Source organism: Crocodylus siamensis, chromosome 2 (assembly GCF_052110815.1).
Source record: "Crocodylus siamensis isolate JL-2025a chromosome 2, ASM5211081v1, whole genome shotgun sequence".
In the NCBI taxonomy this organism is placed as follows: Eukaryota; Metazoa; Chordata; order Crocodylia; family Crocodylidae; genus Crocodylus; species Crocodylus siamensis.
In genome coordinates this window covers 168,840,144-168,981,829 of record NC_143396.1, presented here as the reverse complement: position 1 = coordinate 168,981,829, position 141,686 = coordinate 168,840,144, and the positions used below count along the sequence as shown (strand labels likewise).

General features: G+C 48.5%; 4 protein-coding genes, 1 long non-coding RNA gene and 1 other non-coding gene across 8 annotated transcripts in view; 1 reads left to right on the top strand and 5 right to left on the bottom strand.

The window, feature by feature from the left end:
• The window catches only part of GRK2 (G protein-coupled receptor kinase 2), a 20,745-nt gene extending 4,758 nt beyond the window's left edge, over positions 1-15,987 (bottom strand). The window contains exons 1-16 of one of the 2 annotated variants that reach the window (XM_090032169.1): positions 15,886-15,977; positions 15,114-15,757; positions 8,735-8,811; positions 7,176-7,249; positions 6,572-6,673; positions 5,993-6,067; positions 5,471-5,532; positions 4,873-4,924; positions 3,775-3,866; positions 3,044-3,143; positions 2,744-2,822; positions 2,288-2,418; positions 1,623-1,717; positions 1,334-1,441; positions 1,152-1,218; positions 191-291 (exon numbers count right to left, since the gene is read on the bottom strand). In XM_090032169.1, the coding sequence (XP_089888295.1) occupies positions 191-291; positions 1,152-1,218; positions 1,334-1,441; positions 1,623-1,717; positions 2,288-2,418; positions 2,744-2,822; positions 3,044-3,143; positions 3,775-3,866; positions 4,873-4,924; positions 5,471-5,532; positions 5,993-6,067; positions 6,572-6,673; positions 7,176-7,249; positions 8,735-8,811; positions 15,114-15,226 (1,328 nt within the window). In that variant the 5' untranslated portion in view covers positions 15,227-15,757; positions 15,886-15,977. Of the gene's footprint in view, positions 1-190; positions 292-1,151; positions 1,219-1,333; positions 1,442-1,622; positions 1,718-2,287; positions 2,419-2,743; positions 2,823-3,043; positions 3,144-3,774; positions 3,867-4,872; positions 4,925-5,470; positions 5,533-5,992; positions 6,068-6,571; positions 6,674-7,175; positions 7,250-8,734; positions 8,812-15,113 lie in introns of both variants that reach the window. The other variant, XM_090032168.1, reaches the window with a different exon arrangement.
• Positions 15,988-33,435: 17,448 nt separating this feature from the next.
• KDM2A (lysine demethylase 2A) lies at positions 33,436-103,751 on the bottom strand. 2 transcript variants are annotated; one of them, XM_090032165.1, is made up of 22 exons: positions 103,656-103,751; positions 103,186-103,213; positions 101,190-101,294; positions 72,305-72,443; positions 71,355-71,433; positions 69,348-69,394; positions 68,347-68,525; positions 66,689-66,795; positions 65,905-65,998; positions 61,941-62,094; positions 59,828-59,943; positions 58,704-58,830; positions 56,803-57,204; positions 42,952-43,035; positions 41,609-41,875; positions 41,174-41,305; positions 40,956-41,045; positions 38,639-39,339; positions 36,928-37,091; positions 36,210-36,368; positions 35,439-35,654; positions 33,436-34,850 (listed from the first exon to the last, which is right to left on the bottom strand). In XM_090032165.1, exons 13-22 carry the CDS (start codon positions 56,887-56,889, stop codon positions 34,669-34,671), a joined length of 2,082 nt encoding a protein of 693 aa, XP_089888291.1. In that variant the 5' UTR covers positions 56,890-57,204; positions 58,704-58,830; positions 59,828-59,943; positions 61,941-62,094; positions 65,905-65,998; positions 66,689-66,795; positions 68,347-68,525; positions 69,348-69,394; positions 71,355-71,433; positions 72,305-72,443; positions 101,190-101,294; positions 103,186-103,213; positions 103,656-103,751; the 3' UTR covers positions 33,436-34,668. The 2 variants fall into 2 exon arrangements, with proteins under 2 accessions (XP_089888291.1, XP_089888293.1); XM_090032167.1 differs by lacking the exons at positions 56,803-57,204; positions 58,704-58,830; positions 59,828-59,943; ... (8 more) ...; positions 103,186-103,213; positions 103,656-103,751 and adding an exon at positions 44,605-44,950.
• LOC149871218 (lysine-specific demethylase 2A-like) lies at positions 56,912-72,434 on the bottom strand. The gene is made up of 10 exons (XM_090034600.1): positions 72,305-72,434; positions 71,355-71,433; positions 69,348-69,394; positions 68,347-68,525; positions 66,689-66,795; positions 65,905-65,998; positions 61,941-62,094; positions 59,828-59,943; positions 58,704-58,830; positions 56,912-57,204 (listed from the first exon to the last, which is right to left on the bottom strand). Exons 1-10 carry the CDS (start codon positions 72,432-72,434, stop codon positions 56,912-56,914), a joined length of 1,326 nt encoding a protein of 441 aa, XP_089890726.1.
• LOC149871215 (uncharacterized) lies at positions 103,196-116,478 on the top strand. Its single transcript, XR_016440185.1, has 3 exons — positions 103,196-103,330; positions 113,505-113,661; positions 116,256-116,478. It is a non-coding gene; the product is annotated as an uncharacterized LOC149871215 (long non-coding RNA).
• LOC149871216 (U1 spliceosomal RNA) lies at positions 113,506-113,669 on the bottom strand. Its single transcript, XR_016440878.1, has one exon. It is a non-coding gene; the product is annotated as a U1 spliceosomal RNA (small nuclear RNA).
• Positions 116,479-124,660: 8,182 nt separating the features above from the next.
• Positions 124,661-138,038, bottom strand: RHOD (ras homolog family member D). Its single transcript, XM_090032164.1, has 5 exons — positions 137,821-138,038; positions 130,304-130,391; positions 128,943-129,052; positions 128,500-128,634; positions 124,661-128,080 (listed from the first exon to the last, which is right to left on the bottom strand). The coding sequence occupies exons 1-5, from the start codon at positions 137,962-137,964 to the stop codon at positions 127,913-127,915; spliced, it is 645 nt and encodes a 214-aa protein (XP_089888290.1). The 5' UTR covers positions 137,965-138,038; the 3' UTR covers positions 124,661-127,912.
• Between the last annotated feature and the right edge of the window lie 3,648 nt (positions 138,039-141,686).

Below are 141,686 nucleotides of genomic sequence, written 5' to 3'. Positions count from 1 at the left end.
AGCCCAGGCTGGATTCACTGTACCAATCCTCTTGGTGTGCTCTCTGTTGGAGGATCCAATGCCACAGCCCAGCTGGGGACATGGATCTACACTTTTCTTGGCTGGGCCTGCTATATGACTTCTACCTCGTAGTATCACCTCAGGCCATGGCATATACCCTATACTACTCCTGTGCAGGTAAGGGACTCACCCATGGCCCATGCAGCCCAGCCTCCGGTTGACATCTCTCTGCAGCAGCCCCTCCAGCAAGGAGCGCAGCTCAGGCGAGAAGGAGTCGGGCAGCTCCACAGCCTGCAGGGCAAGGAATAGGGTAATTGTTAAGTGGGGGGGACAGCCAGCACAAGGCAGATCCATGGGGTATTTATGGGGTGCCACATCTAGGCCCAGGAGCTTAGGGGACACCAGGCTGGGGCAGTGGTGCACCCATACCCCTCCCAATACACACACACGCGCGCGCACGCAATCCCATGCGGTGTAAACAGTGGTACAAATACACAGAATCCCACCCAATAGGAAAGGGTGGGATACACACATACATATACACAATCCCAGGCAGTATGAAGAGTAGTACACACACACAGGCACTTCGTGCTGTGTAGCAGGAGATGATGGTACATACACACACACACTCAATCAGTGGAAGATGGTGGTAGACACACATGTATTCACACACAAACCCAACCAGGAGATGATGGTATACACACGCATACAATCCCAGCCAACAGGGAATGGTGGTACACACACACACACACACACACACACACACACACACACACACACACACACACACCCCCCCCCCCCCCCCCCCCCCCAGGAGATGGTAACATGAACATGCACACAGAACAGCTCTTTTTTGGCTAAACCTTGTGGCCCCAGAGCTGGGACCACCACAAGGGGCCAATAGTCCAAGCTCAGGAGAGGGGTTGTGGATGCATCTGGCCTTGATGCAGCTGGGTGTTGGGTGAGGGCACCAACCCTCAGCTGTTCAGGGTCCCTGGCCTGCCTGCAGGAACGGTCAATTCCTGGCCTACAGAAAAGGGATCAATTCCTGGCCTACAGGAAAGGAGAGGCAGTGGGGGGAACAGGACCAGTGAAACCCCTTTTTGCTGAATGATGCCCTTGTGGCTACCCTACCACAAACCCCCACTCACCATAGTCAATGTCATTCGGTCGATCTCATGCTTGTCCTTAGTCTTGTGCTGCCGGAAGGGGCTGTGCCTGTGACAGGAGGGGAGAGCATGGTCAGAGGCTGCTCCCTGGCTCCTCCACCCCACCCTGCCCTGCCCTGCCCCACTCCAGCCTAAGACCAGCCCTGTGCTGGCTGCTCACTCACCCTCTCAGCAGCTTGAACAGCATGCAGCCCAAGGAGAACCAGTCGGCGCTGCTGTCATAGGCCACACCCTTCTGCAGCACCTCTGGCGCCATGTACCCGTGTGTGCCACTGCAGGGCCAGAGGTGGATGGGCAGAAAGACGCACAAAGAAAAGGATCAAAGTACAGCAAAGGCAGCATGAAGACTGCAGCACCCACTGCTCTCAGCAGAGGGTGTCTAATGCCATCATGGTGCAAAGGCAGCCCCAGCCTCTCCCAGCTGTGGGGTGGAGGGGTCTTTAGGACACTCACACACTGGCATGAGGCTTCTTCTTAGAGAAATCACAGGCAAGCCCTAGGTCTGAGATCCTGACGTGGCCATACTCATCCAGCAGGATGTTTGCTGGCTGCAAAGAGAGAAGTGCCCTGTGAGCCTGAGCAATGGCCTGGGAGGACTGGGGAAGGCTGGGAGAGAGCTGAAAGGGAAAGGCAGTGCCTGCAATTCCCTCAGTACAAGCTCAGCCCCGCAAGCAGGGGTCACTGTGGGGAGCATGGCAGGAGCACTGGCTTGTGATTGTGATCCAAGTTGAAGGGAAATGGCAAGAGGAGCTGGGAAGGGCCCTTTTTCCCCTGCCACCTTCCTTCCTACCCTAGGCACAGCAGCATGGTGGTACTGGGAGGAGCATCCCATATTAGCAGGAGTGGGGAAGGGCAGAAGGGGGGGTCCTTGAAGTGGATGCTTTGCTTTTACCCCAACATCTCAGCACACTGTGCATGGGAAAGGGAAAGCCCAAGGCAGGGCTCCTGGTGGGAGAGAACACCCGCCCTTCCCCCACCCTGCCCCCACACCTTCAGCAGCTGGCTTTCCACAAGGTGGGGTGGGACTCCTGGGTGAGGGAGGGGATACCTTGTGCTTCTGGTAGCCCATGAAGCAGCAGGGTGTCTGTCGGGGTATGTGTGTGGGGGTGTGTGGTTACCTTGAGGTCCCGGTATACTACAAAGCGGTTGTGCATGTGTTCAAGTCCCAGGATGATCTCAGCAGCATAGAACCGCATCTCAGACTCAGAGAAGACCCCATGCTGTGACAGGTGGTAATGCAGGTCGCCCCCTGCAAGTGAGAACAGAGCCGTGAGCTCAGAAGGCACAAGGCCCCAAATCCAGGGAGAGGAAAGATGAATGGACAGTGCTGGGGAGAGGCAGCATGGCCAAGCGGCTGGAGTGCCAGGCTGAGCCTCAGGACTCCAAGGGTTTCTTCCCAGCTCTGCCAGAGGCTCCCTCCCAGTGCCTCAGTCTCCCTCCTCCATCCTGTCTGTCTCCAGGGCTGGGGCTGCCTCCCATGGCGTATGTACAGTACCAGGCACTGGTGTCTGAAGGATTGAGACCAAGACCTAGGAGTGCAATGGGGGAAGGCTGGTGGAACAGGGTTCTCTCACCATTCATGAGGTCCAGGATGAAGCTGAGCTTGTCGGGTGTGTGGAAGGCATATGACATGCACACGATGAAAGGGCAGTCCTGGCACAAGGTGGGGGAGAAAAAGGTCACCTACTGAACCATAGGAACCCCACAAGCCCCCCTTGTCCCCACATGCTGCCGTGCACTTCATCTGAATGGACCCAACACATGCTGCAGGCTCTTTCCCTCACCATCCACCCTCATCACATCCTCTCCTGACCCCATCTTTTATACCCTGATCCCTGTCACAGAGGTGGTGGGAGTAAAGGACCCCTTCTCACCCCAGTGCTGACAAGGGACAGCATGATGCGCTCGTTCAGGGCCAGCGTCTCCCCCTGCTTCATTTTAATGCGCTTCTTATCCAAACACTTCATGGCGTACCTGCCACAGAAAGAAAAAGTAGCCCCAGCTGGTATCCCTCTGCCTCCCATGGCCACAGCACCTCATACCACCACTGCCATTCCTTCAGTACCTTTCTTCTTCACCTCATTGCTAATACCCATCTACCTCCCTTCCCCAATGCAGGCATCCCTGTGCCCCACGCAGCCAGTATAGCCTCCATGCTGCCACTGCCACTGGGGTCTCTTTGCTATCCATGGTTTCCTCATTGCCTCCTCACTGCAAGTATCTTTCTGCCTCCCACAGCCATGGCAGTTTCTACCCCTGTCCCGACAGATATCTGTCCATCTCCTGTGGGTATAACTCCCTTCTTCACCATAGGTGGTGCCTATCTCCTTTATCCACAGCACTCCCCTCCTTTGTGTGGGTGTCCCTCCACCTCCTGCAGTTGGGACACTCACCCTAGGGGAATCCTTGTAGATATCCCTCTGCCCGGGGTGTCAATCCCTCTGAAACTTCCACCTTCCTTCCCCATATGCTGGAGACCTACCCCATTTCCCCACTGATGAAATCTCCCACCAGGCACAGAGGCAATGTGTGAGAGTGAGCACCCACCCCCTCAACCCCAGAGCCCACCCATCCCACACAGGCTGGGGGAGGGGTTCTGGATTACATTTTGCCTGTGTCGGCTTTCCGGCAGCCATACACCTCTCCAAAGCCACCACGGCCGATAATGCGGTGCACACTGAAGTCATTCATGGTCAGCTGGAGGGTGGGTGCAGCAGGGAGGGGGAAGAAGAGAGATTGCAGGCTATAACTCGACTACACCAGAGCAAATTTGTAACATGTTATATGAGATAGGGCCAGTGTCCAGGACTTTGCAGCGACTTGGGGCAAAGGCACTGAGTCCAGAATTCTGGGGTTCAATCCACAGCTCTGCTACTGAATCCCTTTGTGACCCAGGGCAAGCTACTACTCCCCATTTGTGCCTTAGATTCCCTAGTAGCAAAGTGGACGGACCAAACTGTTTTTGATCCCTGGTTTTCTATGCATGTGACCATGTGCAGCACCCAGGAACTATCATTCATGGAGACAGTAGCTCTAGCTCCTCTCCCCTCTATCTCATGTAAGCTGCTGCACTAAAACTGCTTCTATTCAAGAATGAGGAGGACAGACCATGCCCAGCCCGTCCTCCATTCCCAAGCCCTGGCTACATTGCTGGGTGTGAAGGGGAGGCAACAGCATGTCTGAAGCAATAGCGTGATATTATCATCCATCTGGGAACGGCCCCATGCTTCTGTGGCACAATGGCATTGGTGGGAGTTGGAAGCTAAAAAGGGGAGAGAGACCAGAGGGAAGGGATGGGGCTCCCATACAGGTACCCTAAAAGTATTGTCCTCCCCATCCCAGTGCCTGCCTCTTCAACCTGAGCCCCATCTTGGCCCTTGTCACCCCTTCACCTTGTGAAAACCTTTGGTTCTTAACTATGGCCCCCAACAGACACCCTTGTCCCACCACCAAAGGATGAAGTCCCCAAGCTCGAGGAGGGTCTGGGATCAGTTCTTAATATTGGGGCTGGGTTAGGACATGCATGGACTCCATGGGGTATTGGGCTCCCTAGTGAAACAGATAGGCAGATACATATAGATAGGCAGGCCCCCTCTGTACTCCCACTCCAGGCCCATCTCAGGTAAAACCCAACACCTCTCCTCCCATGGCAAGGTCCCTCTCAGGTAACACCTGTTGCCCATTGTCCCCCAGTGACACTCACATGGATGTTCAGCTCCACATTCTTCCACTGGCAGAAGCGGGTGAATTTGTCACTAGAATTAAACAGAAAAGAGGTGGAAAAGATACAGAAGCTCTAGTGGAAAGAACCACCCCCCACCAATCCCTGCCCAGTGAGAGACTCCTCACCCCTCTACCTAGGGGGTCCCCCTGCCGCTTCCCACAGGAAGACCTCAATCTCCCTGCTAAGCGAAAGCACCCATCTCCTCATAGGCAGACTCCTCTGGCCAGAGACATTTCATCCCCCTGGTTTCTGAGAAAACCCCTGTGTTGACTCCTAGAGGCTTTTAAAGCTGTCTCTATGCCTGTGCCCCACTCAAAAAGTGCCCTGTTCATAGAAGCTCACCACTACACTGAGAGACCTCATCAGATAATGCCATCCCCCTGCAAAGAGAACCCCCACCATGGCACTCCTGGAGAGGTACCCCCACAGCTTGATAGTGACAACCCCAGAGCTCCCCAGAGGACTAGATGACCCTCTTCAAGACCCCTGAAGAAAGAGTGGCTCCCCCTCAACAGGACCTTGCAGAGAGCTTCCAGGCCCTTGCTGACAGCCCCCAGCCCACAATGGGAGTTCTCACCTCTCGATGAATTTCTGGAAGATGGCACCGCACAGGTTCTGGCAGATCTCCTCAATGTAGGGCTGGGGGTGACATAGGCTTAATGCTGTGGGGCCCAGCAGGGACTCCCACCTCCTACCAGGACACATTCCCACCCATACCAGGGCCCCAGGTAGGGGACCCTCTTCCTTTGGGGACATGCCAACCCTTTCCTCCATCCCCTCTGAAGTACAAAATGCCCTCCTCAAACACTAGCGACGAGAATGGACTTCAGTGCTCTGGCCTGGGGGCACGGGTACTGTAGATAAGTCTTTAGACCTGCCCTTCCTCCCCCACCAGGGGATCCCAGTCCCAATCCTTCTCGCTTGGCAATGGGGAGGAGGAAGAGACCAAGTTAGATCTGATGTAGCTGGTGGAAGGAGAGGCTGGATGGGAAGAGTAGAGTGACTCCTGGGCTGGGTTTTGGCAGGGCGGGGGGGGGCACAGGGATGCCAAACTGGAGAATGGTCCAGTTGGTGTTGGGGATGTCTGTAAGATAATTACCTGGAAAAGGTCGGGTGGCATTTGCTTCTTGCTGAGCCGGCTCTGTACATGCTCTGTGGCACTCTTGGAGAATGGCTACAGGGCAGAGACACAGATCATTTATCCCCACGTGACCAATGCGCTCGTTCCCCGTGAGACTCAGAGCACTGGCTGCTCAAGAGCAGGCACTCCTCCTCACTGGATGGTTCCCAAAAGAGCAGGGCAGGGGGAGCACTAGGAGGGTGGAACAGTGTGGCTTTGGCCCCACAGTAGGAGTATCACCCTTTAGAAGGAAAGGGGAATGTGTCAGGGGGGTAGGGACACCTCAGACTGCCTGAACAAGGAGAATGGCGCCAACCTTCAAACCAGGACTAGGACATCTGGGAAGCAGGGTGAGATGCAGTAGGAGGCTCTCCAAGGAGCCCAGGGTACAGGGGATGCAGTGTGGGTGGTTCTGTGGGCTCTCAGAGAGCAGGCACAGAGACAGACATGGACCAGTATTTGTGGGGTGGCCACCTTGTCCCTCCCAAGTGGTTTCAGGGGTCCTCCTCTGAGGCAAAGCCTGTGGGGATTTGCGGCATCCCTTCAGGCAGCACTCACATGGGAGCAGGCCAACAGCTCCTTCATGATATACTGGTCAAAGATATGGCGGCTTTTGATGGCACGTTCCTCCTCGGAGTCCAACTTCTCATATTTCTTAATCTGCGGGGTGCGGGGAGAGGAGCAGGCAATGTCATTATGGGGCAGCAGGGAGGGATGCAGAGGCCATAGCTGGGAACATCCCTTCCCAGGGCAGCCCACGCAGCTATGCCTAAGCCCCCCACACCCCGGCCAGGGCAGGTGACACTCTACCAGCCCTCTCACATCAAACAGAGCAATACGCAGCTCCTGGAGACCCCCAGGGCAAGCGAGTATTTGTCCCTTATCAACGAGGTTTAGGCAGGGCTGTGGGGAAACAGCCCCCTTGCCCAAGACCATAGGGACAGGGCCCCCACAACGCATGCTGGGTTCTCTCCTCTCTAGAGCAGCCCCCTCTCCCAGCTTTGTGCCTGGGGTCATTAAAGAGATACTGACATATGTTCCCCCAAGCATGGAGGGTATTGTACCATCCTTACTGCCCCCTGCACCATGCTGGATGTGGAGGGGGCAAGTTGAGGTAGGGCTGGGGTTCAGACACCCCGTGATCCCTTCCCTCCAGCCTCACCTCCTCGTAGAACTCCATCAGTGGCTTCGCTTCCTCTGCCTGGTTCATACTGAAATCCCGGAATAGCAGGTAACCTAGGAAAGCCAGTGGGAGGCAGAGCGCCAGCTTTAGGGTCCCAGAGCCCCAGACTCCAGCCCACTCCAACCAGGCCTGCCCCTGCCCTTGAGCTGGCACACCCTAAGGGGGAGAGGTGTTGCATGCCATTCCCCACTTTCTGAAGCCAGCACGTGCCCCCTCCCCACAGGACCAGAACCAGGGCCCCCTAGAGGGGACAGGCCCTTGCCCCATTCCCCACCCCTCTGCCATCTGTCCCCTAGGCAGGCAAATTCAGGGCCAGCTATGAATTAAGCCTCCTCTGACCCAGCTCCCATCTATACCAGGGGTAGAAATGGTGGGGGACTTCAGCTGAGGACCTCAGTGCAGACAGGGCGCAAAGAAGGCTCACTCAAGGGCTATGTGGACTCAGGGGAGTCTGAGGAAGGCTGCTCCCACCCATGTTGGCCCTGCGGTTAAACGGCTCCAGGTGTTTCTCATGGTGCAGCCTGGGGCGGCCACAGATCACAGGAGTGCGTAGGCAAGAAACCAGGGGATGAGCAGGGGGCAGCACAGCGCCTGGCGGTGGGGCGGGGAGGAGTGTGGGGTGTATCTGCGCGGAAACCACGAGCATCAGCATGAGAAGTGGAGGAAGTGATAGGGACTTCCTGTTGTGGGGACCGTTAGCTACCAACGGCAGAAAGAGGAAGTGTCCCCACGCCACCGGGACACCAGGCCTGAAATCACACGGCCCCCAAAACCCCAATTCAACTGGGGTGCCCCAGCCCAGCAGCAGCCTCTGCCTGACTGGGAGACCCTGCCTGCCCCCCACAAAGAGAAACTGGCAGGTCCCTGCCCATGATGGATTGTGGGACCCCTGACCACAGCCTCTGGTAGATGGGAGAAACCTCCAACCCCAAGCCCCAACCCGTTGTGAGCCTCCAAGTAATTGAGGAACCTGTGAACGCCCCACACCCAACCCCTGGCCTCAGTCAGGGCCCCTGCTCCCTGCCTCCGGCCCAACAACCTGGACCCCAACCTTCTCAACCCCACCCCACCAAGAACCCTCCTCTGTTACCCCTTTCCAGTCCTTCCCTGCAGCCAGGGGGCTCAGTGTTGGGTCCTGATCCCCCAAGCAGAGCCCAAGGCATTGGGATTGGGAGGTGGGGGTGGGAAAGAGACGGCTGTCCAGGCCACACAAAGAGGAAGGAGAATTTTTTTATACTCCTCAGTTGCTCCCCCACCTTCCTGGCAGCTGAGGCCAGTCTCACCCACCTCCTCCTGGGCAGATGCAGACAGCTATTGCCTTGGGATGCCTATTTAGCACCAAGCCCTGTCAGCCCACTTCTACCCACAGCCCCCTGCCGACCCAGATGTGGGTTTCCCCAGAGCTCTGCCAATGCCTCTCATTCCTGATCCCTCAGCTTTCCTGGATGAACAGAGTGGGGCCAATGCCAGGTGAACCTTGGGCGGGGGGGGGTGTTGGCACACAGCGCTACTCCATACCCAGCCCCTCCTCCACTCACCAATCTTCTGAGAAAAGATCTTGTCAAAGGTCACTTCGTTCCGGTCATCCAGGTATTTCTGCATGACACTCCGAATACTGCCAAGAAAGAAGATCCAGGGTGGTGAACTAGGATACCTGCACCTCATGCTGCTTCCCACCCTGCAGGGAAACCATCTGGGACCCCCCGGACCTCACATCCATTGGAGTCATTCAGAATGGGCCCCCCCTCACCAGTCCCTGAGCTGTTTCCTCCTCCTGGTTTCCAGTACACATTTTTCCCCTGAACAAGCCTCTTTTTGACTTCCCATAAAAGTATTTTTTTTAATTAAATTGCTGCTTTCTTTAAGACCTTTCCTCTTTCTCCTATGCAGCAGCTGCCTCTGTAGAACCATAAACTGCAGCTTAACAAAGATTTTTGGCTAGAATTTTTTTAGTTTTTATTTTGAATAACAGCCATGTGCAAACCATCCGTATCCACTAGCTTATTCACAAAGCAGCTTTACATTACGGTAATGGCCAATGACAGAAGTCTAGACCCAGGGCTGTGCCCCATAGCACTGTTCACTGCACCACACAAGAGACCAGCTAGATTAAGCCAATGAACAGAAGGGGAAACTGAGGCACAAAGAGTGGGAAGGGACTGGCGGGAAATAGCTCAGCAGACCAGTGGCAGGAATAGAAATAGAACCTAGGTGTCCTGGAGCTGGCCAGGGAATTGGCTGTGAATCATGGGCGTTTTGGAGCTGACCAGACACGGGCCCATTGTGATGCCAGTTTTCTTTTGAAGGGTTTATTCAGCCCCACTGCTGCAGTAGCTGTGCAGCTCTCAATCTGTAGTGTATCCCTCTGGGAGGCAGGGCTGTGTTACCAGCCCTGTTGTACAGAGGTTAAGTGACTTGCCAAGGGTTGTTCAGGGAGTCTGTGGGAGAGGAAGGAGCCAATCACACCTTTCTGGAGTCCCACCTTTAGCAGAGCTTGGTCCTTCCTCTTTTAGGAAAATTACCACAAGTCATGCCACACTGAGACCCCTCCTGCTGATGCAGGTTGCTCTAATGTCCTGTGGCATTGTGGCTCCCTACAGGACTTGGGTCAGAGAGCTCTGGCTTGAACATGGCTTCTGGAGGCCTGCAGGGTTCAGACTCTGCACACCAGAGACTGGACTCCTTCCTTAAGACCTTCAACCCCAATCTATACTGGGCCAACCAGGGAAGACCCACTGGGGCCTGAGCAGGCCGCAAGACCTGACGGTAGGTGCCAGCAGCCTCTCCAGTGTGCCACCAGGGATGCCAGCAATATGAATACCATTGCAAGATGGCAGGGAAGCCCCATATATGCCACCAGGAAGGGACTGGGCCTCAGCATGTGGGAAACCCCTCCGGCCCAGAAGAATGCTCTTTCCTTCCCTTGGCAAGTTGGCCTGCCAGACCCTCTGCAGTGAGCAAAGCTGAGCTACTCAGGACTCCTGAGTTGTATCCCTAGCTCTGGGATAGGCCAGGAATCTAGAGGCTGGAATATGGGAGGCCCTGGGCCCCAGGACACATGGCTTCTGCCCCCAGCTCTGGGCAGGATAAGGAGGTCTGGGAATCTGGGAGCCAGGACTCTGGGGTTCTAACCCTTGATCTGCCCCCAGATACCCTGTGATTTTGGGTGAATCCACCCCGTCTCTGGTTCTCAGCTTGCCTTCTCCATTCACATCATAAATACTCTGGACCAAGGAGTTACTTGCTCAGGGTCCGTGTGAAGCTCTTAGCACAGTAGGGACTCCACTATGGTCACGGTCTCTACGGGCTACTGGAAAGAGCCAGTAGAGGTCCCAAATATCCCAGAAGTTCCCACTAGAGGGCTCCTGGCATCTCCAGCTGGAGCTAGCATAGCCATAGATGGGATACCAGAGGAGATGGGCCCCTGCTCTGGGAGTTCCTGGGTTGCTACACATCCTACCCATGCAGGTGCCATCATCCACTGAGCCTTGAGCACCCCATGCAGCTACTGCCAGAACCTGCTAGGCCTCATGCACCAGGGCCCTGAGGGCTCCTTTGGCCTGATGGGGAGTCTCTGCTGGGCCAGAAACAACAGAGCCAGCTCCGCTGCATCCCCTCAAATGGGAGGTGTCTGGGGCATCCTCAAGGGACAGGAGGAGGTGTGGCCATCTCTGCAGCCGTCATGATTATGGCGACTGGTAGAGCAGCCCAGAGGCCGCTCTCAAGGACATGAGGACTGGTGGGGCCCAAACAGCTACACTTGTGTCACCCTCACTTCAGCTCCATACTAGGCACAACCCCTCATTTTTCTGGCCTCCTCAAACTCAGGCTCTTAGGGTTACTCGCTTCACACCGAGAAAGAAAACTCCCCTCTGCCTACCCCCTACTCCAACCCCGGGTAAACTAGAAATGGGTAAGGACCTTCTCCAAGGATAAAGGAGGGAATGAAAGTTCTGCTGGACCCGAGGAAGGCTCTCAACCATGGCATGAAGGGGTTGAGGGTTTCTGTGAGTCGCATCCCAGGTGTGATCCTCAAGGGGTGGGCCTGTGCAACACCAAAATACTTTGCAGCGGCAAGAGCTGCCTGGCATTCAGGTTCACTCCCCACCTTACCTGTGCATTTCCCTCTCGCTCCTGACCCCCAGCCTCCTGCTAGCCCAGCCCTAGGCACCTGGCAGTCCCCTGCTGCAGCTCAGTGAATAGTGCATGTGATGCAGGGCTAGTGAGTGATAAAGTACCAGCATAGACTCAACCTGTTTTGACAGACTCCAGCTCCATTTGCTGAAGCAACCCTGAGGTGTAGGCAGAAAGCAGGAACCCCCCCTCCCCCCCGGCTGGGCCCCAGGGAGAAGGAAACAAGCAAGGGAAGCGGGGGCTCTGGGTGGCAGCAGGGAGGGATGGGCAGAGTTGAGGGGAGGCCTGGGGGAGGAAGGGATCCCTTTCAGGATAGGACTGGGGTGGTGGAGGTGTGCACATGCACAGCCCATGTGCAAGGTGTGCAGAGGTGGGGTAAGGGTGCGCGAGCATAGGAACAGGTCGTGGGCAGGGTGCATGTGGGCGATGCCTGTGCAGTGTGCGTGTGGAAACGGACATGTGCATAGGGGGAGGCTGCATGTGAGGGGTGCATTTAGGGTGTGCATGCGAGAAGGCTGCATGCAGGCTGTGGGGGAGGGATACTTTCAAGGTGCACGTGTCTGTGTTGGAAGCCGTGTGGGAGAAGCTGTCACTCATGTAGGCTCACCTTCCCCACAAGCACCTTAATGCAAAATGGGGCAGTGAGGTCCTCCCAACTCCACTAGGCTGACTGGTCTGACTAGGCTCCACATTATGGCTCTGAGTGCCAGGGGGATCAGAGGAGATTCCTTTAGGCCCCTGCCTCCTCCCCTAACCCTAACCCTAACCTGGTGTTATACCCCTCCTGCCCTCCCAGGCCTCTGATCTGTTGCTGGCCACGTCCTTCCCTGAGGATGCAGGCTGTGGGCTGCAGCTGGCCACACATTCCCCTCAGGCCTGGTCTGCAATCTGGAGAGGATGGAGGATGCAGAGAGCCAGGACCATGGCTCAGGGACAGGGCTGAAGTGGAGCCAGATACAGGCTAGGAACGTCCTGACAGGGCCTGGGACTGAAGGAATTCCCTTTCCCCCTACCCAGCAATGAGGGCCATGATATGGGGCCCTGTGACACTGGGAACCTCCCGTGCTGGAACAGCTGGGTGCCAGCTTCCTGCAGCGCCAGGGCTCAGAGGTGGTCCTTGCCACGGGGGACATCTGGGTGGGGTCCAGCCAAGACCCACCCCTCTGCCCAGTTGTGGAGGGAGCCCTGTGGTACTGACCTCAACCTCTGGCCATAGCCATAGAGAGCACCTCTGTTCCTCCTGCCTATGTCTCAGGCCTCTCTGTCCCGACTAGCTTCGCTGCACCCTTCCCATCTTAGCCAAATACCCCCCAACACCAGCTACACGCCCACTGATGCCCTCACAAGGACCCAGTCCTCACTGTATCCCTCACATCCCAGCTCAGTGCCCCAGCCACCACTCACTACCTCAGTTTCCACTGCTGCCCTTACACAGCCCTGCCATTCCCAGTGCATCCCACATCCTAACCTACTGCCCCTTGCCTCTGTACATTGACTCAGCCCTCGCTGCACCCCTTGCACAGACAGACCATGCCTTTGCTGTACCCACCTCCAGTTCTCATGGGGAGCCCCACATCTTGGGTTAGGGCCCCCATCCTCACACACCAGCTAAGTCCCACTTCTTCCTTCATGCAGCCCTAACCTTCACTGTGCCTCCAGCCCAGTGCCTACAGCCATGTAAAGGCCAAACCACTTCCCCGCCTGCAAAGGCCTAGCTCCACTGCACCCTGCCCCAGTGCCCTCTGTCCACAATGCAGCCTCCGCTGCACCCCCTATGCCTAGGTGTCCCCTGTGCAATGCCCCCATCAGGGCTGGCAAAGCCGACTCTGATCCCACAATGACGGGGGGAGGGAGCAGTGTGGGAGGATCAGGTGTGTGAATCTACGGGGGGAAGAGACAACCCAGGGCAGGGGTTTGGCAGACCTGGACCCAGGAGACATCCTGTTCTGGGACACGGGGGGGGGCAACACACCCAGCCTGAGTACTGAGACAGTGGGGTTGTGAGTTGGGGGCACTCCAAAAAAGTGCTTACTTCCAGTAGGGAAAGATCTGGGGGAAAACTCCCCAGGCCAGCCTTCCTGCTGTGCTGACCAGGGGGCCGTTGGAGGCAGCAAGGCTGCCATCCTTCCCTGTGGAGCCTGGGGTCTGTCCCTACCGGCAGTGTGGGCAGAGGGTATCGCACACGCATTCAGATGGACTACACTGGTACCAAAATCACCCAAGGCGATGTGATCTCTCAACACCCCCTGCCTGGTGCTGGCTTCCTGCTGTCTCCCACAAGTCATCACTAACCTAGTGGGCCCACGTGGTGGGGCCTGGGCTTCCTTCAACACCATCGCGCTATGGGTCCAGGGGGCACTTGGGGCCTGGGGCCAACAAGGGGCCTGGGCTCTGAGATCCCCTCTCCCAGGGCCTGGCAATGCCTGTGGCTGTCAGGGGCAGCATGGGGCAGAGATGCTCTTTAACAGGGACACTGGGGAAGGGCAGAGACTGGCAGGATCTGAATGTAAACTGTCTTCATAAAGCTGAGGGGTGGGTTTTGCTCGGGGGGTAGGGGGGTCTAGTCTAGCTAAACTCCCTGGAGACAAGAGCACTGAATCTGGCTGACTTGGCCCCCTCCCTCCAAAAATTCTTACTCACCCCCACAACCACCAGTCCAGGCCTCCAGCTCCTTATCCATCCCTTCGTCCCACCCACCTGCACGCACTAGGCATAAGCCCATCTCAGACACACTTTGCACAGCTCCAGCCCCAGTCTGTCCAGCATGGATAGCACAGGAGGTGTGTGTAGGGGAGATAGATTGGGGAGGGGGGAAAGAAGGGGGTGGAGGACAGGCAGCCCTGGGGCCCTTGGTGCAAGGCCTTTTCTCTCCTCCCTGCCAGATCCCTCACACCCCAGAACCAGCTGCATTTTCCTGGCTGGGCCATGACCACAGCAGCCTAGTGGTCCCATTGAAGTCCTCTGGGAGGAAGAAGGTGCCATGGGTGCTACATCTCCTGCCCTGGGCTGCACTACATGGACTCTTGAGCATGTGCTTGATGGCTGCATGGCACAGCAAGGCTGGGCCAGGCAGGGGCTGAGTCCAGACCTTGTAAAGTATAGGGGATCAGGAAGTGTGCGAAGAACATGCCAGGGTCTGTGTACCCCTAGGTCAAGACAGCGTCCCCTGTGCCTGCCCGCAGGTGCATGCTTGACAATCTCTAACAAACATCCCTGACTGTTACGAGGTGCCTGGGTTCACCAGTCCTCGCTGCTGGGGCTGGTTCGGCAAGGAGAGCACAGCCCCGGTTGCTGCACAGACAGACATGAAGGGGAGGGGAACCTAGGTCTGGGGTCTGAGGGGTGGGTTTGAAAGAAGTGTGTGTGGGGGGGTAAAATCACCACCCTGTGTGCCCTCTCTCTGGGGGGGGGATAAAGGAGGCAGGCAGAGAGAGGGACGCAGGAAAACAGAAGGACCTGCGCTTGGCGTGAGGGAGAATCAGGAAGCAACAGCTTCGACATGACAGAAAGCATCAGCTTCCCCCCCCACCCCCACTGCCCCGCCATGCCCAGTCACACACACTGCTCCCCTCTCAAAGCAACGCCACCCAGACCCCTCTGCCCACACTGGGCTGGCAGCTCTGCCTCCAGCGAGGCCCCCAGGGTGGGCATTTTGGAGGGGGAGCTGGAGGGCAAGGTAGTAGGTCCTTTGCAATACCCCACCGAACACTGACCTCCTCCCAGGGGAGGAGGGGACGCGGCTGGGCCTAGGTATCCAGCTGCCCCACACCTGCCTGGGCTCACCTGGGCTCAGGTAGGAGAATCTTCTTGCTGGCTCTGGCTGCCGGAGTGGACTTGCTCTTCTCCATGGCCATCAAGTAGCTCACATCGGCTAAGACAGCTTCCAGGTCGGCCATCTTGCCAGAAAAATTTTTTCCCTTCTCTTTCTTATTTAAAAAAAAAAGCTTATTTACCGTATTTTATTCCCCCAGGCTTCAGCGGCAGAGGCAGCCCCCCGCTGCCCCCTTGGTGCCAGCTGTGAAGGGGGAGGGAGGGCTTGGGGCAGGGGGAGGGAAGAAAAAGGGGGTATGTTCCCCCCAAGCCCTTTCACCAAGAGATCAACATGATGCCTGCGGAGAAAAGCAGCAAGCAAGCTCTTTCCCGTCTTCCTTATTTCTGCTCAGCCCCAGCTCCTCTGCTGTTCACCGCCTCTTCCTCTCTGAGGCTGTGTGTGTGTCTGTGTGTGTGTGTGTGTGTGTGTGTGTGTGCGCACAAGGGAGGCGGATCTCCAGTGCCCTGAGACTGGGGTTTGGCCGGCTGTCTTCCCCTCGCTCTTGCTGACAACTGCTTCTGTTTTTCAGTAGAGTGTGTGTGCGGGTGTGAACTCGGGGGAAGCAGAGTGTGAAGGCTGAGCGTGTCTGGTGGGGAGAGAAGGGGGGGCCCTGGGCCTGGAGATTAAAAGATGTGTCTGAGTCAGTGCAAGCGGGGAGGAAATAAGTTCCAAGGAATCTGTAGGGGCATTAAAAAAAGAAAAGGGGGAGAAAGCAAAGTGCTGAGGATAGGCTCTTGCACTCACACTCTTCCTCCTTGGCTGGCTGCAGGCTTGTGTGTTTCTCATGCAGACTCTTCCAGGCACACACCACAGGCAGGCAAGCACGCACACAGGCAGGCAGACACACACACACAGAGCCCTGCTCCCTGGCGCGCGCGCACACACACACACACACACACACACACACACACCCCTGCTCCCTGGCTGCAGCTTAAAGCCACAGTGCCTTGAAAAACTGGAAGTGAAGCTTCCTCTGGAGGTCTCAGCTGATGTGTTCGCCCTTCTCTCCTGCACACACTAGGCCAGGTTCTCCTGTTCCTCCCCTCCACCTCACACACACACATGCACAATATTGCTTAAAGCCACACACATACAAACACTGTTGCTTAAAGTCTCACACATACACCCCCCCGCCACAGACACACACACACACACACACACACACACACACACACAATGTTGCTTAAAGCCTCTGACGATGGCAGTGCCAGCACAACAGCTGGCTGCATGTGTCATGCGTTGCCTGGTGGGCACCACTTGCCTAGTTGCGTGAACACATCAGGTACACAAGTGCAGCACGTGGAGGGCACAGTAACAACTGCAGGTCCTCCCAGGGGCAATTGCTCTTGAAAGAGGAGGCCCATGAAAACCTACCAAGCTGCAACCTGTGATCCCCTCTCTGCCATGCTGCCAGGCAAGCGGAGGACTGGGCTGGGGGGCAGGTCTACCTCTGAGCAGCGTGAGACCTGGTACACCCTGTGTCCCCCTTTCCTGAATTTAGACTGGGAGCTGAGCCGAGATGCCTGGCTCAAACCATAAGTGTATAGGCCCGACGCAGGAATTCCTGGGCGAGGTTCGCTGGTCTGTGCGATGCAGGAAGTCAGATTAGATTATTGCAGTGATCCTGCCTAACCTTCAAGTCTCTGCATCTCTAGCAAAGTCCTGCGCCCCACCGGAGTGCTCCAGTCCACAGGGACGAAACACATTCCCGGCCTGGTATGCACCTGAAACAAAGAGGCAGAGCCAGCCCCAGAACTATCAGTCTAAGGACGAGGGCCCTGCCAATCAGCTCCCCATGTGAACGAAAAATCAGTACTGGTCTTCCCATTGGCAAAGCATGTCTGAGCGTTGTCTTTAAATGCATAGAGCACAGCTATCAGTTGGACTCTGAGTATTCATACCAGTGTTCAGAGGCAAAAACAAGTAATTTCTGGGGCTACTGCCCTCCTGCCCACCCCTACGTATGCTACTGTTAGTGTTGTCCATTTGGAAAGGAAATCGAGTCAAATTCACTACTGGGATAAAAAGCCCCACTGCCTGCCTTGCAAGAGGTTTACAGATGGGAGTGAAACCAACCAGAAAGATCCTATCATTGCCCAGACAAATTCCGCAGGCCAAGAGGCGAACAGCAAACAAGCCATGAGAAGGATGGAAAATATTGCATTACTTAAGAGCAGTGATTCTCAACTAGGGTGCTGCATGATCCTTTCAAGGGTGCTGGGGGTGCCACATACTGTTAGCGCTAGCAGGTGTGTAAACATGTTTCACAAGAAAAACCCAGAGATTTCAAATAGGTAGTCATAGTGTTAAAAATCTGTCTGCCCTGTTGTGGCCTTTCTGAGTTCTTTGCAACAGAAGAATTGCCCTAATATTTTTCTGTAGTAAAAATGAAGAGGTGGCATTTTCTAAGGGATGCCTTGTGCCTAGTCAGGGCTCTGAGTCTAAAAAGGTTGAGAACCACTGGCTTAGGGACAAGGAATTTTGTGGGTGATATTTTTCACTGGATACCTTGTACAGTTGAGATAGACGTAGACCAGCTTTCATAAGCTTGTCTAAGTCTATCCCAACTATACAGTTGGTCCAATAAAAGATATCGCCTACAAAAATCCTTGCCTTTCGCATATTTCCAGGACCATCATGGCTACTACATCACTCCAGCATTATTAAATGATGGAGGGAAGTGAAAATTGCCATCTTATTGCTTAGTATTTCTCTGCCAAAATGGTGCCGCTTCCATCTTCCAGGACTGTCAGCCACAAGGCTTCAAAATTCACAAGTTGGGCTAATACAAAGTCCTGAGGCCATCTCGAAAATCATGGGTATTTCAAAAACAACTGTTTTATTTGCTTTCTGGTTTCCAAGCCTTTGCAGGCTTTCTTCTAGCCCACAAGGACTAGAAACTTACTTTTTTGTTAAAGTGAAAGCAGGGAGTCTCTTACTGAATCACATGACTGGGAGCAGGGGCTCCCATGTATTGCACCCAACACTGTGAAGCTTGCAGAGTCAGCAACATCGACATGTTTAACTTCACTAGTGCAATGTCCATGGGACTACCTAATCCCTGGAAATTAAGCACGTGCCTAACTGGCTGCAGGAGCTATACCCATTGCAAATGGACTTAGAGAAGCATGACACAGTAAGCTGTGTTTCACCATGGACCTCAGCTGTAAGGCTCTCAATGGTCAGCTCCCTGCAATAAGTCCACCAAGCAACTAGCACTGGTCCGAAGAGTCATTCACTAGCCCCTCCCACTTGCCAGCGCCACATAGCCCCCCGTAACGATATAAATGCCCTAACAACGTGCTGCAAGATGAGAAAATGGGGAGACAAGTGCACCAGCACTGCCTCCGTGACTGCAATAGCTGGGGATGTGCAGGGCCAGATTAACCCTTTAGTGCGTCCTAGGCAAACAAATTCGTGGGCCCCTCCCTACTTAATACTGTATATTTCTATTACTTTTTTCACTCAATAATTATAATATGTAAAATAAGCACAACCAGGCCACTTCTTCACATAGGGCCCTAGGCACGTGCCTAGTTTGCCTATGTGTTAATCTGGCCTTGGGGACACGTTCGCTAAGACACGCTCATGTGGCACATCATCCTTACAAGAATAAGCAGTGTTGTCTCATCCTTGGGTCTGCACCTTGACCATGTCCCGGAGCAAACCTGGGACATGGGTCTACCCAGAGAGACTGGTCTCTTAATAGAAAACTGACTTTTTAACCAAAGGCAATTCTTCAAGGAGAACATCTGCTTCCCTTAGAAGATGGAGATTTTCCTCTTCAGATCCCAAACATCTGAAAACAGACAAAGCAAGGTTTGGGACTGGTACAGCATCCTAGGCAGCTCCTACTTTGGTCTTCTCACGCCTACCTCCCATGATGCACTACAGCCAAAATATCCCGTGATAGTCTGCCACCCCTTTCCAAAAGCAGAGGGGACTGTGGGAGATGTAGTCTGGCTGGGACACCCAGCTCAGAGAAGGGAGTGGGTAAGTGAGACCTCCCTGCTCCAATTCTTGCAGAAGCCAAGGCACCAGTTACAAATGGATGTTTCCTAAGAGTTAAAAAAAACCAAAAAACTTTTTTCCTTTTTCTGACCAGCTCTGGCTGCTTGCCTTATGGGTTTTATTTAGGACTTTAAGAAAATTAACAGTGGCCAAGAGCACAGAGGTGGCTGGCTGAGAGGGCAGAGGTATATTTCCTCCCTCCTTCAGCTGTGAATTTAAACTCAGCTGAGCTTTGCCCAGCCCATTTGGATGTGTTCCCTAAGTCCGGTCACATGGGTGGCAGTGAGGACACAAGGAGGTGTTCAGCCCCACAATGTACTATAGCCTTTCAAGGTAGGGAGTGAACCCAGCTCTCTCAGGACTGCAGCAGTTGCCTTCTGGCCCCTGCTGGGCCATCAGCTCCCATAGCTCTGTGCAAGGACAGGAGATGAGACTTGGGTACATGTTGAGGCTGAAGTTCAAGTCCCTCCTGCTGGCACTGACCGCTGCCAATCAAGAACCTCCAGAAAGGAGAAGAATATTAAAAAGCCTTAAAGGAAAAGCATTGCCAGAAGGGTGGCCTTGTTGGTATGTACTGTTCTGGGACTCAGGAGACCAAAGTTCAATTCTCAGCACTGCCACTGACTCTCTAGGTGACTGTAGGCAAGTCGCTTTGGTTCACTGTGGCCCAAGACTACTCCTCCTTCCTTTCTGTTTAGATTGTGGGCTTCTGGGAGCAGGGCTCACCTTACATGAGGTGGTCTATCCCACACCCAATACAACATGGCCCTGATCTTGAAGTAGGCTAGTAGTGATGGAAGCATTACCGTAATACTGCTCATAAAGCACCACTCCAAAGAGTGCCAGCCAGAGTGTGCAGATAACTTCTGAGTTAACAAGATTTAAGCCTTAGGAAACAATTAAAAAGATAACACCTACAGCTCTCGGAAGTGAAAAAACCAACCCCCCCTCCTTTTCTTTTATCTGTCTGGTGATACTGATGAAGACAAAGAATCAAGGGAGGTGGAATTAGGCAGGCCAGATCCTTTCCAGTGATGCAGTGCAAGTAGCAAGCTACTTCCAGCTGGGCAAACACAAGACCGAGCATGATGTTTCATGAAAAGCACTGTTTTCAGGTTAACTGGTGAAAGCTTCTCCTCCTTTCTGTGCTTATAACCTAGACACTGTGGTTCTGACAACGTGGGGATAATGCATGTGCAGGCCTCTAGCCCCCAGTACAGAGGAATGAAGGGGAAAATCCACCCTCCTAGGAAAAATGATGAAAAGACAACTAGATTCTTTCTGATCACCCAGCATTTCATTCATGGAAGGTGAGACTGGTAAAAGCCTCTCGGGTTTGCTTTTGAAATAGAGCAGTTAGGTCAACAGCGCCTATTTCAGGAGAATCCGGATTCTGACACCCAGAAAGGAAAGGAGGAGGTTTGCTGCTGTTCTTTAAGCTCTCCCCTTGGGTGCTGCCTGCTCAGGAACGTGGGTGATGGGCACATGCTGAGGAGGAAGAAATAAAGGAACCAGGTCACTGGTTTCACTGTAGACAGACAAGATGAGATTAGCTGCATTGGAGGATGTTACCACCAGCAGCCAAGTGACACAGCCCTGGGGTATGGATGAGAAGGGATAGACCTTCATGCAAATGGTTTGTCTCATGTTCCTCTTCCTGCATTTGTGACTTCCTGACAAAATAGCCCATGGGTTTTGCCTTGCTCCCTGATATCCATGGGGGGAATCTCCCTGCAGGGAATGGAGCCCAGCCTGGCAGCAGCCAGCCCTACATGTAGGGTTCGAAAGGGGAGTGGGCAGCTGTTCCTCTTGTTGGGATGCAGGATCCCCCTACCTATCTCTGGGCCTGGCTAGTCTCCCAAGCACCCGCTGCTCAGCTATTCCCCTGACAATGTACAGCTTCATGGAACAGAAGGGCAGGAGCGCCTGCTGGGATCAATTAAGTGACAAATCGAATGACTGATTAATTAAATTAAATGAATGATTAAGAGACCTGAGAGAGCTCCCTGCTGCAGTGATGCTTTGGCAACATGCTGGAACCTCAGGGGTGACATATCTAGATCTAAGGTCATGTTGAAGACAGGTCAAGGGGCCTTCTCTGCTGATTGATTGGGCTCAGCCATTTTCATATTTGATCCTTTCACACCACCTGTTTTCCCCCAAACCCACCCGAGGGTACTGGTGACTTAGGCTCTGGTCCAGGGCAGTTCTCAAGCCAGTGGTTATGGGAGTGTGAGATCTCTCTACAGAACATATAGGGGGCTGTAAGCAATCCCTTAGCCCTCCAGGGGCCTGCAGAAGAACTGGGGTGGCTGTCAGCCTCTAAAGCTCCTAGCTCTGACTGCCCAGTGCCAGGACAAGTGCTCAAGAAGGTTCTACCTTGCTTGAGGGCTAAGATGGACCAGCTGCCTCTTTGGAAGAAGCACAGTTACTAGCAGGGTCTCTATTCTCCAGTAACACATGTGATCTTAGCCTCTACAATGAACCAGTCTCCTCCCTTCCTGCCATCCTACCTTCAACTGGGAGCCTCTATCAAAAGGACTAGCACTGCCAGGTACCTCCCTCTCCCTCACAACTCATATCCCAGCTTTGTCTGTCTTGTTCATCAGACACTCTGGCCTCAAGATGTCTGTGCACTGCAGGGCATTCCCATCAGGGAAGAGGATAGGCTACAATTACCTGGGTTGCACATCATGTATTGCAGCTGCTTGGCTATCCACTCTCCATGCAGATGTAATTCTCATTAAAAATGAATTTAGCAATAGGGATCCACCCCAAACCCCCAAAAGTTGCCAGTTGAGTAAAACTACCGAGCCTTTATTTGAGGGCAGTAGCAGATTCTACCTTCTCATGGGCCCATGACAGCTCTATCATCTTCTAACAGGTGTTATGCATCCATTACCTCCATCAGCACCTGGCTGGGATCCCACTGCAAATCACATTCCCCTGCTGGGAGGCAAGGCACTAGCCAACCCTCAGAGGAGCTGGCAATGGCTGCACAGGCTGTGCTGTCACAAGGAGGACAAATGTATGGACCCTCTTGATCTCACCAGCAGGTAGCTCTACCTCAGGAGGCAGAGGGGTGAGGACAAGGGGAAGGGTAACAAGCAGCCCAGAAGAGCTAGGAAGGGTTGGAGAGTGAAGTGAAATGTATAGCAGAGTAATTTCTGTTTCACATAGCTACATGACTGTGTTCTTGGATCATCCATGCAAGGCAAGGGAGACCTTGAGACCCCATCCATCCAAGGACAAGTTTCACTCATTTCCAGGAACTCTCTCGAAGTGAGAAGAAAATGTCTGGGCAAAAGGCCCCTGAGCTTCCTGAGGGTGGATTGCTCTGGCTTGTTGATTGCTCCTGGGTGAAGTTTCCAAGAGCTGACATCACCTTCCCTCAGCCTCTCTACAGCCCCATGGACAGAGGTGACCTTCCTACCCTCTCCACAGATCACCCTGCAGCTTGGGGGAGCTGAGTCAGCCAGGAGTGAGCACATATATGCCCTACCTCATACCTACATCCAGAGGGTCTCTCATCACTGCCAGGCACCTTTGGGATGCACATAGGACTGCAAAAAAGTCTGTAGGGTTTCAGACCATCTCCTGCTTGGAAACACTTTGGGTGAGGGAGAAAAGAGTCTGCCTTGGTTTGAGACAAGCCCCCCAACTCTGCCTCAGACGGGGAGCACCAAGCAGCATCAGTATACAGCACTTGCACTGAATGAAGTGTTGCCAGGGGCCAAGCCCTGGCCCAACCGGTCATTGCCCTGGAGGGATGAAGCCTTGGGAGAAGATCAGACTAGAAAATAGCAGTGGGCCACCCTCACACAACTAGGAATGGAACTGATCAAGTCCTGGCTGGGCTGAAAGTATCGGCTCACTCCCAAGATGAGGAAATGCTTCCAGCAGAAATTTCCCCCTCAGCAGTTCATGTCACCTCCCCTGTGGCCCTGGCTCTTAAACATGGACCCCAAGGTCAGGATCAAGGCAGTACAGGGATACCTGGGGTGGCATGGAGCAGAACAAGGTCATTGGTCCAAGTGGACAGTCTCCCATCCTTACACTTATCTGTGGAGATGCTGTGCTTCAAAGAAAGCAGCCAGGAAGCCTCCAAACAAGGACTGTCCCAGGAAGGAGAGGCCAGTAGGAGGGGAAGGCAGGCTGAAAGTGGGCCCTGGTGCCAGCCATCTGGTCTGAGGCCAGGTGGGGTTGGATGGAGGGGTGGGAGTGAATGAGTAAGAGATCCCAGTGTCTGTGTCTCTTCTGCTGCTGGTGAGGGAAATGTGTCTGGAGAAGAGGGGGATGAAAAGGAGCTTGGGAGCAAGGCTTTGTCTCTGGCACAGAAGAATGCCCACCTGTGCCGCCTCCTTCACTGCCTGGCAGAGGTGATGGTAGGACTGCAGATCTGATTGAAGTTTCTGGGAGTTTTCCTACTGGCTTTAACAGAGACAAGACCTGGTCTCCAACTCCTGCCTCCATCTTTTCCAAAGCATCAAGCTATGCAGACCTTTGCCAAAGAGGAGATTGATGCTTTACCTTGAATGGTGGTGAAGAACCAGACACTGTGCGAGGCAGGAGGCACAAAAGACAGTGGGTGCGAGGTTCATGAAAGTGTGGTAGCTGGAAGAAGTTTCCTTGGAAAGTCTGCTCTAAAACCAGGCTGTAATCCTTGTTGCCAGGTCACTCCCTAAAAAGTCTCATGAGGGCTGAGGATTTCCAAAGGGCAGTTAAGGGCCAGGAACCTGCCCTGGTGCATCTTCTGTAGAGCCTGGTCCAACATGCCAAGGCAATTCCTGTTTCCTTCCTGCTCTTCTCCCTCATTCAGCTCTGCAGTGACAAAGCTGAATGAAGAATCACCACACACTGTCCAGAGATGACCTTGCCTCAAGCACAGGGTTGGAAAAATTGTATCTGTGCACCTTGGGCTTCCATAGTGGCCTCCCATCCCAGCCCCAGCCAGATCCAGGGCTGCATAGCTTTCCAGGCCAGGCACATTCAGTCCAGCTGAATGGCATCTATATACCAGTAGCACCTTAAAGACCTGGGCATGGACCAGGGCCCTAGGATGCTGGGCACTGCGTTTGCACAATGAAGACTCAAGTGCTTAAGTTTGCAGTTGTACCTAGGAACAGCAGCCATTACCCTGGACTCTTAAATATCCTTTCTGAAGGGAACTATTGGAGACGGTCTGTGCATTTGCCTAGCATGGGATGAGACAATAGCACACCAGTACATTTGAGTTGAGTGTCGCTGAGGGGTAATTTCTACTATTTTTTTTCCCCACTGCCAATATGTCAATGAGTCTGATCCATCACAGAGGAATAAAAGAACCTTCTGCAGTCAGGAGGTTTCCATTGTAAGGGGGAGATGATGCTTCCCCACCAAACACATCACTGGAGAGTTCCACGGGAACAGCTAATGGTTCTGCTTGGAGAGGGGTCTGGCTTCAGACACATCTCACGTTGCAAGGAGCTTTTCAGGGAAAGCTCTTTTTCCTTCTGGCTCACTTGATGTTCTTGCTGTTCAGTCTAACCCAGCCCCCATCTGGTCTCAGCTTGTGGTGGGGAGACTCTGATGGGAGAACATGTCCATGCTGGGATTTGCCCTGGTTTCAATTCACACTTGAAGTTAGACCAATGTAGGTTTCTCACAGAGACAAGATGCAAATCCAAAGAGAAAGGGAGGTGGGGGGATTCCCAAGGTGCTCCGTGTCTGCTCTGCGTTAATGCTGTTATTGTTTCCAGATTAAATCCACTTGGAGGTCTTAAGGCCTGGGGAAGCCTGTTCTCCTTTTAATATTGCCCTTCCTGTGCAGGGATCAGCTAACCAAACAGGTCCCTGAGATCCTCTAGCCTGACATCAGTGTACCATCAGCTGAAGAACTCCACCTAGTGACCTTGTAATGAGCCCAACCACCTGCAGCTGCAACTGAAGTGCAGTTCCCTAGTCCCACCTCCTGCCCCCATCTGTGTCTATAGAAGGCAGGATTTGGCTTGTACCCTGTGAATCAGGGCTGGTTCATTCATCCCCAGATCTCCACCAGCTGCTTTCTTCCTGCCTTCTGGGGGGTGCATAGCCTTGTCTTTCATTCAGGGAATAATGATCTCTCCCCTCATGACCGCTCCTGCTCCTTCCTTCAAACAGGAGACTTCTCAGCAGTAGCAGGTTGGGCATCACATTGAATAGGTGCCTACACCACCAGCCTTCCTTCCTCCTCCTGAGTCCACCGTCTCTCTGCGGGGTCTCTTGCTCTCTGCATGTTTCTACCAAGGGGAGAAGGCTTGCAAGTAAAACACAAGAGGGATGGAAATAACAGTGAGCCAGTAGCAAAGAGGTGCTGTTCTCACCAGTGTTGCCAAGACACCGTTGCTGTGGTTGAGAGGCTGGATTTTTTTCTGATTTTTTTTTTTTTTTTTTTAAGGAAGCCTTGGTGGGCTTTGCTCCATACCTGAAAGGGGCCTGGATTCATTGTGGATGCATTTGCAATTCAGGCCCGTTCCACAGGCTGCTCAAGGTAGGTACCAAGGAAAGGCACTCTGGAAAATCTTTGGGAGAAAGTGGAAAAGCAGGGAGAAGCTTGGAACTAAAGGCAGCAGAAACCCTTGACAGGAGCCCCAGGTGGGGTGGAGGGAGATCTGGAAGGAGGGAAGGGCAATAGTGGAGAAGCAGTAGAGGAGGTAGAGAAGGCGCCAGGGCAGGACACAGACAGGCTGGGCCCAGAGAAAGATGAAAAGGGAAAACCTGGCTTTGAAAAGCCGAGGGGCAGAGCCAGGAACAAGGCAGGGCAGGATACGGAGACAGGACTGCGTGGGTCAAGTTGGACAATGGAGCCAGTCCTCAGGGGCCAGGCCATGGGAAAGGGCGGAGGGCATAGAGCCAACCCATGGCAGGGTGCGGGGAGGAGAAATCCTGGCTGCCACCATTGCAGCAGGGAGGGAAGGGGCTGCAGCAGCATGGCAAGGACACTGGGAACCACCTGTGCTCTGCTCCAGGAAAGCATGGGAGGAGAGGGGGGACTGTGCCCTAGGGGTGTAGGACAACACATCTTGAGGAGCCTCAAGGCTCCTGTGCTGCACTGCAGCATTTGCTATCAGGCCACTGGCAGAAGCCGGAAGCCCTGAAAGGGGTGGCCTCTTCCTGTCTGGCAGCCCTGGCTTTTAACTCTTTCCTGCAGGCTGGTGAGCTGAGCTGCAGCCAGTATCAGAAGCCAGGCCTGCAGCCTGCCCACTGCTCACTCATCACCAGGGTTATGCTGCCATCATGTGGCCACTCTTGGGGAAGGGGAGCTCTAGCCGCAGACCCTGGTCAAGTCCAGGCTTGAGTCGAGTTTCTGCACAGTGGAAGGAGTGCAATAAACCGCTCTCCTTGCAGACGCGGCCAGTCTCTCTGATGGAAAGACGAGTAAAGGCGATTCCAGGCCAGGTGTCAGCTGCTGAATTAGGCAGAGTATTCTCAGTGCCAAGTCCTCTCTTGCTGTCCTCTCTCAACCAAGTGATGCACCCTGCCTCGTTTTGCCCCCTAAGCAGCTGCCTCCCCAGGCTTGACAGCTGGAAACTCCCACTCCCCCCTGGGCTGTACAGTGGAACGAGAGCATCTCCACGGCTGGTCTTGAGACAATGCCTTGGGATGCCCAGGAGATCCCATACCCTCCCCACAGTGTCTGTTCTCAGGGGACAAGCTGCCCACCTTACACTGGCTGAGGGATGCTTGGCATTTACCACATTCAGTGCTTGGGGAAGAGTGGCTTGGCCCCTATGCAGGGAGGCCACCATGTGCAGGTGCCCCCCTTGCACAACAAGCTACCAAGGGAGATGTGCCTGCTTTGACGGTTGATCAAAATACGAGGTGGAAAAGAGGCTGTGAGGAAAGGGAAGTGGCCAGATGCATGGCCCGGCTCAGCTCACATGCGGCATGCACAGGCCCACAGAGGAAATGAAGCGAGTAAGCGGCAGCGAGTCTCATGCGGCAGGGAGCGAGTGTGGGGCAGGAGGGGAATCTGTTACTAGAGACCTGGGGTGCTCTTGGCCATGCTTCTCACGGGAAGGGCCTCTACAAGTAGCTGCTATTTAAAATAACAGAGGACAGAGCTGAACACACATCTTCCTGTGGGCAGGGGAGGGAGGCGGTGGTTAAGCTGACAGGCACTGCAGAGACTTCCCTTTTGCAGCGTCTTTGCCCCAGGCTCATTAAAGCACTTGAGGCAAGGGGAAGTAGAGGCCTCCATTTTTCTATTAGAGGAAGAAACAGCCAGAGGCAGAAAGGACTTGGCTGGGGACTTGAGGGTGGGCGAATAGCAGAGCCAGGGCCAGGACAAAGGTTTCAGGATTCTCAAGCGAGAGCCCAACCTTCCTGACCTCATGCCTCCAAATAGACTGAACTGACGAAGCAACCTCAGTCCAGAAACCAGCTGGAGAAGTGGGAAGGGGCCCAGTGACTCGAAATAGCAAGAGCATGAGTGCACAGAACCGCCGAAAAAGAAATCTACTTCTTGGTACATTTACTTATGCTACTTGGTAAATGGATCCTCAGCCCAGCCTTGATATGCTAATGAAATACCTGGACCCCATAGCACAGCCTGAACAAATGAGCTGGACAGGGATGAGGGAGGGATGATAGCCTTGTGCTTTTTATTACATCAGACAGAGCTGGAAATATTAAGGGAACAGGAAGGGAAATCATGTCTCACCTTTTTACAGGAAGATTTATTAGGTTATTGTGGTATGAAGGAGTTGGTTCTGGGAGCACAGAAGGATTGAAGCAACAGTGGGGAGGAACTGTTCGAGCAAAACAGGAGCACTATAGAGCAGTGGTGCCCAACCTTTTCAGCATGTATGTCAGGTGAGCAGTGCCAAGTCTGTCTGCCAGCTAGATCTAATCAATCATCCCATACGGGACTTAGAAGTTTGTGGGCAGGGGAGTGGTGACCGTGTTAACTGCCCATGTTCCCCACCACCAGATTTCTGGCCCCATGGGGAGACCAGCACTTTGCTTTACAGCAGTGATGCTCAACCCTAAGAGCACCTTGAATCAGAACCAGAGTCCACATTGCACAGCCCTGCAGGGACTGCTTCTGCCCGAGTCAGTCTCTCTGGCCCAGGAAGGACTTTATTTTTGACATTTCTCTTGTATCCCCCCTCCCCCCATCCCTCAAGTCCATGGTTTCCCCCATTTTACATCTGTAGCAGCTGCAGAAACTACTGCACATGCCCCCAAAGCAGGCCAATATAACTATCAAGGCCATCAGAGCTCCATAGGGGAAGTTTTGTTGCCACAGGTTAGACCACATCTAATCCATAGGCTGGATGAGTAAGGACCTGCCCTTTTATTTAAAAAGCTCTCCAGTGACCCTGCTGACTCTCCAGTCCTTTTAGAGACCTCCAAAGAAAGGAGGGATAAAAAAAAAAAAATTGCTGTGCCGACTCAATGTGCATCCATCCCCAATACTTCTAAAAGCTAGGATACAAATAGAAATAACACTTACAGGCACTTTATAGAAGACAATTCCTCTGTCTTAAGGTTAAGGGAAGGAAATATGCAGAGAATTATAGGCACTACCTAAGGGCAAAGGAATAAGTTCACAGCCTATCTAGGAATCAGAGATGCAATGAAGTCACGTTAGTATGACTGGGGGATTGACAGCATTTATAGTCCAGCAAATAGGGCTCAGGAGACCTGGGAATGACTTGACTCCATAGTCTGGACCAAGAGTGGCCAACCAGGAACCTGCGCACCACAAGCGGAAGGGCAGCCTATGAGGCACATGGCAGATGAGGGAGGAGACAGGGAACACAGTGGCAAACAGGGCAGGAAGCACAAAGCAAAGCAGCAGATCAAACAGGGAAAGGGGAGCAGAATGGCACTGAGGGAGGGTGTGGAGCTAATTTGTGGTATGGCTGCTGCCAAAAAGGACTGGGTTGTGAGAAGCATTTCCAGAAGTGCTCCAACGACTCTGAATCTCAGTCCCATTTTCAAAGATAAAAAGTTGATGGGATTTACAAAAATGGGACTATCGTTCCCCACTCTTCGCTGGTTGACACCACTGTAATACAAGCAGCCATCATTCACCTTCCTCCAGGGGCGTTCAAGCAATGGAACTAGGTCAGAGGCTACCCCAGTAAGTAGCTACTTGAGCCAGTGGCCACATTTACAACACTGTGGACTACTTACTAGGTACATAGGTTTCCAGAACAGATTTTTTTCTAAAGGCAAAGCCAAGCCAGAAGTGTCCTATGCACATCAGCCTGGGAATGATTGAAATGAGTGGTTCTCAACCTCATTAGACTCAAGGTACCTCTTGGAAGAGGCTCGCTCAGCTTTTGCTTATTCCTTAACTATGGAAAAATACAGCAATTGTGCTGCAAAGAACTCAGCCGACAAAAGGGCAGAATGTTTTTTGGCACTATAGATTTCTGCTTGAAATCTCTGGGTTGATCTGGTAGGGACAGTTGGACTCCTAATAGTACTTATATTGCATATCACCCTTAAAAGGCTCTTACAGCACCCCTGGGTGCCACAGGATCCTGGTTGAGAATCGCTGATTTCGACAGTAAGCATGGAACATCTTTTTGCTTAATGTAATAGGTTCCTGGGCCATGACTAGACTCCAAACTACTGTGGTGAAGTGGGTGGCTCAGCAACTTCAGTTTTCCAGTTCTCTACTAGCCCGCTCCCTAGGCCTGTGGCCAATTTAGACAACGTTGAACAAAACACCCTAGACATTTTAGGTTAAAATTTGATTGCAAATGCCTTCTCTGTTCTAAATCTGGCATAGGCTGGCAGGGGATATCTTCCTCAAGGATTGTTATTCCTTGTTAAGGACAAAGAGAAAAAAAAAAACAACTTTCATACATTACATGTAGGAAAGGCAGCTTATTTTCAGGAAGTTAAGGGTACATTCTGATGACATCTGCCAAACAATGGAAGGAGAAAGCAAAGAAAAAATTCTTAAATGTCTACTGCAGGATGGAGTCAAAAGGTACCATGAGATGGGGTCAAGTCAATCACCTAATTATTTACTGCGTAAGAGGCCAAAGTGATTGCGTGAGGAGCAGATAGGAGGAAACAACAGCATCTCAGACTTGCCTATTTGGGAAAGGAATGGGAAGAAGAGTGTTTTTTTAAACTCTTGGAGCTTAGTGTGATCATGTAGACTTGTGGAGCCTGTTTAGTTTGAAATGGAAGCAGCAAGATAAAAAGGCCTCTCCATTCAATAAAGATGATGCTAGGCTGTTGTAAATACCAGCTTGGAAAGGGAAAAAAAAATGTGACTCAGGATGTCAGCTGATAGCCCTGAGGAAAAGCAAGTGGGTCTGCCTTCCAATGTCAGTTCAGTGAAATGGAGAAACCACAGTACTGCAAAATGCTTAGGGGTGTGAACAGACAGCAAGTGTGATAGTGCTTGCTGTGCAGCTGAGATCAGGGCCATCTGTGTCGAGGAAGCATCACAGAGCTGAAATTTCTGTGCAGCTTGTGTGTTGTTGGGAGTAGAAAAAACTGGGCCTGATTCTTCTCACCTGAAAGGCTGAAGCATTGGAGGGCATCAAGAGAAAAATCAAAATAGGGATGCAGTGTGAGTGGGAGGCTGGGAAGAGACCAGGAGTTGCAATTTCCACTGGCCAGAACAGCAGGTATAAGCAAGGGAATGATGAGAGGCAGAGAAGGATTTTGTTGCAAGGAGCCCACGGAGCTGATTCATGGGGCAGCTTGCACCAGCAGGGCATGTCTACATTGTCTTTCTGAGCATACCAAAGCCCTCTACAAATAAGCAGTTGGAAACTGGGTATAACAACCATAAGCTGATCTGAAAAGCCTTTTCTCCTTTAAGCCTCCTATCCAGCCAGGTCCAAAAGGGATATTTTTCAAGTTAGACCCAAAGTGAGGCAGAGGCAGGGACCAGTGGGGAGGAACAAAACCTTCCCAGCTCTGGACTGAAACACACCTGAGTTGAGGGTGCCCAGAACAGCGGGTGCATGCGGCGCTTGTTGTGTCTTTATAGATGAAGCCTCAGGAGTTGTATGGTTTTGAAACACAATGATTTTCCAGGAGACCAGAAAGACCAAGTGTGACTGAAGAAGTGGCAGGGGTCTGACACCTCTGCAATGACCTCTTTACTTCTCCCCTGCTTGGAACCAGAGACTGGTTAAAGCTCAGATAGTTTATGTGGAGGGAAAAGTCATAGTGAATGCAGAAAGCTCTCTGGTTTTGACCTTCCACCACTACAGGAATTTATAGTTCCAAGGGAGGAGGCAGATGGCAAAACGGAAGGCCTCTTTTGGAAGCTGCAGCTGCATAAAGCAATGATCATATTATTGAAAACATAAGGCTTCCTCTATGCAACCAATTAGATTTCCTTTTAGGGGAAGCTGCAAGTGTCATAATTTGCCACTAGACAGGTAATCAGAGGCACGCGCACAATAATCACCCTGCAGAACTGCATTACTTGTTGATTTCAGGATGGGAGGATAACAGTAGTAAAATAAGGACCCTGACATACCGTCTAACTAGACATCCAACTTGTATAGAAACAATGGGCAGACCCAAAACATTTTTCTTTAAACTTTTATTCCAAAAATCCACCCCCAAGAAACAAAATATTTCCCTTCAGAGGCTGGTATCTTCCCTCCCCTCCCCCACAAGTGTCTCTCCCATCCATGTGGTAATTTTATGAGCAAAGATTCTCTCTAAAACCAGTATTGGAGAATGCTTAGAAAAAAGAAAAAACAACAAAAAAGAAAAAAGAAAAAAAAAAAGAATTCCAACTAGCTCCCCCTCCCTTTGCCCCAAATAATAAGTCCCCCAACCCAAAACATATCAACTGAGAGAGCGCATAAGACTTGGTTTCTTTTACCCTTAATGCTTACAATTAATTTTAAAGCACAAACATTGGAGATGGACTCTAAATTGCCAACAAAAAATATATATATTTACAATATTTCTGTGTGTGTGTGTGTGGGGGGGGGTGTAAAGAAGAAAAAAAAACAACACAAAAAACACAACCAAACCCTTTAAACAGTAATGACTTTCTTTAGGGAGTTTTATTTAGGGAGCAGTTTTTTAAATCACTAAGTGATTTCATATATATAATTATTTTTTTTCTTCTTTCCTTTGTGGATTTTCACCCCTTGCCCTCCAAGGTGGTGGCCAGTTATGGTAACGAGTTATCGCACCTTCATTTTAAGTTTTTAAGTCTCTGGAGCCACAGACTTGGTGGAGGGCCAATGTCTGAGAAGGCCATGGGGCAACAAACTGAAACACTAGCCGGCCCCTTCACCCATCAGCTTGGTCACCCCCACTGCCTAGCACTGACACCCCCCTGTAGCGACAGTCTGCTGTAGCTCAGTACTGACTGCATATTGTTTAGGTACAGAGATTCTTTTTTCCCCAGTCTGGAAAGCAAAAGTAAAGAAAAGAAAAAAAAGAAAAGAAAAGAAAGCTAGCCCAGCCACACTCAGGGCTGGTGCGTCCCCCAGGTCGGATGTCCTTGATCTCCTGCTTGTGGCTGCCCTGCGTTCCTTTAGAAAGGAAACAAAAAAAACCCAACAAAAATAGTTTGATTCTTCTCAAAAGTTTACCACAGGAGCAACCAAAGAACATAAAAAGGAAGAAAGCTTCCACTCCCAGGTCAGCGACAAGAATAAGTGGGTAATTTTTGCTCAAAACTCTCAGAATTCATTGCAGCAAAACTCCCATGTACCGAGGCACTGCGGAATTCATCACACTTGCATTTTCCCCCCTCTCAGAACAGAAGCTGGCATACAACATGGAGGTCTGGGGGAAGGAAGCGGAGGGCCTGACCCCCTGGGGGTTCAGCAGATCTGAACAAAGGCCTCATCCCGCCCCCAGCCAACACCGCAGCAGAGGTCACTGGTGCCAGAGCAGTTGGAGCCAGCAGGCCGCAAGGAGAGCTGAAGGGGTGACAGCTGCTTCCTCCTCTCCCTTATTGCTTTGGAAGCAGCGAGGGTACATCTGTGCTAGCCTCCTTTCAGGTTCTGCCACTGCCCTTGGCCTGCCTCCTTCTTCCCCTGCTGCTTCGAGTTGCTTTCTCCTGTGCAAGCCTTGTGAGCGGACTGGGGGAGCGCACGGGCAGTCTGGTTTTGTGCTATCAGTATGCTCAGAGATAAGTGGGGTTGGGGTATGGAGGCAGGAGGTGGTGGAGGAAGAGAGCACAGTGCAAAATGTGCATTACATTGACAAGCTCTCAGTTGGGGGGGGGGGCTCCAGTCACTCTGGGGGCTGGGGGGGAGGGGGAGAAGGGGAGGGCAGGGGGGGAAATAAAACAGTGACCCAAAATAAGATTCCAACCTTTTTTTTTTTTTTTAAAGTGCAAAAAGCTCTCTGCTGCCCAAGAGAGAGGTTCTTTGGACCGACCATTCATTGCAAAGGAAAAAGTGGCAGCTAAAGGGTGTGGGGGTGGGGTGGGGGCATTGACACCCCCATCCTCATCTCCCCATTCAAGAGCCAATAGCTACGCCCTGGGTGGCAAGACAGAGAAGGGTTTTCTCCTCTGGCTGCAGTGTCCCAAGAGTGCTTAAATGATACTAGGCTGCATACAGGAGGCTGGGGAGAAGGTGCAACCCACCCCATGCAGGATCTGGAAACCCTGTCTGATGCCTTCTGAGTCCTCCCTGAGCTCTGATGTACCTGTGCCCCCTGAAGACATCCTTCCCTGTTCCCTTCTAAGAAGGGAGAGGAGAACCTGGACTCTCCATCCCCTGGCCGGTGTGTGGGTACACACTGCTCTGAGCAAGCCATTGCCACCCAAGAACGGAAGCTCAACATGTCCAACCTTGCCTCCTCAAGTGGGTCAGGGGTTGTAACCCACCCTTCCCCAGCTAGCCATGAAAGAGGCATCCACCTGCAAGAACCCACTGTCCAACCTCCTCCAGCCACTCCAGGGCTCATCCTCTCTGCAAGAAGAACCACCAAACACAGCAGTGGGGGAACCTCAGCCACTTTTGCTAGTCAAGGCCAAGAAGAAGGAAAGCTTAAAAGGGAGGGTGCAGACATGGCAGGACAAACTAGGTTACCAAAAAACCATTGGATCCCAAGAGATGCACATGATGGGGGTGGCACTGGGGAGATGGGGCGCAAGCTTGTTCCAGACTGTCCAGCTGCAATCCCTCTTCCATGGGGAGGGTATTGCTCCCCTCACCCATGCTAACTAGGAAGCAAAAATCTGTTCCGGGGTGCTGAGGTGAGGAGAAAAGGGGGCATGTTCCTCCATGCAGAGACCTTGACACAACTTCAGACTAAGAGCGGGCAGCCTCTGAGTGAGCTCCCCCTGCGTTTGCCCATTCCTCCTCAGCTACTGGCCAGCCTGACAGGACATCTTCATCAGCAAAGTCCCAGGAGGAGGACGACTGTGGAGTCAGGTTGGCCTCTGACCTGCCTGTGGATTTGGGCAGGGGAGGTGGGCACAATGCTGGCCTCAAAGCAGGACAGAGCAAGGGGGGAGGAGGAGCGGCTCTCCGAGAGGGGTGGGATGGAATCTTTCCTTCTCCTCAGTCTGCCTGGGCTTGGTCTCTAGCTGATCTTCTGGATCAGCTTCTCATCAGACAGGCAGTAAAGGCTGTTGATGGACAGGTCCGAGATGAAGTGCTCGCAGGCCTTCCGGGTGATCTGCTTGCAGCCTCGCAGGTCAATCAGGGTGACGTTGGAGATGCGCCGCAGGTAGAGCAGGGCCTGGTCTGTCAGCTTATTGCAACCTGAGGAGAGAGCAGAGGTGTTCTTGTACAGCACAGCAACAGGAATTCTAGGACCCAACTTGCCCAATGATTTCCCTAAGTTTTGTGAACTGCAGCCAGTGCTCCACACACCTCACGTGAGCCAATAACCCCCACTTGGCTTTAATAGCAGATTGCTAGCTGTGGGGCGTTTCCCAGCTGTCCCATGCTCCATCCCCAAGAGTCAGAGGTCACTCAGCTTTCTTAGCCAGGACAGAAAGCAGGCCAGGCCTGACCCATAAGCTAGGCCAGTGTACACTGCAGCATGCTACATTTGGGTTACACTCAGGCAAAGAAAGGCTCTTGACCTGGAGATCACCAGAGGATGTGCCCAGTAGGCTGGAGACTATGGTCTTAAAAGCAGCCACAGAGGGCCTCACTGGCATATTTCCAGGTTTGGAGTGTGCCTGCAGGTTGTCAGGATGTGCTCAGGGCAAAACAGCTGCAGCCTGCTGTCATGGTGGTATAGACAAGGACTCAACACTCCTCCAGGTCCCAGCAGTAGGAACCCCTGTTAAGCAAGGATGCACAGAAACTGAACACCAGGCTAGCTGGGTGCTAGACCTGTACCTGCCATGTTGAGCTCTGTGAGCGAGTTCCGTGTGGAAGACCCCACAGCCGTTAAGAGGTTGGCTGACTGGTCCGTGAGGTGGTTGCAGTGACTAAGGTCGAGACGCGAGAGCAGGGGCATGTGGCGGATGATGAGCCGCAGCGTGGCGTCGGTGATGTCCAGGCCAGCTAGCCGGAAGTCTATCATGTTGCGGAGTTTGCTGCGATTGTCCTGACCTTTACAGGCAGGTAAGAAAGTCAAGTCAATTTGTGGTCTCGTGCTGCCTTTGAGTGCTTCTAAGGCTGGGCCCCCTCAGAACCTCTTCTAGAGCAGTGGTTCTCAATCTTTTTTGTAAATGGCCAGGCCCAACACAGTGCCTCTCACTCCCAACCTGATGCCTCCAGGCCCCAGGTGTGGGGTGGGGGCATAGAAGGCATGAGGGGCTTCCCAAGCAGCCCCTTGCAGGCTGTAACTGTCAGCTTGCAAGGGAAAAAGCCAGTTTCCCTCATTTTTTTCTTTTAAAGGAGAATTCATTTTTAAAGTTTGTTCATGACCCTTTCAAATATTCTCATGACCCACTTTTGGGTTGTGACTCGTGAGTTGAGAAATACTGTTCTAGAGGACATAGCTGTCCATCCCTGACCACAAGCCCATGCAGTCCCAGAATATCGGTCCGTGAAGCAGCACAGCAAGCTCACAGCACTGGCAGCTTCCCCACCCTCCTTGGTAACCATGCTGCATGGCCATGGTCCCCACGTCTCAACTGGCATGTGACCTGGGAACCAACATACTCGGTTTGTCTGTCGGAGGCGTAAGCAAGTCCCGGATCTGTGGGTCCTTGATTCCTACTGCCCACCGAAGATCGAGGGTCCTGAGAAGGGGGCAGCTGGAGGTACTGAGAGCACAGACTGCAGACCAGGAGCAGCCTGCAAGGATGAGGTCTTTCAGGCCTGCCGAAGGAAGGAGAGACAGAATGCATCAAGTCAGACTGATCAAGCTGTAGGATCTCTGCTTTGGCTGCTGGCTCCTTCTCTTGCCACCACCTTGTATATTTGGAGAATTTGTCTCCAGCTTCTGCTCTGGGAAAGGCCAAGCCTTGATGAACAGAGACCCTGGATGCTGCCTCCCCTTTGCATGGCTGGAGTGCAGTCATCTCTTCAGCACTGGGGAGGTATTGGGATACTGGATTCATTTTACAGAACAGAGGAGCATCTCATTACTAGGGCCAGCTTCTCAAGCACCCGAACCTTTTGGGAGCTCTTCACGCCATAACTGCCCCAGGGATAGAGTGAAAGCACTAAACTGCATCACAGCTGCAAGGGGTGCTGGGATAAGCTAGTGCCTCAAGATGGTACCTGTAGACTAGCTGACTACTCATGACTACTCAGAATGGTGGCAGTGCACCTGGCCCAAGGGCTGATAGCCCAGGGCAGCTTTACCTCATCCCAGCATGATGCGCTCAGAGACAAAGCACCATCTCCTCCCTGGTCCACCACAGACCCTGCTCACCTGGCAACCTGTTGACAAGCCAGGTGAGCTGTTTTTTGGAGATATTGGTCCAGCTGAGGTCGAGGCTGACTGGTTGCCTTTTGATGATGCCGCTCAGAGCCTGGGGGGTGATGGACTTGCACCTGCTCAAGTCAATCTTTGTCCACAACCTCTTGTCACAGCACCTGAGGCAGAGACGGACAAAAAGACCCAAGTTAGACAGGAGAAGCCTGCCAGATAACAAAGAAGCGGTTCCTGGGTAACATGAACATGTGCATGGTGCCTGGTGTGACAGTCAGGCCCCAGCAGGCTTTCCCAGGAGTTGTTTCCACCTCTACCCCCTCCTGCTGTATACAGGAGGCTTTATTTCTAGAATCTGTCCCCCAGACCACAGGCCATTTTGCTGCCCTGAATCAGCTGTGCTGCAGTTGGGTTTTGCCGTACAACAGGGAAAGCAAAGGCATACCAGGGGCAACAGATAAACAGGGACAGGCCCCTGTCAGCTGTGGGTTGCAGTGCACTTACCAGGCTAATCCCCTCCACAGGGCAGACACTCAGCCTGGAGGGTTTGTTCTCTCAACATTTTCCATTCAGACCAGAGGACTCTCAAAGCTGATGGAGTTATAAGCATGTTGAGTTGGAAAATAATTCCTATGGCTGGAGCAGACAAATCCCACATCCCTCTTGGGATGCTGGCAACCCAGGAGGGTCCAAGGAAGATGCCAGGAGATAACTAGAACTTATGGGATGCATCAGGCCTTCAGCAAAAGGTTCTGCCATCTGTGCTGCCCTTGTTTGCACTGTTGCCCTTTATAGGTAACAGATTTACTATTCTCTCATCAGCTAGTTTGTACAGCCTAAAAACAAGAGACTGGAGGGAACCCGCTGGGCCAAGTCCAGTGCCCCACCACAGCAGGCACTGCCTCGTATAATCCCCCTCATTAGGTGAATAAGCTCCATCTTGAAGCTCAGGCTCTTCACTCCCAGTATTTCTACTGCAGAGCACTTCCAAAGACTCTGCTCTGACAGTTACAAGCCTTCTAATTTCTCTGCCTAAAGCTTTTCATATCCAGCTTATGCCCACATGTCCTTGTACCAATGCTGCCCTGTAGTTTAGATTGTTCTTCTCCATCCCTGATATGTATGGTTTATAGACAGAAATCACACCCCTGCTCAGCCTTAACTTTACTGTGCTAAACAAGCCAAATTGCAAGGCCAAGGGAAGGGGGAAGGACACACAGCAACTGCCACATGAAAGAAGAAGAGAGTTCAGGACTGGGTACAGTGGGCACTTGTAACAGGGAAAGGATGGAACTGATTAGGACTGAAGATGCCCTTAAACTCCAGCCTCGGAAGTGCTTTTCAATGGAGAAGAAAACTGGAAGTTTGAGGCCCAAAGGGTCATTCCAGAAAAGTCAGGGCTTACTCCTTGATGCTGGCAAAGGGGTACAGCATAGATTGCTGACAATCTTCCTGCATCATATATGCTTCTTCCCACAGGGAAAAAAAGAAACACAACCAGAGAGCAAGGGGCCTGATACCTACCAGATCCAAAGGATTTCATCGTAACTGGAGCAAGACACACTGGCCCTTCCCTATTCATCACCCTATTGGTACAGAGGAGGAATTAGATGGCATCGACCACTGCCTTTAATCGGGCAGAGAAGACACTGGACAGCTCCTTAGGAAGCCAGAGAATGGTGGGCAAGGGTGGCAGCTGCCATGCACTTACCATTTGTACCAAGTCTTGCACACCCGCATACATTCACAGAGCTCTCTGCGAGTGAGGTAGCGGAAGACTGACATCCACACCTCACGCTGCATCCAGCTTTCCTCTCCATCCTGCAGCCGACCTTTGCCATTGAGGCGCGCCGCCCCACCCTCCTCTGCACTTTCGTCTTCCTCCTCTTCTTCCTCCTCCTCCTCCTCTGCCTCCTCATCCCCGCCCCGCTGGGGCGTCCTTGCTGGGCTATGGCGCATGACCACGCGGGGAGAGTGCCGTAGGTTGGTGGAGGAGGCGGTGATGGCTTGCAGTTTGGGCACAATGGAGGTGCCATGCATGTCTTTGGTGGGCCTCTGCAGTGTGACCGTGAGATAGGAGCCGTGGAGTTTGGCTTTCTCCACCTCTGACAGCTCCTTCTTGCCACTGGGGTTGTTCTCCTTCTCTCGCACCATAGTGCGCTCTGTGGCCTGGAGTCGCAGCAACTGCCGCCGCTTGAAGCGCTCATCCCGGCTGGCACTGTGATGGTCACTGGGGCCAGCCCCTGGGGATGACCGTGTTACCATGCCCCGCGGTGATGCTGGGTCATGGATCAACTGCAGCATGGGGGTGGGTGAGTTCGGAGGGGGAGTCAGGGGCTCTTCACAGCTCCGCAAGGGCCGCAAGACTTTGGCCTGAACCGTGTCCTCATCACTCTCCTCCATCTTCCGCTTCTGTAAGGTAGGTAGAGACAGACATCAACACCTTAGATCAACAGCATGAGGCCTGGGTAGCCCCCGTGCCCCATACCATCTGGTAGGCAACATGCCAACAGGAGAAACACCAAGAGTGCACTGAGGTAGTGTCACACTTACATGGACAAGAGTGTTTTGCCAAAACATTGTACAAGGGGACCCCACCACTGTTCAGTATGTCAAAGAGGGAAATGGAGAAAACTCACCCCACTCAACCCTTCCCTCTGGGCTCAGCACCATCAGTAAGGGAAAGCCAGCAGGCTATCTGCTCTTCCAACACTGACTGATAAAAGGGGGAGGGTGTGAAGAGCATTACAGCCTCATGAGTCTCAAATGAACTTATCCCAGGGCTGTGGGATTCTTTATGGAAACCTTCCTTCCAATCCACGGCAAGACTATGAGGTCCCCAGATCACCACTGGTTTCCTGTGAGGGGCAAATCTGTCTGCAGTTTCTAGCACATGGTCAGCAACTCTTCCTTTATGTGCAAGCCTAATTACACCAAGAATTGCTAGTGTTACATTGCCCCAAAGGGACTTGGGGGGTCGGGGGGTGAGTGCTGGCTGTAAATGGTGAGATGCCTTGGTATGGATGTAGGAGACATTCCAAGTGGCCTGACTGAACACAGAGCACCCTCCAACTCTCACTGAAATTAGTGGTGGCAGCGGTGGCGTGTGTGGGAGAGGTTTAAGCCATAAGACTGCTATCTCCTGGGACCAATGAGGCACCCACACCCTCCTCCCCAACCCACAGCACCCAGGAGGGAAGCATGCAAAGTTCTCACCAGTAGTGTCAGGATTGACAGGTTTCCCACCCAAAGTCAAGTGTTCAGGCAATTAAAATGAAAGGTGTCAAAAGGGTGCATGTGACCCACAAGGAAGGGACTTGAGCCTCAACTGGAGTGAAGGAAACAGAATGCTCCAGCCTCCTCCCCCCCCACCTTGCTTGCTTTCGCTGGCAGAGTCTTCTCTGGGACTGCAGGGAGCATCCTACGTATGATCTGGTAGCCATGGGTCCGCCGCCTAGGCAGTGCTGCCAGCCTCCACTTGGCCAGCCTGCGGCGCACATAGTTCACTTGCTGCTTAGCAACAGGATCTGGGTGCGACTGCCGTTGGAACAGCCGTTTCTTCTGGGGGGCAGTGGGCTTTGCTTGTAGCTGGGCCTTCTGCAAAGGCCAGGAGGGCAAGGATGGCAGAGCTATGAACCTGCTCCACTGGAAGTTAATAGCACCAAGCTCCAACAGTGCTTGCCAGCCACATGACCCCCACTGTTGTGCTACATCTCCGCCAGTACCTGCCTGCCAACACCTGGCCCCACAGAGATGCCGTTGTGTCTGCTGTCCACATGCAACAACATCCAAATCCACTCTCCATACTGCCACAGACACCATCAATGCACACCTGCTCAGCATTCAGGACTATCATACTACACACAGCTGGGCTTCTTCTCCCTTCATCCCCTGTACAATGGGCCCAAACTCTTTACACCTCCACAGCAGCGAGGGGTGTACATTTGCAAAGCAATGCACACATGCCCATTCTCCTCCTATTCCTGTGGCTTCTCTTGGCACAGCTCATAGGGAAGTTCTCCTCTTACCTGGCCTTTCTCAGAGTCGTCTCCCTGGTAGCACTTTGGACATTCCCAGCAGTTGGGCAATTCATCATTGAGCAGCCCTTCCCCATCCATCTGCAGATGGAAGATACCAAACGGTTAGGCTCTGCCCAATGGCCCTTTGCCTCTCTCTGCCCATAGCAATGGGTATGGATGGCTGTGGGGTGGGGGGCAGACTGGACCCAGCCTGAGCCCTATCCCACCTGCAGGCAGCCAGGATGAACTATCTCATTGCAGATGCAGCACTCCATGAGCTTCTTCTCGAAGTCTTGCGAGTCCTCATTCTGATCCACCTCCCCACAAAGTGCACACGTAACAGAGTGAGGCAGCCTGGGCTACAAAGGAAATGAAGAGTGAAACCCAGGGATCATGCAACCCAGAGGAACTGCTCTTTTGCTTACAGAACTGGTCATGCCAGGGGCTGCCTTTGTATCATGTCCCTTGCACTGAGAGAACCTGCTGGATCCTGTTATTTTGCCATCTTCCCGCCAAACCTGCTTAGATCTTCTATCTGTGAAAGCAACTAACTACCCCTCTATCTTTGTCCTTGGGATGATCCCTGTCCCCTCTACCCCTTGGGGGCTGGTCATTCTTGTTGTTCACCCTCCCTTTAGGGAGTTTCAGGCAGCAGGACTCACCGCTAAGCATTGCCGGAGGACACAGGACTGCTTCATGCGACCAGGCCCACCAAACTTCTTCATATCCCTGCAGTAGTGGCACATGCCACACTCGCCCTGCATGCAGGCCTTGCATTTACGGCACCGCACCCGCCTCCGCCTTGCTCCCGACACAATTGGAGAGACCGTGGGCCTTACAGGTGCTGGGCGTGGGGCTGGCTTCATGGTGTGAGGCTTGGTGATAGGGATGGTGGGCAACCGCACCTTTGGTCGGACCTGGAACTTTAGCTGGCAATAGAAGTACAAGGTAGGTGGTTAAAGATCAAAACCCAACTGAAGATTCTGGTGGGGGATTGCATTATATTTGCTTTCTTCTGAATCATAGAGAATAGGAACTCAGGCTATCCAACCTCCTGCCAATAAAATAAACTCGTTAAAAGCTGCACGTTAGCCGATGTGCTCCGTTCTTTGCTGTGAACAGTTTCTGGTTTATGAACTCCCTGCCTGTTCTCAGGTATTTGCCAAACAATCTATGCAAACACCTTCCAACCTATGGGTACCTGTGTGAGATTTTTGCTGCCACTATTTACTTTTGGTGGCAGGTAACTCAGCAAGTCAGTCATGTGACACTATTCCAGCTCCTCGACTGGTGGTCAGATTTGGGATGAAAATGAGGAATGATGTTGAGTGGCAACTCCCATTTGCCTGTTAATGGCTGGTATTCAGACCAGTGCCAACACTCACATGGAAGAAGGCAGAGCTGGGCAGTTCAGTTCAGAGCCTGACTGGTCAGCTGCTATCTATGGAAAAGATTCTTTGGACAGAGGCAGGAGCTCAATTTCCAGAAATGCAGGCAGAAACACCTGCTCTGATTTTCTAGGGGATTGGTAAAGATAGGGCTAGAGTCAAGGGGGTAGCTTTGGGATGCAGGAGGGCTACAGGTCACATATGGAGCTTGCTCACTCAAAAGCTAGGGGACAGGTGCTTGCCTGTAGTTGTAGATAAGTCTTTTCTTCCTAGCAAATGGGCTTAGATTCACATTGATCATTAACTTGTGAACTTTGCACTTCACCTGCAGGAGGTTGTGACAGCACTACTCTCCCTTTCTCCCACCTCCACTGATTCTCTCAATGCTCTTCATCTTATTTACATTTCTCCCCCTTAAGGACTGTGTGATGAGATGCAGGGAGGTGGTGGAAGACTTTGTTTTATTCAGTGTTGGAGGATCACTGGGAAATGGGATTGCATAGCTACAAGCATCCCAATTCCACCATCAATTTTAGCTTTGTACAGAATGCAGCAGAGGGAAAAAGGGCTACATAAGTCCCCCACCCTCAGCAGTTGGACAACACAAGAGCTCTTACCTTATCTCTCTTGGGCCACTGGACGATCGGGATGCCTGTAAGTGCCAGTTTGGGGTCGCTGTTTGCGTACTCTTCTAGCAGCAGCTAGGGAAGCCAGGAAGACAAGAGGAAGGAATGAGAAGCATGGGTACATGAGAAAAGCCTGATGCTCCTACTTCAGCCACTACTGTGGGGGCTGGGGAAGAGACCTCTTCTACCCCAAGCTCTTGCCCATCAGCTCCTTCCCACATAAAGACATATTTATTGTTAACTGAGGTGCGCTCTATGAGTGCTTGTCAATAACTCCATGTTTGAGCCCCAAGGCTCCCCCGGCAGAGCCTGCAGAGCCATGGTGCTGGGGAAGATGTGCATTTGAGACACCCCCATGGGGCTGGGAGGAGGCAGCTCAGCCAGTCTGACAGTTCTTGGTGCTTGCTACAGTGCAAAGCAGCAGTCAGAGCACAGGGCTGGGCTGGAGTGCAAATCAGAAACCCTGCAGCCATGTGCTGGATGCCAGGTAAGCTAGAAGCTTCTGCCCACTCCGCCTCCCAATTCGGCTGTAAGATCAAATGATTCTGGAGTGTCTGGGCACGTCCCCAGCACTGGCTTCCCCGCCTGCCACTCTGGAACATCAACCTCTTGACCAAGTGTCAGTAACAAGTGCCTCCAGCCCTGGAGGAGCTAGATCCCTGTTGCTATCACAGATGCTCCTGCTCCTTGGCCTACCCACCCAGCCGTTGCAGAGGTGCTTTATTTACTTCGCGTTGCTATGGCCACGTTTTCAGGAATCTCTTGCTGGCATCCCCATGTGCTTGGAGCTGGAGCACAGCACTTCCTGCTGCCAGAAGGGAGCTGGGAGCAGGCATGGGCTGGGATCACTTACCCAAGGGGAGGCATGTGTTCCCAGAGAAAGGCTCTACTGTGAAGGGCTGCTTTCCAGCAGCTCCCCCGCCCTTCTCAGAAGGCTGCGGGTGGCAGGAAGCAGCAGCCTCCGCTCCCCAGCAGCACAGTACAGCACAGCACAGCACGGTACCCAAAGACCTTCCTCCTCTAGCCAGTCAGCCTTCCCATGAGCACATGCTCAAAGGAAAGGTCAGGGTCTCGGGGGCATGCAGACATACATGCCTCAATGCCTGTCTGTTCAAGCTGGGAGGGGGGAATGCACACTCTCCCCTGCCCGGGGCACTTCAGGGGGTAGCTGTTCAGACACGCACAACCGAGTGGGAGGGGGAACAACCATGTCTGCCAGCTAGCCAGGCAGAATGGTTTAGGCTGGAGGACCCCAAATAGGCACATTCTGCTCTTAGCTGGTATCCCACTGCCCCAGATCCCAGCCTTGAAGCCCCCTGCTGCGAGAAGCCAGCATGAGCAGACAATGCCCTGACTTAGAGGGGGAAGGGGATGGCAGGCACCCGTCACGAGTTGTCTTGGCAAGAAGGAGCAGGGGCCCCCACATAAGCAAGCACCCCCCAGCCCTGGTCAGTGCAGCATGGTGAGCTCGAGCCCTGACCACGCGTTACTTCAGTAGGGTTTTGCAGGCGAGCGACAGCCCTGCCCTGTGGAAACAGGGGTGGCAATGGAGTCCCCCATTTCCTTCTAGATGTGGAGTCTCCCACCCCCTTCCCGTCTGTGGCCCCAGACCCACCAAATAAAAAGCTTTGCCAGCTGCCTGACCTTGCGTGCCTTGTCCCTCTGGAGCTGCCGGGGCTCTCAGGTGAAGTTTCTGACGCTCTTTGTTTCGCTGCCTGCACTGCGAGCTGTAGGGTTTTTCCCCTGCCACTTTTTCAGATCTAGTGCACTCCAGCCAGACCCCCAGGTGGCAAGGACATGTTTGGAAAACCTCCCCTTTCCTCCCCAGGCTCGGTAGCTGCACAGGCAACAGCGTGCTCCTTCCAGAACCCTTCAGCAGCAGCAGTGGCTTCCTGTGCCTGCAAACAATGCTGCTGCGTCACCCACATGCGGCTCCCAGAAATGCTTTGCAACGGGAAGATGGCAGAAGAGAAAGAGCGAGCTAGCGAGGCAGTGCACAGAGGGCAGAGCCGTTCTGCTGCAGAGCCGGGAGGGGGCTGGGACAAGCGGCTGGCGGCTTGCGGATTGGCAGAGCTGCCTGCTCGAGAAGTCCACACCTTCTGCCCCTCCCTTCGCCACTGCAATCGGAGAACCCAGGGCCAGCCCCCCTGAGGGCTCCTGTGTGGCAGACTTGAGGGAGCAACAGAAATGCTTTAACCCGTTGCATGCGTCACAGCTGTGCTGCTGGCCTATGTCTGTCCTTGCCTTGTTCACTTTCACTGGCCACCTCTCCTTTGTCTGGACTGGGGTGTGTTGTGGACTCCTAACTGCACATGCCCAAGCCCTACGAGGGAGGCAGACTGGAGACCACTGGGGCCCTACTGAAAGCGTGTGCCATCTGCAGGGATCAGAAATCACCCAGACCATGAGATCTAAAAGCTCGAGCCTCTGCTTCTGTGGCTGAAAGCCTAGGTCCAGTGACTTCTGGAGGCAATTCAGGCTGTTGCTTATTTATGTGCCCTAACCACTGCGGGGGAGGAAAGAGACAGAAACCCACTGCAGACCCTGTGCCTGTTTTGTCAGTCTCCACTGTTTCCATTACTGCTGTGCCCCTAGAGTCAGTGGGGCGCCAGCACAACACATTATGCCACGGTTTTGCTTCAATTAAAAAATGGAGGACTTAAACATGAAATGCACAAAGAACTACTGAATGAGTCATTCAGGGCCGGGTTATACTGCCTCATAGGGTTTGTTTTTTTCCTTCCTGCATCTACAACGTACCAGGGAGCTCCAAGTCTTGCAGGAGTTGGCAGACAAGTACAGTGCAGTTGGGTATTTTGTACCCAAAGGGCACAAGAAGAAGACAGAACGGACACACACACATGCATCAGTTGTGCTGTTTCTGCCAAATTAGTCACCAACCAAGCAGATCCCCATGCTGTCAGTGGAGCTGCCATCACTAGGACAGAGCTGTTCTAACAGGATATATTCAAATCTGTAAGCTATTGTCACAGGCTGTCTGCAGGCTGAGGCAGACATAGGGACTGGAGTATGCTATTCAGAGGGGGTAGGTTCTCTCAGTCAAGATGCTGGAGCACAACTCTAAAGGAAGGGAGGGGGGAATTTCTGCAGCTTCTAGTTGTGACACACAGGATCCTTTCTCTGGAGTCTTTCTGCAGCCTCATGCAATGCATGGTGTTAAAGTCCTTCAAAGGGAAAGGTTTCTTGGTACAGTCTTGCTCAATACACATACCTTCCTCTTAGTTCTTCAGTTTCCCTGGAAGCCTCCTTCATTCACCTCACAGGGTCTCAGCCCACTGCTCTACTTTCCTTTCATATTGAAGGCCTGGGCTGCTGTACATCCCATTTTCCATTGGAATAGGGACTGCTTAGTCTTCTCGCCCTCTGCAGCAACACAGGAGTACTTGCTTTCTCATGCCAACTATCTCTCAATAAGCCACTGCCTTGGCAGATTTCTGTCTCCTTCCTGGGTTGCAAGAAGTGGCCTCCAACCTGATGCAGAGCACTCCTCCGTTTCAGCAGCCTTCAGGGCTGTGCAATGTGCCTGGCTCCCTCCTACCCAACCCTCTGTCTTCAGCAGTGTTGTCTTATGCCGAAACTAGAAGGGGAGGCTGTGGTGGGAAATGAGGTCCCCTTTTGTAAGAAGGAATGTGGGCTTCCAACAACTGACATCCTTATGACCTGCAATGGAGACTGGAGGAGGTACAGAAACTATCCATGGAGAGAGCAGAACACAGACTGTTTTGGGGTGAGTACAAGGAACCCCATTTTGAATTAACAGCGACTTGCACAGCCAGAAGGAGTGGGCTGTTCTAGCTCTGCAGACGAGGAAGACAGCAGCAGCCTACCATGCGATGCAGCAGGATTTAACTAGTGCTGCTGCAGAGGAATACCAAGAGGAATCAGATCACTGAGGAGGCCTGTATAGTGCAATTCTGGGCAGCAGCTAAATCCTGGAATGAATGATTACCTTGAATAAAGACAGGGAACAACCAGGACAGAGGACTAAGGATGAACATACAAGAACTTCAGCTCATAATGCCTTCCAAGAAAGGCATTGTCCTTCATGGTTGTACAGCACACAGCAGAAAGTACTGATCCCATAATGAGACTTCTGCATCTACCATAATACCAATATTGACTATTAAGATTACATAGACATGGTTGCTACTGGTGCTGCAGAGAGATAGGCTCAAAACAGCTTTATTCTTATGAATAGGAGGTCCAAAAGGACCACTGAACAGCCACAAAGAAAAACCCTTAAGACTGCACGCACTGGGTGGTTTATGGAGGAAATGGGTGGGTCTAGGAAGGAGGTAGCTCAAAGTTTTATAAAAACAGGAGGGAAGAAACCTCTTATTTTGCACAAAGCTAAATGATTACATGATTACAACTTCCAGATAATATGTTGCAGCAGGGCCATCCAACTTTGGGCAGCCAGGGGCCACATACGAAAAGGGCTATTGACTGGGGGGCCCACATGCCACAAAAGGAAGCTGGCCCCCACTCCCCCCGCACTGCATGAACAGTGTGGACAGCTTGTAGCACAGCCAGCCCAGCTTTCCGTTCTCCCCTTCCCAGCTGTGCACACAACCCACTTCCAGTGCAGCAGGCCCAATTCCCTTCTTTCCTACATGTGCAGTTTGGGTACTCTAGCCCCCTCCTGCTCACGGTGGGCAGGAAAAATGGGTGGAGAGTGGCTGTATGCTAATTCAAAGGCCACAGGGAGGCCATGGGATGCGAGTTGGATAGCCCAGTAGTGTTATACCATGGGAGTAACCTGGTGCCAGCTATGCTTTAAGACAGTGGTTCTCAACCTTTTTTGTAAACATCAGCAGCCAGTCCCAACCCAGTGCCCCACACTCCTGACCCACTATCCCCTGCCCCCACGTCCTAGCACCACAGTGTGTGGGGCAGGGGGGCCTCACACAGCTCTCTGGAATTTTCCCCAGACTGCAAGGGAAAAGCCCCGTTTCCTATGCGTTTCTCTTTTGAAGGAGAATCCATGTTTAAAGTTTGTTCACAACCCTTTCATATGTTTTTGTGACTCACCTTTGGGTTACGACCCACAGGTTGAGGAACGCTGCTTAAGAAACCAAGAATTTTGCTTAGTGCCCAGAGGCAGAAGCGCCCCCTGCCCCATGATAATGTGGATCGTTGGAAGTTGTGAGAAACAAGGTAGACCTTTGCAAAAGACCCCAGCTGACTTCCTGCCCTTTGGGCAGGGGGCTGGACTCGATGATCTCTCGAGGTCCCTTCCAACCCTGATGTCTATGAAATCTATGAAATAACAGGCTAGGTGCTTGAGGATCAAGGAAGTGTTGATGCAGTGTTGTAAGTCTACAGCACTGATTTGGCCAGTATATTGTGATGCAGCTCATCCTAGGGACATCCTATGCAATGACACAAGGATCAGGTCTTCCAGCTTTCAGGCTTCCTTAATGTCACCATTGTGTAGCAAGTCAAGCTTAGGCCACAAAAAGCATTATGTGGCAGCCCACCAAAAGTTTTGCGGAGCTGGTGAAAGCTAGAGAGGTGTTTACAATAAAATGAAAGATAAAAGTAGGTGAGGAACATTGTTCATAGCGTCAATGCTCTAGGGTCAACAAACCACTTCTCAAGCTCTACAAAGTGGTAGGAATCTATGATAAACCAATGCAGGGTACAAGGTTAGTACAGGAGCCTGCAGGAGTGTGCGTTAGATAAAGACACCCAAAAGGAAAGAGAAAGTAATTTCAAGCCATGTAGAAAATAGCTCCAAAAGTGAAACCTAGACCAAACAAGCACTGAGATTTTCTTGGTCCAGTTTGTATGAACTAATAGCAGAACAGGTTCAAGCCCAGCCAGTCTAGGAAAAAAACCTGTTACATCTCTTGACCACCTCCAGTTTTAGGTAGAGTCATTTTCATCACATAACCATGGCAGCTACAGGACCCCTGGAATACAAACATTTGGGAAACTGACACACAGAGCCTGCTAGAAACTGCATACCCAGAGGTCTTTGTTGAGTGGGATGTTAAAAAGCCAGAAGATGATGGCTGAACACTGTTCAATTGCTCTCCAGGCTGTATGTAGATACCCAAGTAGATTCTCAGACCAGGGCAGAAACTTCATGCCCATTCATCTGCAACCCCTATACAGGGAATTATTAATAAACAAAGATAAGTATTTGCTTGTAAACTGATCGCACTGAATTTAAAAGTTTGAGAGATGCTGGGGAAAGTTACAACTACTACACAGTCTGGAACAGGCACTGCTTATATCCAAGCACCTCAGCCATCTGCAACTTTTAGTTTGCTCTTATGCCTGATAGATGTGAAGAAACCAAGGAATTCTGCCACCTTGGGGAATACATCAAGGGCACCCTTGGGAAAACCCAGGAGCAATGGCCACAAACTACTGGAAAGCTGTTTCAGGCTCAACTCTGAGAAAAACTTCTTCACAGTCAGGGTGTCTAGATAGCTGAATAAACTTCCTCAGGAGGTGGTACAATCACTTACCCTGGAAATCTTCAAGAGAAGACTGGACAGTCACCTTGCTGGGGTCACCTGACCCCAGTTGTCTTTCCTGCCTAGTGCAGGGGGCTGGACCTGATGATCTTGCAAGGTCCCTTTCAGCCCCTTACAATCCCTGAATCCTTAAAGAGTCCTAGGAAACTGAAGCCAACACTGGAAGGTGCAGCTAACTAAGTGTGTTAAATGAGAAGTCTGGCACAAGAATTTGTGGGAAGCACCTTAGCCCAACATAGCTAGAAAATAAAAACATATTTACATCACACAAATAAAAGGTTTTACTTGCTAATGCTGCAGAGTAACTTAGTTGGGACTTGTCTATTAACTTTAAAGTTAATTCAGATTAAGGCAGGGGGTGAATTTAGAGCACAACAGCTCTATGCAGTTGCATGGTGATATATATATTTTTGAGTATGAGTGGCTTGTTTCTACTGAGCCTAATCTTCCAGGAGAATGGATTAAACTCAAATCAGAACAAGAGAGAGTATATATGTTGAGGTGTCCAGAATAGCTACCGTGCTTTAAAATTCACACCCTGCCTTAACTGGAGTCAACTTTCAAGTCCAGAGAAATCTTTACGAAGTGGGATGTTATACTGGTAACATCACAGATTGCCACCCCAAATAAATGGTTGTTGGACTCTTTACAAGCAGCAGGGCAAAGGCTGGACCAGGGGCGGGGAATTATTTTGGAGCGGAGGGCCGCTTACTAAGTTTTGGCCATTGAGGGCCTCATGACAGACAGCCAGGGGCAGATATATATTAATTTTTAAAATTTTTTAGGGGCCCTGCGAGCTGGACAGAATGGCCTGGTGGGCCACATCTGGCCCGCAGGCCGTATTTTGCCCACCCCTGTGCTGGACAATGGTGAGGGACAGCGAAGATGCCACACTGGGGCAAAACAGGAGTATAGAAAAACTGCAGGAGAAGAGTGACTATTACTAAGTAAGACCAGGAAGAACAGACTCTAGTACAAGCACTTCACTGCAAAGAACTCCACTTGGATACAACAATGGTTAAATTTTTCCCAAATTAAAAAACTGTACAATGGTTCTTCAGGGAAGAACTCTACCATGTCAGATACAGAGTTAATAAAATAACCAACAACGATCTGGGAAGTCTCACGATACTTGCACCAACAGAGATGGGAAGGTAAGAGTCGGCAGGGAATTGTGTAAGGTAAGCAGTTTCTAAATTTGATCCTCTATACCATGAATTATGAAGGCAGGAATTGCAACTCCAAGGGTTTGGTTCTAGTTTTCCTACTTAATGCAGGGTTTTAACTCTTAAGCCAGTGGTTCTCAATCTTTTTTGGATTCAAGGGACTCTTCCATATCTTTGTGACTTAAGTGGCACCCAATCCCAAAAATAGTGTACATATTACAACGCTTACCTCCTTGCTGAAGGGCTGGGCAGCAGGGGTAGGGGTGGAGAAAACAGACCAGGCAGGGACAAGCCTGAGCCTGTGTTTATCTGCATAAATCTCTTCACACCCCAAAACACCCTTCAAAGAATCTGGCAGCTTTCTGGTTGAGAATCAGGTCTTGGACATAAAAAGTATCTTGCAGCAAAGATTTAAATTAAAATTGGTTAGAAAGCTGTCCCGTTAAGGTCTCAGTCTCATTTTTGTGGTCTCCTCTAGCAAAATTAAGGAATTGAGATTTAAAAGCCACCTTACTTGCTTGTAAAATTTAGTACCTCCAAGGCCCCATGGACCAGAGGAGAGTCTCTAGGCCAGTTTGGACTGAGGTGAAGCCACCATGCATGGCTGGTCTGGCAGGATGCTGTATGCAGCACACTGCTCTTTTTGGCCCCCTGTGCCAAGGGCAGCCCATGTCAGCCCAGCTCCAGGGTTTGTACTGCCCATGGCACGCAAGCTGGACCTGGCACTATGGGCACTGTCTGCAACCCGGGGGGGGCAGTCAGGAAGGCCAAGGCAGAGATGGAACTGGGACTGGCTTCCCGGATCAAGGACAACAAGAAGGCCTTTTTTAAATACATAGGGGGCAAAAAGAAGGTTCTGGGTAACATGGGGCCCCTGCAGAACACACTAGGGAATTTGGTCATTATACCAGATGACAAAGCCAACATATTTAACGATTTATTTGCCTCCATTTTCCTGAACAGGGACCGGAACAGTCACCCCCCCGCTGGGCCCCCCTTAGACCCGAGGGGAGACATACCTAGGCCAAGGGTTAGTGAGGAACTAGTTAGGGAACTTCTGGAAGGACAGGACATATTCAAATCAGCTGGTCTGGACGATCTCCACCCCAGAGTACTGAGGGAATTGGCCAAGGTCATTGCGCGACCCCTGGCATGGCTTTACGAGAGCTTGTGGTGCCAGAGGACTGGAAGAGGGCCAAACTGGTTCCCATCTTCAAAAAGGGGAGGAAGGAAGACCCAGGAAACTATAGGCCAGTTAGTCTTACCTTGATCCTGGGCAAGGTTTTTGAGAAAATTATTCTGGTGCATGTCCACAAGGGGCCAGCAGGGGAGATTATGCTTTGGTGCAACCAACACGGGTTCATTAGTGGCATGGGTTCATTAGTGGCAGGTCATAGAATCATAGAAGTCGGGTCGGAAGGGACCTTGTAGATCTTCAAGTCCGACCCCCCGCCTGGGCGGAAGAAAAAAAAAAAACTGGACTCAAAAGAGTCCAGCCAGGTAGGTATCAAGCCTCTTAAGAAGAGGCCAACCTGGTGGACTTCTATGACCAGGTCACCAAATCCTTAGATGCAGGGTAACAGTGGACATAGTTTTACTGGACTTTTGGAAGGCCTTTGACACCATCTCTCACCCCATTCTCATTAAGAAACTGGGGGACTGTGGTGTCGACACCCACACAGTCAATTGGGTCACCAACTGGCTGGAGGGCCGCACCCAGAGAGTGGTGGTGGATGGGTCACTTTTGGCCTGGAGGGATGTGGGCAGTGGGGTCCCCCAGGGCTCGGTCCTGGGGCCCGCACTGTTCAACATCTTCATCAGTGACTTGGACTGATGGGGGTAAATAGCACCCTGTTCAAATCTGCTGATGACACTAAGATGTGCAGGGATGTGGGCACGTTAAAAGGGAGGAATAGGCTGCAATCAGACCTAGACAGGTTATAGGGGTAGGCAGATGAGAATAGGATGGGATTCAACACCGACAAGTGCAAGGTCATGCACCTGGGAAGGAACAACCGACACCATACCTACAGGCTGGGGAACTCCCTTCTTGTCAGTACAGAGGCAGAAAAGGATCTTGGAGTCATCATTGATGCCAAGATGAACATGGGCCGGCAGTGTGGGGACGCGGTCAGGAAGGCCAACCACACCTTGGCATGCATCACAGGTCCAAGGAGGTGATCCTCCCCCTCTATGCGGCACTGGTCAGGTCACAGCTGGAGTACTGCGTCCAGTTCTGGGCACTGCACTTCAGGAGGGATGTGGACAGCATGGAGAGGGTCCAGAGGAGAGCCACTCGCATGATCAGGGGGCAGCAGGGCAGACCCTACGAGGAGAGGCTACAGGCCCTGACCTGTTCAGCCTCCACAAGAGAAGGCTGAGGGTGGATTTAGTGGCCTGTTACAAACTAGTCAGAGGGGATCAGCAAGCATTGGGGGAGTCCCTGTTCCCCCGAGCACTACTAGGAGTGACCAGGAATAACGGTCACAAGCTGGCAAAGGGTAGATTTAGGCTAGATATCAGGAGGCGCTACTTCACAGTCAGGGCGGCTAAGATCTGTAACCAACTTCCAAGAGAAGTGGTGCTGGCTCCTACCCTGGGGGTCTTTAAGAGGAGGCTAGATATACACCTTGCTGGGGTCGTTTGACCCCAGTACTCTTTCCTGCCATGGCAGGGGGTTGGACTTGATGATCTGCTCAGGTCCCTTCTGACCCTAGAAACTATGAAACACTGCATGCAGTGTATGGGACCAGTTGAGACCCACAGGCAATGCTATGGGCTGAATGATAGAGCCCCACAGGCCACATCTTTGACACCCCTGAAGTAATTCACAAGACCAGACAACTGTGTATAGCAAGGTTATCCAAATCCGAGCAGCTGGGGGCCACAGACCCCCTGGCCACACACCACATGCCTCCTAGGTCACACAGGCACCCCCCACTGAACTGCATCATGCCATGTGAGACCTCCTCCTGCTGTACTGCATGGGGTCCACCAGGTTCCCTCAGGCCTGTGGGCTTGGCCACACTGCCATGCCCCAACCCTGGGGACAGGAATAAGAAGTAGAAGTTAGAGGATGAAAAGGGAGCTCTGAGACACTGCTGGCAGCAGCAGGAACAACAGGGAGAGTAGCATCCAGAAGGGGAGCCCAGAGGCCACAGATTAACTCGTTGGGAGCCACATGAAGCCTGTGGTCTGCTAACTGGACAGACCTAGTTTATGGTACAATCTGCTAGGCATTTTAAAGACAGTGTATTAGATGTTCAGAGAACAGCAACAGTCTCCTCTAAACTTTTCACAAGTCAAGAACAGAAAATGTGTCTCTCTCAAGTCTTAGATCATACACAAACACCTGATAAGGTATATTATGTCCAGCGGCCATAACTGATATATAAGGCAGAAAAGCAAGGAAATCAGAAGTTAAACCATCCAACAGTACATACACTCTGCTTGTTCATGCAAAAGGCATTTTACCACTAATGTAACTACCAAACACCAGGAACACCAGCCTTCCAGTATCCCTTTCCCAAATTAGGAGGTGGCTGGCCTTTCCAAGCTGTATAGAAGAGTTAGGGATGGGGTGCTAGAAGGGTAGCTGAGTTACTGAGATAGAATTTAACACTGTTTGCTCTTTTGTTTAAGGGACAGAAAACAAGAAAGGGAAATGGCCCAAGAGGAGAAAGAGGCCTCTGGAAAGCAAATTATGGATATGACTAGAGTCCAGCCTGCTCTCCCTAGTTTTAGCACTAGTTAGCATTTTGGAAACAGGTCTACCTGATGTAAAGAATGCTGGAAAACAGGGAGAAGGGGGAAAAATTGCTTAGCTTGTCTAGGAGAACCTGGCAGATCTCAAGTCCTCTGCAAAATAACCAAACAGAAACACAGCCCAGTCAGTCTGTAACAAGGAAAGAATGAGTGCTGATGACCAGTGACCCCTCTCATCTATCATGGTTAAAGCCAGAATGGAGGACACCCTCATATGAACATTCTTGGGGACAAGACAACGCTCAGAAGTCAGAGATGAAGAAACCAGCAAAAAGTGCCTTGTTAGGACATGTTATTCTGCCAGTGACGAGATTACTGCCTTTACAATCCCAAAACTCGGGATCCAAATTTCATTCAACTCTCACTTTGAGTCCAGAGCTCACATATGCATCACTTGTACATCTCTGTACACCAGTGTCCCCAGTGGTAATGGATTACAAGCTATAAAGAACATTATCCCCAAAGATGGCACTGCTTATGTTTCCATCACACGCTTTCCGGCTTTAGCCTTACACAACTATTTCAGATTTGGGATCTCACTATATCTATAAAACAAATGGAAATGCCATAGACACATGCACAGTCCCCCTACTTTGCAAACATATTTATGAGAGATCTCATGGTCCGCTTCCTCTGCAGCTGCCCTCTTTATCTACCCAAGATACATTGATGACATCTTTACCCTGTGGATAAATGGGAAGGAACCTCTACAGAAATTCCACCAGGACTTTAACAATTTCCACCCTCCCAGCCAACTGACTCTCTAATACTTTACCCAAATTAATTTCTTGGACCCCACTGCGAAGCTTTGCAATGGCCACATCGCTACATTTTGCATCGGAAACCAACCATCCATTACAGCTACCTCTATGCCACCATCTTTCAACCTAAGCATATCACTAAATCCATCACCTACAGCCAAGCTCTGTTACAGCTGTATCTGCTCTGTTGCCACTAACCGTGATGTACACCTTAGAAATCTGGAACAAGGCTTTCTACACTTATCAGACAATCCCAGAACTGGAGCCATTCAGAAATCAGAGTCAGACTTGGACCTCACTCCAACCTGCTACAATACCAACTCTGCAATGTGGACAACAGAATCCTTCTGGTCATCAAATACAGCCCAATGCTTGAAAACCTGTAGCTTCTTTTACAATGACAATCATCTTAAGGCAGCCTTGGGGGAAAAGTCTGTCCTGACTTACAGATAGCCCCCACCATCCTCTTCTCCCATCTCAAACAGGGTCTCTTCAACAACTGACTACCTAACTCCAACCCTTACCAAGTCACTAGGTCTTGCTTCAGATCCAGATACCAGATTTGCCCTCTCATCAACACAGACCACATCATCACTGAACCAAACTACATAAAATATAACTTGCAGGGTTCATTCACCTGTTTAGTACCTGTCTGCTGTTTACATTAGCTAGCTGGGGCAATCCCTATGTGAAAGAATGAATGGATATCTATTTGACATCAATTCCAGGGCAGATCTCTTTAACCTCCCTGGACAGTCCATCACTACCCTCAGTGTAGCTGTCCTTATACAATAAAACTTTCAAAGCCACTTTGAACAGGAAACCGGAGAACAACAAATCAACCACAATCATCATTGGATTGTGTTAACCATGGTTTCAACAAGAGACTATGGGTTCTTATCCCATAACCTGGGACAGCTGTTAGCTCTAACAGTTTATTCCTGTATCACTCAATGTATTAACTGCCTTATCCTTACTGACCTTTTAAACTAGCCCTTTGTTTCTCTCAGCAATGCCCCCTCTCTCTGTACTTCTCCACTGTATTTAAATTCCTCTCTTTTACATCCTTTCTTACTCCAAAGCCTACAGCATGATGAAATAGGCTGTCACCTATGAAAGTCCATGCCTCTAAACTAGTGATTCTCTAAGGTATCAGCCTGCACTGCCTTCTGTCTGACTTCAAACTAGCATAGCTAACCACCTTTATACACATCACTTGGTAAGGCGAGTAGTTATGTTTTCCTTTCAAAATGTGAACAAGGACCATATCATTCCCAGGATATAAAAAGGCAGGCAATACCAAGACAGGGGACAGCACATTTAGAAACAAATAATCCCACAGGGTTCATGTCAGATTTCTAGAACACCCCCAAAAGATCAAAATAGAGTACCCTCACATAACACAGCATGGGGCAGTTTAAAAAAAATGTGTAAAAGCGCTGCTTTAGATCAATTAACTGACCTCATGATTTCAGCCATAAGCTGGTAAAGGGAAGCTCTTGCACGACTCTCACTTCCCCATCACCCCGAGCACTGCAGCAAGCCAGGTGCTTCCTGGCATTATTTGCTTTCATACAGTAACAACTACTGGCAACAGAATACAGGACTCTATTGAGCAGAGGTGCCTCAGTTGCTACATACCTTGACATCAGCAATGAGGGCATCCTCATCTTCTATGCCTGTGGGGACACACTTCTTGTGCAGGGGCAGAGACTCCAGCTTATCCATCAGGCAGCGCAGCCCTTCCAGCTCAAACTGAGTCAGGTGCACCTTCTTGCTCTTGTGTGGACTGCTGGCAAGGGGGTCCCAGGCCTGGCCATTCTGGGGGGGCCCGGCTAGAGTCAGAGGAGTCCGTGGATGGGGTTCTCTTAAGGCCTGGCAGACTCCTGCAGCCTTTGCTTAGTTCGTCATAGTCTAGGTTGGCACCATTGGCCACAGGGCTTGTGAGGACTGACCGTCTGGTGACCGGGCGTCGTGGCTCCTTATCAGCTGCATCTTCTTCTTCATCCACATTTGCTGACTCTGAGGAGCTCAACTCCATATCTGCCAATAGGGAAAAAGAGCAATGACAGGAGCAGAGATGTAAGCCCAGCCAACCAATTAGCTCATGGGGTGCTTCAATTTTTCAGGTTCTTCCACTAGGTGGGAAACTCCAGAAACTATCCCTATTTCCAAAAAGTGCTAAATATAAATCAGCTTGCTCCCAGGCTGAGAGAAGAGAGGGACTGAGAGTACTGCCATTTCTACACCAGTATTACAAGTCTGCTCTAACCACTACTTCACCACACTGCTGCTAGGGGAGAAACAGAGAACAGGTACAGGCAGTCCGCAGACTTATGACACAATCGGTTCCTGAAAACTGCACCTTAAGTTGAAAAGTTACAACTCTGAACCAATTTTCTCATAAAAAACAATGTTATAAATGGGGGATTCGTTCCTGAACCAAGGCCCGATACCCTATTTTCACCAAAAACACCCCAGAATTTTGTACTAGATCAATTATAGATAAGTAATATAGCTATATTAATGTATTTATATTGCAAATAGCAAACATATTGATTTGGAAGGACTTCTTTGAGGTGACTTTGCTGGATTTTTTGAAAGATTCTTGACTGGAGTCTTCTCAGGAGTGTTGGCTGCAGGTTTTTCTGGAGTTTCATCTGCTTTCTTAAAGAAAAAGTCCAAGGAAGTTTGGACAGATGTTCTCCAGGGAGATGAGCAACGCAGCAAACTTGTTCGCTGGTGTGGCATCGCATCGGATCAAGTGTTTGACGTCAGTTTTGACTTTACAAGTTGAAACAGGGTGTCAATTTATAAACGTTGTAAGTGCAAAACATTGTAACTCAAAAAGTTGTAAGTTGGGGACTGCCTGTACTGACCATGCTTAGACTAGAAAAGGCAGGACTGTATGGAGTAGTCTACTCCAGATCAACCAGATTAAACTACTGAAAAACACAGACTAAGAAAACCTGTGTAAGCCTTGCCTCTGATGGAATCCTCTGGCTAGAAATCAGAGCCCCGGAAACTCTATGGCTGTCCTGAAAGATGCCCTTGAGGGGCTGTTCACCTCCATTTAGGGAGTAAGTTTCACACTGCCCTGTACTGACTATATGGATCTAGCTATAAAATCATCAGACGGTCTTGCAACCTTCACCCTAAAGTTCATAGACAGTAGCATAAATGCAGCTCACTGTGAGGTTCCAGGTGTTTCCTTGAAGCCGTATCATGGGAGTAGTCGGAAACAGAAAGGTAGCTTGTTTTGACTCATGGGTAAAAATCACATCTCCTCCTCCCAGTCTGCAGTCTCCCTCCAGCCCCACACTGAACCTGATCCCCTTAAATATAGCTAACAGGAAAGAGAGGAAATACGCATAAAAACCACCCTGTGAAATTAAGGAAGCAATCCTCCTGAATTCCCCCACCAGAGCCCTCCCCACCCTGCCACTCAGACAGCCAGATGGTGCATCAGAGGGGAAGCAAAGGAAACTGCTTCAGCACGGCAAGGAAGGGGTCAGGACGAAAACTCAGGCAGTAGCTCTCACCCATGCTGAGTGACTCCTTCTGGAAGTCCTTGGTCAGATGGGAGCGGTTGGTGATACAGTAGACATAGCGTTCCAGCACATACCAGCACATCTCATAGTAGAAGGGGTAGCGAAACTTGTTTGGGACCTGAGAAGGGGCATAAGAGGCAAAAGATAACATAAGGAAAGGGATCAATTATGTTCCTAAATATAGAGCAGCAGAGTTTAACAACGCTTCAATTATCACACAAAACAGGTTTATTCTGGGGGTGGGAACTGCAAGTACACATAACAACAAACACTTAAGAGCACTTTCAGCAGCCTGGCACAAACCTCCTCATGCTGGAAGGAGTCACCAGGTGACAGAGAAAGACACACTTCACTTCCTAGTTATTAGCATTTCATTCTTTATTGTTCAGGGTCAGGGATCTTTGCTACACTTACTTTTAAATAAACTCTCCCCTAATTAGTTTGGCAATAGTAGTAAGGCCATAACACTGCAAAGGCCTTTAATTAATAGTACTGAGATTCAGCCCATCCAATACTCCATACAACAGGCTAAACATCCTTCTGAATACAAAAAGGGAGAAAGGAAGGTTGACAGGAATCTGAATGGTGCTTCTGTCAGTCAGACTTGAAGCCTGGCTGTCTTAGACTGGTTTCACATCAGTTAACAGGTAGGGAAAGGTCACCGATACACCCAAGCAGTTCAGCTCAAATTCATAAGTTGCTTTTGGCTTCAATAATCTTTTCTGACTAGTCAAAACCTAGTGCAGAACTGCAAAGTAGCACAGGAAGCATGTGGAAATGCAAAACCAACAACACTTGAATGACTCCATTGACTAGCGAATAAATGTTCCTTTCCCTACACCTAATAGGGTTATAGAGATCCACTGCTAGTGAGTCGGGGTACTTGGGTCCCCCCAAATCAAGACTGGATTGAAGTTGCTGGCTTTGAAGTTAACAGCTTATGTGTCATTTCTACACACCCCCAAGCCAGGCAGCCATTCCTCCCATGCTCTTATTTGACACAGTAAATAATCAGTCAGTCTGAAAGCCACTGTGTTGGTTTCTACGGCTTCCCCTTGCTCCAAGGGAGAGTCTTAATGCACAGGTCACCTGCCAGCCCTCCTACAATACTTTACCCGTGTTCGATCTTCAATGCTGTAGATTCGCAGTTGCATGGGGATGTTGAAGCTGTGCAGGAAGTTGCCTCCAAAAACCAAAGTATCAGTGGGGGTGTACACAGCATGGATCCAACCTACAAGAGAAAGGAAGAGGACCATAAGAAGGGGAAAACTTATACAGAACTAGCCTGTGAATGAGGCTGCCTCGGGTGCCACCCTCTTTTCTAAAGGGCTCACTAACATGGAAGCAAAACTTGCTGATGCCATCACTTTCAATAATGCTAGAAGCATGAGAACCTTTTCTAACTGTTCCATTCACTTCACATAACCATACAACCCCACTGCCCTTTTTGGGTGTAAGAGTGAAGAACCTAGCGACTTTAATCCAGGAAAAAATTAATAATGTGTAGCCCACGTATCAGAAGTTTGGGAAGCACTTATCTAAAATACTCCCCAGGCCCCAATCATCAAGAGCCTTGAAATGCTGGAGCTGCAGAGTATCACAGTGATCAACTCATCCTTCTATTCTCCCACTATTTACTGCCATGTTCTCATCTTAACCTTCACTGCCACTCACTCACATTATATTCAGCTGTATGCTTAACACTCATTTGATATCTTCATGTTTACCACCCTCACTCAAATCAGTCTGAAGTTTCCCCTCAGCTTTCCTTCAGCCTGCTGTATGTCTCAGACAGAAGGCCTACCCTTGGACAAGAGGACAAGCTTTAAAACCCTCTTTTCCTTAGCTTGTCTGTCAAGAGACTAGGTGCTTCATTTATTCCTAGTCCTGGAACATCTTTGGCTACAAGCTATTTGTCACATTGTTGTTCTATGATTCTTCCCACATTACTGCTGCAGTGCCCTAGTCAGCTAGCCTTAGCTCCTCTGACCTTCATTCCCACCTCTATGCTTCCAGCTCCCCAGACTCCAGCATCAGCAGAATGCTGTTGTCATTTTCTCATATGAAGCAGTGTAATACCATTACTCATTTCCTAAATTCATGTACTAGCTCCCGCACAAAAGCTCAAAACAATCTTTAAGGTCCCTAGAGTTGCTCGAGCCAACTTTGTAGACCCACCCCACCCCACCCCCCGGACTCACCTCCATTTGATATATGCAATGCTCCTCAAGCTATCTGGAAAAGCTTGCCTGTATTGGATTCAGCTGAATGTTTGAAGGAAGAAGGACAATTTTGGCAAAACAGAGCAGGAACAGCTCTCACAAGGTCATCTAGTCCAGCTCCCTGCTCAAGGCAGCATCATCCCTGGCTAAACCATCCCATCAAAACGTCTGTCCAACCTGCTCTTGAAATTTCCAGGGAAAAAGATTCCACAACTTTTCTAGGCAGACTGCTCTAATACTTGACCACCCTCAGAAACAGAATGGTCCTCTTAAATTTTCAACCTACATTTCCTCCACTGCAGCTTGAGGCTACTGCTCCTAGTCCTATTCCCTATGGTCACAAAGAAAAGTCCATCTACATCCTCTCTATAAATGCCCTTTGGGTACTTGAAGACTGCTATCAAGTTCACCCTCAGTCTTCTCTTCTCCAGACTAAATATCCCTAGTTCTTTTACTCTTTCTTCATAAAAAAAATATGCTTTCCAGGCCCCTAATAATTTTCTTGCTCTCTGCTGGACTCTTTCCTCTGCCCTTTTACTATACAATCTCCCTTCTCTGACATATATGATGCCTTAACAAAGCAGGGTCAGGGCAACTATTTAACTTGGCAATGTTTTGGGAATTAATGAAAGCTACAAGACAACTGAGCTGTGTCATACTCCTCTCTTGCAGCTACTCACTACAGTGATGGCCCCCAACCTTTGCTGGCCCTTGGATAATAGTGAGCAAGTAATGTACCATAGGCAATATCAGTGATTGCCTTGTCAATATAAAGAAATACATATCTGTGGGAAGCTAATGTGAATAATGTTGGATGTCTTACAGTCAATATGTCTGGCTGGCAGTGACTGCTATAGAGGAAGTTCAGGGAGAAGTCGCACTATTCTGATCATGTCCTGCAGAGAGCTCAGTCCCCCAGCCCACCCTCCGTAACTGACTCCTGGCAGAGACGCTCTTCTACAAGGAGCAATATACCCCGGCAGGTTGTCCTGCTCCCCATTCATACCTGAAGGGATGACGAATGTATAGCCTTGCTTGAGCTCAATACGCTGACATTCTGACACTCGGTCACCAAGGAAGATGTCTCCCTGTTTCCCAGACAGTAGCCAATTCTCATAAAGCTCCAGGTTCTGGGGTGTAGGGGGGATCAACCAGAAGATCTGTAAATGTAAAGAGAACCCAAGACAGTTAACAGTCTGGACAGCCACCTCCCTCCCTCACCCCGTCCTTCACTTTTGGTCTGTTACAATTTTTCTGCTCTCTTTCAAATGCCAGAACACCAAATTTCCATCCACAGTGGGATCCCCAGACAGGGTGGTTTTAACTGAATGACCGGGAAATGTGTATTTTATTAAAGATAGCTGGCTATTAGCAAAATGACAAATTTGCAATTTAAGGAATGTGCCAAGGACTGCACATTACTCCAGGCATGGGGATATTTAGCACATTCTCATCTTCAAGAAACAGTGTCAAGTAATACAAAACACGTTCAAGATTAGGCAGGCATATATGGGACAAGTTCATGATGACCATGTTCCTGGGGCACTCTCTTTATCAGTAATACAGGGAACTCAGCCTCCAATCATTTGCATCTGTACGCAGCCCCATAGCATGCAAACGGTATTTCTTCCCAGAAGGCAGCCATAGACCCTCCCCACTTTATTAGATCAAATTCACAACCCTCTGGGAAACTGCTTCAATCACACACCTTCAGCTGGACATACACAATGGGGTTACTGCCAACTGCAGTGGTAGTGCCAAGGTGGCTGAGCCCCTTTTGTGAACACAGCTCTGCCAACAGAGCTAGATTAACACTCCCATATGACATAGCTTCATCAGAAGAATGCGCTTTCTGCTGCTACAGCCACACTGCACCCTGTAGCTAATCTTTTCAGAGTTCTACCCCACAAAGCTCTGCCAGCAGACAAGAGCTCTGACAAAGTTGAAACTTTGAACAAGGTAAGGAGTACTGTAGTTCCTGCCTCTAGTGAGTCAGAAAAGTGAGAAAAAACAGATTTCTGAAGCCCTGCAGTTTGGGTACATGGCTTGGTATTTCCTAAGGTGCTCAGATATTGTGATGGTGCAGACTGCATCAATGCATCAAGTCCAACACTTTACTCTGGAAGCAGTATTGGATCTGCTGTGTCAACAGCTTGCAAAAATATGTATATTCTCACTACAGCAAGAGGCTAAAAGTAGTTGTATGCACAGATGCCACAGGGAGAAACTTATCTTAATTTTCACAGGTGCAACCAAAATTCCTAGATAAGCATAATTTTTATAAGGAAGATGAAAATATGGTACCCATACAAAGCTTCTGTATAAAAGATGCAGCTTTTTCCTATCACCTCCCCAAGAAGGCAGATCTAAAATTAGATGAGTCTTACACACTGAAGCTATGTAATGACAAATAATAGAAATCACTGTAATAGAAGTTTACAAAAAAATCAATTACATTTTTGTTAAAATGTTTTATACCTTTGGGGACAGGTAGATTTATATGTATAACATCTCAGACCTTAGAAAATGCACTGTTTTATCTGAAATATGTGAGCAGTGCTTTCAAGTTACAGTTTGTTTGTTTTTTAAAATAGTTTTTGGACTCCAGAAGTGTTCCCTTGTTTTAAATGTTGAAAAAAGTGGTTATTAGTTTTGTGTGCCTGTGACCAGTAAAAGGCAAATTCCACTTTTAATCAAGTAGGAGACAGATTATTCAAAGAGATGGGAATTGGACACCTCCAGGGAGGGGTGGGGGGAGGGGTGGGGGTGAGGTGGGGATGTTTTACCTGTCTTCTGTGCATTCAAAAAGTCTTCCCTTTTCTATATATAAAAATGGGTTTTACAGACAGCATTTATTGTCAGCCTTAAGCACCCATGACAATAACGCCTTGCTACTGCTGAGTGCTTGCAATATGGTAGATGCACTAGCAAAGCCTCTTCAGGAAGATGAAACTCAGGACCAGAGAATAATTATTTTGCCATCATACCTGATTATCAGTTCCTTGAACACTGTTCGGCCAGTAAAACCCATCTACTTTACAGCTTCTGCTAGTTTAGTGGTTAACTAGGAGCTGTCATTTTTTTTTTTTTTTCACACTCTAGAAGTAGGTTGGGAGGACTTGAGTGTGGACTGAGCCTGAATTTAAACCAGAATAAAGTGTAAAGTTGCAGAATAAAAAATAGCATCTAAAAATACTTCAGATGCAAGAGAGCTAGACAGGAAGACATAAGTGGCCATAGATTTGTTACAAGTTATTATGCAAGAGACTTCATGAGCCAGAGAATTCCCCATTTCCAACTAGTTTCATTCACTACGCTCAGGTCTGAGGACTGGAGGTCCACTGGAAATGGCAGCTGATGTGGAAAGAGCTCCAGAGCTGTCCCAGTGTACCTTACTGAGGACTAGAACCTCTGTAAGGGAGCACAGGCCATGGATCAGTTAGTTTGGACAATTTGGTATATACTCCTACATGTAGGAGTCCATGCACTGCTTTTAGGCTCACAGGTATTTGTAAGCTAGGGAGACCATTCAACATGGAGATCATACACTAACTTATACACTTTCTCTGAAAAAAACTTTTTCTTATGTTTAGGGATCTGAGCTAGTCTGACTCAGTTGCAACCCCACACCCACCCTAACAGAAATCTGGAGGCGGGGGGGGGAATGTATCCCCCCTGCCACCTCCTCACCACATTGTGCTCACATCCCCCTTCCTCTCACATCCATCCACTACCTCACACACTGGGGGCTGGGGCCAGGGCCAGGGCCTGGGGAGTGAGGGGCAATGGTGGGGACAGGGCACCGGCATATCAGGGCTGTTTAGAGCCACAAAGTAGAGGGAAGGACAGCCACAGCTGGACCCATGTCCTAGTGAGTGGAAGTGGTGGGCTCTGGTTTTTCATAATAAAAACACCTCAAAAAATGAAATGCCAAAATATATAGGTATTTATAATTTATTTTATTATAATAATTGAGGTACTGGTAAGCTTCCAAATTGCTTGAAAATCATAAATATCAATAAAACATTGTGTTCAACTGATAACTCTATTTTTCAGTGGCATTTCATTTTAATTGTGGAAAAAGTATGGATTTGGGGGTTGTTTTTTGGGGGGGGGGGGGTTAATAATAATCAGAGAATTTCAGATTTTTTTTTTTTTTTAACTCAGAAGAAACCAGGATTCCTGCTTATATTGCATCATTCTCTTCTTTAAAAAGAACGCAGCAGGTTTTTGTAACACTTATAGCTGAAAGGTAAGAAGTTAACAAAGGAAACTACCAAAGTTAAACCTTCCAGAAATGCTGAGGTATATCATCTAGCACAAACAGTAAATAAAACTGCGCTAAAGTCCAGATCAGTGGAAAGACATATCATACTATCAATCTTCCTTCTACCTTAACTCAAAATGAGCATAAATTCATTACAGAGTTAGAGAATTAACTGTGGCAAACAGACAGGCCAAGGAAATTTGAATCCAAGTCCAGGCAACCTCTAATTTAAGGGGATTGGGTTTGGGTTCATTTACAGCTAATAAGCACGGAACTGAATACTAGTTCTGGGCTACTCTTTGGAGAAAATGTTCAAATGACTTCATATTCAAGTCCATCAGCTGTCTCTCTAGCTCTCCCTCTTTATGAAGCCATATATCATTAAGACTTCCTCCAAAGCTACTGACAGTTAAAAAAGGAGATGATGATGTACAGTTGTGTTTTTTGAAGCCATCAATTAATCTTGAAAAATTCTTGATTACCAATTTTTATTGCTGGCCCCAGGTTGCAACATTAGCCCTGTCACACCTACCATGAAATATCCAGTGAACAGCACCTTGGCCTGGGGATTAGATAGTCTTTGAAGCCTGTGGCTTAGAACAACTGCACTTCCTACAGTTTATTTGGTACAAACCCACAAAACTCAACACAGCCCCCCCGAGAACATCTTTGGCAGCAGCCCTCACAATGACAGTTTTCATACCTTTCCTCCTCTGTGGATGTGGTACCACACAGAGGTGCCCCCAAAGTCCACGTGGAAATCTGTATAGCAGCCCTTGACGCTCATCAAGCAGTACCTGACAAGAGGGCAGGAAGAAGAGATGAGTAGATAAAAACTACCAGACCCTGTCTCTGGTTTTAAAACTGTCACTTTTGACACTGAAGTAAGGGGATGAGGGGGGAGAGAATGACAGGTACTTGGAACTGCTCAGCTTCTGGGATATGCTCTGAGCAGCTCTTGAAGCTAAATGCTACAATGATAAGCACTTAATAACTGTCTATTGCTGGAGATAGCTGACAACAGCAGGAGAGTTCACCTTGCATTTACATCAAATCCCCACAAGAAGCTTTAGCAGAAGCAAGAGGAGAAAGCGGTTTCATCTTCATCCTCCAAGTGACTCTTGGAGATTCCATTTCTCATTGGTCCAGCCTCAGTGGCTGTAGCAGGACAGTAAATACTTGGCCGCTCACCCAATCCGAGACACTGCATTGGAATAACAAGCTGTACAAGTTCCTCTGACGTGCAGAGAAGACAGAAGAGCTTGTTCATGTGCCCTGTCATGTAGGGGGCTGTACAGGGGTTGTTGGCATTATTATAATTTTAATACCATTTACAAACAGTCCTGAGGGGCAGCTAAAGGGAGGAAGAGTCCCTCAGTTCCTTTTCCTAGGAACAGGCTACCACCTCCTATCACATTATATCCTGGACCCTCTGCCCCTACTGGAATGGTGGGTGCAGGGCACAGGTGTCTCACAAAGTCACTTACTTCTGCACCTTGGGATACTGCATCTCCAGAATGGCATTCGTAGACTCAGTCTGACTCTCTTTCAAGTGTCTTGGCCACATGTTGTCAACCCAGTCAATCAAATCCACCTGCAGCCAGAGAAACAGTTGGTCCAAGTGCAGGTAAAAAGATCTCATTTCCATTCCTCACCCAGAAGATCACAACAGCTTAAAATATTGTTATAAAGCCTCCTAACCCCACAATTTGTCACTTCTAGTAGGCTGGTATGAAATACAGTACTTCAGAAGTAGAAACACTATGCCTGCAGTGGACCCCTCTGAGCACTAGTATTCTCAGAATGGAGTTCAACCAAGACTATTCATAGCCAGTTTGCCAGCACTGTCATTCTGGACTTGCAATGGACTTCAGAGAATTCTGTACAGTGTTATCCAGCCCCATCACAGAAGCATGCTCCATAAAGTAGCTTTTTTGTTCTAATCCTTATGTCTGCACAGTAGCCTCCAAATGCAAATGGAGAGTAAACAGTGTCTGAGCCTGCAGAGAGCCTGAAATAAACTGCTGAGGTGTTTAATTCCTAAACAGAAGAGCAAGGTCTCACAAAGATATGATAAAGATAATTTGCCCCTTTGCTCACTCATGAGCACACTGCTAAATTACTTCTGGTACCTTTCTAAGAGCCCTAACTGCCTTTTTCAGGCAGCTAAAGTTGCCAACTTCTCCCCTCAGCAACTTGAACATGGCAACATGCATTTGCACTGCAACATTATACAACCCATGGAAAGTTTAAGAGCACAGCATATAATCTGAATACCTAAACAGGGCAATGACTGTGTTAACTTTTGTTTTTAATTTGATGGTTAGTTTTTTTAAAAAAAAATGAAAGTTCTGAACTGACTCTTGATCTCTTACCATCCTCAGTGAAAGCAGCAGAACCCAGGAAGGTTCAAGTGCAGAGTTCAGGATACTCTCTCTGGTATTCCAGCCCTCCCTCTATACCTCAACAATCAGCCTCTGCTGTCCACTGCCACTCTGCACCTCCTAGTTGGCTACCTGTGCTTTTCACTTACAGTGGAGCCAAAGCTTAATGTATGAGGTATGACTGGGTTCTACATAACAAGCTCCTTAGCAGTTTAGTGCACAACAGCTGACTGGGAAATCAGGCACTGGTTGGAAGAGAGCCAAGGTCTCACCAGGCAATGGAACCAGCTAACCAAGATGAAGCTGGGAGCCAGTGACCCAGTCCTTCCCCACCACCTCTTCTCAGACTAACAAATCTGTCCACTGTAACTCAAATTTGGATATGATTTCTTTGTTTTGCAATTGCTTCTAAAGAGAGGAGGTTACTACACTTTCCAATTAATCCTCTTTATATACAATAGGTTCCACTTCTCTAATGGCAGGATGTCATTTCTTAGTAGTATGCTGAAGATTTAAACATGATTACTGTGCCTTTTCTGTGAACAGGGAGGAAAGCTCCCAGGTCATGCTACCCAATTATTTCTGCTTTTCTCACTAGTTTAGCAAGGTCTGCAATGGTAGATTAGCTTAAAGGCATTCACAGGGCTCTGGTGTGATTATAAAGCTTTCCTCTTTGGGAAGCCTCTCTCTGATCCAAAGGGCATAACAAAGAACTAAGGGTGCACGGTGGAAGTGCTGCAGGAGAAGACAACTCTACTGACCGTGGCAGGTCTCTGCACCAGGTTTTCCAGTCTGGTGTGGCTGAACTCCAGGCTGATGACATTGTACAGTTTCTCCCGCTCCTCCTCTGGGGTCTCATAGTAGCGTGCCCACTGTGCCATGGACATCTCAATGTCCCTCTGCGTGTTTACGTCCATGACATCCACCATCCGCCTGCTCCCTGTCACAACAAACAAACATCGCTATGAGTGACTGCTGTGCACAAAGAGCTGCTAAGAATAGGCAAGCTAGGGGACAAGACACACTGCCTTCCTGGGGGATGAACTCAATAACCCTACCCTGCCAGTAGTCACCAGGTCTGTCCTCCACATCCATGCCAGGACAGCCAGAAACAGTCTCCGGCTCTCTGAACAAGAGACTACTGCTGAGCTGCTTCAGGTCACAGAACAGTCCCTTTCCCTTGCCAGCCCCATGTATATACCTTACAAAATACTTGACCTTTTGTTCAGGTAAGAGCTGTATAGGCATAAACAGCTGTATGTCAAGGGAGCCATAAAGCCTTTCCTAACTCATGGTACAAAGTATTCAATACCCCAAACTGTTCCCTCTATGCTGGGGTGTCAAACATAAGGCCCGTATAGCTGTATGATCTGACTCACGGGGCTTCTGGACTGACTCTATATGCTGCATGTGGGGTGCAGACTGAACCCAGCACTGCAATACCTTGCAAGCAGCACAGGGGCCTAGTCTGAGGTGCACACTGCATGTGGCACTATGCAGGAGTGGCCTAGTGCAGTACTTTGGAAACAGCTTAGATCAGGCTGTACTGGACCCACAGAGCAGAGCCAGTTCTGGAAGGGGCCCCATGCAGCACATGCCCCGGACTGATTCTTTGTGCTGCATACAAGGCACGTGGCCAGTTCAGCCCTGTACGTGACCAGATGAGTTTGACACCCCTGCTCTATAAGCCACCCCAGATTCTCCTTGAAGGTCATTGTGATAATTTTGTACAACATTCAAGGCAGAGAAGGGATGTACTTACCTACATAGAGGCGCACGTCATTCACACTGAAGTCAGGATCTGGCATCCTGGAACACAGACAAATACCTGAGACAAATGCTGAGGCATAATCCATGGCTAGGAGAGCAGAGGCAGTTTAAAAATTGGACAGATTATCTCCAGAGTGTGAACTGGGAGTTTATACTGTATAGCAACCTTGATAAATAAAGAGCTTGTTTCAGAGAACTTCAGCTTTCATTTAAAATAGCTCATCTATACTAAGGATATGTGTACAGATGTAGTTGTACCAGGGCAAGCTCCCAGTAACTTCCAGGGCAAGCTACTTACTAGATTTATGCAGCATTATTTACCATGAGTGTGGGTAGTTAACTTGGCAGAAATAGTACTTTGAAAGGCAAGATCTAAACCTTTCACTCTCATGGTTGAAGAGAACCTTCAAACTATGATTCGAACCAAAAAGTGTTGCCTGACAAAGTCACAGTGCTTTAATCATACCTGCTTGGCTAGAACGGTGTGAATCCCTGAGGTGAGCACTACTACCAAAGTATGCTGTGGCCAGTAAATCTTGGTCATCGTAACGGTGGTACTAGTTTTACTACCTCAATAAAGACTGCATTTCTCACCACTCTACTGAAGTAGCTTAAATCTTTAAAAAATAAAAAACAATAAAACACTACTAACCCCAGATCAAGCTGCAGGAGGCCTGAAACTGCTTCTCTTCAGGGAGTGGTTAACTTAGGTACCATCCTTAGCTGTTTCACTGCTGATCACAGTTTATAATAGATGGTGGATGCATTAGATCAGCATACTAATGGCACTAGAAGCCAGGTGGTACCTGGAGCATACCTGTTAATTTCTGCCCCCAAATCAGGGAAAAGTCAAAAGAAAGGAACTTGTTTGGAGTTCTGAACATGCATGCAGCCCAGTAAGACCTCCAGGGCATCCACAATCATTTGCAACTCACTGTAGCAATTTCAGCAGTCACAGGACCTTCAGCCCACTGATTATCCTACTTTTACTGCTCTGTGTGATCCATTGTCTCAGATGGGAGCCCAGTATTGCCAACCCCACTGCATCAAAAATCATGAGACAAACTCTTAAAAAAAGCAAGAGATTTGGTATGTAAATCACAAGATGCTTTTTTGAAGCGTGTGGAGAGGTTTATTTGTGAAGACTGTGGGTCAGGAATGAGGGGCAGCAGCAGGGCTGGGGGGGAGGGGCTGTGCCTTGGGAGTGAGGGACGGACACACAGACAGACAGAGTAGGGTCATGGGTCATGCAACAGTTGCGGGTAGCTCCATCCAGAGATGTGGGAGGGGTATGAGGGTGGGTAGCTCCCTATCACTGCACAGACCCCCAGGGAGACATGGGGGGCACATGTCCCCCAGTTTCATACACGGGGCATAGGTAGGCTGTCCACTGCAGGCTGGGGCTCTGCGCCAGCTGCCTCTGCCCCAGAAGTCTCACAATGCCAGCATGCCTATTATTACCCACCAGGTGGGCAGGGGAAGTGCAGCATGGCCAGCACGCAGCTCCCAGGGCAAAGTTTGCCCTGGGAGCTGTGCGCTTGCCATGCTAGATGTCCCCTCACCCTGGTGGGTAGCAGGAGGCATGTGATGTCACATGGCAACCAGGGCAAAGGCAGCAGGGCACGAAACCCCAGCCAGCAGCCTGCCTCGCCCACATGCACAAATATGGAGGGCATGTGCCCTCCATGCTTCCCCTAGGGACCTGTAATACAGCACTGCCCCTAGCAGAAACCCTGTCAAAATAAATTTATATCCCAAAAGCACAGTAAAATGCACTTAGCCTTAGCTACCAGGATTTGATCCCTGTGGCTTGGGTATAAGTAGCAAAACAGATTCTGAACTATCTACTCCCTAGACCACCACCCACCCATAAAGTTAGGGGGTGAAGAGGAAGGAAAAGACTACTGTGAGGAAGGCACTTAGGGGATCCTGCTACAGCTTCCCTAGTCCAGGCAGTGCCCCCCTTGGCTGGAGTCACCTCCCCAACCCTGATACTTACTTTATTCCAAGGCCTTCAGAGTTCTTAAAAATCAGAGGATCTCTCAGTCCACCCCGCTGGATGTATTCAACTGTGAAGTCTGCCATTGGGATAAAAGACAAGAGTGGGTAATTGTTAGGGGGAAATTGTAAAGGAGATATTGGGGGTACAGCCAGTGAAGGAGGAATATGGCAAAGACAGGGCTTAAGCAGCCACCCCAGATGTGTGTGAATTTGGTTTGCTCCAGTGCTCTAATCAGCTGTATATATCCTGCCACAGACACAGGCCATGCAGGCAAGCAGGATGGGATATGCTGGTTCCAGCAGCTGGGTCAGGCAAGCAAAGGAATAAGGCTTTGTTACTCTCATTCCCCAAACAAACTCAGTGAGGCAAGAGAAGACTCAAGAAAAATTACTTCCACTCCCTCCAGTGCTTCATACAGAGCAGTTGTATGATTACAGATATGCCATGTAAATCTTACATGTTCCCTTTTTACCCAGGTCAACCTCACCTATTTGCTCCCCCCGCAACTATTTACTTGACTCCTTACTGCTGAGCAAGCAGATACCTTACAGAAGAATAAAAACAGGACAAAAGGAAGTAAGAAAGTCTGAACCAGAGTTTGAAGGAGCTGGGGGAGGGAAGAGATAGGACACAGAAGCAATCCACTCAGTTTCAAAAGAACAAGTTTAGCTGCCAACACATTTATCTAATACTTCCAAGCTAGCTTGCAGCTGAACAGACTCCCAAGCTTTCTCCCATGAAGCTTCTCTCTCTATAATATCAGAGTTCATATTAATACCCTGATAGACAAGTAGTTAGTCTGCCCTATCAAGTAGTAAGGGCCCTTGGAAAACACTGACTATATGGTCCGTTTGCAGGCATGTTTTGCCCCATAATTTTATTGGCTTCATAAACTAGACAGGACTCTGGGTGGGAGTTAAAAATCCACCAAGGGAAGGGGAACCAACCTTTGCCTTCCATGAAGACGACAAAGGTGGAGTTGAATTTATTGGTGGAGAGTTTCTCCTCCAGGTCAAACGTCCTCTTTCCTTCGATTTCATCATCTGAGATGCCATCATCTTCATAGCGCCGTCTCATCGTCCCACGCTGTGGACAGAACAAACGGGAAGATGAGAATAGCTGCATACAGTGCGGTACAACCAGCTCATTTTCCCAGCTGTTGCAATAACCTCAGCTCTGATGCCTTTCTGAAAGATGCAATCTAGTTTTACAACGAACAGTTAAGTCAGTGGTCTGAGGGAGGACTTATTTATGGCCTCCATTACACCACAAAAGAAGATGCCACCATTCCCAACCAAGAGTAGCAACTAGCTTAGTATTAATCTGGGGCATCTGTTCCCCAACCACTTTTGATCAGAGAGCAATTGTTGTAATCAGTTCTCAGATGCAATTGCTGTTCTGACCATCTCTAAACTTGCTACTGTCAAACTATTTCCCTGTTGCCTACGAGCTCGTGCACTCAGGCCAAAAGGGGGAAGAGAGGTGGATAGACTACTAGTATTTACAGGCACACGCTGCCCATCCCTTAGTTGTCAGCACAGGTGAGGGATGGAACAGTGTTCAAGAAAAATGGGACCAACGCAAGGGAAGGGGAATCAGATTTCAACAGTTTTATTTGGGCTTTTATAAGTGCATTAGCATTTTGTATTGGAACAGGAGAACCACACACTTTTATTTAATGCATTTAAATTTCATTAAGTTAGCTTTCACTAGAAAGCTAAAAATTTTAAATGTCACATCCGTAACTGCTACTGAAGACAGCATCTGGGTCAGGACTCTGTAACAGGTATTTCTGCTAAGAACTGAAGGGGTTGGTGGACGCTTTTGGCATCAGCATAACTCAGTTCATACTAGAGCAAGTTTTTAAAACACCCAAGTAGGTGGATGGGGTTTCTGTAACTCTCAAGGCTTGTTTAAGTACTTTAGAAAAACCTCATTTTTAATTCCAAGAGAATAAAGGAGTTATTTTCCAGAGAGATGATATATTTCCTGCATGTACCCCTCCACCATTCACTTAGCCTTAAGAGTGAAGGAGACAGAGTCTTCAGAACCTTGTTTTGTACACAGCTTGTATTTATTCCAGGAAAAATGGCACCCCTAACTCAGAGGCCTAGTGAGCTACTGGTGACATTTCTGCTATTGCAGATGAGATGACAGAAGACAGGCTCCTCCAGACAGGAACATCTGCCAGCAAAGGGTCATACACATTTGGGTAACAAGATAGATATAGGAGAGATAGGTTGGCTGGGGCAAAGTGAGGCTTGATATTTATAAAACACTGATCATTCAGAGTTACAGAACTCTGCACAGGCAGCACAAGCTGAGGTACAATCAGGGGCCTCTTTCTGCTTCAGGTTCATTAGCCCCATCACTTCAGTGCTCATCAGCAAGACTTTCCATTTAGACCCTGAACACAGTTTACAATGAGATCTAACTTTGTTCTACACCACCCCTCACTACTGCCAGCTCTATTCTTCCTTGCCTTAAGTCCTCTTTTCCACACCCTTGCTCCTTTTAATTCAGGGGCGGGCAATTATTTTGGGCGCAGGCCCCTTACCCAGTTTTGGCAAGCTGTCAAGGGCCACATGGGTAGCCCTGCCCCGTGACAGGTGCCATGCGCCCTGGTCACCACCTTGGGACCAATGTCCCAATGTCTTGGGACCAAGGTCCCAGGGCCAGCACCAGTGGGGACCAGAGCAGGGCACAGGCTGGCAAGGGTCTGTGGAGCCAGGCTAGGCTGCACCAGCAGGGAGAGGGGGGAGCTGGCCTGGCTCTATAGAGTACCTGCTGCCCAGGACCCTGTATGCCTGCCACCTTGCTCTAGGCCCCACTGGCACTGGCCCTGGACACTGGTGTGGGCCCCACACTCCCGCGCATGCTCACTACCAGTGCCCCCCAGCCCCACAGTACAGGCAGGGGGCAACAGACAGCCCCGACCCCCTGCTTGCTGGCAGGGAACGAGCTGGTGTGTAGCGCGGGGAAAAGCAGCCCCTCACCTGCCCCATGGCCAGTGCTCCCTGCTGCAGCCACTCACAGCCCATGTGGGGCTGTCCTGAGCAGGGACAGGCAGCCTCACACAAGTTGCAAGTGGCTGCAGGGAAGGGCAGCAGCCACAGGGCAGGCAAGGGGCTACTTTTCCCCACCCACAATCAGCACTAGCTCATTCCCTGCCAGCAAGCAGGAGGTCAGGACTGTGTAATGCCCCCTGCCTGTACCACGGGGCACTTGGAGTCAGCACCAGCTTGTAACTGGCAGCTGCTGCCAGTCTGGGCCCAGTCCCAGCTCTGGGCTCGCCCACTGGGGCTGTCTGCAGCGGTGGCAGCTGCGGTTCCCCCACTTGCTGCGCTGGAGCTCACGAGCTGGGCAGCAGAGGCAGTGGTGGCAAACACTGCCCAGTGTGGCAAGTGGAGGGGGTGGGCATGAGGCCCAAGCTGGCAGCAGGGCTGGGTTACAAGCTGATGCTGTGTGCAGGGGAAAAGCAACCCCTCACCTGCCCCGTGGCTGATGCCCTGCAACTGCCTGCACCATGCGTGGGGGTGTCTGTGCCTGCTCAGGACAGCCCCGCGCAGGCTGAGAGTGGCTGCAGCAGGGAGTGCCAGACATGGGGCAGGTGAAGGGCTGCTTTTCTCCATGCTCCTTCCCTGCTCTTCCTCCCCCATCCCTTACCTGAGTTTTTGGTGTGGTACAGCCATGTGGTCCCAGGCCAGAAGCCCCTGCTGGACTCCTGGCTAGTGGGGCAGGGATGGGAAGGACCTGCTGTTGTAGGAGCCTGCTGGGCTTCCCCTGGGTCCTACTGCCCCTGGTCCCTGTCATTTTTGACAGGAACCAAAGACTGAACAATATTAATTTTCTAAATTTTTTAGGGGCCCCACAGGCTGGATAGAATGGCCTCATGGGCCAGATTTGGCCCACAGGCCATATTTTGCCCACCCCATTTTAATTTATTCCCTGGCACCATTTAAGAGGCCATAGCAAACAAAACATAATGCTTAAAGAGCTACAATATGGCATTTGCCACTGATGAAGTAGGCTGCCCTACTTCCCCACCTAACCCAGTTTGTTCCATCTAGACTAGGACTGTTTAACTGGCAGCCCACAGAGTTAACATGCAGCCCACAGGCTCCTGCCTGGCTGTCACTTTGCCCACTGCATTAATGGCAGCCTTGGCCAGCATCCAGGCTCCGCCTTCCCACCTCCAGATACTGGTTCCTGCCTCTGCTCCTGAGGGCAAGGCAGTGCAGCAAGAGAGGGCCAGGCTATGTACTCCCCAAAGGAGGGAGCCAGGTTGCCCATGCTGTGTCCTGAAGGTGGGCTGCCTGTGTAATGTGTGCAGCTGGGAAGGGAGTGGGTGTGCTGTACATATAGCAGGGGGAGAGGGGAACTGGCTGTGGGGAGGACCAAGGTGGCCAGCTCCCTGGAATCCAGAAGCTGGACAGCTCTGATCTAGACTAAAAGTGGCTGAGGCAAGAGTTATTATACCAGTCCTTGTTTACATATGAATGCTGTACTGGTTCGAAATTAAGATGCAATTCCTAATTTATTGAAACCAGAGCAAAAGGATGTTCAGACACTCATTTTGGTTTCCGAGTGAATTATTCTGATTCTGTTAGCAAGTAATTTACAGGCTTGACCTAACACCTTCAAGAACATGATCAATTTACTAATTTGTTTCCTACCATCAAAGCCAGCAAAGACATTTATACTGTAGCCACTGTTAATACTTCATTAACTTAGTGTGGCTTTTAGAAAAGCTGACAGAAATTGAAACAAAAAATGGGCATGGACATTTTTTCCAACAAGCCATGTGACAACCTATAAGCAGCGAATGAAAGTAAATGTTTCCTCATTAAATTTTTCAAAGCAAGTTTAGTTCTCTACTCACTTGAGCTGGAGATGATTAAGAGCTCAACTTTAAACTTTTTCATGCATGTTTATAAGACTGTCAAGCCACATTTTAACAAACACTAAAAATATTAATAACATTCTTTAATAAACTCTAGACTTGTACAGAATGCAATAAAGCGTTTTTATTTTATGTAAATGATATTTTAGGACAGGGTGGGCAATTATTTTGGGTGGAGGGCCACTTATTGAGTTTGGCAAGTCATCGAAGGCTGCATGACAGGCAGCCAGGGGCAGATAAATATTCGTTTTCTAAGTTTTTTAGGGGCCCTGTGGACCACATAGAATGGCCTGGTGGGCTGCATCTTGCCCACCCCTGTTTTAGGATAAACTTTGCTGAAGTCCATCATGTCTTTAGCTATGTGAAACAAAAAATGAAAGAAAGCTCTGCTCCAGTTTTGCATACTCATTACTGGGAACAGCACCTACTATGAACAGTTCTGCTCACTCAGTGACCCCTGTTGCTACTAAACATTACACCACGCATGTTATATCAGTACTGTACAAGACCAATAGTCTAACTTCCTAAAATTCACCCTGACTTAAAATCAACACTGGATCTCTCTCTCAGTTATGCAGAGCAATAGGTTCATCAAAAATGTTACTGGAGAAGTTTGTGGCCTGTATCATATAAGCCCTCAGAGGAGATGAACCTAAAAATCTATGAACAAATTAACACTGTGTGTACTGTTCTGCATGCCACACATTTCACTTTATATAGTTGAAGCAGATAAGGGTCTCATATTACATAGTCTTCGACAAAGATTGTTAACTGTAAGCAACAGCATTTGTAGTGCTAAATCCAGGGTTTGTCAATAAGTAATGTTTCTTGCCTTCCAAAATACATCTGCTTTTATGTATATTTGCAAAGATTTGCTTTAAGCCTACCTCTTCCAGCTCTACGTGCAATACTAACCACTACTGGCTAATGCACATTAGGAAGTTTTTAATGGATGCACCGAAGCAGCTGCATTATTGCTAAAAGAGTTTGCAAGTTTCCTGGCAAGAAGGCCAGAGCTACAAACTGCCAAGCAGTGATGTACTTTTTGCATATGCTTCTATTCAAAATATTTAAAAAACTACTCTGAATCATAAGTCTGTGATCCTGCTCCCCACCTGTCTCCCATTTGGAGGGGTTGCCAGGACTTGAACCAAGTCATAAGAGACACTGTAGTGATTGGCTTTTCACATCATGTCTACATTGCAAGATGCACATTTACAGCATGCCATCTCCTGTGAAAGGGGAATAAAAAAAGCACAGCTTCTCTATACCCTTTGGGAACTGGCTCTTCTCCCCAGGACAGGTCAAAAACAAAATTCCCAGAGTAAAGGGTAATCAGATACAATCTTTTTCTCAGTCATGTTCTGGGAAAACAGGCTTTGAGATCACTCCCTGCCTAACACTCCACACAGATAGGAAGAAGCACGACTGAAGTGCCCGAGCTCATCTCCACCCCAGATATGCACAAGCCTTGGAAAGGAAAAACCTTTACAGAATAAGTTTAAAATCTGTTCAGACAGGACAAACATCCTATCAGGATACAAGTGTGCTATAAATCTGGGACTTTCCTGAAGAGCCAATGCATTAGTCACTATCCAGAGTAGGGACTGGAAGGACATTTATAATCTAGCTGCTGCAAAGAACCAAGCTCTAGTTCAGAAAGTGCACATTTCAACTTCTGCTCACTGGGAAAGTAGCAGATCTATAGATATTAAGGATCCTGACTGGTGCTCCCAACCCCACATTGAAAGCAAACACCAGACGAACAATTTCAGTTTCCTCATACATGCCACTGAATTATTTGCCTACAGTTGAGTTAATTCCCTCTCCTGAAGATGGCATAAAGCAGCCAGGACAGCTGTATTTCTCAGACAACCACATCTGAGTTATGGAGTGGGGGTGTAACTTAAAATAGTGGCCTGAAGAGCAAGAGAGCGCTCAGGAAAACTTAACGCAATGTTTTTAAAGGAGACCTGGCTGTAGAGGAGAATAATGTAGACTTGTGCCTTTTTCCTTATAAAAATCTGAAGTTGAGTGCAGGAGATGTAATGTTTTCAGTTGCTTGTTACTGTAGACTTCAGGCCCTCTCCAGCCTGGAAAACTGTCCTACTGGAGTCTAGACCAGCGAGTTTCAGGAGCAGCTCCCAGCAGCAGTCACAACAACTGAGCAGCAAAGATAGAATGGACAACACTTCAGTGGCTTCTGGTGACTTTAACAACCAGGGTCTGAGGGTAGCCTTTCAGTTAGTTTATTCCTCACTAGCAGACTCCAGGGAAGCCAATGACACAAAAGCAGTCAAATGCACTAACCAAAAAGGAAACCTCCCCTCCAGCACTAGATTAGAGTAACTTTAAGTATTACATGTAACACTAGGTTGACGGTATCCCTTTAAATAAAGCATTATGGCTACAGATGTCAGCACACAAATCTCTATGTATTCATCTGACCAGAGGATGTGTGCACTGAAGTACAGTGTGCTGAGCTCTGCAGTCTGTGGCCCATGCCAGAACACAAACTAGGAGGAGGGTGGCAAACTGCAGATAAGGCAGTGGACTGCAATCTATCTAGGAGCAGTTAAATCATTGGTTCCCATCTATGCCAATAAGCTTTTCTTCCCAAATTGCTCAATATAAAAAGATCTCTGCTAATGTCTGCCAAAGCAGTTTCTAGTACAAATTGACAAAGACCATGAAATTAAAGCAGGCACAGTCATTTATGCTGGAAAAAAGGAATTTCTTACAAGCTAATTCCTACAAAACTTATACAGAACAGCCCCAACTCACGCAGAAATGAACACGTTAACTGAAAGGAAACCAAGGTTTTACCTACACTAGGATTTAAAGGGATGCTAGCAGGTCAAGGTAACTAACCCAGACTAAGAACTTCTACAACTCAAACTGACTTGAGAGTAATAGTATTTTATGACATACATACATACGGAGGCTATATACTGTTCAACTATAACCAAGTAGTAGTCTCCTGTGGGCTGTAGCACTTTATACAAAAGGAAAACCTGGAAAAGACTAGTGCAGGTTATTCTATAATACAATTATTTGTCTTCAGGTATTAATTATATTGAGCTGGGTAACTATAGGTGCTGACAGACATGGGGAAGAACAAACAAACACACACACACACACCTTATGGGAAGCAGCACCACATTACTTCCGAGCTCCGCCGCATCTATAGAGATAGGGCGCTTCCGCAGGGCTTCGTGGCACTTTTGGCTAAAGCTGATTCAAATAGCTATTGGATAAAAGTGCCAAAAGAGCCGCACTAAAGTGCTGGATCTCTGCAGATGTTGGGAAAGGTGGGTGCAACTAATGTGCTGACTCTTCTGGGCATGCACAAGGCTTGGCATGAGAGCACACCAAGTTTAAAGTAGAGCACTGTGGTACTCCCTCCCCCACGCCCATCTGTTAGCAGGCTCAAATACTAGCCCGTGCAAAGCATAAGTATGGTCACAATACACACTGAAGTTAGTTACAATACAGAGAACTGAGCCTACATTTGCCAGGTGATAGAAGCAGAACTTTTGCTCTTTGATTCACTCTTTTCTTCCTGCTTATAGCACCACTACTGCAACTTTGCGTATGGACACACTAACAACTGACCGGTTCTCAAAATGTCACTGATGGGAAATTAGTTCACAACTGCTACAGCTCAGAGGTGTCCACTCATGCAAGTGCCCTTGTGTTCCAAGTGGAGTGGTCACTTTAGGTGTTGAAGTACTGTCGCTCTGACACCCGTGGGTGGGACTGAACGCCCAGCCCAGCATGCCTCACAGGCAAGCAGGGTAGGAGGCAGAAGTACTTGCATCCATCCTTTGGGGAGTCCCAGGGGCTGGGTGACCTATCACTTTTCTGTTTTTTCTTCTCTTCTAAAGAAGAGTTCAATGAAAGTTCAGTAGTTTATGTTTGACTGAACCCTGCAGTGTGCCTGCCTGACTTGGGGTGGGTGGAGGTTGAGGGGGAATGGAAGGGGGAAAGAGTGCTTAGATCCATGCTTTGGGATTCCCAGAGGCTAGGGGGCATGAGTAGGGTGCAAGGACACATCTGGTTGTTAAAGATACTAGCCAATTGCCCATCAGGAATGATGGGGGGACGGGGGATGCCAGCAGGGATGGAGTGCCGCCACCCACTACCCTGTGCCACTGCTGCCTTCCAGAAGCGGGGAACAGCTTTCCAGGGAGCAGGGCTAGCCTTGACCCCCACCAGCCACATACCAGAAAAGCCAGATGCAGCAGAGGGTGAGTGCGAGTGAGATGTGATGCAGTGTGGGATGTCTGGAGGACTTACCAGACCCTGTCACAGCACTTGGTGTTCACATGTAATGCTGGACCTGGACTGGTATATTTTGAACTGGTTTAAAAAACTGTATTTATATCTGATTTTTCAGATATGCTTTTGAACCATTCCAGGAAGCTTTAAACCAGTTTAACAGACTTTCAGGTTTAAACCAGGTTTAAGTGCTATGTTTATCAAAGCCCTTTATAAGAAAGCTCCACCCTCTGGCACAAAGAATTTTCAGACAGGTCACAGTAAAATTCTCCCATTTCCCTTATGACTAGTAAAGAGGTGTTTCCCAGGATGCCAAGAGGCATCCTAGTCTCAGAAGACTGATGAAAGGGCATTTCTCTGCAAGACAAATTGGACTTACACAAGGACCATCCCAAAGTCTAATGTAATATTCAATTGATAAGGTAAGCTAGAGATAGCTTTATGCACCCCAGTGCTGAGACTTTCTTTGTTCCCATGGGCAGAGAAACAATCTTTCTGTTCAGCGTGTGTACATCATTTAACACAATGAGCCCCGTGGACTGTGGCTGGGGCTCCTAACCACTACAACAATACAAACAAATAGCACCAGATATTAGGAACTCATACTAAGCCAGTATCACAGTGCTTTTATTGTCTTGAAAGGCTGAGAAAGACAACATTCAAATAGTGCTGGGGAGCAAGAAAGATTCCAATTACTACACCACTGCAATCTTGAATATTTCTTAGGGTCCATCTAAACTGCGTCTATAAGAATCATAGTCAGCTCTCTAAAGTAGTCTCTTCATCTCTTCTCTGATGCATGATTCAAAAGCAGTTCACTAGTTTTTGGTCTTCACTTTCTCCTCTGGGATTTTAAACTGCCCATCATCTGGGATACCATTCCCCATTCCTCTAAGATAAGGCCTGTAGAATAGAAGAGCTGCCTCTTCATTTGTCCCTCTTAGCCTGAAAGTCCTTATGCAGCAGGACATGCAAGTAAGACCTACCCTCCTTCTGTTGCTACTTTGACACTTTTGCCCAACCAGTTAATTGTTACACAATTAAGTAACTGGCCAATAGCTGATAACAGCAAGGGAACTATAAGGAAAAGCTGGGACATAAGATGCTGACAAGCTTAAATATCTCCTTCAACACATGCTTTGTAAAGGTTGCACAGACTCTTCCAATGGTAAGAAGGCCATCTAGATCAGAGATTCTCAGTCAGGGTGCCACACAATCCTTTGAAGGCTGCTGCAGGAAGTGTAAGGAGATAAGATACTTCCCTGTCTCCCCTGGGCAGCCCCTCCGCAAGGAGGTAAGCACTGAAATGAATTAACTACTTTTTGAAATGGGGTGTGACTGAATTCATAGAAGTTATGGAAGGCTGCCTTGAGTCTAGAATGGTTGAGAACCACTGGTCTAGACATTCAGTTTCTTCACAGGACCAGCCAGCAATACACATCTACAGCCTATCCTGGTATAGGGCAAACAAGGAGATTGTTATGGTGTGTCCCGAGTACCTACAGATCTCATCCTTGTGCTCCCCTCCCTATTTTCAACTTAGTTTTGTGGCGCTGCTTGTACTGGCATCAGTGCACAGCTTACCAGACTATTTCTCTGCTTGAACTGCTAGCATATGAGACAGTCAAGACCTCAAATCTCAATGCCTATGAGACCATCCTATGCATTGGGTACAATACAAAGCTATTTGGAGCCTTCTAGTGTCCACTCTCACAGTGCAACAGGAGTGAAGCATAAGCTAAAAAAATAAATAAATAAAAAAATCAGACTTTGTGGTTGAGGGGCGCATTGCAACCTATTGCACAGACAGGGAAGGTATGGGCATCTGAAACTTCTGACCCACTTCAGTCCAGTCCTCTCTAGACCCCTCAAAGCTACACAACCTAACTAGACCCACTCACTCATTAAAGCAGAGAGTCCTGTTGTACCTCTCCATGTCCGATGGAACTCTCCAGTCCCCTGCCATCTTCCAGTTCTGTAGATGATCAACTCCTTCTGAACATACACTTCAAGTAGTGAAATGTTCCCTGCTTCCCTCACCCCCTAAACATCCTTCATACCACATTCCTCATATCAGAGCAGGCTGCCTCTACAAATGTTGCATAAAGTATGCCAAAAGCCAAACCAGACTCCATGTATTGATCACAGCAAAACCTAAATTTCATCCCCAGTGAAGTACTTGCTACTTGAGTGTTTGAGAGAATTTTGCACTTTATAGCAAGAATGGTTTTAAAGGTCTGCTTCAGTTACATTAGCTCTCTGCAAGATCTCACTAACACTGACACTAATGAAAGCTCATGCAATGAAGATCTAAAGAGGAGCCCAGGACAACCCACATTATGTTAGGACATCTGGAGGGCCAAAACCTCCCCGCAGTTATTCATTCTCCCAGGACTCACAAATCAGGGATTCTCATCTATTATATTTGCCCTTCACTGTGTCTGGCTCTACTGGGTAAAACCCATTTACAATACAGGAAATTAAAAACACGGCAATTGTTTCTGCATTGAAAACAGCTCTGAAGCACCTCCTTCTTGAGCTGATCCTTCTACCATAGAATCATAGAAATAGGGTTGGAAGGGACCTTGTAGATCTTCAAGTCCGACCCCCCGCCTGGGTGGGAGAAAAAAAAAACTGGACTCAAATGAGTCCAGCCAGGTAGGCATCAAGCCTCTTCTTAAAGATCCCTACGGTAGGAGGCAGCACCACCTCCCTTGGAAGTTGGTTCCAGCTCCTAGCCACCCTAACTGTGAAGTAGTTCTTGCGGATGTCTAATCTAAACCTACTCTCCAATAATTTGTGTCCATTGTTCCTTGTCATGCCAGGGGGCGCTGGGGGAAACAGCGTCTCCCCCAAATCCTTCTGGTCCCCCCTAGTTTATAGACAATCACCAGGTTCCCCCCTCAGCCTTCTCTTGTGAAGACTGAACAGGTTTAGGTCCCGCAGTCTTTCAATGTAGGGTCTGCCCTGTTGTCCCTGGATCATGCGGGTGGCCCTCCTCTGGACCCTTTCAATGTTGTTCACATCCCTCCTGAAATGGGGCGCACAGAACTGGACACAGTACTCCAGCTGTGGCCTGACCAGCATCGCATAGAGGGGGAGGATCACCTCCCTGCTAGAGATGCACCTGTGGATGCACGACAAGGCCTGGTTAGCCCTGCCAACTGTGACCTCGCATTGTCGGCCCATGTTCATCTTGGAGTCAATACTGATTCCAAGAACCCTTTCTGCCTCCATGCTCTCAAGAAGGGAGTTTCCCATTCTATAAGTGTGCTGCTGGTTTCTACTGCCTAAGCGCAGCACCCTGCACTTGTCAATATTGAAACGCATCCTGTTTATGTTAGCCCACTCCTGTAACCTATTCAGATCTTGCTGCAATCTTTCCCTCTCTACCTACCTGCCATCTAGACTTCCTAGGGACAGCATGGATAAGCCACTGTTTTTTCAATCATTTTAGATTCAGGGCATCCCACCATAACACTTTTTTAAAGTTGGTGACACCCCAGTGAGAAATACTGCTGCTGCCTTGCTTTACCTCAGTGGTTCTCAACAGGGGGTCCTGCTACAGCAGCCGAGTAGAACTGCCCCATGCACCTTGCGCACAGTCAGGTAAGCCTGAAGCAGGCAGGAGTACCTGCTCTTGACACAGTCCTCCTTTATGTGGCCCCTCACTTCCTTCTCTGCACCTGTTTCCAGGACAGTTCTAACTGCTCTGTGCACCGGTTTTCCAAGAGAGGCTCTGCAGGGCTGGAACGGGTTGGGCTGCAGGACAAGAGCTTGCTCCTGCCTGCTTTAAGCTTACTGGATAACTCTGAAGTACGGAGTGCATGCTCAGTAATGCAGCCCTTCCCAATCTGGCTGTGCAGGAGGCAGCTCCACTTGGTCTTAGTAGGGCACCTGCACTGCTGCACCTCTGAACAGGTCTCTTAGCACCTCAGTTGAGAATCACTGGGCTAAGCTAACAATAGGAACTTTTTGCTTTTAACACCTCCCTTTTCAAGCTACTTGTGTTTTCCTGGGCTTAAACCCATCTCAAATGAGGAATGGAACTGGTGATTCAGATGGATACAAGGTATGAAGATTCTCCCCACCCCCCATTTTTATATAAGGTCATATATTTAAATACAGACCAAGATGGCCTTTTGCTCAAATAACCTCACAAATTTTAGGAATGAAACTGGTGAACACCACAAAGCTTTAGTCACTTCCTGCTTTGTCTGTTGCAATCCCCTATATGGCCTTCCTAATATCCTCTATTCTTAAAACTTCTGGGAACCTAGATGATAAACTCAGGTGCTCTGCAAGCAGGAGCATGCCACACTTCCCGCTCCCAAGTCAATTCCCTAGATAATCTATTATGACATTCAATTCAGAATTGGTCTCTTGATTCAAAATGTTCCACAAGTATTTCCTTATAATCTCCTTACTTCCAACATGGACACACAGACCTTGTCTACACTGTAGAGTAGCCACTACAGTTCTGCTGGCACAAGAGAGAGTAAAAGGATCATGTCCTGGCACAGTGAAACCACCAGCATGAGTGCTGCTCTGCCAGCTAATTGTGTGTCATGCAGTGATTTCTACCAACAAAAGCTGCCTCTATGCTAGAGGACTCTGATACCAGTTATGGTGTCAGACGACATACCATGTGTAAACTAAGCCTCTACATTCTGAATCAAACATTTTTCCTTCAAAAGAACACTTACAGACTTTTCTGAGCTCCCTCCTTCAGAGCTTACCATTACATCTCTAGCCTACAAGACAGCAGCATATAAATCAAATAAATGAATAAAACCTCACTGTCTATGTATTTATAAAGCTTCACCTGTAACTAGAATGAATAGTTCAAGGTTGACATCCCCATCTACCTCTTGCCATGTTCACTTCATTGTAATAGGCTAGCACTCTATATATCTCCTCAACTTGCAAATTATGCCCAGAGCAGAGTACAGGTTTGTCTCACTTAAACTAGACTTAAGTATCAATTTTTAACCAGCCACACAAAAATGCCTCTGAATCCCAACTGGAGCTCTCACACTTTACAGTAGGGGTGGGCATAAGGCAGATCCACCCAGCAGCCAAACTTCATTTCCCACCAGCCCCTGCTTGTGTGGCTACCACCAGTTTGCATTGAGACAGACCCCAGGAGCAGCAGGGCCGTGACAGTGTAGGTCCAGGGTTTCCACGGAGACCGGCCCAAGTGATGCTGGTGCAGCTGGGTAGGGAGCTGCTCCGGAGCCAGGACAAGCTGTGATCTACTGCCTGCATGCCCCTGCCCACCTGGGTATGCGGGCAGCAGGGCAGAACTGGCATCTGCTGCCTACATGCCCCTACCCACCTGGGTATGCGGACAGCAGGGCAGAACTGGCATCTGCTGCCTACATGCCCCTGCCCAGGATGTGCAGGCAGTGGATTGCGGCTCTTCCCTGGCTCCGGACCACGCTGTCACCACCACACGATCCTGGCCCCAGCCCTGGAGCAGCTAGCTCCCTGCCCAGCTGTGTGTCCTGTCAGTGCTACTTGGGTTGGTCATAAACAGACAACTGAAGAAACAGCCAGGCCTTGGTTAAGTAGCTACAGATTTGCTATGGGGGTTCTCAGACATGAACCTGACTTGCTCAGATGCTCTGACATCCACATGTAAATGTCCCTTCCCCTTATCCCTAGGAAGAATCCTCTTCTATACAATTGGGACCTGAAACACAGAGATTAAGAGACTAGCTCATGGCTACACACAAAGTCTGTGATAGTTAGTAAGGATCCCCAGATCTCTTAGCTCACCTAAACCACAATATTTTTCCTCCTTCACCCCTCCCTCGAACAGCTATACTCTGCCTCCAGCCAGGGCTGCTGGATCGCAAGGACTTGCTTTATAAAGCCAAATTAGTGCCTTTTCTTGCACTTCTGATTTTGGCAGCAATGGGTGCAGTAGCCTTGCATTGTTTTCATTCTTCCCCTCTTTAATACTTTTATAATTTCAGATCCACTTTTCCTGTATGACATCACTGTTTTTTTTCCCCTCTCTGGCTACTAGGATACCTACACCCATCTCTGCAAGGTGCATGCTACTCTACTCTTTCCCTGTAAAGGGCTGCTCAAAGGACCTGCAACTGTAGTGTAACATCATTACCACTACCCTGGTTTTTACCATATAACCAAAATGCCTGGAACTATAATGGAATTAATACAGCAGCACTGTGGTATCACTATCCAGGTTGGAAAAGGACAAGGAATCAAGGGGAAAAAGTGTGTGTGTGGGGGGGGGGGGGCAGGGGCAGGGAAGTTTCACAGTCCTTCACATCAGGAACCCAGGACACCTTGCCAACTACTGCATATATCTGAATGTTGTTTTTACCCTAGCGGGCAGCCTGACACAGGGACAAACTTACAGGTTGCTAATTTTAGCAGCACTTAACACCCCATACTCTAAAGGAGATCGTTGGAAAAACAGCCATACTAAACCTGTCCAGGTGCTAGCAGGTTTTGCAAAGGGAGCCCCATAATAAATGCAGCAGATTTTGCCTTAGCATTCCCCACCCCCACCAAGCTAACTAACAACCTATAGCAAGCAGGTCACACTTTGGGTGTTTATCCAGAATAGGACAGGCTTGAGCACCAGGCTCATGAGTTAGCAGGACTCATCAGAACCTGGAGACCTTCCAGGGTTTAAAGTTCCAGGAGGGATTCCTATCACGAGCAGAGCTGGCAGGGTTTCAAAGCAAGTGGGCAGAGCATGTGGTTTGTACTTTTGGTTGTTTAACAGATAAAGACCATGGAGCTGTTGGAAAATTCAAGGGTGGCTGAGAAAGCCAGGTCTGTTTTTTCAGCACCTGATGGCTGAGGAAGACTCCAATAAACTACTTCTAGAGCATATGGTGACAGGTGAGAGGGCTAACCCTAGACAACCAGGCTGAATTTTTGACGAGGTCACAAACCAGTTTTTGGCTGCTGCTGCTCTAATGCAAGAACAGAGCTTCCCGCCATCCTGTGCACCTGCTGCCAGCTGCAATGAATTTCACACCTTTTCCTAACATCATCTATTTCCCAGCTGGCTGGTCACTTTTGAAACATCTTGCCTTCAATCCAGCAAGTAAGGAAGTAACAAATAGAAAGACTAAAGCAACAGAGTTAACACAATGTAACCTGCTCCCTTTTCTGTTATTGAAGTGTTCTGTGTCTGAACAAAGACCCTCTTCTTTGCAATTCTACAGCCTCTGCAAAAGCTAATTCTTCTGACACTCATAGGAGTTTAAGTTATTGAGGGAAGTCAGCTCAGGACAGCTAACATAACCTTCATCCAGTAACATCTCAACCTCCATTTTCCCAGGCAAAGCTGTTGGAGGATAGTAAACAAATCTGTACATGAGAAACAGCACACTAAAGTACAGGTTCCAATAGAGCTTGAAGAAGGTCTTCTGCAAGAGTGTGATGAGGATTTTTTTTTGATAGAGATGGCAGAGAGGTCAAGCGGGGGAAGCTCTTACTGACTTACTGCTTACAAACAAGGAGGAATTGGTTGAGAATGTGAAAGTGGAAGGTAACCCGGGCGACAGTGACCATGAAAGAATACGGTTCAAGATCCTAAGGAGAGGTAGGAAGGAGGGCAGCAGCATAAGGACACCAGACCTCAAAAAAAGGAGAGTTTAACAAACTCAGGAAACTGCTGGGAAACATGCCCAGGGAGGCAAGTCTGATGGGAAATGAAGTCCAGGAGATCTGGCTGTACTTTAAAAGAAGGCTCTTTTAAGAGCACAGGAGCAACCTATCCCAAGGTGATGGAATAATGGGAAGTGCAAGAAGAAGCCTGCCTGGTTAGACAGCAATATCTTCAATTAGTTGAAACACAAAAATGAATCCTATCAAAAGTGGAAATTTAGTTACAGGACTAGGGAACAGTGTAAGAGTATCAAAGTGGGCATGCAGGGAGAAGATTAGGAAAGCCAAAGTACAATTTAAGATGCAGCTGGCAAGAAACATAAAAGGCAATAAAAAGGGATTCTCTACAATTATGTCAAAAGCAAGAGGAAAAACCAGAGAAACCACAGGTGCCTTCTGTAAAGGAATCTAGTTACAGATGATGCAGAGATGGCTGAAGTATTTAATGCCTATTTTTACTTCTGTCTTCACAAAGAGGCAGCGACCAGATAATGGGTGCAGTTGGTAGCAAAGATAGAGGAGGCAAACAGTTTTGAGCAGCAGCAGAACACATTAGATTAGCTAGATGTCTTCAAGTCAGCAGGCCTGATGGGATGTACCCTAAATGAATTGGCTGAGGTAATTTTAGAGTTCTCTTTGAGAACTCATGGAGGAGGCGTGGGGTCCCAAATGACTGAAAAAGGACAAATGTGCTCCTCTTTAAGAAAGGGAAGATGGAAAACCTGGGGAATTATAGACCAGTCACCCTGACCTCTATACCTGGAAAGATAACGGAACTGGCCCTCAAGGTATTTACTGTGAAGCACCTAGAGAAGAAAAAGGCAAATCAGAAGGGCCAGCATGGATTCACCAAGAGCAAGTTATACCTGACCAACCCGATTTCCTCTATGTTAAGGTGACACAGGCTCTATCGATGGGACGAGGGCCAAGGATGTGATATGCCTTGACTTTAGCAGCATTTTTGACATTATGACACTCTCATTAATAAACTAAGGAATTACAGACTGGATGGAAGTATTGCAAAATGGATCTACAACTGGTTGGATCATCGCACTTAATGAATAGCATCAATGTCTGGTTGGGGAGAAAGAATAAAGGGAGGTTCCCCAAGGATCTGTCCTGGGTCCAGTATAGTTTAATATCTTTATTGATTATTTGGATGATGGGATCAAGTGCATACTCAGCAAATGTGCATACAACACCAGTTGGGTACAGTTGCACTCTGGAGGGTAGGGCTAAGATCCAGAATGACTTGGATAGACTGGAACAATGGTCTACAAATCAATCAGATGAGATTCAACAGGGACAAGTGCACAGGCCTGCACTTGGGATGGAATAACTGCCTGCACAAATACAGACTGGGGAATGGCTGGCTAAGTTGCAGTACTGCAAAGAAGGATTTGGGCCTTACAGTAGACCAGGGGCAGGCAATTATTTTGGGCGGAGGGCTGCTTACTGAGTTTTGGCAAGCCATCGAGGGCCACATGACAGGCAGCCCAGGGCAGATTAATATTAATTTTCTAAATTGTTTAGGGGCCCTGTGGGCTGGATAGAACGGCTTGGCAGGCTGCATCTGGCCTGTGGGCCGCATTTTGCCCACTCCTGCAGTAGCCCATGAGCTGAATACGAGCCAACAGTGTGCTCTGCTTACAGAAAAAGCCAACAGTATGCTGGGTTGCATTAACAGGAGTGTAACTTGCAAGTTAAGGGAAGTTATTCTTTCACCCTATTTAGTACTGCCAAGGCCTCACCTGGAGTACCGTGTCCAGTTTTGGACCCTACACTTGAAGAAAGATGAGGACAGTTTGGAGAGCACAGAGCAACAAAAATTATTAGAGGCCTGGGAAGCATGACTTATGAGGAAAGGCTGAAAGAGCTAGAATGATTTAGTCTGGAGAAGAAAAGACTGAAGGGAGATTTGGTAACAGTACTTGAAGGGTAATTAGACAGAAAATGGAGATGGGCTTTCTCCATGGCTGCAGGGAAGAAGACTGGAGGAAATGGTCTCAAGCTTCAGCAGGGGAAATTTAGGCAGGAAATTAAGAAGAAGTTTCTGACCAAGTGTGGACAAACATCAGAACTGGCTACTTAGAAGAACTGTGGAATCTTCATCCTTGAAAGTTTTCAAGAAAAAATTAGATAGACACTAGGCTGGGATGGTATAGTCAAGGACAATCCTGCCTTGAGCAGGAGGCTGGACTAGATAACCTTGTGAGGCCACTTCTAGCCCTGCTTTCTTACAAGACTCCATCCTTCCTAAGTAGATATGACAAAGATTCTCCTTTCTAAAGTTTTCCAGCACTTGCATTACCTACTTGATGGTGATTAACAGGAGGCAATTCTGTCAGTTTTTTCATTAGGTGGGAGTGTAACTAGAGATTGAAAAGATATAAACGTCTCTGAACAAACTAGGAAGAGAATTAAAAAAAAAAAATAACAACATGTGCTTGATGACTAATGGCTGCTTTGACTTCATTATGTTCTTTTAAATGGGTGGATTGCAAAGTCTGCAGTCCCATACTCTGTACATCACATCCTCCCATGGGAAATATTCTGCACTTAAATTGAAACTGGCATTAATTGGGACCTGTACTCATAAGGCACTGGTATACTAAGAACTCAGCGGAAGCCTGTAGTCATCTCACCACACTGAATTTGTCTCCAAGAACTAAATCAAAATTGGAGTAGGGCAGCATGTGGACAGGTATCAAAAGCATGGAGAGAATTTGGGTTAGTGCTGCTGTTTCTGCTGAGCCAATGCTACTCTTTAGGTAAGAGACCCCAAGGTTCTGACCACTGTGGTTAAAGGGAACTAGGATTCATTTTATTATGAGAAGGAATGCTGAAGTGAACATATATCTATATCATGCCCCAGCTGAGCTTGAAACTGTTGTCAAGAGACAAGTCCTTCTCACTAACTTGCAACTCCATGCATACCAAAATCAAGCTGAACAGAAGACTTAGAAGGGTTCTAGGTGCATATCCCAGCAGGTCCCTTCTACACTAAATCAACCCTGTATAAATGCTGGACTGGGGCACATGTGGAACAGGAGTAAGTAGATGGGGCTCAATTCACAACAGCATCCTGAGTTAAGCAGGGAGGCAGTACAGACATGTCCTCAGGTGTCCTTGTCCAATTCACATTGCATGGAAGATGGCCAATTACACACTGCCTCTGAAGGTGAAGTTCCTTTTCACTGTATTGCACAGGGTATTAATGTAGTATCCAACAGATGCCATAGTCCCTCCCAGTGCTAGATGATATACAGAAAGTGCTTCCCTTTGCTCCTTCAGAAAAGTATAAGAAAAATTAATGAGCACTTGTAATGTACCTGAAAACAGGTGCATATGCTAGTGTAGCTTGAGGATTGGATTAAAAAACTTCATATTTGCAGCTCTCTTCTCTATTTCTGGCTGCTAATGCCTTTCAACACTAGCTCTTCTGGCTCCCAGGATCACATCCAATAAACCAGCAGCAGAAAGCAGTTTCATGGGAGTGCATGAGAACTGAGGAAGGTAGGGCAAATTAGGACTTGCTGTAGGCAACAGTCCCATCCAGCAAGTTTCTGTCCTTCATCTGTGTCCTTCTACTAGGCTGCCTCCTCACCTAAACTTTCAAGACACTGACTGCTAGAACTATAATTTTTTCAGTCTGCTCCCAGTCCTGAGAAACAGAACTGATAAAAGCCACAGGCAACTATCACTCATTCTGGAGCCATGTCCTCCTCTCCACAGGTGGTTTTTTTTTGTTTTTAAACAAGGTGATAGTTAATGTATGTTACCTATCACACTGTAAAATGTTAATGAAAACTAGGTGCAGGCAGCTTTCACTGCAGTGTGGCTCAGAGAGGTCAATGATACAACTGCACTCCTGACCTGACCTCTCCTAGCTACACTTGAGTAAAAACTGTCTGCACCGTGGCTCCATTACAGCACAAAAAAGTAACACGTATCATGCTCTAGAGCTACCCTAACCTCTGTACAGGTGCAGCTCTGGTTAACCACCTGTGCTGAAGTGTTAGAGAGACCTATTTTTGAAGTTCCTGCTAACTACACTGGTTATTTGCCTCCCAAACTCTTGCCATATGGTTTAAACTTGTGGTGGACTTCTCTTCACCTTATCTCATACAGCTTCTTTGTTTGAGTCAAGTTGCTAGACTTTCCACTGAGATTCAAAGTCCCTGGACAGAAAGCTCAAACTGTTTACTGCAAGTATTGTTTCTACAGCAACAGAAACACACAGCATTAATGCACAAGCAATGCATATTCTGCTTTTCTTTACAGAGTACACCTGCAAGAAATTTGAACAAGCAGAACCCTTCAGAGATGGAGGAAAGAGATATTTGGTCATTGGAATTGACTCAGCATCTTTTGTTGCTACCTATTCACATCTATGCCTGAAGTCGCATGCTACATTTTGTCCCCAGGTTTCAGGATCATCTTAAGCTCTGACAAATGTGTTATGGGCAATTTGCGCTGGTATCCTAACAGTTGTTAGAAGAGAGAGGGGCAATGGGGAGGAAAAAGGAGGGGAAAACACAATCTCTCTTTTCCCCCTCTGATGCCAGGTCTTAAAGGCAAGTCTGAAGTAGGAACCAACCTAGATTTCTGAGTCCATCCCTCCTTCCCTTCTAGACAGCATAAGGTTAAGCTGCCTCAACATAAGCCCCACTTGAGTGTGCACATTCCCTTAGTGGAACCAGCATAACAGAGTGGAAACCTCATCCACAGGGCAGATGCAAAGCTGGTAGTATCAACACACACTCTCCGAGTGAATATAAACTAGGTAGCAAATACATCTCAACCCTGAAGCAGATTTAATATCTGTAGGGTGTAGGGAGTTCAGTTTTCATGGTCCATCTAGATGTTATGACCTCCGCTGATGTTGAAGTCAATTGTGGAGGTGGATGCAGATTTATAAATGCATCACAGATTTCTGTGTGAAGCCATAATAAATGCTAGGTAGGGATAAGGATGCTGAGGCATGGAGATGTGGTGACTTGCCCAAAGTTAGGGATGGAGGGAAGGAAAGAAGATGAACTATGGGAGAGGCTTTCAATACATCACAGGTTTCTAGGGTTCCAGAACACCATCTTAACTAGACAGATTAGACATCAGGAGGCGCTACTTCACTGTCAGGGCAGCTAGGATCTGGAACCAACTTCCAAGCAAAGTGGTACTGGCTCCTACCTTGGGGGTCTTTAAGAGGAGGCTAGATGTACACCTTGCTGGGGTCATTTGACCCCAGTACTCTTTCCTGCCATGGCAGAGGGTCGGACTTGATGATCTGCTCAGATCCCTTCTGACCCTACAACCTATAAAACTATGCCTATGAAACGATGTTGCTGTTTTGGTTTAAATTCAATTTTTTTCATAATACACACTCATCTCATTGCCATCACACATACAAGGGAGCGGAATGCATATTCTAGGATTTGGATGCTACCAAGTTGACCCAAAAATGAAACCAGTAGAAATGGAAACCCCATTATCCCATTCCCACATCACGTCATGTTCTTAGTCACCTGTGAAGGCAGGGAACAATTTGCACTCTTTCACTCTGTACTTTGCATTTCTACTTCAGCCAGTTTTCTCAATCCCATCTAGTAGTAGGATACTAATTTCCACTCCTATTCTCTTCTTCTGAAGTATTAAGAATGAACAAGGATCAGAAGCTGGATATTTACCAAGTCAGACTAGCAACATGAGCAGCTACAGAAATTCTCATGCTCTTGGCTGAATACACCTGTCTGTATCTCAATTTAGGTGACAGTCATTTACAAAACCTTACCCCACTAAACAGGAGATGGCTGCTAGTGTGCTGTGCTTCTGCACTCCAGAGCACATGCACCATACAGCAGAACTCAGAAATGCACACACAGTGATCATGGCAAATCTGAGATCTTTAACTTCCTTCCCTTACACAGATCTGGGCATTTCTACATGATCAAAGGATTTAGCCATCAAACTAAACAAAACAATGACTGCAAAAGTCTGAAAGCCCATAAACAGAAAGGTCAACAATGGCCAGTGAATTAGCTTTTTTGGAATTCACACTAGCCTTTTATAGCCCTCTACTGAGCTCATCCCTGATGTTTCCTTCCCTGGAATCAGCAAACTTGTTCTGTGCATAAGGAGTTTCACAGCTTTCCTCAACAGTAGCAGACCACCCCAGAAATTTTCACAGAAGACTATCTTATTCAAACTGATGCAACAGCTCTTGTTTTTCCTTTGAACATTTTGCCACTGCCTCATCACATATAGTAGTTGTCCCAGAGGACCACCTGAAGTGTACACCCCAGTTGTGAGGCTCCTGACAAGTGAAATGATTAGCAAACAATAAAAGACAGTGGGGGTAAAACTGGTATCCTAAAGAGTTAGTACTATCTCTAACAATGCTAACCTCATAAAACCTATTCATGCCCATTAACAGGAAACACCAATACTACTTGCAAACTTTGTTGATAGGCAACCAAGCATGTTCATTTACTTCACTGAAGAGAGGAGCAGTTCAGTCAGCAGGGAGGCCTTGAAACCATGTTAAAAGGGCAGTCAGTATTTTTAAAGGGAAAAAAAAGTGTTAAACCTATAAAAGCAAATCACTCCCTTAAATATTTAAGGTATTTATCTCCTGCATTTTTTTAGCCAACAATGAACACAATCCAGTCAATTTTATTTTCAGATTCTTGTATGGATAAGCCTAATGATGCAATGTTTAAGATGAAAATGCTGTAGGGAATGGCCTATTAAAAACATTTTCATTCTAGTTTGAATGTTCTAAGGAAACACAGCTATTGCTATTAGATTCCACTGAAGATGACCCTTCACCACCACCCCTCCCAAACAAAGCTTTAAGGTCAAATCTGACTGAATATGGTTCTTAGAACACAACAATTTTAAGGAACTTTTTTGTGACCTGAGCTGGAAGCCTACTTGAGATTGAGGGGAGAACATTAACTACCATAACTGCCAAACTCCCTAGGCTGGGAAAGTGAGGTTTTACCTAGTTTGCTGGAAAATCAAGTTGGCCAATCCTTTAAGATTATTTGACAAAGTAGGTGTTTTTCCAAACTACAAGGCAGCTCTGGGGTGACTGCAGTCCTCCAGATTCTCACTTGACTGTATGTGGCACTTTCTACCCTGAAACAGCTACAGCTGCATGCATTCCACAATCCGACCCCAAGTATTCACAGGTGCAAGTACTTGAGCAACTGGAATCAAGGCCTGAAGTGCAAACTACCAAGAAGAACTCCTGTGTAAAGTGCTTTGAGATCTGAAGGTGAAGAGCAGTAGATAACAGCTAAGTTACTAGAGGCCAATGCTGAACATAATGATCAAGGAGCCAAGGGATTAATCACCATAATGACCGTTCACCATGATGGTGATCAATCAATCACCATCCCTACATTCCCACTGCTAATAAATCAGGGGCCACTGAAATTCATGCTTTGACTAGATGTAATCAATTTGTAGCCTCCTGATTGGAGTGCCTACCCTCACAATCCCACTGTCTTGGTTGCTGTGAATAAAGGGGTGGGTCACAGGCCTCTACTTCTGCTAGAGTAGTTGGGTTCTGCACCCAACCCTTAATCCCAAACACTTAATGGACAGTTCAGGACACCCTGCCCCCAGCCCCACATAGTCCCCTCCCTCACCACCCCAAATGCTCTAGAGCAGTGCTTCTCAAAGTGGTGGTCTGCAGACCAGCGCCAGTCCACAACCCACCAATCACCAGTCCGCAGCAAGTTGCTAGGAAAGAAATATATTTTCAGAAGCATAACACTGATATGACGTAGTGCCACAATTCATAAATTCCAACGCTCCAGATGACGTCATGTCATGCAAGGTGAGGAAAGAGAAAGAAATAGCTAGTCGCGCATATGTGTAGCACTGTTACACGCAGTTGCTGCCACTGGCTGAACTGGGCACCGGTCCCTGGCCCACTGGAAAAAAAATTGCCGGTCCGCCACATCAGAGAGTTTGAGAAGCACTGCTCTAGAGTTTTTCCTCAAAACCCAGACTATGACCTTCCCTACAACATGAGGTCAGCATCAGGAACTGCAGTTGAGCACTTTCCCTTCCCCTGTCATTCTATGCATTGTAAAGCACATCTGAACTCATGCCTGGAAGGATATTGTGGACACTACACTTGTAAAAACATGCCTGTTTATCACTGTTTACAGAAGGTTTCATCTTTGCTTGGGGAGGTGGGGGGAAAGGAGGCACAACACAGGGATGTAACTGGAAGCTAGGCCAAGCCAGTGCTTTCATGGGATACTGCCAAGGGTCTGAGGAAGCCGTTCAGTTAAGGAGTACTCTTTTTAGCTGGATGAACCAGCTAGTGTCCCTCAGTGAGCAGGGTATAATAATCTGAATGGCTGTATTTTCCTCACATAGCGCTCAAAAGCCCTGATGAGGGAACACACTCAGAGACCAACTTAGATAATGTTACCACCACAGCCAATGGCCTTTAAAGAGCCTGGAACCTGAAGAATTTCCACTTTAAGTGATTACACTCTCCTCCTTTTCCAAGCAGTTTTAGCTAGATACAAAGTTGCTACCCTTCATTTCCAGCCCTTAACTTAGTTACTAAATGTTTGTGGCACCATTTTAGTGAGTGAATCCCTAGTCTCCCTCCAAGTCTCAAATAAGTAAATGGCAAGTACTTTTAAAGTCCTCTCAGGAAATGGAGGGTAGGATATATTTAAAGAAACAAACAAACAAAACCTCACACGTCTATGGTGTGCTTAAATTTCTCAAGGAATGCGAACAGAAAGAGACCCATACATTTTAGTTCTAATTCCAACCTGTACCATTACTAAATGCACATGCATCCAATCAACAGTTGTCTGGCAATCTACAGCATATATGCAGGGCAATTCTTATATTTCTAGTGGAATCTGTCCATACCATTACATTCACCCACAATTAGCATTAGATACTCTTTCTGATGTTAAAGTTGCTGAGAACTGACTGGCTGTCAGTCATTCACTAGCACAAAATTCCTTCTGTACCAGCTTTCTCTAGGAGAGTCTTTATAACTCAATCTAATCACACTTCTATCTGGGAAGGTGAGATTCTTGGTTTGACTGGCCAGGAATGACAAGACTCCAACAAGAAAAAATTAAGACTGACAATTCTAAACTTTAAGAATAGGAGCAGCAGATTGGAGAATCACTCCAGGGTGGCAAGCCAGGCACACTCTAGAACTCATCATCAGAAGGAAGATGGGGAGGAGACCAGTGCAACCGTGGGAGTGCAAGACGTTTTGATAAATCAATTTCCAGCTCTGTGAAGATAATGAAGTCTAGTGCCTCAAGGGCAAGTTGATCAAAAAGGTCCTGAACTCTTCTTCCCCTTGCATGGTACTGTACAAGCAGCTGAGTGCATGATGGGTTAAGATATTATTTTCCTCTAAAGCACCATGTATCAGTCACTCACAAAGACATGGTCCTCAACTAGTTGGATCACTGTTCTGATGCAATGACAAAGCAGTCTTGCCAGATGGTTTTCTGAAAAGTTTTAATTCATATATCTTAGACGCATGTTCAGTTGAACATTCTGTCATGTAATCTTCTTGAAAATGGAGTCCAAATAGAACAAATTAAGTGTGGCCTTTGAGAGCAAAAACACTGGATTGCAGGGCCATGCTGGCAGGAGTGGCAAACTGGAAACTGAATCTCCAAAAATCCTTCAGTCCTTGACCGTTGCTGGAAATACTGAGCAGTGCTAGCTGTGGCACAAACTAATTGAGACCATCAACCTAGTTCCCACTAAATACTGAACAGCTTCACGTGAGAATGGTTAAATTGTTATTGGTAGGGCGGCTGGACTGAAATCAGGGTCCAGGACGTGACACACTATACTCCATTTCACTTCTCAATGGTATGGCCTATAGATTTGGCCCCCATGGGTAAAAGTCAACACCTAAAACTTTTCCAACTCTGAAATGTTCCATTACACTACTGAGGAACAGTAATGAACAAACTTAGTAGAAAGCCACCAACAGCAGCCAACTAGGACAACACTGTCCTCCATTACTTATAGAGGGGGTGGCTCCCAGTATCCTTGCCATTTAAGTTGTTAGCCAAGTTCTCATTTCATAAATGGTGCGAGTTAGTTTCCTCTTGTATACAGCCAGTAGGCTGGTTTCCCTACTTCTTTCTGTCTTGAAGTGTTTGCCTGCACACACAACTTCTACATGCATTTGAGCATTTCAGTTGGAAACAAACCATACTAGTATGAAGACCATTATATCCATGTAACTGCATTCATACCGGGAGTTTGTACTAATTTCCTTACTACAATTTTCCTTTTTTATTGCATATCTGACTACATGTGAGCCTTGCCGTTTATAGTCTAACAGTTTAGTTAAGGAGTGCAACCCAACCAGTGTGAATGAAGTTACTCTGTTAGGGAGGCACTTATACTGGCATAAAACCAACTTTGTAGCAATAAAACCACATCCACACCAGCTGTACCAGCACATCATTTTAATAAAAAAACAAAGCCTCTAACTGAAACAGTTGCACCAATATAAAACCAGTGAAAAGGGTCTTCTTAGTTAAATGAAAGCCAAAGTAGTGTTTAGACGAGCTCTAATGCCCTGAACACTAAGAAAGGAAGCGCTCAAGACACCCTCATTCAAGACATGCCTGGGGTGTTAAGTCCAGGACATCAATGAAAAGGCTTTAAGGATATATCTGTGGCTAGCATACTGCACTTGCAAAGTGCTAATGATGTGCATGCAGCCTGTATCAACAAAACACTGCTTTGGACAGTAAATTCAGTCTCACCACTGCAAACAACATATACCAACAAAAGCATGGCTTAACTGATACAGGTTGAGTTCACTCTAGTGGTTTTTGCCAGCACCACTATACTGATCACAAAAAATCACACATTGCTACATATCTAACCAAAGCCATGCCAACAAGTCTGTTGCGCACACCTGTCCCACATGTGCTAAGGAGGACTACTTGCTTTCTTCCATTAGAATTTTAAGGCAGAAATAATAAAGTGCCTGGCTTCCAGGGCTGATGAGTCTGAATGCAAGACATAATGCTCTTCATGCAAAAACTTTACCAGCTACATAGTTGGTTCAATACAAGATTCCAACATATGACATCCTGGCTTCTCATATAATTAATTACAACATCACTCTTAGACTACCATGAAGAACATAACACTCAAATACCTCAGAATCAGAGCATGCATCTGGGAAAGCATCTTACCATCAGATTTACTGAGACTATACTGGTGAGATGTGTGGAGAGTTAACTGATGAAGTACTGTCTTCTTGAGTCTGCCATGGCCTGATGAATAACATGCAGAATGAATCATCCAGCTCATTCATCTCAATGAGGCATTGACTCTAGTACTCGCATTGTTTTACTATCTTTAACTGTTGGAAATATTTAGGTTTATAAGCAACTTGGATAGAAAAGCTGTGGAAGAGAAGACTAACAGGGGCATGGTACCATGGTAAATTGGAAGTTGTTGCAGTAAAAAGAATACACAGACTGGCTCTACACTATGAAGTTGTCAACATATACCAGCTTCAGGGGCCTAAAGTTGACACCCAGCAAACAGCAGATCCCAGCTATGGCAGTAGGTCCCATGGTGTGGGCACAACTACACAGACAAAAGACAACTTTTCTTTGCTTTGAATATGTTATCTGGGGAGGTGCTGTAACTATGTTGTCAGAAAAACCTGTTCTGTCAGCAAATGCTGTATCTTCAGTTATGGGCTCCGCTATGCCAGCAAAAGCTCTAAAGTACAGACAAGTCCTACATGATTTACCAAAAGTCACAGGAAGACAGTGGACAATGTGGGATATAGAACCTAGACCAGACTCAACCCTACTTCACCATGCCCTATTCCAGTGTTTCAAGCTTCTAATTCAATGCCACTGTTCAGTCAGTTTATATCACTTTGTTGCTATAAACTGTCTTCAAACTTCATCACCGAAGTAGGGTACATCCGGGTTTTCTTCTTTCTGAAGTAAAACTGATTACTCAGAAGACTTCCATTTCCAGCCCACATTTATAAAGATGAGCACTACTAACAATTCCCCCATGAATACTCTATAGGCAGATAAGGCATAGAGCGGCAACTGAGACAACAAGAAAACTGACCACACACACTCACTGGTTTTCTATCTATAGGAAACTTAAACTCAGATATAAACAAACCACTTCACCCTTGATGATTTTGTTTCATAGCATTAAAGGATGAGTTAACAATAACAGCCAACAACCTTCAGGCTTAGGGGAGAGAGAAAGATCAAGTACGACTCAGGGAAACTCCATCACAACTTGAAGTATCCTAATATCCAGAGCAGCCTGAACTCTCTTTCCTCCACTAGCCAACACTACTTTTCCCACGTAGTGAAATTAATTTTAAGACAACAAGTCTTCTACCCTTTGGCCCATTACTGGAACTCTATCCCACTCAGAGACACCATCAATATAATCTCAGACTCTCTTTAAGAGAGCAGCAACACTTATTTAAAAGAAAAAAAAAAGGAAGATACATACAAACATACAACTTCAAACTGAAAGAGCGAATCCAGTTTCCTCAGGTTCAGAAGTATATTTAAGTCAGTACTAGGCCAGTGTAATACCAACACAAAGCTATCCCAGAGTACCATACACAGCTTTTCAATACCTTTTCCTGTTTGCCCTAAACACCACCAAGAGAGGCAGCTGCATCACAACTGACATCTAAACCAGCTTATTTCTGTCCGCAAGCATCTCAAAGCAGCTTCTTTTTTCTTTTTTTGAAACTCAGATAACTAAATCCAGGGTAATAATAACTTTGTTTCGAACTTCCCTCTACAGCCTTTAATGACATAACTTCACAGCAAGGATGCTTGAAGCCACTAAGCCTCATCACTCCATAGGGCACTAACAGCCTGCTCCCAGCATACAGCCTTAATTACCTGAAGACCAACACCAAATATGTGATAGGCAAGGAAAAAAGGACTGACCAGTCTTTGGCTGTAACGAATTCTCTCTTCCTCAGGCTCCATCTCTGACTCTTCCGAAGACAGCGAGAAAGACACTCCAGGGCTGCTGTCTTCTTCCTCTTCCTCCTTTAAAAAATATAAGGAATAATGATGGCACACACGATAAACTCTCTTTTAAACTTTTATTCACTTAGGAATGATTCTGTAACACTATGCAATACCATGTACAATGGGTGAGGGAATACAATGGACTAATCCTTTCACCTTAACTCTGTTTCCAATTCAGCCTCAGGTGCCTAGCAATGAATCTAGAGTTATTACTTTGATCCAACTGTTTGACAGTCTGCATGAAGTGATTTAAGTTCAGAGAAAGGCCTTCGCACTTCACATTCACCAGCATCACTGACAGTTAAGTCAGGTCCCAAACCATACTAGTTACACATCTATATTTAAACCTATTTGGTGACAGCAGGGTTGCAGCCTGCTTTCCCTTGGAGTCTTAGATCACCCGTCTGAAAACCCAAGCCAGCAACATCATGGAACAGGCTATACCTCCAGGCAGCTAGAACTGTGGCTCCTTCCAGCCACTCCAAGTCAAAGTCTCTCTTTCTGCAACACCTCCCCACACTCACTCCCCACCAAACACACAATTGCCACTCTCAACAGCAGGAGCTCTCCTACAAGTGTTTCAACATCACTGTGGTTGGCATGACTGATCTGATGTGGGTACACCCAAACACTCAAGATCTTGACACCTGCCATGCTGTGGCAAAATTTTATAATACAAAGTGCCCAGAACATGTAACAGCCCGGCATGATTTTTGTTTTATACTGGACAGGATGAACCGTTATAGAAACTGAGATCTACAACAAAGTTGTAAGGTTTCTGCTATCCTACATGCTTTCTGGGAAACCTCTCACTACTCAGCAAAATAAAGTAGTTCCACCACACATAGAAGTCAAGCCACTACTGATGTTTGTTATTATTAACTCTTCTCTACTCATCATGAGTGAGGTTAGATCACAAAATGTCTAAAGTGCTACTGCTTGTCGACTCCAAGACTTCCACTGCTGCAAAGGCTAGCATCACTGTAAGCAGCTTGAACATGGTCCTCCAACAAAGTTTAGCACATGTGCACAATCAAACTATCAGGACACTTGTAACTCGCAACACAATGTCACAATGCTTGGTAAGCTTCATTGTGCAGTTGTTTCCTCACAAGCCCATTCCCCAGCAGGCTCCTTACCAGAGAAGCCAAGATCTCAAGTAGCCACAGAGACTTCACACCCCACCCCTCCTCCCCAGAGGAAATCTTAGGCAAGGGCAGAGAGGAAGCTGGCCTGGTTTGCACGAGAGAGACAGACAAGTGGCAGAAGCCCTGTTGATCTGGGACTGCATTCAGGACCTCAGTCTCTAGGGACCTGTCAATCGGCACCCTCCAGCAACAAGGACCTCACTTTAAATTGCATCAATTACTAAATCAGAAGGGTGAGAAAGCTGATGAAATAATTTTAACCACATCTCCTCTGCAGAACCCAGGAGGATCCCCTCTCTCCTCACCCATCTTATTGCTTGTAGAGATCAAGTATAAGGGGGTGGGAAAGAAATCCCATGGGCTTGTGCTCTCAACTCAGAACACTGAGCCACCCCTTCACAACCCACTGGGTGCCCCACTTGGCCTTCCTAAAAAGAGTGTTTTGAAAACCCCCGTAACGAATGAGAGCTGTGCAACCCAGGGAGATTAAACAACCTCCCCATGTACAAATCCCAGCTCATCCCTTCGGAGAAAGGCAAACAGGAGTGAAGGCGAGCCGCGGGCGCCTGGTCGGAAGCCAGAACCAAATGCCTGGTTTACAGAGTTACATAAACTTGAGAGGGGCTGAGGAGGAGGGAGACCCCAAGCATTGGCGAGGGCAGGTCACCAGGCTCCTCGCGATTGGCCAAAGCGGTAGGGGGGAAGGGATACGAGGGGAAAGAAATAAAACAACATAAAATGCAATCACTCGAGCCTCTCACCAGGTCTCTTCTTTTCCTTTGTCCTCTTCTAGGGACGGGGGAAAAAAAGGCAGAAAATACAAGAGGGGGAGAAAAGAAGAAAAAAAAAATTAGATCCCACGCGTGGCCGTCTTCGCCTCCAAGGATCCTCAGTGGCCAGAAGGAGGCAAGTCCCAGGAGTGGGGGCGGCGGGGGGGGGGGGGGGGGGTCCGCGGTCCCGGGCACCCGCGCCGCCCCTCCCCGGGTGTGGCGGGCCCGGGCTCCCGCGGGGCAGGCGGCTCCTGGCAGGGACAGGGACGTGCCCGGCCCCGGCCCCAGCCCCGCGCGGACCCCGGCCCCCGCCCGGCTCGCCCCGCTGCCCGCTCCCGCCGGGCGCCGGGCCCCGAGCGAGCAGGGCCGGGCCAGGCCGGGCCGGGCCAAGCCGGGCCGCCGCCCCCCACCGCCGCCGCGCGCCCCCGGTGCCCCCCGCCCGGTGCGGGTCCCCTCCTCACACAGGAGCAGCCGCCGCCATTTTGAACCCGTCACAGTCTCACATACACACTGACTCGGCCGCCACAGTGCGCCTGCGCGACCGCGGCCCCCTCCCGGCTCCCCCGCCCGCACGGCCCACCCCGCCTCCCTCCCCCGAGGCGTGCACTGCGCACGCGCCCCGCGTGCCCCTGCCCAGACTCGCCGCAAGCGCATGCGCACTAGCTCGCCGGCACGGGTGTCACTCCCACCGCGCCCCGCCTGCCAGATCTCCGGCGCAGGCGCACTATGCCGCCCGCTGGCCCCACCCCGCGGCCGCTTCATGCTGCTGTGCGCATGCGCGTCGGCTGTTGGGGGTTAGGGCTGGGTTGTCGTCTCAAGCGGTGTGCGGAGGCACCTTGGGGTGCTTCTAAGGGTGCACTGGGGTGCAGAGTATGGCTCCCAAGACGAGCCCAGCCTTGAAAGCTTTAAACTTTAGCGTTTCAAAAAATACACTGGGGTGCTGATGGAAGTGATAGTTTTTGCACCATCTGGCTCCCAAAAGCGCTCTACAGCTGTGTCTAAACAGAAATGCACGGCTGCAGAGCGATCTAAACGGGCCTGAGCCTGCTAAAATCTGGACCCTCATTGCATGAGGGTTCAGATGAACAGGATCCAGAACAGCGTAGCTTCAGTAGTGTCTGTCTGCGCCACAGGAAAATCAGGTCCTGCATTGAACCCATCTGTGAACTGGGGCAGTGTTAGGAGGATGCTGTGCCTGATCAAGCTTCTGGGCATCTCAACCTACACCCTGCCCCCCTCCCCCCCAACAAAACCTAGGCAGGGTAACTGGCTGCTTTGGGATGCAGCCAGGACTGTATTGCACCTGGCCACCCATCTGCTCCCATGCCTTCCTCCACCCTGCCATAAGCCTGGGATCCCATAGCACTGCTCCTACGCTTGCACCTGTGCACCCCGACCCAAGGCACCACCACATGAATTCTGGCACAGCATAATTATGTTCTTTTGTAAACTCCATTAATCTTTTTTCAATCTTTTTTTTTGGTGAGAGGCCAAGCAGAAATTGCAATTCTGGGCTTTTTTTTTCCTGGTGTCCAGCCAATCTGTGCCTTCCTCCCCCTCTAGGGGAATCCTTGGGGAACTCCAGGCACTAACCCCTGGAAAGGTTGCAGGTCTGGGTACTCTACCAACCCCTGGTGGCATTTTGGCAGCACTGCAAGCCTTAAAAGGTGACTTCTACTTAGGACGGTGGTGCCAACTTCCCACCCACCGGCCAGATCCAGCCTGCCTGTCAAGCTGTTATCTGGCCTACAGGGCTCCCCATAGGTCTGGAACTGTGGAGCTATGGCAATGTTAATTCCCACTCCCCTTCTGCTGTATTACTGGAATTGTGGGGTGGATACCATGCCCCTGCACACTAGATTGTGCCGGTAGGTGGTCAGCCCAGCATATGGGGTTTGGCTGGTGGATGGGCACATTTGGCATTTGGGGTTGGGACCAATTTGTAGTGTTGACCCATTATGGTGCACTGAGTTGCACCTGCACGTTGACCCCCTTTGCCAGCCCCACAACCTCTCACAAACCTAACCTATGCCACTCTTCCATCCCACAGTGCCAGGTACCACTGACTTAGGACCCCTTGCAGTGTATGTATGTGTGGACAGCTACAACCAGGGACATGTGTGGAATTGCGACATTCTTGGAACAGTTCAAGTGTTATATCTATCTACTGTGTCACCTCCCTTCACCCAGAGGCACCACACACCCCTGGGGTGCCCACAATGTTATTCTGGCTGGACTGGACAGCCCTGGGGCATCCACAGCACCACCCCAGATACTCCACAGCAATCCATCTGGTATCACTTCCATCTGAAATCAGACCACAGACACCTGCTGCCTTGCATAGTATCATCCATTAGACTCCCCGTACAAAGAGCCCTGGGGGCACTCAAAGTGTGGGCCTCACATGCAGCATTGGATACACTCATGGCTCCAAATCTCCCAAGGAGCCATATACAGGTTTCCCTCACTTTAGACTGTACATACATTCCTGGAAAACGGTGCATAACTCAAATTCACATACAGGGAACCCGCTTTACAATGTAACAAATAGGGATATGTTCCAAGACCTTGACTGTACTGACCCCCCAGACCCATTTCTACCACTTTTACAAGACAATTTTGGTACTCACCAACAGCAGACAGTACACACAAGCACAGGGCACTATCATAATGGGGATGGCAACTACAGAAACGTGTCTCAGGCAACACGTGAGGAGCATAGATTCACATAGGAGACTTTATTTTGGTGTGCGTCACTTTCACAATGCACTGCACAAAGCAGATGACTGCGGGCTTCCACTACACTGATTGCATAAGAGTGAATTTACCTCAATTATAATGAATTTTGTGTATAAAAAGGGTCATCGCATAAGAGCGAATTCACACATACAGAACCTGCATAAAGTGAGGAAAACCTGTATACGTACACAGGAACATGGTTAAGGATCCTTTTCTCACAGAGTAAAGCAAATCAAGAACCCAAGCCCTGAGTCCTGCCCCATGGCTTGGCAGTGCCACCTCAACTTTTAGGGGCTCATGTCCCACCTATGGGGGTTATCCAGACTTGACCCTTCCCTTACCCTCCAAGTCCCAGTGTGAACACTTCTCCTTCCTGCTCTCTAAGGCCTTGTCTACATTGCAAAGTTCTGCTGGTAAAGCTACATCAGCCACAGTTGGGAAGACATCACATGGCTAAGATGATGTCCCTCTGCTGGCATCTCTGAATGCAGATGCAGCTCTGCTAGCAGAAGAAGGTATCAACTTGCCAAATTTCTACTGTCATCAGGGGGCTAGTGAAACTGGTGGCAGGCAAATTTCTGCTGCCAGCAGAGGTATGTCTATATCAGGGAGCTTTGCTCACACTGAAGTTAAGGCAGCTGTATCCTCCATGTGATCTAACCCTTGACCCTGTTATAAAGTTCTGCTGGTAGAACTACATTGGATGAAGAGGTGAGGAGGTTACACCCCTTACCCTTTGTAACTTTCAGTTTATTGCACCATAACTCCCTGCATAGTCAAATCCTAAAGGTGATAGCAGGATTCTTAAATGCCAGAGTATTATCTGGTCTTCAACGAAGTATTATCTGTTCTTTGTCACTGTCCCCCTTCCCCCTGCCCCCCTGCTTCTACCTGGCCCAGCCCCCCAGGAAGCCTTACAACTGGTCCCTCCTGGTGTGTGGCACAGTGAGGGTCCAGAGAAGGGGGGGGGCACTTACCTGCCTCCTTTTCTGGTGGGACAGGGACCCCCAGCTGTTGAGAGTGGTGCAGTGCCAGCGTTGGGCACACTGCGCATGCACAGGTTTTAAAAGGGCCCGCCAATCGCAAAAGCTGCAGTGTAGGTCCAGCACTGGAACAAGACACACAGGCAGAAGCCTGTTGCACCCCTGTTGAGCCCAGCATGCCCCATTGGACCCTGACCCACAACCCCAGCACAGCTGGGAGGTAGGTGGGGCCTGCGGTGGGTGGGTGCTAGGCATCTGTGGGAAGCAGGTGAGTGGAGCCAAGGAGGGTCATGCCCCCCACCTGGCTCCTACTTGGCCCAGCCACCCAGGGAGCCATGCAACCAGAGTGTGCAAACAAGTGCGCTCTGGGCCTAGCATGCGAGTTATTGTGGGAGTTAGCACAGGAGGGTGAGCACGAAGGACACGAGGCTCTTGGCAGTGAGCCTGAAGAGAGGGGGCGGCACAAAAGTAGCCTGGACTGCTACCTCCACGATGGTGGTGACGTGCCACCCCATGAAGATCCCACCCCTGCCCCCCCCCGGCACCACTGAGGCCTCTATCCGGACTGAGCCCATGGCTCCAACTTCCACCCAGACAGAGCCCTGGGCTCTCAGCTGTGGGGGCTGCCTGGCATGTATGCAGGTGTCTGGGATCAGGAGCAAGGATGCCTCCCCCTCTGGGGTATGCTTCACATTAGAGTTTTGGGAATGCCGGACAGGGGAGCTCCAGGCTGCGGTGCAGAGGCTGCGTGCAAACAGGGTTGGTGAAGAGGAGATGGATGCCTACCACCAGGATCTTTGCCCAAAGAATGAGGAGGGAGGAGCAAGGAAGGCTAGTAGGACAAGGGTGCACAAGAGGAGTCCCCAGGAAGGCCAGCTAGGGGTCATTTGGACAAAGATCATCTCCAGCCCCAAGGCATCCTATGCCAGGGTCACCACCCCCCCTGGAATGTCAAAACAGATATGAACCTTTCGCAGCACCAGTAGAGCCAACTGAGCCACCAGCTCCATCACCAGAGGAAGAAAGGCAACTTATAACCACCCCAATGAAGAAACGCAGGGTGATCATCGTGGGCATCTCCCTCTTGAAGAGGACAGAGGGACCAATCTGCCACCCCAACACTTTGGACTGTGAGGTCTGCTGCCTCCCAGGTTCCTATATCTGGGATGTAACTGAGAGGATCCCGAAACTTGTCCAGCCCTCTGATCAATATCCCATGCTCCTCATCCATGTGGGCACAAATGACATGACTCGGAGCAATCTCAGCCAGGTTATGAATGACTGCAGGGCTTGGGGGGTGGGGGACGGGCTCAAGGAGTTGGGGGTGCAGGTAGTTTTTTCCTCAATCCTCCCAGTTTCGGGTCATGGGCACAGGAGGGTGAGACGAATCGAAGAAGTCAATGAATGACTGTGGCATTTGTGCCATTGCAACAGCTTCGGCTTCTTTGACCATAGTCTGCACTATAGAGGTGGAGGCATCAGACTGTTGGGAAGGTACGGCCTCCACCTCACTCCAATGGGGAAGAAGCTCTTCTTGACCAGAATGGCTGACCTACTCGACAGGGCTTTAAACTAAGCTCACCGGAGGATGGGTGGGCAACCACCAGTGCATGCCCACCAAGCAACAATTGCAGAATCAGCAAATTATGCAGCACAAGGGACATAAGTGAATTCCCAATGGAATTCACTCCTACCCCAACCCAGGGACAGGAATCTTCTAGGAGTGCTGGGAAGCCTAGGACTGCCAATGGCAGGCTTACTTGCCTGTACACAAATGCCAGGAGCCTGGGGAACAAACAGGAGGAACTGGTCCTCCTGCTAAATAAAAATCAATAATGAAATCAATATGATTTCATAGGAATAATGGAAACCTGGTGGGACTCCACTATAACTGGACCACAAGCATAGGCTACATCTTGTACAGGAAGGTTCGTGTTGCTCTCTGTGGGAAGGAGCAGTACGCTTCCCTACAAATCTAATCGGTCACGTAGCTTTCTCACCTGCACTGACAAACTCTACTTGTCTCAGGAGGTTTATGGACCAACAAGAGGTAAGGCACTGGTAGTAAGGATCTGGTAGTGGCCAAAGGGGATGATCTAGTGCGCGATCTGAGAATCGAAGGGAAGGTGGGAGACAGTGATCATAAGTTGATCACTTTCTCTATCCATTGCAAAGCTGGCAAATCAGTCAGCCAGCAATGCAGAAATCCCTGATTTTAGGAAAGCCAACTTTCATAAACTCAGGAGGCTGATTGCCTAAGCCCTGAGAAACCAGGAGCTAAAAGAGAGGGGAGTTCATGAGGAGTGGTTGCTCCTTAAGGATGCAATCCTTAAAGCACAAGGGAAATCCATCCCAGCCCGCAGGAAAGGTAGCAAAAGGGCTGAGTGACCCCCATGGCTAAATAAGGGACTTATGGGCCTCCTGTATCTGAAAAGAGAAGCCTACAAGGGTTGGAAGTCAGGTAACATCACCAAGGAGGATTATTCAGCACTGGTCCACACCTGTTGGGAGCAAGCTAGGAAAGCCAAGGCCAAAGCTGAACTCAAATTGGCTATGGGAATCAAGAACAACAAAAAGTCCTTTTTCTGATACGTGGGTAATCGGAAGAAAAATGAGGGCAACAGTGGACCCTTGCTGAACCAAATGGGACAGCAGACAACTGACACCCAGGAAAAAACTGATCTTCTTAATGATTAGTTTGCATCGGTCTTCCACCAGCCCAAGAGGATCACCCTGCCAAACAAGAAGCAGCATCATCAGGGTATGGGAGAACACTTGCCCATCATTGGCAAAGATCTCATGAGGGGACACCTTGAGAGGCTGGACATCTACAAATCAGCTGACCCAGATGGATTGCACCCTAGAGTGCTAAAAGTACTGGCTGACATTACAGCTCAGCCAATAGCGAGGATATTTGAGAACTTGTGGTGCTCAGGTGAGGTTCCTGGGGATTGGAAGAGGGCCAATGTGGTGCCTATCTTCAAGAAAGGGAGGAAGGAAAATCCAGGGAACTAAAGGCCAATCAGTTTGACCTCAGTCTGTGGAAAGATATTGGAAAGAATCATCAAAGAAACCATCAACAACAGGCTAATGGAATGCAACATTCTGAGAGATAGCCAACATGGCTTCATTGCAGGTAGGTCCTGCCTGACCAACCTCATTTCCTTATATGACCAGGTGACTCATCACCTGGACAAAGAAGAGGTTGATATCATCTATTTGAACTTCAAAAAAGCCTTTGACTTTGTCTCCCATGAAGTCCTCATGGTTAAAATGGGGAATTGTGGCCTTGACAACCTTATGGTCCCATGGCTGGGGAACTGGCTTCGTGGTTGGACCCAGAGAGTGATAGTTGATGGAATCATGTCAACATGGCACTTGGTGACCAGTGGCGTCCCCCAGGGCTCTGTACTTGGACTAGTATTCTCTAACATGTTTATAAACAGTTTGGATTTAGAAATCAGAATTGGACTGGCTAAATTTGTTGATGATACCCCAAGCTATGGGGAAGTGTGGTTATACTAGAGGATAAGCTGGTGATTCAGGCCAACATGGACAGGCTCACAAGGTGGGTGAATCAAAACCTGATTGATTTCAATACTGAGAAATGCAAGGTGCTCCACCTTGGGAGAAAGAATCCACATCATACCTGTAGGCTTGGCAATGCTATACTGAGACTTGGAGGTCATGATTGACCACAGGATGAACATGGGTCACGAATGTGATGTGGCAGCCGGCAAAGCAAACAAAACTCTGGCTTGCATCTGTTGATGTATCTCAAGCAAGACCTAGGATGTCATCCTCCCACCATACTCAGTCTTGGTGATGGCACAGCTGGAGTACTGCATTCAGTTCTGGGCTCCGCACTTTAGGAAGGATGTGGAGAAGCTTGAGAGAGTCCAGAGAAGAGTCAAACTCATGATCAGAGGACAAGACACCAGGCCTTATGTGGAGAGGCTGAGAGCCATGGGACTCTTCAACCTGGAAAAGCCTAGGCTCAGGGGGACTTGGTGGCAGCCTATAAATATATAAAGGGTGTGCACCAGGAACTGGGAGAACGTCTGTTAACCAGGGCACCCCAAGGGAAGACAAGGTCTAACGGTCACAAACATTTTAGGTTGGACATAAGAAAAAACTTCTTTACCATCTGAGTCCCCAGAGTCTGGAATAGACTCCCCAGAAGTGGGGCAAGCACCTACTCTGGGCACCTTTAAGACACACTTGGATGCCTATCTTGCTGGGATCGTTTGACCCCAGCTGACTTCCTGCCCCTTGGGCAGGGGGCTGGACCTGATGATCTTGTGAGGTCCCTTCCAGCCCTAATGTTTATGCAATCTATGACCCTCTCTTGCTCCCTGTCCTGCCTGACAGTGTACCCTATGGTCACTTTCACCTCCTCCTGGCTGCTCAGGTTTCCTGAAAGGAGGCAGAGGAAGGATGGTACTGGGTCATTACAAGATTGTGATAATAAAGAATGACCAAGGAGGGAGTGGGAATTCAGTGCACTTAGATATCTTAGGCTGTGATGTCTGTGCTACATAACTCAGTTGCTCAAGGGTGTGATGTGGTGGACGTGGGATGAACTCTGACCAGCATAACCATACTGGCAGAAACCCCTAATGTGGATACAATATTATAGCAACCACATGGCACTGCAACAGGGACAGTTTGTTTCTTGTGAGAGAGATGATTTGACTGCATGCGTACAAAGTACAACTTTTTTGATATAGGAGCACTTTGTATAGGACAGAATCATAGAAAAATAATGCTGAAGGGATGTTGGGGGCTTCATCCAGTTGAACCCCCTGCTTGTGGCAGGACTACCCCATCTAAACCATTTCACACAAATATTTGTCTAATCTGCGCTTACAAATTTCTGAGGATAGAAGTTCCGCAGCCTCTCTAGATAATCTGTTCATATGTGTAACCATGCTCATAATAAGAAAGGTCTTTTGACTATCAACCTAAATTTCCCTTTTTGTAATGTAAGACCATTACTTCTTGTCCTGTCCCTGCAACTACAGACAATAATCCATCACCATCTTTATAACCATGGGTGTCTGGTGCCTCTTGAGTCGGGGGGGGGGGGCATGTGTCCCCCCGACACTGATCAGCAACTAGCTGGGGGGGGTCCCCTGGCGCCCGATCCCATTGAGTGGGGGAGTGGGGTGGGGAAATCTCTTGGCAGCTGATCCTGGTGACCGGGGGGTGGCCAATCTCACTCACCATAAAAGCAGCCATGCTGCTTCCAGAACTTCCATGGCCTCTTCCGGAAGTGGCGCAGCCACTTTTGCTGGTGGCCACACTCCCAGGCCAGTGCTTACAGGGGGAGCACTGGTGCTCCCACCTGCCCTCCTGCCTGCTGACTAAACAGGGAGCCTGGCCCGACAAGGGGTGCACCGGCGCTCTCAGGGGGTGCACGTAAACCCCCATGCACCCCCTATGTGTCACCCCTGTTTAGTTTATAACCTCCCTTCAGGTATTTGAAGACTGTTGTCAAATCCTCTCTTAGATACTTCTTCACACTAAATAACTCAGCATCTTCCAGTTTTTTCTTATAAATCATGTTTCTTAAATCTCTAATAATTTTTGTTGCTCTCTGCTGGACAATTTCCAATTTGTCTACATCTTCCTTGAAATGTGGAGTCTAAAATAGGACACAGTATGTCAGATGAGGCCTCACTAATGCTGAATAGACTGGTAGAATCACTTCCCTTGACTTGCAGCTGTCACTCCTGTTAATGCAACTCAGTATGCCATTGGCTTCTTGCAGCAATAACATGCTGTTGGCCCACCTGGCTGGGGAAGAGAAGCCACACAGTCTGGCAAGGTCAGGCGCTGGACTGACAAAGCAGGGGCTACTGGCTGCCTGCTTCCCCCTGGGCTCAGGAGCAGTGTCTTGGGCAGCCTCACTCCCATCAGAGTAAATCCTTGGCTCCTGCAGATGACAGGAGTGGAGGAAAAATTAAAGGGGCAGGGGAGGGGAGCGTTATCACACTACCACACCCCCTATATCCGCCCCGCCCCCAAGTAATTTTCTGCAGTACTGGAGCCTCGCTAGTCACTTCCCCATTTGTACGTGCATTTGATCATTCTGTCTTATGTGTGAAACTGCACGTGTCCTTACTGAATTTAATTCTATTAATTTCCTCTTTTTTTTCCAGTTCTCATCTTGCCAGTTTATCAAGGTTGTTTCAAATCCTAATCCTATCCTTTAGAGTGTCTGCAATTCCACCCAGCTTGGGTTCATCTGCAAATTTGCTAACCATGCACTCAATCCTACCCTCCAAATTATTAACATAGATATTGAACAGCAGGGAAATGTCTTAATCACTGAAGTGCTTCTAATGTAGACATAGCTTTATTTGAATAATGGTGCTCCCCTGCCCCGCCTTTTGGCAACATAAGCTAAATAAAGAAAAAAGCTACTGTTTTTCAAGAGTGTCCACAGGGAGAATTATATTTGCACAATTATGCTGGTATAGTTATACTGGTATAGCAATACTCGTTGATTTCCCCATCTGCTAGTATCCTAACGCCTTTACTTGTTATCCTGAAGAAGCTTTTTTTTTCTTCTTTTTTTTTAAGGCGGGGGAAAGCGCGCATGCAGTCCCCCACTACCACAAATTATGCAGTCGAGTTTCCCGCATTTGGGGAAATCGCAGGGGTCAGCATGCCCAGAGTGCAAGGGGCAGGCCTTGCCCTGGGGAGCTCGCCTACGTGGTCACGCTGCTTCCCCTGCCAGGTAAGTATATCCTGAAGAAGCCAGTTAAGGTCATGCCCCTAATTAGGGTGGCAGCTAACTGCAGTATCCTGCCCTAAGCTAGGGGTAACCTCAATTAGCTGCAACATTTTACTCCCAGTTAGGGTAGACTTTGACTTAGTTAAAATATCATATTTCCACCTAGGTTTTGACCTCTACTAGCTGCAGTGTCATATTCCCACCACAGTGCCTTGCTACCCCATATATTTTTACATCAAAATCACTATCTAGACATAAGTAAATACCCTGTTTTTGCAATGAAAGCCCTAATCTGCACACAGAGGTTGCACTAGTTTAAATCATGAACTTATTTATATGCAAAGTTTTACTGGCTTAATTAAGGATATAATTTTAAAGTAATTCACATAAACTGGCAAAAGGCCATGGTCTTACTTTTCGCTAAGTCCACAGAGATACTCCACTACACGAAGATACCACGCTTTGTGTATGCATGCTCATACGTTCATTGATATGGAAAGAGCCTCAGTCTCTGCTTTTTGAGAAACCTCAATCCTGCTTTACTATTTGCAGTTTTGACCTGTGTGAGCTGGTGAAACTGAGCCTGTAGGACCTGCTGAGCAGGATCAGACCAAAGGTCTGTCTAACTCACCCCGCCTTGAGTGACATGTGCTTAATACCTGTTGAAATCAGCCCCCCCTCCCGCCCACCCCACACACCACTTTGAAATATCATGTTTTTCTACCACAGCTTTTAATTTAGTTTTAAATGATTTTGTGGTTTATCTACACATTCATTTGCACTGTTTGAGCTAAACCACTGCAAAATCCCACTGTGGACACAATTTGCAGGTAAGAGAGGCTTATTTTAGTTTAGCTTGAACCAGCTTCTAGTTAGCTTAAGCTAAACTGAAACAATCTTGGTTTAAACTAGTAAGTCTTTACCTGCAGGTACTTTATTTTAACTATATCAATCTAGTACAGGTTATATAAGACCCCACCCCATCCACATTTATGGTACAAGTGTTTTACCAGTACAGAAATATTAGTACTCTGTACCTGCAAAAGCTCTTAGAATGGATACAAGTAAATTGGCAAAGTGGTACTTATACTTCTTTATGCCTTGGATAGAATTGTAGACCTCTGCCACACATTATATGACACAATTAACTGTTTAATTGCACAATACATTTACACCAGGCACATGTACAAAGTAATTATCACACCATAAAAATGTCTATCCAGCTATAAAAAGAGTCAACCAGTTATAGAGTTAGTGCTTGAAAATGTGTAACGGCTCTATAGTTGGTTTCCATCCATCCAGCTTTAATTTGAACATGTGGCAGGGCCCTTAGCATCATAGAAAAGTAGGGCTGGAAGGGATTTCAAAAGGCAGGCTTATCATTGATTATACTGCTGAAGTCAAGTATTTGTATTACTTGCTGGTAAAGCACTTGCTCCATCAATGTGCAAGCTCAAACAGGGCAACTTAGTGTGGGCAGGCTCTATGGATAATTAACAGATCAGGCTCTACATAAACACATTGGTGCAGGAGAAGCCTCCCCCTACCCCATGCCCAGTCTCTCCTTTAGCCCAGCAGTTAGAGCAGCCATCCAGGATGTGGGAGACTTGGGCCCAATTCCACCCTGCACTGGAGAGCATCCAAACCCACATCACCTGTCTTCCAGATAGATGCCCTAAGCGCTAGGTTAGAAAGCCATGCTAACTCTCGCTTCCTATTGCTCAATGAGCCCTTAATTGTTCCATGCAAAGCACCACAAGTTTGGGGACCGGGAGGGGGAGAGCATGTTCTTCTTCCTCTCCAGGCTGGAATAGCAGGTGGTAAAGAGCCGTTTCTCAGGGGAGGTTTGAACCCTTGGCAGCCTAAGGAGGGCATTGAACCTGGGGCTTCCATACCTGGATGTGTGCACTAACCACAAGTCAAGGGCTATCCAGCTGGTAGCCCATGGGCCACATGCAGCCCCTGAGGGGTTAACCCATGGGTGTTAGGCTCCCTATCTAGGTTCCACCCTTCCTGTTGCTCCTGCTGCTGTCACTGGGGTCTCATGGCACCCCCTCCATCCTCCAGCTTCCTCTGCCTGCCCCTATCCCTGGGTTGGGGTAATGTGCTGTGGCCAGGCCCACAGAGCTCAGGGAACCTGCGCCTGGGAGGATTTGGAGGCACCTAGGGACCCTGTATGACACGGTTTGCACTGGCACAACTCAGTGCAGTAGGGGGTTACCTGGCATTGGGGGGTGGGGGGTACCCATGCAGCATGGCGTGCAACCTGGGAGGTACGTGGCCCATGTGCTGTGTGGCTTGGGGTTCTGCAATCCGTGGCCACTCAGAAGTGAGACAACAGGAGGATAAAAGGGATGCCTTATCAACTCCATCTCACTTCAAAAAGCGGGACTAAACCCTTCCCTTTCCTTCAGTGTTGTTGCAACGAAGTGGGTAGGTCCCTAACTCCCAGAGATGGCTCAGGACTCCCACCCCCAAGTGTGCCCCCTGCAGCTAAATAAGGGGCCTAAGGAGAAGTTTTTAGCTGTCAATCCACCACTGTCCTCCGCCTTCCCTGTTGGCTACCAGAGGCATCCAGCTCAGTGTACCTGTTGCAGGGAATCCAGCATGGAGGTGCCTAACAGTCCCATGCCTTGCAAAGGGAGGGCTGCAAATCCAGGCTGGGGCCAGGTGCCCAAGAAGTTGGACACTGCAGAATCAACCAGCATAGCAGCTCCTTCCCCACACCTCCAACTATCCACCCTCTCCTCCTGTGCTTGCTTGTCCTTCAAATGCTCAGAGCTTTCATTACAAAATGGCAAATAAAAAGAGGCTACTATCTGTCACAATGCAAAGAAAAAAAGTCTTGACTGTTGTGTAACGAATGCAGCCACTCCTCCAGGATTTAGCAGAGAGCCTCAGGGTAAGTGGCTGTGATGTGGGATTTGCCAGGTCATTCTGGTGAAGGGCGGGGGGGGGGATGTCAGTGTTCTTCATTGTTTCCCTTGCTGCTTAAAGCAAAGGAGAAGGAGAAACATTTCTTCTGAGAATTAGGCCATACTCAGTATTTGCATTGATTCAAGCACAGCCATTTCTCAAAGGATACAGGTACATCTCTGAAAAACCTTGGGTGACTGATGATGACTTTGTAGTGCTCAAAGATGCCAATGTTTATTGGAGCCAAGCCCAGCAAATCAGCCATGTCTCACCAGGGCTAGAAGAGGCCAAGGGATTAGGCACACACCTAGGCAGCTAGCTATTCCCTTTATTTATTTATTTATTTTGCAATGGAGCTTGTGGGTGTCAAGTGATTGAGATAATTTGAGGTGTGACCATACCTAAGTCAAGGGGGTGAGAAACCACAGGTCTGCCCCTGTCCTGAAATATGGCAGAATTTGTGAATCTGCTGGGGTTTTTTGTTTGCTTGTTTGTTCCTGGGAAATGTATCTTGGATCCCCTTATCTAAATGGTCCCAAATGGGGCCACTAGCCCTGCTGTGCCCTTCTGTGAGAATTCTGCAATCTGAGTAAACACAGTGGGAGTGAGCTTATGGATTTCAAGGCTCTTAGAGGAGTTTCCCTTTAATTAGAGGAGTTTCCCTTCAGTCTCCCTTTAAAAGGGTGTTTCCCTGTAATCATAACAAAGTCCTGTCCTTCCTGTTTCAGTGCCTGTCTAGGGATGTTACTGTAGAATGTTACTCTGCTAAATAACAATTGTGGGTGGTCAGTTGGCCTCACTGGGTCCTTTGTAGTCCTATTGCAGTGTGTCTTCTGAGTGCAGGTCATTGCTCTGGATGGCATCCACACCTTGATACCCACTGGGATGCAGGCTGGTCAAAGAAATGAGGAGGTTCACTACCTAGAAGCCAAGTTGTGGGAGTGTCTGGATTCATATTTTTCTATCCAAAATACCCAGGAAGAGAAGGTGAACTGTGCCAGGATGCTCAGCTCAAGCATTCATAGAGGCCTCTGTGTGCTGGGAGTCATAGGATCCTTGACATCTGACAAAACTTTGAGTGCAGTGGCAGGGAAAACAGGACATCACAGCAAGCTCCTGGAAGGTGTTTGTTGCATTGTGGTATAGTTTCACTTGCTTGCACCAGCATGAATTGGGTTATGCTTATTAAAGGTGACTCAACAGAAAGCAGATTATAGAGGCAAAATGAAAGCAAAGCCACGGACATATGGGTTTTGGAGTTTTTTCAGCCTTGACTGGCAAGTTAAGAACATAGAAACCTTAACTAAAGGACTTCTCCCCCAACTGTATGTTGGGTATCAGAGTTAAATAAATATTAACCAAAACCAGCATATAGAACAAGCTGGATTCAAGTCACATGCCTCCTTGCTTCCATGGTGTTTGTGACACATTCAAACTGGTCAGCTGCCTGAATTCATCGATATCTGTGGACCTTATTTAAATGAATCCCTGGGTGCTTTGATCATAAAGAGCACAGAACTAAGATAGAGGGATTCATGTTGCTACTGATTGCAGTTTTGCCCCTTGGCCACATTGGATGGTTCCATTTACAGTACCTTTTGGGAATTCATGCCGCTGCTCAAATTCCAGCACCTAGAAGAATGGCTTCTGGGAGATTTTGCTTTGCTGGGTGGCAGTTCTTGGAAATAGGTTTGAATAGTTTGCTCTTTTCTACCAATCACCACTACCACCCTTGTGCAAAAACAGTCCATGAATTTGTAGGAGAACAGGTAGGAGAAGTGTGAATACACAGTGCCATTTTTTGGGAACTCCGGAGGGCTGGGTACTGTTTCTTGGTTTGCCACAGGCCTGCTGAGTGACTGGGCAAGCCACAGCGCCCTTATGTTCCTTGATTTCCCAACCTGTAAAGTTGGGTTAATTATGCAGTCCCTTAGTTAACTATGCAAACCTCCTTGGTAAAGAGCACTTTAAGACAGTATCATTCATCATCATCAACAGTGACAACCAGCACCACGACAACAACAACCACAACCATGGCCACTATCATAATAATAATAATAATAATAATAATAATCTTAGTGTAAGCTGTTTAAGCAAGAGACTGCCAAGCTACACCCAGCTCTCCCAACATATTACACAACAACATTTTCCAGCCCTTATAACACTTCTTTTTTTTTGCATGTCAGGCTGACTGGTAATTGGTGAAGCTTTAAGCTGACTGGTAACTACCTCCAAGCAGCAGAGAAACACTCTGATATCTGAGTAACGCACACTCCAGGACGGTTCCGCCCTTGGTAGTAGGACTTACCATCTTGAAGAAGAAGCTCCCAAACCTGATAGACCCTGTGATGGCTGTGACAGATCTTGAGGGGACTGCCTAGGGGCTTGGAGCCATTCCAGCCCCATGCAAACTGCTGTTCCCAAGACACAACTCTTCAAGAAATCCTCCTGCTTGGAGGTTTGCATGTAGGGTGTCCCCAATCAATTTCCTCTCTGTACACAAATTCCTGGCCACCAGACCTGGCCCTTCCTTGCACCGGAGGCCAAATCCCTCCAGAGCAGGGGTGGCCAAAATCTGGCCTGCGGGCCAGATGCAGCCCGCCAGGCCATTCTATCCAGCTTGCAGGTCCCCTAAAAAATTTAGAAAATTAATATTTATCTGCCCCCGGCTACCCGTCATGTGGCCCTCAATGGCTTGCCAAAACTCAGTAAGTGGCCCTCCGCCCAAAATAATTGCCCGCCCCTGCTCCAGAGACAGCATTTTCTGGCTGCAGATCCCAAGACGGGGCACTCCCCATATTTTAGCTCTTGATAATGGGAAAGGAGCATTTATGTGAAGGTCTTTGGACACAGCTCTCTTACAGTTTTTGGTTTCATAGCTATGCTAGCAGAGCCGCCTAGTGGAGACAGAATGTATGCCAGGGGAAGGAGTTCAGAAAGTGATATCACTTCACTGGAGGGAAGCCAGTTCAAGCACTCTTCTTCCTTCAGCCCACAATTGGGCTTTTGCCAGCAGAGGTGTGCTTGAGTGCCCTGGGCATGAGTGGTGCAAGAGCAGCATCAGTGGTTGTGCAGCTGTTGCCAGTGGTTGCTGCTATTTTTGTGCCCTTGCACGGGTTGGTGCCTGTTGCCTCCACCTCTTTGCTCTGCTATTACTTGCTAGCCTCACCATGCAGTAGATGTCTGGCAACCTCATGTTTTAGGACTTTTGTTTGTCACATATAGGGGATAGGAAAGACATGAAATCTGGCTTCCATTCACCCTGACCCTGCCTTCCTCTGAAGTGCAGGGATGTTGACCATGGGTAAAATGGGGGGGTTGAATTAGAATGCCCTGATCCACCTACTGCTGGGACAGTCAGATCATAGCTTCCTGCCTAGAGAATCTTGCTTTTCTGCTCAGGGTCATACCAGTCACCAAATCTGGGGTCAGGAAGGCATTTTCCCTTAGATCAGATTTGGCACAGTCTATGAGGGTTTTATTTTCCCCTGTAGCATGGTCCATTTCCTAGGATCCTTGGGACATCTATGAACCCACTGCATCCCTGTTGTTGCAGTGGCAGGGCACTGGCAGTGCCCTCATCTCCCCTGTTTTTATTTCTGTCATGTTATAGGGTGTTGGTAGTGTTTCAGGTATCATGCCTTCTTGTATAGGAGGGTTTGAACTGGTGGTTTTGGGGATTCCCAGGAGGCCCCTTCCAGTCCTGTGTTTCTGAGAGGTTTTGTTAGCAACAGTGTAGGGATGCAGCTTAGCACCTGGACAACAGGTTAACGGTGACTTCCAGTTGCCACCCTGATCACAATTACGATTGCATGGCTGATGTCAGTAGCAGCTTTTTTTTTGCCCCCCTCTCCCAAAGTTGGTGCCCAGGGCAGTTGCCCCATTTGTCTCATCCTAGTTATGCCATTGTACACTAGGAAACTTTTGTAGTGTAGACCAAAGCTTGGGGGGAAGAGGGGAGGGCAGGGAGGGTTACCAACAGGCTGATGTATGTATGTTGTCTTTCAGAAGAGAAGACTGTTTCTGAAACATACATGGTGGAACAGGGCAGAACAAGGCATCCTGCAGGTGTGAATAGAGTAGGGGGTCTGGGCAAAACCTTGTGTTGGTGATAGTTTTTAGAGAATAAGAAATGAGAATCTGTAGCCCATATGGAAAATGCAGCACAGAGCAAAGGGTGTAGGATGTGAAATTTGGGCCGCAGCCATGTTGGATAATTAATAGTCTTAGGCTAGATCCTCAGCTGATATTAGTAAGGGTAGTCATTAATTCAAACCATTGAAGAGCCAGCCCTCAGTGTTAATATTATTGTAGAACCTTACCTTGATATGTCCTGGCTTTTGATGTTTACATTTTGTTTCTATTATAACTGTCTCATTCCAATGCAAACAAGTTTCCTTGGGTAAATGTGATATCTTTTATTAGACAAACTAAATATTTGGGAAAAAATGTTCTTTGCAAGCCTTTGGGTACAAACACCCTTCTTCAGGGACAGGAAGAGTATGTTGTTGCTTTGTGTGCTCTCCTGGGTGGAATGGAAGCCAGTATGCAAAGTGCCGGTCTCTGAAAATGTGAATGGGGAGCAGTGAGGATCAGAGGCCTTGTGAGACAATGGGTGTAAGACAGGTAGGTAATTTGAACTGGTGATAGAATATAGCTGGTAAAATGCAGGCAGGTTATAATATGCCATAAATCCAACATCTACATTTAGTCCATGATGTTTTGTATCCAGTAGATTTATGAAGTGAAGTTCATAGGCTCATCTACGAAAGGTGTTTTGTAAATTCCCTTTGAGGATTAGAACTGAGAGATTGGAGAGGGAGTGGTTATCTTGTGAGAAGTATGTACCTACAGGTAGTTGGGTATTTTTGTCTTTGGTAGATTTTTTGGTGTGCATTTATCCTGGTACACAGCTGTTGTTTGGTTTCTCCTACATTCGAATGCAGTTTGAATTTGCATTTAGAGGAGGGGTCTTTACAGGGTTCAGATCAAACTATATGAAGTTTCAGCTGAGAATTTCCTCAGTTTGGAGCTTGTCAGTCCTACAGAGTCTTTGCTGATACAGATATGTGCATTGGGAATGATACATTTGTGGGGAACCACAGCAGTGTCCCACTGTGCAGAGATTACCAGTAACATCTGTCTTGCCATATGATTACAGGAAGGGTAGATGTACCTGAGCTAGTTTTACTATTGCTAGAAAGGGAACAATAGCAGTGGGAAGAACTTCAGGGTAGGCTGCTGGAGACCCTGAATATATACACACACAGGTAGTCTGTTCCACCATGTCTGCAGTGGCACTGGTATTTGAGTAAGCTTAGATATGCCACCATATATTGTAATTGCATCTCTTGGGATTAACTTAATGTAAAGAACAGCATGGAACAATCAGGAGGAGAGTGTCCCCCCAGCTTCTCTCAATACCCCAAGTACCTTCATTTAATGGGCAATCAGGAAAGGGACAAAAGTCCAGCCAAGACAACCCTACAAGACAAGAAACAGGGCTATATATATATTACCGAGGGATGACAGGATCTGCACCATCACAGACTTCTGCTCAGGATTGGCCCCTGTCTCTGAGAAGACAACTTAGAAACTCTGCTGGCTGTAGCAACAGCAGGAACACTTGTGCATAGAAGGGTCAGAAAATGAAGATGACTTCCTCTACATTCCCAGTGGGTCCAACAATCGACTTCAGAGGGTCCAACTGTTCCAATCTGGAGGATTGTATTTAATCCAGTTAGCAGACTCCTAGCACTAAAGCCCAGAAGGGACCAGTAAATCCTCTTGTTGGCCTTCCTGTATATCACAGGTCCCCCAAATCTGCTTTCTAATCTGAGTGTGAATAAATGCATATGAATGCATAAATATAGAAAAGTGTTCTGTGGCATCTGATTATTTCTTCTTTTGAAGTACACCTGAATGTTCTGTAGCCCTGCTCCATATTGGTCTGGAGTCATCTGTTCACAGTGGGGTTTCCTGGGTTTCCTCCTGTTTCTCCCTGCCAAACCATCACGGTGATGGGAGAGGGAGCTAGCTTAGGACCACCTTCATGTTTTTGTGGCACAGCCATGAACCAGCCTCTCACTGCAGAACCCTCACCATGGGTATTGCTGCAGAGGGAAGACATCCAGTGGGATTCTGGGATGGCAGGTTGTGAACACAGGGCTGGGCAGGTAGGCACGACTCTATGCAGATATGGATGGACAAGCAGGTTGGCTTGGAGTCAGTGCTGAAAGAAAGCCTCAGGACCTTTGTGCACAGAAAAAGGAATTGGCATCAGGGAACCTGAGAAGAGATAGCTGGTGAGGCACATCCTTATGGAGCCTTTGGCATTGCCTATGTGGGAGGCCAAGACAGGAGTCAGTAGAAAGCCCTCTTGCTGGCTGGTTGTCATCTGTGGAGGCCCTGCATCCTGGGGTATTCCTGGGAGCCCTATTTACCAGCTGTCTCCATCCTAGGTAACAGAAGCTGGCTTACAACAGATAGTGGTGGAAGGCTCTTTGCTGGTTTTGAGTAGAAGTGTACTTTGGGACTGGTTGCACCTGTAGTGTTTCTGCTTTTGAGAACAACAATGGAGGGTCAGTTTTCAGTTCTCTTCTTTACAGCTGCCCTAGCTCCTCTAACATCCTATGGAGCTGATGTTACTGTCCCACTGTCACAGTGGGGCAGTAACTGCTCCTGCAAGTGTTTTGCTGGCGTGTGAGCAAGAGCAGTGAGGGGCAACACATGCTTTTTGTCTTACAGCATCACGTCATACTCCAAGGCATCATGGAGCCTGAAGGACCCTAAAGGACTCTGCAGAAAAGGACCTGGGGATTACAGTGAACAATAAGATGGATATGAGCTAATAGCATGCCCTTGTTGAGAAGAAGGCTAACAGCACACTGGGCTGCATTAGTAGGAACATTGCCAGCAAATCAAAGGAAGTGATTCTTTCCTTCTGTTTGGCATTGGTGAGGTCACATTTGGAGTACTGTGCCCTGTTTTGGGCCCCCACTACAGAATGGATGTGGACAAATTGGAGAAAATCCAGTGGAGGGCAACAAAATGGTTTGAGGTCTGAGGCACATGACTTCTGAGGAGAGGCTGAGAGAACTGGGTTTATTTAGTCTGGAGAAGACAAGCCTAAGGGGCTGGTGGTAGGAATTTAATAACAGCCTTCAGCTTTCTGAAGGGGATTCCAAAGAGGATGGAGCTGGACTCTTTTCAGTGGTGGCAGATGACAGAATAAGGAGCAATGGTCTCAAGTTGCTGTAAGGGAAGTTTAAGTTAGATATTAAGAAGCACTTTCTCACGAGGAGGGTTGTAAAGCACAGGAACTGGTTACCCAGGGAAATTGTGGAATTTCCAGTCTTGGAGATTTTTAAGACCTGGGTAGACAAAGCCTTGGCTGGGATACTATAGTTGGGGATGGTCCTGTTTTGAGCAGGGGGTTGGACTAGATAACCTCCTGAAGTCCCTTCCAATCCTAATTTTCTATGATGCTATGATTCTGACCTTTGCCAGTATGATGGCTTAGATACCAAATGCAGGCTGGGTTCTGTGCCAGGGCATGTTCTAGCTAGTACCAGATGTGGGAGACATTGGGAAGGACCTGCTGGCTCCCAGCTTCAGGGGAACCCTGTACAAGCCCAACCAAAGGGCATGTTCTGTGCCTTTGCAGTGCCTGGGCTCTAGAAACCCGGTGCATTCACCAGTTAAGGGGATGGACAAACTAAGTACAATATAGCAGCAAATTTTCCTGGCCCCCAAGCTTTGGTGCTGCTGATTTGGGAGAAGGAGGAGAAGCATGATGTAGTGGGAAGTCTCATTGCTCAGAATACCGAACCACTTTTTGGTGCACAGGGTGTAAGAGCCTCCTTTTTTGGGCTGGTGAATTGGCCTGGATGCGCCACTAGGAGCACAAAATGGCTCTCTAGCCTTAAAGGATGGGTAGATATGGGGCTAAGCTCTCCAGTAATTTTTCCCATGGGATGCAGTCTATGGGGTGCCAAGGGTAGTGATGGTGGGATTCCGTGTGTTTGTTGATGATGTGGATGGTGGCATAGAAGTCTTCTTGAGCAAGTTTGCAACTGACGCAAAATGGAAGGATGGCAAACATGTTGGAGGATGTGAGCAAAATTCAGAAAGATCATGACAGATTAGAAAATTTGGCTAGAGGTAACAGGTTCTAATTCACTGTGGAAAAATGTGAAGTGCTACACCTCAGGAGGAATAATCAAAAATAGAAATATAAAATGGGTGAAACCTGGCTGGATGGCAACACTAGGCCTTATGGTTGCTATGCTCTCTAAGGTCATAGACTGTGAGTTTTTTGCTTCCCTTTGTAGCAGGGTGGGGAGGGGTGGCCCTCTACCCAGGACCCCCTGAGTGTATATTGACAATATTTTATTGAAGCAGGACATTGGCTGCCATTGTTCCCCTGATTTACCTGTGGCAGGTTAGGTTGTTAGGTTTGTGTTGTGTCTGGGTTGATGGCTGTCTTATGTGAAGTTTAGATTATGGTTGTATGGAATGGTTTGCATAGAGATGATCCTGCCTCAGGCACGGAGTTGGACTACATAACCTCTGGAGGCCCTTTTCAGCCCTACTTCTCTATGACACTGTGACCCCCTGCAGGTATATGAGGCTTGTTTAGCAAGACTCCCCATGTGAGGTGCCAAAGGTGGAGTTGACAAGATGCTGTGACTAACCCATATATTAACTGCCCCTGATGGGGCAGGTCTCTGCAATGTAAAGTAGCATAACTCCTATTTGCCCTTAACCTGAGTGGGGAAAATGAGGAGACATACCAGCAATACGAGCTTCCCAGCAAAGTAGATCTTTTGGCACTGGGCAGACTTGCCCTTCAAGAACATGTCCTTGGGGTAGAGATTCTGGGCTAGGGTTGGAGGCTTGTGTAAAACCCCCATATTACTCAGGTTGATCCCTGAGAGTGGCACCTAACAGCCCTGTACCAGGCACTGGACTACATGCTGTGGAGAAGCATGCATGCATGCACATGCACAAACACACACATAAGCTTTGCCCCTCGGCTGGGAGTGGAATTAAATAGAATGAATATTTATTTTACTCTTGTCATAGTGGCTTGCAGGGCTCAACTTCATAATCGATTTTTCCTGGGTTGTGGGCACAAAAGCAAGTATAATACTGGTAGACCTGAGAGATGGGGCCTGCCACATCTTTAGGCTCCCATGATGTACCCATGAATGGTTCTCTCACCATGACTTTCTCAGCAGTGTCCCCTTTGTCCTCCCACCTTTCCTATCCTATGTACTGTAATCACTGTTTTCTGTTTCAGAGCTCTGCTTCCTGTAGTCCCTTCATAGCATCCCATGAAGTAAGCCTGATGCTTATGAAAGCTTGTGTTATGCATCTCTGATTTAGTTAGTCTATAAAGTGCAACTCTACCCTGTCTTCTTCCTGAAACCATTTAGACACAAACCCGCAGGTAAACTGGCACAACTTGGACTCTGAGGGTTCTCTGGCAATGAATCTCTGGTGGGTGGAATTACCCACATCTGCAGTAGTTTCCAAGAGTCAGGCATGTCCTACAGCATAGGGCACTGGCTTATTCAAGGCCAAATGTACTTCTTGTTGTAGTCTTGCAGGTTGCTCCCTTGGTGGCTGGATCTGTAGTGAATGGATGGACATGTCTGGGCATGTGACATCCTCTCTGCTGGCAGCAGCCAAGTCATGACCATAGCTCATTTGATCCCAGCCCAGCAAGTTGGCAAAGCCCATGGAGGTCCCACATAGTCCATCTTCACCCAGGAGCCCAGTACAGCATTTGTTGTACCATCCTGTGTGCTGTCTTGCTAGTGATGGTTCAAGGAAGATGCTCTAGGAAGATGAAAAAACACCAGTGCCTGGAGGATGCTGGGAAAATAGAGAAACTAAGCCCCAGACAGGTGTGCTTAGGTCAAAAGGGACATGAGGTATATCCCTCATGTCTGGCAGATAGGGATGAGGCAGGGAGAAGCTAGACATGACTTTGCAGCATGAAATGGCTGAGAATGCTTGGATCCCATAGGCACAGGAGAGCACGTTGGTGACAGGCCACTTCTCCCCTTCTTTGGACTCACTACATTAGCACACAAGACCAGATGCCCAGCTGGGGTATATGGGCATTGCTACATTGGAATCACTGGCCAAGCCCCTGGCCTATGTATATAGCTTCTCTCCACCTGAGTCAATGGGACAGACCTTGGCTGATGCAAACTAGACGTGCCTTCATTAGAGTGAATGGGGCCAGATCCCAAGCTGGTGTCAACTGGTGCAGACCTGCCAGTGGATCTGTGCTGGTTTACACTATTTAGGAGATCTCATCCAATATTCTGAGTTCTGGGCACTGTCTCACTGGTGAGAGCTCAGCAGACCTGGAATGGCTCAGAGAAGGGTCCCAGGACTGCGGAGTCCCCTGATTCAGGAGGAAGGGGTAGAAGTACTTGACCAAAGGGTACATTTGCGCTAAGAAAAAAGCAGTATGCTTCACTCAGGTTGGCTAACCCAGGTTAAGAAAGCAGTGCAGATAAAGTGATTTACATTTTAACTTAGGTTAACCCAGGATACCCTGTCTGCACTGCTATTTTAACTCAAATTATGACCACCCTCTTTTTTGCTGCAGTGTAGCTCTACCCCCATGTAACTAAGTAGCAATGGGGCAAGTAGTGATGGGAAAGGGATACCATAACCAGCTAGGTCTTTGGGAGGTGAAGCTCTGGAGGCCAGAGCGTGACAGACAACCATGGGATGACACAAGACAGGAGTGATCAGAGCTGAAGAACACTCTGGGAGACCACAGTGATTGGAGCTGTACTGAATCAGGTCAAGTGGGCAGAAGTAGGGCTAGAGAAGGAGAGTTTTTGAAGCCACACTGAGCTGGGCCAAAATGGGTAGAAGCAGAACCAAGCTGAGCTGACTGTGCCTTGTCAATGGGCACAGAGTCCTGCTGTTTTGGTGGAAGCAGCTCTGAGACAGTGGGGGCAGTGGTGGGACCAGCCACTGTGCTAAGAGGTTCGTAGGTCTTTTTGTTGCCAGACAGTTGCTGAATGGTTTTTCCACGCTGAAGCAGCAAAACCCTGGGGCAGAAGAGTTCCTTCCTGTGTCAGATGGTATGGAGGGAAACTGCCCTGCCCCGTGGCATTATGTGCCCCCTGAGACACCAGGGGAGCAGATGATCTGCCACCTTGTGCCCTGTCCTGTGGGAGCTGAAGCCCACAGAGATGATTACAGGCAGGGCAGATCTGGGATGGGTGCAGTCTGCAGGGCATGGTACAGTCCCTGTGGTGGGTGGCCAGCACATGGGGAAGTCCTATGAGGTGCACATGGACAGCTAGGAGATTAGGCAGCCCCTCTTGGGTTTCCGCTTCCGCTCGCTTTTCCTCATGGCACTCAGGGCAGCGCTGGAGGCCTCCATGAAGATGTTGGTGATATTCTCCTGGAACTTGGCCGAGCACTCGAAGTAGGCAATGGCATGAACTGTTTTGGCCATGGACTCTCCCTACCAGTGAGAGATGGAGCAGAGGAAAGTAGCATGAGGCCCACAGAGGGTACAAGGTTTGGGGATAGGAGCAGGACCTCTGCTGAGATGGGGAAGCCATGACCACCAGATTTGTCCTCCCCTCCCCATCTACTGGACCATGAGCTTCCTGGCAGTTTCTGCTGCCTCAGGAAGAGCCTGGCATGAGTTCAGCCCCCAGAAGTGACCAGGCCTGCAAGGTACTATTGCCTTCCCTGGAGTCCTGGCTTGGGAGAAACCATGATGGGAAGCCTTGGAGCTTGGTTGAACCCTGGTCTGTTATTACTGGAAGGAACTATTTTTCCTCCCTCCCCCTGAGGGTGAAAGGATACCGGCTTTGCACAGCATCCTGGTATTGGGAGGGCATGCCTTGGGCAGGCAGGACTCAGAGGGTGCCTCACCTTTTGGTAGGTGATGGGTGCCAACTGGTCCTTGTGTAGTTTCCTCAGCACAGCTTTGTCCTTCCTCAGGTCGGTTTTGCAGCCCACCAGCACAATGGGGACTCCCTTGCAAAAGTGATTCACTTCTGGGTACCACTGTATAGGGCAGAGAGAGAGAGAGAGAGAGAGAGATAGAGGTGGGACCTGAGCCACGGGGCAGAAGATCCTTACATTTTCCTAAGGGACTGGAAGCAAAAGAGTTCAGAGATATCTGGGGGAGGCAGTGAGCCCAGTGCTCATGCCTGCTGAGCAGCGGTAAGAGGCCTTAGCTCTAAGAAGCACAATAGAGACCAGCAGGATAGGGCAAGAGATACTACCCGGAGCAGGACAGAAATGCTGGCTGTAAAGCTGTGCTCCAGTCCTGGTCCTCCCATCTGGCCTCTGTCCCTAATTAGTTTTCTTACCTTTGTGAGAATATTGTCATAGCTGCTGGGACTGGTGACATCATAGCACATGAGAACAACGTTGGCTTCTGTGTAGGAGAGTGGGCGCAGCCGGTCGTAATCTTCCTGCCCTGCCAGAAAGAAGAGGAAGCCATTACACCCCTCCTCTTAATAGGCATGGTTCCACCCCTGGCCTTGCCTTGGCTATGAGAGGGGACTGGCTCCTAAAGGCACTGAGGGACAGGGCCATATAGCCAGATAAAGAACTAGCTATGCATAACCTTTAGAAACTACAACCGACTTGCATCCCCATGCCTTGAATGGTTCTCTGACTCATTTGCATTACAAGAACCAGTCCCCTGTTCCCAGGATGCAGTTCTGATTATTCTCATAATTTTACTCTGAGTCTCAGGAGCGCTCCAGTTTTTCTAAATCCCATGTAACTGTGGATGAATCTCATTTTTCATTAAAAATAAAAATAAAAAACAGGAGTGTGTGTGTGTGGGTGGGTGGGTGGGGGGGCTCTTCACTGTCACTGCTATAGAAAGAATATCTAAAAATCTTACCTACTTGTAACAGAAAGGCTCAGAACACTTAGGAAAAAGGAAGAAAAAAGATCCCCCATCTAATTATTCTGAAAAGTCTCAAGATTTGTTATGCTGATCTCATGATCTTCTGAGGCTTGGCTCAGGCTGCTGGAATGCATGAGGCTGAAATGCCAGAGATGTGTCACCTTAAAGTGCACACAACTTATGATGCCAGCAGCTCAGCCCCAAGAGGACTCTGACCTTAGGGCCTGTAGAAACAAGGAGCTTCCGTTTTCCGGAAAGTGATTTAAGAAAATGAAGTCTAAAAATACAGTATTTTTTAAAGTGTATTTTTGTAATGCGCTGTTCTTTAAAAAAAGTGTTGCTTCCTCTCAGAGACCCTTGTGGCAGAATTGACCCGTGTGTAACCATCTGTTTCCCAACCCCAGATCTGCAAGCTAATACATTTTACATGATGATTTAGGGAACCAGCCGTGCTGTAACCCTTACACACACAGAAACTGTATACAGCCTTGTACTCAAGAATGATTCACGCATCAAGCTATGTGCCAAACCCTCTGCAAATCTTCTGTACTGTACACATTCATCCAGCTCATTCTAATTACATGACAAACCAGGGAGCAACTCTTGTGATGCGTGCACACATACATATACATGCAAATGTATATGTCCACAGGCGTGAACACTCATGCCCACATGCACACACTTCCCCACACAAGAACATCAAGCCCTAATAAACCAGAGAATGGTCAATCCTCAACGTATAACGCTAGCTCCCTCTTCTGTCCATACTATACGCATAGACAGCATCCTCTATCCTCTCCTAATACTTACCTGCTGTGTCCCAAAGGTGGATTTGCACTGGCTTGCTGCCAATCTGGAAGGAAGCAGTATACTTCTCAAATACTGTAGGCACGTAGGCCTAGGAGGAGGAGGAAGGAAAGGGGGTTGAGGAGTCAGCATATCAAATAGACAGACAGACAAACTGTCCCACGGGAGACAGAATCCATTAACCCAGTGAAGCTCATTTCTCTGTCCGAGGCAGTCATGTATCTGAGGACTGGTTACCCTCTATGTACTGTTCCACACATCACCCCTCATAAGGCAGGGCACTGCTCTGCCCAAGTAGGGAATGTGAGGCACAGAGTGGTGAAAGGTGCCAGGGGCAGGAAAAAGGATGGGATATGTCCTTTTCTGTCTGTGATTTGGGTGGGGCCTAGGCAGGTTGGATCCTGAAGTAAGAGTGGTGGGGTGACCCCTCATGTGTGAAGCGGGACAGGGCACAGGCCTCAGCCAGGGGCTGAACTGCTCATAGTGTCAAGACTGAAGGATTCCAGTGCATCCACACTTAAAAGGATGGGGGAGGTGTTGAGGGTGGGAGAAGAGCTAGATTTTTAGCTTGTACAACTGAAAGAGCAGCCAGGCAGCACTCAGGTGGGCGTTCTTTGTCCTAAGTGACATAGCCAAGGTCCTACAAGAAGTCTGTGGCAGAGTTGGCACATGAGCCCACCTCTACTGTAGTCCTAAGCTAATGCTTTAACCACTGACTGGACCATCTAGTCATTACAGCAGCATAAGTCCCCCTTGCCCTGGTATAGGTTGGGGAGGGAAGGTTGCCAAGGCGCTTGCTGTGTGTGCTGCACTGAGGTTGGTTATTCATTATTAAAGTTGTTATTTATTTGCACAGCACCTCGATCAGTGGGCTCTTTCTGGCAGGCGTGCTACAAATTAAGCCCTGCATCCTCCCCATGTGCCACTCTGATTCCCTTTCCTGGCCTGATCTACTATTCTGCTTTTGGCTCTCTGCCCTGTGCTGCCTGCCTGGTCTGCTGTTCTGCTTTCTGCTCCTTGCCCTATCTGCCACTGTGTTGCCTGCCCTCTTCCCAGTCTGCTGCGTGCCACACATAGAGGCTTCCCATACCACTTGTGGCATGCATGCTGCAAGCTGGCCACCCCAACCTAGTCTTCAGCCCTGTTGTGCTGAGCCTGGGACACACCGAGCAAAGACGCCACCTCTGCCCCAAGGAGTCTGAGTAAGCCCAGCTCTAACAGGCGTGGCCCAAAGCAGCTGGAGAACGGTTGTGATCCACGGACTGAACGGTGATTGTTCACCACATACTTTGCTGAGAGAGGGCTTTGCAATTATTACAACAGAGGTGAGTTTGATGGGGACAGTCGGACTCCATAGCTCACATCTTGGGCTGTGACCTTTCCAAGGAGGCCTGCAATTCCCTCGTAAACAAAACTGAAAGTACCATTATGGCCGCTTATAAATTCATGGTGCATCCACACCTTGAATACTGTGCCCAGTTCTGGTCCCAACACCTGAAAAAGGACATAGAAGAACTAGAAAAGGTACAGAGAAGGGCAACAAGGATGATTAGTGGTATGGAGTGGCTTCCATATGAGGAGAGACTAAAGAAGCATTCAGTTTAGAAAAGAGATGCTTGTGTGATAAGGGTTTACAAAATACTCAACAGCGAAGAGAAAGTAAATAGGGATTTATTATTTACTCTCTCAAGAACTAGAGCCACGTCTACGTGAGACACTGACTGCGCAGTAGCCTCATGTGACATGACACTACTGTGCAGTAGTAATGAGCTACTGCACAATCAGCATCACCAAAAAGTCATTCAGGGATGCTACTGCACAGTAACACCAGTTCCTGTGCAGTCATTTAGTACTTGTATATGCAAGTACTAAATGACTGTGGAGTAACGACTGTGCAGTAACTGTTTTGTGTAGATGCAGCCTAGGTGTCACAAAATGAAACTAGTAGATAGTAATTTAAAACTAACAAAAGGAATTTTTTTTCCCACACAGCATATAACTGAAGTGTGGAACTTATTACCACCAGATGTAGTGGAAGCTGCCAGTTTAGCCAGAGTCAAAAAGGGATTGGACAAATTCTTGAAGGAAAGGGGCACCAGAAGGTACTGAGCATGGGTGTTTGGGATACAGCCTCTGAATTAGAATTCCTAGACCTTAAATACTGGAGGCTGCAAGTGAAAGAACAGTGAAAAAAAATGGGGACATACCCAGTTCAGTCTCCTTTTCAGTATCCACTCTCTGCCACTGTGTGACACAGGTTTAACTTTATTAGTGAATGTTAAAAAGGGTGTTACAAAATTGAAGGGGTAGTAGGAAATACAAAGATCTAGAGGAAGGTGACTACATAGTACAGGGTGGGTGGAGGGAGGATGTAATTAAGTTATATAGTAAGAATGCAGCTGGGTTGTGGGGGATGGGGAGCTAAACGCACAATGCATATAAAGAAGAGAGGATATTACTACACTTGAGCTTAGCTAAGAAGGCTAAGTATGCTGAGCTAAATGGACCTATGGTCTGATCCACTAAATGGCAATTCTTATGTTTTTATGATCTTGCACTGTGACTAGAAGAGAGACTTCACTGTAATATAGGCAATGGCTAGGGGAAGCAGAGTAAGGTCACAATCTATCTGGGTGCATTAATGAGCTCATAGCACTCAGCTTTGACTGACTTATTGTATTCCCCCAGGGTTAACAACCTCCCACTGGGCATATCTACACGCCTACATTTAATGTGCATTAGCCCAGTTTAAGACACATTAAGGGTGAGTGTCTACATGTGTGCACCCTTAATACTCCTTAAAAATGGAGATTTTAAGCTAATTGAGCCTAAATTTGATACCTGCGTAAAGCAGGTATCAAATTTATGCGCGAATAGCTAAGTTACATGAGTGAATATGTAGGCATATTAATGCACAGTAATGTGGTCTGTGTCAATAGATAGACTCTGCATTAGTGCACAGTAGTGCATCTGCACATGCGCTAATGCAATTTAGCTATTTGCGCCTAAATTTAATGTGCCTTAATGCGCATTAGCATATCCACGTGTAGACATGCACCTAAATCATCTTAAGTAAAGATGCGTTAAGTTTAGGTGCATGTAAATATACATGTAGACATGCTCACTGTGTCTGGTTTAATATGCTGTGGGACTCACTTGGTGTGCTCTCAAGTGTTGAGCACTTTGAAGAGATGCTCCTGCCTGGCCTAAGGTGGCTATTTTGGGTGTGTGGGGTGCAAAGATCTCTATACTCATACAAAAAGAGAAGGGCCAGATCCTGAGGTAGCATAAATCAGAATTACTTTATTGAAGTCAACTGGGGCGAAGTTCTCAGCAGGTGTAAACTGGCATTGCTGTCAGAATTAACTGAACAAGTTCAAAGCTGATTCAAACTTTTTGGCCAAAATATTTTCCCACTGAAAAAAGGGGTGGAGTCAATAATGATTTTTTCAATGGGGAATTTCAACCATGAAAATGAAAATCATCTATCTCATTTTTGTTTTGGAAAAGAAAGAAACACATGGACAATTTGCACTTGTTTTCTACCCTTTTCCAGCTGTTTTTCTTTTTTAACCCATTGAATAAAGAAACGAGTGATATTAAAGCTTATGTTCTTTTTCCTTTTTCAACTCTGAAATGTTCTGTGACTTGGCCAAAGTTGAAGTTCTGAAAACATTACAGCAGACAAACAATCTTTAAGATTTATTGATTTGCTTACACTGCATCCCTTTTGGGATAAAACGGTGGAGGAACAGAAAAGGTGGGGGAAAACCTCCTGACATGTTTTTGAAAAAATAGTCAATGAAAAAAGGTGTTTCTTCCCTGGAATGGTTTCATATTGAACCCTGCAAAATGGAAAGCCGTAAATGTTTCAAGTTATCGTTCCCCTTTTTTAAGAGCTCTAATTTTGAGTCTGTATGGTTTTTGAACTACTGTGAATATGTCAGTAAGGGGTATGCTTCTATACTGATATATCAATACAACCCCTATTTGGGGTAGCAGTTATAGTGGTATAAAGCTGCCATAAATGATGCTCATGAAATCAACTTGCTGCAGGGCAAAGATAGAATGAGACTTTACTGCACATCAGCTGCTTGGTGGTAACCGCTCCTGTGCATGACTACCTCATGATAAGTGGAAGCAAACCTATAGTAACTTTTTGCAAAGGCTTAGGAGTCTGTGGTTTAGCTTCTATTTACTATGGGTTAAGCATGTCCACATGGGCAGTTATCATGGAGTACACGATGGGAAGCAAAACACTGAATACTCTTTAGCTCACAGGGGGTGAGTCTACCTGAGACACTGTGCAGTTGTTACTGTGCATTTATATAGTACTTGTATAAACAAGAACTTGTTTATGTAAGTACCAAATAAATGCACAGTAATTGGAGTTACTGTGCAGTTGCACTGGCAAATGTCTTTTAAGTGATGCTACTGTGCAGTAGGCTAATAATACTGTGCAGTAGTGTATTAGCATTGTTAGTGCTGTGATGCGCTACTGTGCAGTATTATTTGGCTACTGCGCAGTCAGCATCTTATGTAGATACACACGCCCAGTGGGCATGTCTACACTTTCATGAATGTGCTGTAATTATGGCTCATTAAATTTAGTACCTGTAATGACAGATACTAACTTGATGTGCTGTATTTGGCACTACTATGCATTAGCGCAGATTAATGGTTTTTTAGTGATGTTAAGGCTCATTAGACTAAATCTACTGTTCATTAGCACAGTTTTTTCCTGCCATGCTAATGCGTAGTAGAATTAGTCTTCTGCTCACTAAGCATTTCGTGCAGACATGTCCAGTAAGTTGCTTGTGTGTCCATATACTTGTATCTAGATAACTTATTCCTTTTCCTTTGGAGGACAAGATCCATAGGCAGATCTATGCCACAAAAATAACTGTGTCAGTCTCTCTCTCTCACAATACAAGTAGGGGTCCCAAAATGAAATGAGTAGATGGTAAGTTTAAAACTAACAAAAGGAAGTCCCTCCGTCCCCCGCCACACAGTGGGCATGTCTGCATGTGCACAGTCACTGCGCAGTACCCCAAAATTACTGTGCAGTATGGGTACATGTTTACACGCTCATGCCTATACTGTGTAGTAACTATGGCAACTTACGCTGACTTGGGCATAAATTTGCTACCTGCATAATTCAGGTAGCAAATTTATGCCTGAGTAGTTACTGCACAGTAAGGCATGCGTAGACACCTTACTGACTTTAGTTCCAAGTCAGTCCACACACAGCATTACTGTGCAGTAATGCCTGCACGTATAGACACTGGCATAAAAGCCACTTACTGCACAGTAAGTTACTGTGCAGTAAATGCATGTGTAGACACGCCCAGTGTGTAATTAAAGTGTAGAACTCATTGCCACCAGAGGTTGTGGAAGCTGTCAGTTAAGCCAGATTCAAAAAGGGACTGGACAAATTATTGGAGGAAAGGGATATCAGCAGCTATTGAGCATGGGAGTTAGGGATATAGCCTCTGAATCAGGACTTCCTAGACCTCAAATGCTGGAGACAGTGAGACAGGGATGGTGGGAAAACCCTGGGTCAATGCCAGTTCATTCTCCCTTTCAGCAACCACTGTCTGCCACTATATGATAGGATACTGAGCAAGAAGGATCTATGGTTTGACAGAGTACATCTCAGTTCTTAACCACCATAGCTATTCTGGTAAAACTTCCTTGAGTAGACACAGTACAGTGGCAGAAATACCATAAAGCTTAATCTGGTGGCAATGAGTTCTACACCCCAATCTGCTCATTGGGGCTGGAGCAAGGTGTCCCATACGCCATGCTCACACTCAGAGTGCTTTGCTGGTACAGCGTATTGATAGAACACTGCTATAGCAGCCCTGGCCTGCAGGGGCGGGCAATTATTTTGGGTGGAGGGCTGCTTACTGAGTTTGGCAAACCATTGAAGGCCACATGACAGGCAGCCAGGGGCAGATAAATATTAATTCTCTAAATTTTTTAGGGGCCCCACGGGCCGGATAGTATGGTCTGGTGGGCTGCATTTTGCTCACCCCAGCCTAGAGTCTAAGGCTGGAAGGGACTGTCATGTACCCTGACCCATTTTTTCTCACAAAAGCAGGGCTCATCTACATAATGGGGCTACCTGCACCATGGTGGTGCTGGCAGAGCCATGGCAGCAGATCATCCTAGTGGAGATGTGCTGTGTTGTGGCTGAAGGTTCTTCTCCACTGTTGTTGCTACCATACCACCCTAAATGACAGAAGCTAGGTTACTGGACGCCTTCTGTAGCTGTGTTCATGCAATCAGGGGTAGGACGGCTAGCTAGTACTCCTATAGCTGTGCGGTGCTGTGGGCTTTCTACACTCCTAGTCAATGTACCTGTTCTGTGGTATAAATTAAGGCCTAAATTTTACTCAGTTACTCTAGTTTTGAGCATGAGAATGAAGACTGCAACACATTATGGAGGGAAATGATGGAGTTCACTTTCTCGGTGGCTTCAGTACCAGGTTGGCCCTTTCTGGAAGAGATGGAAAACCCAGTTTCTTCAACAATGTGTTCCAATTACTTCTCCTTACTGTTGATAGAAAGGGCCTGGGTTCTCATGTGAATTGTCCTGGTTTCCTGTTCAGCCTTTCTCCTCTGGACGGAGTGCTTTTCCTCCTAGTATTTTCCCCCAGTGAACATTTTGTCCTCAGTCAGCTCCTCACCTTCTCAACTGAAACCCATTGAACTCTTGAAATCCTTCCCTGAGAAGGACTTTTATATTTTCCAATCCTTGGTTCACTTTTGTGGTTCCCTGAAAATTGCCAGCTGTCTTCACTAAAATGGAGAATCCTAACTTGGGTATGTCCCTACAGCTGTCCCTGCAATGGGACTAGAGGTCAACTCACTATTATAGCCCTACCCACAGCTCACTTGGTCAGACAGCTTTATAGTACAGCCATATCCTGAGGTGGGGGGAATCTACATGAGTCCACAGCAGGCTCCCTGGGGACAGTGCTTGCTAGGTAGATTATGAGAACAAGCTCTGTTGTGCAACGGGAGAGGGCACATACATGGGGACCCAGAAAAAGGGGGCAGTGAGGGCAGGAAGGGTGGTATTGGAAAGGGGTCAGTAGGATGGTTGGATAGAGCCCTTGAAGGTGGGGAAGAGTCCAGGATGAGGGATAGGGGTCTTTGTTTTTTGGTGGGGGCAGGGGTGGTACTGTGAAGGGGGCAGTTATCTGGGACAGGTTCTTATAGGGCAGCAGTCAGAGGGAAGGGGACTCTGTGGTTATGCTGGGCCCCAAAAAGGCAGCTATATGAGGGGAGGGAGATCTCACTGGGGCAGACTCAGGGTCCCACCAGAGGAGTAGTGTGAGGGGTGGGGTCTTTCTAGGTCAATGCTGGAAGCCCACAGGGAGCAGTCTGGGAGGGGCGGGTCTCAAAGAGAAGCTGTGTGCATGGGGTTTTAGGGTCAGGGTCCCACCGAAAGGCGGTTTAAAGGCAGGGGAAGGGGTCTTGTCTTTGCTGATGCGTGTCAGGGGGGTCCTTACCTTGGGGAAATCCCCCTTGGCGAAGACCATGAGCAGGGAGGTCTTTCCACAGCCACCATCCCCCACGATGACAGCTTTGATCTCAGCCCCTGTAGCCTCTGTGGTTCCTGCTGTCTGACTGTGCCGCCTGGCTGCTTGGTGCATCTCTGATGTCCTGGTACTCCAGAGCCCAGCTCTAGGACAGGGTGGCTTTGCACGTCTCTGTCACTCAGCTGTCCTGAATCACAACCTGCTCCTGGGAACCATCCTCAGGGCCGAGGGTGTGGAGGGGACAGGATCTTCACACGTGGGCTACCACACCCCGTATAGTAGATCCCCTCTACCTCCTTCTCCAGGCCTCCTCTCTGCCAAGTGCCGGTGATTCTTAGCTCTGGGTCACACAGCATGAGGCACCGGCTTCTGCTTCACGCCCAGTGCAGGAAGAGGGAGCCGCCCAGAGTCAGTGAGGTCCCCGCCCTCACCTGGCCTGCCATGGTAGGGGAGGGGTGGGGTGGAGGACAGGTGTGGCCAAGAATGTGACTGATGAAACAGGCTGGCACAAGAAGAGAGTGAGAGTGTCTGTAGTGACACATACTGCTGGCATGCACACACCCACACATGCTACTCATGCAGGCCCACACACATGCTCTCACTGGCATGTGCACTCATGCATTATACATAGTTACACTTGCATACTGATCTCACAGCCACTTTCACAGTGCTTACATGTGTCAGCACTCACAAGCATTACACACTGCTCGTGTGTGCACACTCATGTGCACCTCAGGGTGGTCACATGCACTCATTCTGCACATGCATACGTGCATCATGCAGTCTACTGACATATAAGTAAGCACATCTTCACTGCTCACATGCACTTCCATGCTCATGTGCTCTCAAACACTCATACACATTACTTACATGTGTGCACACAGTATTATGTTGCTCACACATACTTTTATTGAACACATATACACATACCCAGGCACACTCTTATGCGTGCACATGCATTCATGCTGCTCAGATATACTTATGGGCTGCTAAAGTACACTTTCACACACATTCATGTGCCCATGCACTCTACTTACAGCTGCACATATATGCACTAGTCAAGTGGGTACGCATGCTACTTGCACACATGCACACTGCTCACATATGTGAACATGCACATACTCACTTGCATAACTTTCTCTTGTGCACCCACCTTTGTTGCTTTAAGCTGCAGGGGTGGTGGAACATCAAGTCTAGACCTGTCACTACTTCCCCTAAGGACTCTGCTTACCCTGGACAGCGAACTGTGAGTGTGCTGCCCTGGGGAAAGAACTTAAATACTGGGAGACAAAATTATTTCTGCTAGAGATGCCATGGGGATATGTGTGCATGTGTGTGCGTGTGTATATGTGTGTGTACACATCACTTTCCAAGGGCTGTGTTTCCCCAGCTTGATTCTATACTTACCTCCCCTTCCTGAAATTCTCCCTGGACATTGTGCTGGCAAGTGAGGAAGTGCATGGGATGGAGAAGGTAAAGTGTTTGTCAGTTTTAAGAGGGGCTCATAGCTATGGCTTTTGGGCTGCTTACCGCTCCTGGGACAAGTGCTACATGGACATCAGCTGGATCTCTGGAGCTGTAACTCTCCCCAAGAAATGCAGTAAGAGTCCAGACACTGGCTTGGGCTGAGCTGTGCACCATGTGTAAGACTTATATAGGCCCAGATGACTAGCATCCAAGCCTAGGATGGTCTGCTGTCTTCCTCTAGTGGCTAGATCATATATAGCAGATTTTGACTCTCCTGGTCCCCAGTGGGTGGAACTGCTCCTACATCCAAGCAGTGGAGGCTGCTGCACAGAAGCCCAGGGTTTGATCCCTGTGTCTGGATGGAGGATGGTCACACCTGCCCTGTCTGCTGGGAACTGTGCCATTATATTCATGGTTTCCTCAAAGTTAGCAAGGCGTGTCAAGGGCATCCAAAGTCCACAGTGCCAGGAAAGTTTCTAAGCTGAGTCACTGCCTTTGCCTGGGCTTATTAGGATTGCAGTTGGCATCATGCCCTCCAGGCCCTTCTCATAAAGTCTAATCTTGGCCATGTAGCATCCACACACCACTGGGAGCCAGTCTCATTCCTGGATCCGAGGGGTTTGACTAGGAGACTTGGTGCTACAGTCCCTCTGCCTCCAGACCTCATGCCATGGTGCCTGTGGGTGGCTCAGCCCTGGCTCACAGGTCAGTCAACTGCTAAGTTAACTGCTGGTGGACTGGGGGCAGGGACCAGCCCCCCGATGGTGGCTTTATCACCCCATCCGTGTGGTCCCAAGAGGAATCCCATGGGCACTGAGGTTGGGGTCTCCATGTAATGGGTTATCAGGGGAAAGGCAACACAGGCAGTCCTCTGCCACGTCTGTGTCCCTTCCTACAGATACTCCTTTCCTGCTGGCAGCTGCACCAGACTCTCCCTGAGAATGGCTGAGAGTGTGTTTCTGTGGGAGGCCCAGATAGCAGAAGATGTGGCCACTGACCATGTACAGCTGTGTGCAAGAACCCCATTGCTAGGCACAGGCCCAGGGCAGTAGGCATGTTTAATATAGCTTTTTTGAGGTGTTTTTCCTTGAGGTTGCTATGGTACATCAGGGTGTGTCTGGAGGTAGCTAACAGGTGATCTGTTGCCCTTCTTACTGCTGAGTTGGTCCTGGTTTTGGCCATCTTGGTCCATGTCCAGAGGATTTTGGAGCAGATGGAGGGCACTCCTATTAGCCTAAATAAACTTACTCTTCTGGCACAGTGGGGAGCATGTGCCAGGTGAACCAGCCTGGCAGGCATACTCCAGCTCCATCCACCAGCTCTTCAGGGGTCACATCATAGCATGAGCGGAGGGGCTGATGGGCCCTTTGCTGCCAGTTGGGGTCTATCTGCCTCCTCCTGGTTGTGCATTGCGGCCCCTCCACAGCCTAGACTCTGGGCAGCCCAGCTCATGCCTTCCGAGGGCTGCTGTAGTGTCTCAGGCCTATACCAAGAATAAAGCTTGTTCCCTCCCCTACAGCTCCTCCTTCCCCACCCCTGAACTCTGTGCCTTATGCACCTGGCACACAGGTGAACCAGGTGGGATTATTTTTGGCAGCGGGGACAATTAATGGGGTTAATGAGGCATAACAATAACACTCTGACCTTGGGGACGGCAGCTGAGAGCCTGGCTAAGTTGTTCCAGGAAGTCTCTTTTTGCTGCATGTGATCCAATCTACCCCAGCCTCGGGCTCCACCCTGCCTCAGTCCTGACACATCTGCTGCTATCCCAGCACTAGGTTCCTTGTGGCTCTGCTGGTGCCCTGCAATCTTGACTCCCATTATATTTTAACCCTAGGTTGTGGATTTGTTTCCTTTTCCTTTGAGGCCTAGTCTGCAGTAGTGAAGAAGTCTGGTAACCTGTGCCTATATAGCTATATTATGAAATCTCCCTAGTGAAGAGTCAGCTTATACTGGCAAAAAGCCTTTTAGCTTCTCTCACTTCTACCAGTTCCCCAAATGGCATCAGCTACACAAACAAAAGACTTGCTTTTCTTCTTTGTTCTTTTTTTTTTGTGTATAATGGTGACCACCCTGGGGCTTTTTCAGGTACAAAAATGTCATTAGAAATCTCCAACACTTCTTTCTTTGTTAAAGGTTTTAAGGTCAGACTTCCTATGAAGTACTCTCCAAAGTAACTTAAGTTAAAATTGCTTAAAACAAAAGGCCCTCTGTTGTTCTGAATCAGAGCATCCACCCAGGGAGTTAGAGCAGTGTCATTACACTGGAAAATTAATTTGAACACCTTCCCCCTAAGGGGGGTAATCACTAGGGTTCGGGGAGCAGAAGGGAACGGGGAAGGTGGAATTGGCAGTAGAGGGATGCTCTCT

Excerpts from the sequence above, each read along its gene's own strand:
- KDM2A (XM_090032165.1), bottom strand. The coding sequence starts at position 56,889 with ATGGATAAGCTGGAGTCTCTGCCCCTGCACAAGAAGTGTGTCCCCACA. Across the intron at positions 37,092-38,638 it reads TGCAAGACTTGGTACAAATG|GTGCTGTGACAAGAGGTTGT; the intron begins GTAAGTGCATGG and ends TCTCTGCCTCAG. Across the intron at positions 36,369-36,927 it reads GCTTGTCAACAGGTTGCCAG|GCCTGAAAGACCTCATCCTT; the intron begins GTGAGCAGGGTC and ends TTCCTTCGGCAG.
- LOC149871218 (XM_090034600.1), bottom strand. The coding sequence starts at position 72,434 with ATGAGACGGCGCTATGAAGATGATGGCATCTCAGATGATGAAATCGAA. Across the intron at positions 68,526-69,347 it reads TGACGTGCGCCTCTATGTAG|GGAGCAGGCGGATGGTGGAT; the intron begins GTAAGTACATCC and ends TTGTTGTGACAG. Across the intron at positions 66,796-68,346 it reads TGGTGCAGAGACCTGCCACG|GTGGATTTGATTGACTGGGT; the intron begins GTCAGTAGAGTT and ends CTCTGGCTGCAG.
- RHOD (XM_090032164.1), bottom strand. The coding sequence starts at position 137,964 with ATGCACCAAGCAGCCAGGCGGCACAGTCAGACAGCAGGAACCACAGAG. Across the intron at positions 129,053-130,303 it reads CCACCTTTGGGACACAGCAG|GGCAGGAAGATTACGACCGG; the intron begins GTAAGTATTAGG and ends TCTTTCTGGCAG. Across the intron at positions 128,081-128,499 it reads CACCCATCACCTACCAAAAG|GGAGAGTCCATGGCCAAAAC; the intron begins GTGAGGCACCCT and ends TCTCACTGGTAG.